Here is a 143496-nt window from a genome sequence, read left to right as displayed (position 1 = left end):
GTTCATTGGAAGGACTGATGCTAAAGCTAAAACTCCAGCACTTTGGCCACCTCATGTGAAGAGTTGACTCATTGGAAAAGACTCTGATGGTGGGAGGGATTGGGGGCAGGAGGAGAAGGGGACGACAGAGGATGAGATGGCTGGATGGCATCACCAACTCAATGGACATGAGTTTGAGTGAACTCCGGGAGTTGGTGATGGACAGGGAGGCCTGGCATGCTGCAATTCATGGAGTCACAAAGAATTGGACATGACTGAGCGACTGAACTGAACTGAACTGAATTACTAATGAGATCAAGCATCTTTTGGTACATTATTCTGCATTTCCTCCTGCTTAAATGTAGTTCAGGTCAAATGTTTGGTCTACTTTTTATTAGATGGCTTATCTATTTTTTATGGCTTTGTAAAAATCAATATATTGATTCTATACTATTCGTACTAAACATTTGTACATTATCTGTCACAAATATGTTCTCCCTGTTTGTGATTTGCCTTTAACTTTACTTTGGGGTTGTTTAATAAACAGAAACTCTTAATTTAATTTAATTATATACACATATATATATTTTGGCCACATGCTGTGTGATTTGCAGTGTCTTAGTTCATCAAAATTGAGAGCTTGGACTGTCAGGAAATTCCCAGAAAACTCTTAATTGTAATGTAGCGTAATTTATCCATGTTTCCTTTTTTGTTTAGAAATTTTCTGTTCTTTAGTAAACTCTTTTGTATACTAGGGCCCAAAACAATATTCTTGTCTCTTTTCTTCTGGAAGTTTTGATTTTTACTTTTAATTTTCTTGTCCGTCTGAAATGGATGGTAATGTCTGATGTGAGGTAGGGAATCCAATTTTACTTTTTCCGCATATAGACAATCAGCAACACCACCTTCCGTTCATCTCTGACATAGAGCACTGTGCCATATTTGTGTGGGGTTGTTTCTTGGCTCTTTATTTTGCTCCGCTGGCTGTTTTGTGTGTATCCGTGTCATGACCACCTTGCCTAAATCATTCTTGTTTTATGTCTTGTTATCTGCCTAGGCAAGTCCTCCCTGCCATCTTCTTCTTTAGCAATGTCTCGACTATTCTAGAGTCTTTGCTGATTTACATTTTACTCCCAGAATGGGATCATAACGTTATTGCTGGTTGATAACTTGCTTAAAAAAAAAAAAACTTAATAAATATTGTGAATATTTTGGAATTACATAATGCTGTAAAATATAATTTAAATAACTACATGATATATTATAATGTAGATATTCTATAATTTACTCATTTCATCCCCCATTCTTGATATTTAAGTTGTTGCCAAATTTTCCTTGTTATAAGCAGTTTTGTGGTGAATATTCCTGTGGTAAAATATTCACACCTATTTTCTCAAGATGGAAGTAGGATGTCTAAGGATTTGCTCAATTTTAAGGTTTTTTGATAGAAATTACTATGTTATTTTTTAGGAAGTTCATATGAACTGTGTGATAATGAGGTCTCAGGGCAGGCACCCTTACTAAAAGGGAACATTATCATTCCCAAAACAAAAAGCAAAAAGAACCCTCACATTTTCCAGCTCCATGGGCAAATAATTTAAGACCAGGTTAAATTTGGTTTACAAATCTAATCTGGATTACCACATTCTGTGTATTTTTCTAGTGAACAGCCCTGGGATTTCGTACCGTGAACATGCACGTAAATATCATCTCCCTTTGTCCCATTAGAGGTACTGAGCTGGGCGGATGGCCCATGGAGGATCAGAGTGCCACGTTGATGTAGTTTATCTTGCTGGGGTTTCCTCTCAGCAGGCAGGTGGAGCTGCTGTTGCTGGTGCTCCTGCTGCCCACGTTCCTGCTGACGCTCCTGGGAAACCTGCTCATCATCTCCGTGGTGCTGTCCTAGGCCTGCCTCCACACCTCCATGTACTTCTTCCTGTGCAACCTCTCCATCCTGGACATCCTCTTCACCTCTGTCATTTCCCTGAAGCACTGGCCAACTTAGTATCTGGTGATAAAACCATCTCCTTTGCTGGCTGTATCACCCAGTGCTATTTCTACTTCTTCCTGGGCACGGTAGAGTTTCTCCTGCTGACAGTCATGTCCTATAACTGCTATGCCACTATCTGCTACCTGCTGTGGTACAGCACCATCACGATGCCCCCTGTGTGCATCAGGACAGTTGTGTTCTCTTGGGTGAGAGGCTTCATATCTGTGCTCTTTCCAACCATCCTCATCTCCCAGCTGCCCTTCTGTGACTCTGACATCATTAACCACTTCTGTGACAGTGGAGTTTGCTGGCCCCCGCCTGTGCGGACACCACTGCCATCAAGCTGATGGATTTTATGCTTTCATCCACAGTCATCCTCTGCGGCATAGTCCTCCTGGCCTTTCCCTACACGTACATCATCCTGACGAGGAAGCATCCCTTCTGCAAGTGGAAGAAACAAGGCCTTCAAACCTGTGCTTCCCACTTGACCATACTTGTGATTCCCAGCAGTATCACGGTGTTTATTGATGTGACTCCCTTCCAGAAAGAATATCTGGAGGTCGACAAGGTCCCTTCAGTCCTGAGCAGTGTCGTGACTCCATTCCTCAACCCCTTCATATATACTCTGAGGAATGATACAGTGTTGAGGGTCCTCAGGGATGTGTGACTGGGTTCGAGTGGGTTTGGAAAAGAGGATGAGGACAATGCTGAGGAGAGGAGTGTCCTCTGTCAGTGACCACAGAGGAGGGGGATAGTTCCTCTTCCTCTTCACTACCAGGTACCCATTGTGCAAACTCCCAGTACTAAAATAGAGGAATTTTTTAGAAAAGAAAAAGAAAGGGGCATCCCAGGTGGTCCAGTGGTTAAGACTCTGTGCTTCCACTGCAAGAGGAGTGGGTATGATCTCTGGTCGGGGAACTAAGATCCCATATTCCATGAGGCATGGCCGAAAAGCAAAAATTAAAGAAATAAATAAAAATAAAAGAGAGGACTTGCCTTAGCAAGAGTGAGCTAGCTGAGGGATCCTGAGTGGTCTATAGCAGAAAGAAGCTGAGCTTGGAGACAGGGACTTGGACTCTGGCCTTGGTTCTAACTCTAACTCTGTGGCCACAATGGTGTCACCATGTCACCTGCCACTCTGGCCCTCAGTGCTCTCCTCTGAAGTGCATCAGGCCTTGACTTGATGATTTCCAAGTTCTGTCCACACTGAATATTCCAAGAATTGCAGAAGGGTCTACAGCCTGTGTGTGTCCTATTTGAAGTCCCAACATATTTGACCCCCTTTCCTCATGGATCCTGAATACAACTCTTCTATCAACTTGACACAAAGTCTTTCCTAGTTCTTTCTCCATGGACGCCCTTTCCTTCTGTTTTCTCTAAGAAGCTTTCTAGGAATAATCTTCATTATTCTCCAGGCCATTGTCATATCTGTGACGCACTGTCTTCCCTCAGTGGACATTTGTAATGACTGTGGTGGATATATGTAGTCCATGTTATTTAATAACACTGCTTTCTGTACTAGAACATGTTCATAACACCCAACATGCTCGCATGCTTATGTAAGACACGCCCTCAGCTTCCAAGGACTGACGCGCAGATGGATAATTTGACTGAAGGCACAATCCATTGCCTGGCCAGTGATCTATGACCTGTGTGGCTTGGCTAGGACAGATAAATTGTACAAACAAATGTCTCTTTTTTGAGAGTTTGAACTAAGAGATGCAGTGATTCTACAAGACAATGGTGATGTTCCTTCTGGAAGCTCAAGGAGACTTGGTGCCTGGAGTGGCCATTTGGGGCAGGTACAAGCTGATGAGTAATTACTTTGGTAGGGGCAGGGATCCCTCCATCTCTTTTTTTTTCTTTTTTTTATGATTGAAGTGTAGTTGATTTACAATTTATGTTAGTTTCAGGTGTACACCAAAGTGATTCAGTTATACATATTCAGCTATGTATATTCACATATGTGTATATATGAATATATATTCTTTTTCAGACACTTTCCATTATAAGTTATTGCAACAAGCTGATGAGTAATGAGGAGCTCAGTCTGCCCATCATAGAGAATAATAGAGAAAATAGAGAAGAGATGGATGAGAGTCTACTCAGTTGCAGAGACATAAGAGTGAAGGGCCCTCCTCTGTAATGACTTCCCAGGTCAAGACACTGACAGCTTTATTTCCTATTCCTGAATTTGATGAAGTTGCCAGTACCCATATATCAAACCCCTCTTTATTGAGCGCTTTTGGGAAGGTCATTATTTCTCATGACTAAAAAACAGTTTGAATAAAGCTCTCTCTCTGCACCAAGTGTAGCCCTTCCCCCTTTCTGAGGAATTAGAAAGATGCCTATTTCTAATTAAACTTTTTGAATTCTTGGTGCCCAGACACTGCCTCAGATATTTGACTGGCACCATGTAGGTCTATGGCTCAGGTTAGTTCAAGCCAGACTTTTCTCAATGTCACCAGAAACACTAGAGTTTACATTCCTGTCCTCCCTGACCTCTAGCACTGCAGTATCCACCTTGCCTGAATTAACACCTGTGCTTTTCATGGAACACACACCTAAGGCAACTCTATAGAGTGCTGTGGAAGCAAAGGCCACTCAAATGAGAATAGGGGCTATGGACTTCCCTGGTGGTCCAGTGGTTAAGACTCTGTGCTTCTGATGCAGGGGGCCCAGATTCAATCACTGGTCAGGGAACTAGAATGCAAATGGTGACAAATGGTGTGGTCAAGACCTCTTACATTTGTCACAGGTAATATCCTAATTTCATCTGGTAATTGCATAGCCATCTGTTAGCTAACTGGCTTTATCCAGAGGAAAAATAAACTTCTCATATCTTTATGACAGAAGGTAGTTTGAGAGTGAGGCGTCCTCCAAGCTAGGTTCTTATTCTCCCATGGAGACTGGGAGGAAGGGTGCCATCTTTCTTGATTCTACTTCAAAGAGATGGTTCCAAGGTCCTGAAGAAAGACTTGCTGGGTCACAAAGCTGGCCAGAGGCTGATTTAAAATTTAAAACTAAAGATTTATGTACATTTAAGATTTATATACATAAACATACTTTAATATTTATGTACATTTCAAAGAACAGACAGAACTCACAAGTTTTCTAAAGTATATATCTCAGAAAAGGGTAAGAGACAGCTCTTCTCTTATTTTCAGCAGGGAGAATTTAGCCTTGTAGATGAAAAATTAATCAGTCAATCTAATAAACAAATGGAAACTTCTATTTGAGCTGACTTTGAGGATTATAACCCAGGAGGAGCATCTCAGAAAGCTCTGAGAACTGTTGAACCAGTAAGAAGTCAAGACACAGTTATATGAGTTTCTTGACGTATGACATATGACAAAGGGTTGTATATCAAATGACATATTATTGACAGTTTATGTAATCCAGATCTAAACTTCATTATGGGCTTCCCTGGTGGCTCAAATGACAAAGAATCTTCCTGCAATGTGGGAGACCTGGGTTCACTTCCTAGGTTGGGAAGATCCCCTGGAGAAAGGAATGGCAACCCACTCCAGTATTCTTGCCTGGGAAATCCCATGGACAGAGGAGTCTGGCAAGCTACAGTCCATTGGGTCACAGAGAGTCTGACATGACTGAGCGACTAACACACACACACACACACACACACACACTTCATCATGGTAGATCAAGTTACACCTTATAAGGTCAAAAAGAAATGTTATCTTTTGAGGGTGTGGCCTCCCTATGTGGCAAGTGGGATCTTCCCTGATCAGGGATAGAACCCATGTCCCCTGCATTGGGAACCCAGAGTCTTAACCACTGGACAACCAGGGAAGTCAGAAATGCTATCTTTAAGTTGTCCTGTTGATTCTAAGAGAATGTTGCTTTTTATGTTTGAGCAGGTATTCCTGCCAACTGGGGAGGTTTGGTTGATGCATAATTCAGATACACAATGCACAGCAGGGAAGAGAGGAGGCTAAAGGGCAGAGAAGAAATTTTTCTGTTTAAATTTTTCTTGTCTTGCTATAACATATGAATTTTACCTCACAGCCTCTTACTTTACTTCTATTTGACCTTACCCAGCCCTCTGGGAGTCCATTCCTGCAATGCTTTTTGCTTCTCCAAGCTTTGTCAACTATTAGGTAAATGCCTGTGCTGGGCTAGGTAGGAATCAAAGTGGGCACACCTGATTCCCGTCTGATAGTGACAGAGGACTAGAAATCAAAATGAAGATCACCTTTGACTGGAGAGCTTTTTTGTTTCTGATCTTTAACTATAAAAATACACATTCATTGTAAAATTTCAGCCAGTACCGAAAATAAACCATAAAATAAACCATGAGAATTTTATCAGCCAATTCTACTCTCCAGCAGCAAACATTATTAATTAAGCAATTTGTGCTTTTGAGACCATGAACCTCAGATGGGTCTTGAACCCACATCTTTTAACTGAGATCATACACTTGGTCTTAGGACTTAATAAAGCTTAGGTTCTTGATGTCTTGTCACAGAAAGAATTCATTTAGAGACAGTGATAGGTAAGGAGTGGACTTAGGAGAAGCACATTCCACAGACAGGTTGTGGACTGTCAGAAGGTGAGAGGCCCTAAAATATGGGGTGGTTAATTGTTGCTGGAGTCCAGCTCCAGCAGCCAGGGAATCAGCCTGAAGGGGTGAGGGTGTTGGTGGATGATGAAGTAGCCTCTGACTCATAGTACGGAACTACATCGGTGGACGATGATGTAGTCTCTGACTCATAGTACGGAACTACATGTTTATTTCAAGCTTCAGCTTCTCTTTTATACTTTGACAAAAAGCATTAGGTCAGAGGTCTGACGTTTTTAGTTTCCCCCACCCAGATTTGGGGCTTCCCTGGTGGCTCAGAGGTTAAAGAGTCTGCCTGGAATGCGGGAGACCTGGATTCTATCCCTGGGTCGGGAAGATCCCCTGGAGAAGGAAATGGCAACCCACTCCAGTACTCTTGCCTGGAGAATCCCATGGAGGGAGGAGCCTGGTAGGCTACAGTCCATGGGGTCGAAAAGAGTCAGACACAACTGATCGACTTCACTTTCACCCAAATTTACTGTACTTAACTTGTGATTACATTGTAACTCCTGCTACATTCCTCAGTTTATTTCTTTTCTTTCTAAATCCTGTTTGCCCCTAGCATCTTAAGATCACTATCTCCTAAAAAAGGCTTCTAGCTATTCTTAATCATTCCTAAACCCTAAACTCAGCAATGCCAAAGAATGCTCAAACTACCACACAATTGCACTCATCTCACACGCTAGTAAAGTAATGCTCAAAATTCTCCAAGCCAGGCTTTAGCAATACGTGAACCGTGAACTTCAGATGTTCAAGCTGGTTTTAGAAAAGGCAGAGGAACCAGAGATCAAATTGCCAACATCCTCTGGATCATCGAAAAAGCAAGAGAGTTCCAGAAAAGCATCTATTTCTGCTTTATTGACTATGCCAAAGCCTTTGACTGTGTGGGTCACAATAAACTGGAAAATTCTGAAAGAGATGGGAATACCAGACCACCTGATCTGCCTCTTGAGAAACATATATGCAGGTCAGGAAGCAACAGTTAGAACTGGACATGGAACAACAGACTGGTTCCAAATGGAAAAAGGAACACGTCAGGGCTGTATATTGTCACCCTGCTTATTTAATTTATATGCAGAGTACATCATGAGAAACGCTGGGCTGGAAGAAGCACAAGATGGAATCAAGATTGCTGGGAGAAATATCAATAACCTCAGATATGCAGATGACACCACCCTTATGGCAGAAAGTGAAGAGGAACTACAAAGCCTCTTGATGAAAATGAAAGAGGAGAGTGAAAAAGTTGGCTTAAAGCTCAACATTCAGAAAACGAAGATCATGGCATCTGGTCCCATCACTTCATGGGAAATAGATGGGGAAACAGTGGAAACAGTGTCAGACTTTATTGTTTTGGGCTCCAAAATCACTGCAGATGGTGACTGCAGCCATGAAATTAAAAGACGCTTACTCCTTGGAAGAAAAGTTATGACCAACCTAGATAGCATATTGAAAAGCAGAGACATTACTTTGCCAACAAAGGTCCATCTAATCAAGGCTATGGCTTTTCCTGTGGTCATGTATGGATGTGAGAGTTGGACTGTGAAGAAAGCTGAGTGCCGAAGAATTGATGCTTTTGAACTGTGGTGTTGGAGAAGACTCTTGAGAGTCCCTTGGACTGCAAGGAGATCCAACCAGTCCATTCTGAAGGAGATCAGTCCTGGGATTTCTTTGGAAGGAATGATGCTAAAGCTGAAACTCCAGTACTTTGGTCACCTCATGCGAAGTGTTGACTCATTGGAAAAGACTGTTGCTGGGAGGGATTTGGGGCAAGAGGAAAAGGGGATGACAGAGGATGAGATGGCTGAATGGCATCACTGGACATGAGTCTGAGTGAACTCCGGGAGTTGGTGATGGACAGGGAGGCCTGGCATGCTGCGATTCATGGGGTCGCAAAGAGTTGGACACGACTGAGCGACTAAACTGAACTGAACTGAACTGAAACTCAGCAATCTTCTTTTGCCATAAATGTTTCCCTCACAAACAGGTCTCAGATAACAATCCTTCAAATGGCCTCAAGCTGCAGCCTACGTGCTCATCCTGGGACATTCTTTGTAAAGATCCTTGAACAAATGTCAATGGTTATTTTATAGATTATTTTCTGGGCACAACTGTAGAAGGCTTTTTGCTTTCTCATGCTCCTCTCAAGCACCTTAACATTCTTTCCAGCCAACTCAACTGAAGAAAGGAAAGAACAAGTCAGAATCACAAGGCCTAACTCCCTCATCCTGGGGCCGTGCCTGCGAGATGAGGAGAGGGGGTTGGGGCTGTGCCTCCATTTTGTCAGTAATGCCTAACGTGGCTCCTGACAAGTTTTTATGGGTTGGGTAATTTCATAGGCTAATAAGTGGGAGATTTCCAGGAATTAGGCCACTGCCCACTTTTTGGACTTTCATGATTGGCCTCAGAACTGTCATGACACTGGTGGGTGTGTCATGAATTATAATGAATGTATAATGAGTCTCAAGGTCCACTGGAAGTCAAATCTTCTGCCATCTTGAGCTGCGTTGGTTCTAACCAGTTTTTTGGGTTTTTTTTTTGTCTTTCAAACTTTTATTTAAGGGAACTGATCCATGATGGATTTTAGATCTTGTTGAATGCAGCCACGTCCCTAGACTGTACATACTTGTCAAAAGCAGTGATCTGCTCCTCCAGCATGTCTGTTCCAAGTTTGTCATCTTCAACTACACATTGTATTTGAAATTTTTTAACGCCATACCCAACTGGAACTAGTTTAGAAGAGCCCCAGACCAAGCCGTCTGCTTGAATGCTTCTGACGCATTCCTCTAGTTTTGCCATATCAGTCTCATCATCCCAAGGTTTCATGTCTAATAACGTGGAAGACTTGGAGACAAGTGCTGATTTTTTGGCTTTCTTTGACTCATACTGGGCAAGGCGTTCTTCTCTTAGCTCTTGGCTTCTTCACTTTCCTCCTCCTCCTCAGATCCAAAGAGATCAATGCCATCATCATCTTTACTATCTGTAGCTCCTCTTTCTGTGGTGTCTTCCACATTGGCAGGGCCATACTTGCCCAAAGCTTTCTTCACTCCTGGCAGGCTGGCCTTTTCCTTCTCATAAGATTTGATGTGATTATACCAATGCAGGGCATGACATAAGTCGGCAGGTGGTGGGCCAGAGATGCCTTCAAATACTGCCACATCTGCTTGTGATGGCACATACCCCTCCATGTAACTCTTGTCCGCCAACTAGTCATTGAGCACCTGGAGGCCAGCAGGGCTTTTCAAAACGCATGGCGATGGCTAATCTAGAACTGGGAGGCAGTGGAGGAAAAGAGGCGAGCAACTGGTCAGTGCCAAGCGCTGAGGAAAAAAGGCGGTTCTAACCGGTTTTTGTCATGCCCTACCGCTGTGTCTTTCTTTTAAAGGTTGTTCCCTGCCCCCTTCCCTCCTGTTTCACTTGTAGAACATGCACATATTTATTTATACAAACTTTTATTTTACAAAAATGGGATGGCATTATATGAATTGTCTGCAAACTGATATTCTAAAATATCATTCCATGTCAATACCAACAAAACTACATAATTTACTTTTAGATGTCACATTTATAAACAATGGACGCTGAGATTTCTAGTATATTGTTAACGGTGCTAAAATTTATTAGCATAAATTCCTACTCTTAGTTCTTGTTGTTGTTTAGTCACTAAGTTGTGTCCAACTCCTTTGCGACCCCATGGACTGTAGCCTGTCAGGCTTCTCTGTCTGTGGGATTTCCCAGGCAAGATCACTGGAGTGGGCTGCCATTTCTTCCCCAGGGGGTCTTCCTAACCCAGTGATTGAAACTGCATCTCTTGCATTGCAGGCAGGATTTTTTACTGCTGAGTCACTAGGGAAGCCCTGATTATCTTGTAATAGAATATAAAAGTTTCTTCCCTATTACAGGGTGGCTGCATTTTTATATTCTATATTTACTGATATAGAAAGAATACATGTATATATATACATATGTGTTTAAAATATTTAATGTGGTTATTTCTAGCTGGTGTAATTATGGATGATTTAGAAAATATTTTAATTAATTAATGTATTTATTTATTTTTGGCTGCACTGGGTCTTTGCAGCTGCTCTTGAGCTTTCTCTCGTCATGGCGAGTGGGAGCTACTCTCTAGTTGCGGTTCGTGGGCTTCTCGTTGTGGTAGCTTCTCTTGTTGCGTTACTCGGCCTTTATGTGCACGGGCTTCAGTACAGTAGTTGCTGCTCACAGGCTTAGTTGCTCCAAGGCATGTGGAATCTCCCCGGACCACGGATCTAACTGATGTCCCCTGTATTGGCAGGCAGAATCCTATCCACTGGACCACCAGGGAAGTCCTGAATGATTTTTTTAAAGTCCTGCTTCTCCTTATTTCTTTAAAATGAAAATGTTCTGTTCACACAAAAAAGGAAAAATTTCCCAGAACTGAACTTCTGCTCAGGTCAGAGTCCGGTGGAACCATCACATCTACCTCGGAATGCAAGGAATGAGCCCTAACATTGCATTAGTTTTTTTGGCAGCCTCATCCTTTACCACTTCAAACTGACCTTTCAGTCCACTAAAACCTTCATATTGATTTAACACTTTCACATGAACTGCGTCCTTGCTTTACTTGTTTGGTTCATTTTTTAGTGTAAGAGACTTGTCATTTGTCCCTGCTCATAGTTTGATCACATCAGAGAACAACCAGTGTGGTTTTGTAATTGGTGAAGGCCCTTTTTTTCCTCAGCAGGATCCTTTGGGGGAAACAAAATACTGGAGCTTCACACAGGAGAACTAGCTGTCCCCTTTGAGCCCCTCAGGTAATTTTTCTTGGAACATTTTGAAATCTGACTTGAAATCTATAAAAGTTATGTCTGACCATCTTTCTTTGACATTCCAGGAAGTGACAAAAACAAAATAGTAACAGACTCATAGACACAGAGGACAAAGGAGTGGTAGCCAGAGGGGACAGGGCTGAGGGAGCAGGTGAAATGGGTGAATGGGATGAAGTACAGGCTCCTAGTTATAAAATAAACAAGTCATGGGGGTGTAATGTACAGCTCAGGGGCTAGTGTCAATAATATTGTAATAACTGTGTTGGTGACAGATGGTTACTAGGCTTATCATGGTGATCATTATATAATGTATAAAAATATCAATCACTATGTCATATACCTGAAACTAGTATAATATATCAATTATAATTCAATGTAAAAAAATTCTAGTAAGTGAAACTGTCAATAGGGCAAGAATATACTAGGTGCTCTGCTTCCAGCAGAGGGAGACTTGGAATTGATGCCCTGATTCTGGGACCTCTGGCACCTTGGTATCTTGCCTTGGAACAGTTTTGCAACCTGAATTTAAAAACCATCATCCCTCCATGTCTTCCTTTAATCTTAACATCTATTCTGTAACTCCTGCCAGGTGTTATTTTCCTGTCATCCAAATGCTTTCACTTACAGTTTTGTGATTTCCTTTTGGACTTATACACTAACTGTTGAATCTTTAATTAGATCTGCTTCCTCTGAACACTGTTATCTTTCCATGGTCCTCCTCCAGTCATGAGTTCTACATCAACTATTTGTCTTCTTGTGAAAAGATTCGGCCTTGCAGACGCCGCCACCCCAGAGCTTCCCTTGCTGTCTAGCTATGGTCAACCCCACTGTGTTCTTCGACATTGCTGTTGACGGCGAGCCCTTGGGCCGTGTCTCTTTTGAGCTGTTTGCAGACAAAGTTCCAAAGACAGCAGAAAACTTTCATGCTCTGAGCACTGGAGAGAAAGGATTTGGTTATAAAGGTTCCTGCTTTCACAGAATAATTCTGGGATTTATGTGTCAGGGTGGTGACTTCACACGCCATAATGGTACTGGTGGCAAGTCCATCTATGGCGAGAAATTTGATGATGAGAATTTCATTCTGAAGCATACAGGTCCTGGCATCTTGTCCATGGCAAGTGCTGGCCCCAACACAAATGGTTCCCAGTTTTTCATCTGCACTGCCAAGACTGAGTGGTTGGATGGCAAGCATGTGGTCTTTGGCAAGGTGAAAGAGGGCATGAATACTGTGGAAGCCTTGGAGCGCTTTGGGTCCAGGAATGGCAAGACCAGCAAGAAGATCACCATTGCTGACTGTGGACAAATCTAATAAATCTGACTTGTGTTTTACTTAAGCACCAGACCATTCCTTCTGTAGCCCAGGAGAGCACCCCTTCACCCCATGTGCTTGAAATATCCTATAATCTTTGTGCTCTTGCTACAGTTCTTTGGGTTCCATATTTTCCTTATCCCCCTCCAAGTTTAGCTGGATTGCAAAGTTAAATTTATGATTATGAAATAAAAACTAAACAATTAAAAAAAAAGAAAAGATTCAAGTTCCTTTCCCATCTGGTCTCTGATGCAGCACTTCCAGGCTTTAGGATTTTATTAAAGTTAACTAATTATAGAGTAAAATCCCTTGAAATTGATAAAAAAGAAATGATATTCCCTCTTATTCCAAACAATCTTAGAATGTCACCATTTTTTTCATAAAAGAACATAGCTTAATCTTTGTAGGGTTAGAAAGGATATAATTTCAGAATTAAAAAGTATTGAAAAAATATGATTTCATTTTAGACCAGAAATCCTTTATCACGGTCCAGCTCCATTCTGCAGATTCATGTAGGAAACCACTACTGTAATACCTGTTTGCTTGTTTGTTTTTAATTTATTTATTTTTAAATTAAAGATAATTGCTTTAAAGAATTTTGTTTTCTATCAAACCTCAACATGAATCAGCCATAGGTGTACATATATCCCCTCCCTCTTGAACCTCCCTCCCATCTCCCTCCCCATCCCACTCCTCTAGATTGATGCAGAGCCCCTGTTTGAGTTCCCTGAGACATACAGCAAATTCCCATTGGTTATCTATTTTACATATGGTAATGTAAGCTTCCACGTTACTCTCTCCATACATCTCACTCTCTCCTCCGCTCTCCCCGTGTCCGTAGGTCTGTTCTCTATGTCTCTGTCTCCATTTGAATATTGATTTACTTATTTGGTTCTTCCAAGTCTTAGTTTGGCTTCCCAGGTGGTCCAGTGGTAAAGAATTTGCCTGCCAATGCAGGAGACATAAGAGACGCAGGTTTGATCCTTGGGTTGGGAAGATCTCCTGGAGAAGGAAAGGGCAACCCACTCCAGAATTCTTGCCTGGAAAACTCAGTGGGTAAAGGAGCCTGGTGGGCTACAGTCTATGGGTCACAAAGAGTCAGACACGACTGAGTGACCACACACACACACACACACACACACAGGTCTTAGTTGCGGCGCACAGGCTGGGATCTTTAGTTGAGGCATGTGAACTCTTAGTTGCGGCAGGTAGGATCTAGTTCCTTGCCAGGGATTGAACGCTGGCCCCCTGCATTGGGAGCCCAGAGTCCTAGCCACTGGACCACCAAGGAAGTCCCTCTAATACATATTTAGGCAGCTTTATTTGGACACTTTTCTCTTTCCCTGAAAATTATGGGAAGTACATGATGCCGGTTTTTTTAGTTACCGTATAATTTACCAGAGGTCCATAAATCTTTTGTTATAAGTCACAAGCCCTCCCCCAAATCCTGTTCTCTGACCCCATGTCAATTATCGGGTGTCAGCCTTGTGCTCTTTCTTTTCCAAAGTCATACTCTTCACACAAAGATGAAAATACCATCCACAACCCTATGTCCTTCAGAGTCATTTTTGTCCCAGGCTTCTTAAGGTTGTATAACTTGTTTTCACATGTATCAACTCAAATACGAGATTGCCTAATTTTAACAGACTCCACATCAGGCCTCAGAACACACTGGAGGAAGGAGTATCATTAGCAAGGTCAGGTCTGCAGAGCGTTCCTCCTACCCTTTTACATAATCACCAACAGACTGGGGTCTTGTCTTCCTGGGTTGGAGGAGGGCTCTGTGCATATATTGGCATCAACAGATCCTCCTTAATCTTGGAATTCATCATACTCACAAGTGTCAAGCTAGGATTGTCTTTCCTCCTCAACCCTAGTGAAGAGTGGTATTTAGTAGGATAAAGGTAAAGACTTCTCTGGTATAATAATGGTGAATAATGCTATGGAGAACAGTCAACATGAGCAAATGAAGAAATGGTTTGTCTTGAGCTATTCCCCCTGGATGGTGTTGGGACTGACCCTCAAAAATCTCAGGTGCCTCACTTGCTTCTTTCCGCTAGACCAGGACCCTGGGGACTTCCCCGGTGGTCCAGTGGTTGAGAGTCTACCTTGCAATGCAGGGGATGTGGGTCTGATCCTTGGTCAGGGAACTAGGGTCCCACATGCTGTGGGGCAACTAAGCCCATGCACTGCCATAACTGAAGAGAAGCCCATGTACTGAAACTAAGACCTGACACAGCAAATAAATATTTTTTAAAAAGAGAGAGTTATAGATAGACCAGGACCCTGGTAGAGAGGGTGGAGCTCAGAGAGAAAAGACCCTCTAGACCCCATCTAAGGAGGATTCAGTGTGAACTGATAGGTCACATGATGAGAAAAGTGATGTCTTGCATCAGTTGTTGCACACTATCATCAGTCAGTAGGATTATTTTCTATCTGGTTACAGACTCTACCTGCAGCTGTGGGCTTTTGGTATGACATGCCAGAGTGAAGAGGTATTCATCAAGATTTCATCACCCTTTTGGCAATGAAATCAGACTGCATTTTTAGCACACGTATTTTGGTGTCTATCCTCGAGGAGGAAGTTATATTTAGCACATTTTCTGCTAGCCGCTGAACAGTGCAAGACCTTCTGAGTCTGGAGTTAGTCACAGCCCTTTATGTCTGTCTGTGGAAGGTCTCCTTGTAAACTGCTAGGCCTGTGAGGAGCCTGAATTTATAGCGTGAACTGTAACCATAAATCCTTAGAACCCACCAGGAAAGGTGCCGATTGGGTGGTATGTTCACGGTGATTTCTTAGTCCCTGCCCTGGGAAGGTTAGGAAGGCCCCTGTCAGATAGAGTGTGTGTGTGTGCACACTGGCATGCATTCATGTGCTGCGTGTGGTAGTATAAACAGGGCACTCTGACTGACCTTCCTCAGACTTAAAAAAATTTTTTTTGAGTGGAGTATCGTTGATGTACAATGTGTTAGTTTCTGTTGTACAGCAAAGTGAATCAGCTATACATATACATGTATCCATTTTTTTTAGATTCTTTTCCCATACAGGTTATTACAGAGTATTGAGAAGAGTTTCCTGTATAACTAGTGTATAACTATACATTAGTCAATCTATTTTATATATCAATTACAAGTTCCCAATTTATCCCCTCCCTCTTTTCTCCCCTGGTAGTCATAAGTTTGTTTTCTACCTCTGTGAGTCTATTTCTGTTTTGTAAGTAGGTTCATTTATACCCTCAGATCCTTCTTGTACCTGCTTCTGAGCAATGTGTTTGCACTGTGTTGGAAAATCAGGTCAGTATGTTATGCAGCCTCCCAAAGAGAAGTGGTTCTGGAGCACACAGGGGATGGACTTTCAGGGCCATAGGCCCTACTTCTCTACATGGATCTTCTGTGTCAAGGGTCAGAGACACAAAGTCCCTTAGATCAGTGCCTGCAGACAGGGGGCATCAGAATCTCCCAGGGCATGTGTTTAAATGCAGATGTCACGGTCTAACTCCACACAGGTAGACTGAATCAGACTCTGGGGTATACAGTCTGGGAATCTATATTTAAAAAAGTACCCCAAGTTGTTTTGTGATGTGAGCAGGTTTGCTGACTACTGTCTCACTTGGCCTTTTCTCCAAGGGGATGGTAGCAGCACTCAGTGCTGGCATCAAGCCCTTTTGACTTTACCTCCTAAACATTTCTTGAATCTTCTATGTGTCCACTAGTCCCTGGCCAAGTCCAGGCTGCCAGCATCTCTGGCCTGAACCACTGCAGTGGCCTCCAAGCTTCCCCTGCAGGGACTCACCCCCCACCAGTCAGTATCCACATAGCAGCAGCGAGAGTGGTCATTTCCAGTCTCAGATTCTGTCACACTCCCCTAGATTCTGACCTTGACTCTGGTTATTGTTTCCCATTGCTTTTAGATGAACACGACATTCTTCTCACAGCCAGAGGCCCAGATCCCCATCCACCTCTCCAGCCTCATCTCCCAGCCATTGTCCCTGCTAATCCACAGACCTGCCCCCACCCCCTTCGCTGCCCTTCCTTCAGGCTCAGAGGTCATCACCTCTCCAGGTATGCCTTCCCAACCTCTCAGGGGCCACACTTTTCAGTTGCAGTTTTATACTGATTGATGTAATAATGTGATTAAACACAAGTTTCCATGTAGAATGTAATTTCCCATAAAGGCAGGGACCATGTTTCTTCATTATCATAGCCCTAGTGCTTAGCACACAGTAAGCACTAAATACCTGCCTTGGGAATTCTTTGGCAGTCCAGTGGTTAGGATTCGGCACTCTCACTGCCAGGGTCCCAGGTTCGATCCCTGGTTGGGGCATTAAGATCTCACAAGGATCTTGTGATGTGGCCAAAAAAAAAAAAAAAGCAACCCCCCTGTCCTGGCCTCCATATGGCAGGTGTTGGCAATCAAGCAATCTTCAGTCACAGAGAAGATGCAGGTCCTGGGATGGACCTGAGCTTTGTAATTATACCCAAATTACATTATGTAATAAAATCACATACAGATTACTAATTTGTCTATTCATTCATTCATAATGGCAAATGCAGTATTAAGTGCCATTTTGAGATGCTGAATTCTGTGCCTAGCTGGAGTCAGCCAGCACAGCAGGCACTGCTGGTAATGATTTGAACACGTTTGGACACTTGGCACACCTCACTTCTCTTGGCTCATTCAAAATAAACATTTACTGAACAAGAACTAGGTGCCAGACATGCCCCTTATTGCTTAAGCAGCTTGTGGTCTGGGGAGGAAAGACAGACATGAAACAAGTGACTACAAGTGTAAGTTTTACAAAGGGGCATTTGAGTAAGCCACGGAGACACCAGAAGGGATGCAGGTCTCGTCTGGGAGGGGGTCAGTGGCAGGCTTCCCTGCATAATGCATAAGGAATACTTGAACTGAGGTTGAGGATGAGTGGTTTCCCTGGTGGCTCAGATGGTAAAGAATCTGCCTGTAATGCAGGAGACCGGGGTTCTATCCCTGGGCCTGGAAGATCACCTGGAGAAGGGCATGGCAACCCACTCCAGTATTCTTGCCTGGAGAATCCCATGGATAGAGGAGCCTGGCAGGGTGCAGTCTATGAGGTCGGAATGAGCTGGACACCACTGAGTGGCTAACACCAGGTAGAGGCCAAGGTGAACTTCAGATGACAGGGCTATTTAATGGACAGCAGGGAGCACTCAGTTCAGCCTAATTCTCTTGTGAATTGGGGCTTGGCCCACCCACCCCTCATCTATCCTCTCAAGTGGTTGGCTGAGATGACCTGTGCTGACCTGGAGACTGGGCGGGGTCCAGAGGGCAGATGATGCACTAAATGGGAGGTGGGGGGGCTTGTGCATGGGTATCTCTCAGGGCCCCTCCTCTGACTCAGACATCACAGGAGAGGTTGTGAATTCAGCACCACCCCCAGAACTCTTGTCAGAGCAATATTAAACATCATCACCATGAGCGATTTTGATTCATTTCTTTATTAATATAGAAAAGGAGCCCAAGGCAGCTGGACCAGTAGTACAAAGCACCAGGAGTTAATACTATTCTGGTGAAAGGGTTGGCTTTACAAAAGTGAAGAAGTAGGTGGGAGCTACCCTAGTTCTGGGGCCAGGCCCCGCCTACTGCCCAGAACCAGTCCCCGGGAGAGAGTGACAGGTAGGTCGGGGACAGATGAGCTGGAGACCAGAAGGACAGGCAGCAGGGATGGAGGGCCAGGCAATGAGAACCATCCTGTGGCTGATGAGGACAGGGAACTAACTGCTGGCTGGAGGCTCCCCACTGGATCCTGGGCAGAGGTTCACGTGAGCAGGCAAAAAACCCTGCAGATACTAGAGACAATGGGGATCCAGACACGGCTTGGGGTTGAAGGGCCTTCCCTTCTCTCCATCAGGGGTCACTGTTCTCAGTACTGTGTGGGTGGGGCTTCAGGGCCCAAGGCACAGAGGGAGGCCAGAGGCCTCCCAGTGGGAGAAAGAAGGGGCAGGGAAGGAAGCACTTGAGTGTTCCGGGCTTAGGCAGCCAGGGCTGAGACACAGCAGGAAAACAGAATCCTCGTACAAAGAGGCTGGAATGTGCGGCCAGGTGGGCTTATCCTTGGCCAGGACCAGCCCCGTGACCTCCATGTCTGCCTCAAACCTTAGCAAACAGAGTCCGCCAGGAGCCCTGAGCTGTTTCTCCATGGACCAGCCATGCCCTGCCCTTTGCCTCCTCTGCTAATGAGAGCTTTTGATATGACCTCTTAGGTCACGAGAGCTCCAGGACCTGCTCTTGGTAGCTCCCCAACCAGCCCCTGAACAGAACTGGCATGGGCTGGGGGGTCAGGGGTGATGGAGGGGGAAGATGTCCTGCATGGAACCTCCCCCTCCCCCTGCAGACACACTCCAGACCTGGGCAGGCTGTTAAGAGCCTCTCCTTTGTCCAGGAGGAGCAGCTGCCCTCCCTTGGCACAGGGGGGCGTGGCTTGGTGCAGTCCCCTCACAACCACCGCCTGGTGACGCCGGCATGGAGAGAATGGGGTGGCACTCTACAACCCTTTACGCTCTCCCGGGGTGGGGAGCGCAAGGCCTCTAGCAGCTTTTGCCTCCAGCCTTCAGTGTGGGGTCATAGTGCTCTTTGTTCTTCTGTGGTCCTGCCCTGGGGACAGCCCAAGACTCCACCTGGCTGGCACATGTTAGTCGGTGAGGAAAGGACAGAGGGGTAAGTAAGGAGACAGGAAGGTGAGAGCAACTCTCTGGCTTTCTCCTCGTCCTCCAGGAAGAGCAGCTCAATCGACTGAGTCGCAGATCTCCTCCACCACCGCGTTGAAGATGTGCGGCTGGTCTGCATACACGTGGTGCGAGGCACCCTCGATCTCCTATGGAGGGAGGACCCCGCCAGGGGCAGGATGGCCCTTTATTCTAGGCACTGGAAAGCAGCCACACCATTTCTTTTTCTTGTAAACCTGCTCGCCTGCTGCCCATAAGCACTTATTTTCTCTAAGACAACTGTCCACCTTTCTCCCCGTATCTTGCACTTCCCAGTGGCAACCAGTGAATCCCAATGTCTCATCCTTACTTCTCCTATGGTCCCTGATTGTATCTTTCCTTCCACACTAGTCCCACCATGCTCATGTCATCCACAGGTTCGATACCCAGGACCCGTGAGGCACCAGTCTAAGTAAGCACGAAGTGAAAATTCTTCAGTCATGTCTCTTTGTGATCCCATGGACTATAGCCCACCAGGCCCCTCTGTCCATGGACTTCTCCAGGCAAGAATACTGGAGTGGGTAGCCATAAGTAAGCACACTCCTTAGCAAATGAAGGTGGAGGCAGGAGAATGGTGGGAAGGCTTCTTGGCAGCCTCTATTGTACCCAGCTCTGATTTGGAGTGAGAATTACAGGGGAAGAGGGCAGCATGCTCCCTATGCCTGACAACTGGACAAGAACCTGCCTTTTAGCTTGACTGGCTACACAGAGGCAAGGAACCCTGAATTATGATATTACAGAGAGCCAACCCTTTCAAATTCATGACCCTATCTCAACCTTTCCACTCTTTCTCCCTGACTCTCCCATCACCCTTCGCTACCTGGTCTCTTAGCTACACTGAGTCAAATCAACACGTGCTGCATGTTGCAAGATTTCCACCTCAGTCTGTCTCCCCTGGTGGCAACATACCAAATCTCGGACGTAGGAATCCGGCCGCTGCAGCTTCACCTTTTTTCCCGTGCTGGTGTCTATCCAGGTGTTGGCCCCATAGATCATGGTGATGGGCACATCTTTTCGAATCAAGTGAATTCGCTCTAACATGGGGCGCCGGGCCCAGCCAAAGGACTCCATCATGGCTTTGAATGCCGTCTCCCCACTGGAAAAGCGAAACAGGGTGAGGCGATGAGTAAATGCCACAGCATAAAATGTCAATCTGTGGGTCCTCGGAGGCTGGGGCAGCATCTTTGGCCTCTTTTTGTTTACCTCCAAGCCCAGCACTAGGCTCAGTAAATATTAGGAAGATTACAAGACAGGACTGAATCTCCAGAGGGTCCGCACAGAGATGAGGTAGGAGGGACACACTTGTGAAAACCCCTTGGCACTGAGGAGTGCCATATTAACCTGTATTACATACAGGATAATATGTATTTAACAGCTATTGATGTGGCAGCCTGGGCGGAGGGTGGGCACATACGAACAAGACACACGCAGTGCCTGCCCTCCCGGAGTTCCCATTTTCCTCATCCTTCAGGCATTACATAATGAATTACAGGATTAACTTAACTTCAGATTTCCCAAGAATTATGAAAGGGTAGGGAGTTCTAGGAGAACACAGATTAGGGAGTTGGCTGGCTGGGGCTGGAGGAGAGGGTCGAAGGGCTCCTTGAAGTGGGCTCTGACGGGTAAGGCCTACAGAGGCACAGAGGGTTAACTGAGGAGCCTGGGGAATGAGACGTCAGGCTTGCGAGGACCCAGGGGGAGTTTGTGCTACCTGAGAAGCAAGGATGGCCAATCTAATCTACTTTGCTCCCTGGTCATTTCCTGAGGGAGAGCTTTCAGAGGCCGTATCGGGAGGGGTCTGCAAGGCTGGAGGGGAAGCCAGCTGTCCGGACGGCTCTGTCACTGCTGTGGGAAGCAGGGAAGGTTGGGGAGACTGGTACCCAGCAGGCTTGGTCTGTTCAGGGGTTATGTTCCCAGTCTCCTTAGCATCCCTGAGATGAAGGGGAGCCTGAGTTCTGCACAGGTCACCAGGAACAGAGTCCTTTTCTAAGACACTGCAGCACAGTGGGACAGTCATGGACTCTGGAGTCAGAGAGACATACCTTCAAATCCTGGTTCTACTTTCTTAGCAAGTTGTGGAACTAGAACACACCTTAGTTCTCTCATCTACAAACTGGAGAGAAATTATACCCACTTTTTGAGGTCATTATGGGGAAAATGAAAATATGTACAAAGCCCCTAAGTTTAGTGAAGCGAAATAAGTATCCCACCCCCAAAATAATTATTCTTTTGCTAAATTATGTTTTCCAAGGGAATGGTAACAGTTACCATGAACTCAAGATTACAACTCAAAAAGACTCAGGCGCTTATAAAATTGAGTGACAGTGTTTGGGGGAAGCGGCGGGTTATCACCAATATCATCTCTGCTTCTTCCAGGACCTAAGTGAGTTGTGTGACTACATACTCTGTGGTTTAGATGGGAGGCCATTCATTATACTGAAGTAGGACTGAGACTGGGGAACACTCTGGGGAAGGACTAGGGGTGGGCCTGCAAGGCCTCAGTGGGTATGAGACTGGCACTGAGCCCAGTTGAGAGGGATCACGAGCAGAAAGCTGATTTGACTGTTGAACTGAGTTTCTAGACTGCTGTTTAAGCAGGGCCTTTCCATCAGTTGAGCTTCTGAGGAACGCTAGATGGACAGTTCCCACGCTGCCTGAAAGCAGTCTGAATTTGAGGTTAATGCTCAGACAGTGCTACTGGAATGCAAAGTCCCAGTTGCTTCACAGCTTCAGGCTGAACAGGCCTGAAATGAGGCAGGGCAGTGCTGCTGCTCCCAGTGATCTTGGCTCGCCTGCGATGCCTCCTAGCAGCTTGGGGTGAACTCCCCACAGAGGTGGTGCCTCATGGTATCAGCAGCTCACATGGCACTGCCCAAGGGAAGATTACCTCCCTGACTCCACCCTGGCTGGTGGCTGCCAAGACTGCAGATCACAGGGTACGGGCCAGGGGCCCACTGTCTGAGTTGTCACAAACATAAACTTGTTCAGATTCTGGGGACATCCTCAGTTCTCCAAAAGACAGAAAAGGCATTCCTATCCCAACAGTAAATATTTCAAGGTGCACAAACATTATGTTTTAAAATGTATAATCTTTCCATCAGCAATTCTATTTGTAGGACTATAGCCTAGAGGTACAGTCACACATGTGCCAAGGAAGATATACAAGGAGGTTCTCTGAAGCAATATCACATGATATCTCAGACAGAAAATAACAAGAAAATGAGGGAATTACAGGTCTAGGACAGGAGAGGACTTGCTTCCTTTCTTTTCTTTCTTTTCCTTTACAACAATACCATGTTCATAATACTTCTTCAGTTAAAAAAAAAAAAAAAGATCTTTGCAGGTGTTTTCCAGACTCTTTGCCTGTCAGCCTAACTGCTTACCTCCAGGAAAGAGTAAGGGTCTTCCTCTATAGAGACAGGTGGTATGTTTAATTAATCTATTATCTTCTCCATCCCTTTTTGCCTATCCCTGGGGAAGTCTCTGGAAATAAGCAAGCCTGCTAACGCCTATGTTTCCCTAACTGGATGAGAGCTCTGTGGAAGAAAAAAAATACAGCACAGACTGATCCTGGGATAGTTCTGGAGTTTTCGCTCCAAATCCATCGACGCTGAGCTGACTCCCAGAGCTGCCCTCACCTGGGATTCTGTGCATTGCAGTGGTAGATATACTCTGATATAGTATCATCATCAAAGAAGTCTGCAAACTTGCGCTTGAAGTCCGGTCGGAATCGCTGTACCAGGCCGGGCCCTGGGAGAGAACAGAACGTGGGGGAGCCAGTTTGAGTGGGGAGGAAAGACCCCTGTCATTGTTTTAACAACTTTAACCAAACGTTATTTCTCTTAAGGGTTTGTTTGCTTTGTACACTTAAGGTTATAGTCACAGAGCATGTTAAGTCTTTTGGGAAGCTCCAGGTAACCTCAAACGAGAGTCAGTTAGTTGCCAAAGAATTTGGACAGTCTAAGGTCACTGAGGAACTGGATTACTTGCAGCTCAATGAAATCCCAAGATCCTTTCCTCCAAGGATCACAAACCCCACGAGAGTCCATGGTTGAGACGCTTTGCTTTTATGGTCTGAGCTATGTTCTTTCTCCCTGAGACCACCTGTGGCCTTTTAATCTTCTGAGGGTAGTGGATGGAACCAAGAGCCCTCTCAGGTTCAGGCCTGTAACAGAATACAAGTGATGAGGCAAACCTAACACTGGCATCTCAGACTCGGGGCAGTTTTAGAGAAATCTGTTCCTTTCACCTTTCTTTAAATAGTCCATACACAAGCAGCAGGGCACTTGAAACACACTGTAAAAATTGGGCCTAGTCTCCTGGCCTCTCTCTCTCTTCCGGTCTGCTCTCTCTGTGTGCGGAGGGGTGAGAGGGAGGTGTGGCAGGATCCCCTGGGCACTCGCCCTCCTCCATGGCTGCCAGCCACCTGCCCCTACCATACTAGCTCTGATGTCTATGCGTGGCCCTGGCCAGAGGCAAGTCCAGAAATGGGGACAGTGATTAGAACAGGGCTCCTGCCTGGAGGATTAGGGAAGGTCTGCTGGAGTGCACAGTGCTGGGCACCCTAAGCAGACCAGTCCTCTGCCCGTTTAGTACCCTTTGGCACCTGTGTCTCTTGTTTTCCTTCCTTTCTCCCCAGACTCCTACCTTTTGCTCATATGCTCGCTTTTCTCTTCTACCCAGAGCCATTCTGTGTCTCTTGAAGGGCCTAGAGAGACAACTCTTATTCAGCCACTAGCAGTTAACCCCTAATAATTGGCTGCTGAACATTACCGTGTATATATAAGCCATCAGTGCAAGATAGAGCGTCGCCCACCTTTACCATAAAGGGAAGCTGCTTTTACTTCCTTAAAAGGCTCCTCTCCAGACAGGAAGGTGCCAGTAGTGTGAGGTCAGAAGGCTGGGGCCTACTAAATTTATGCACTCTAGCTGCCCTGCCTCCTTCCTCCCTTCACTCACAGGATTTGCTAACAGCTACTAAGTGGTGATGTGGTGTCTGACTAGGGCAGGGCATGGTGTAGAGGGGCTTGCCTGCCTCTGTAGGTGATGCTGGAGGCTCTGGTTCTGACCTCTCCTGGCAACAGATGCTGGGTGAGTTGCAGAGATGGGATCCATAGTGACCATGTTGAAACACCAACAGCTGCCACAAACCCACACATGTAGCATAAAAACTCAGTAGAGGAAGAGTCATCTCGAAACCCCTTTCTCTCTCTCTGGGGACACAGAGTAGAAGTTCTGCTCCATCTGTCTCTTGAATAGAAAAACTTTTTCCGTGCAGATTAAGGGGGGAAAAAAAACCTTCTGAAACTGCCGACCAAGACATTTAGTCCAGATTAACAGCTTTAAATAATAACGCTAGGCTTATTCCCACTTTTTATGAACAAAAGGGGATGGTGAGCGTCCAGACGCAGGGGGGCTTCTAGAATGGGACAGCTGTGGTTGGAGGAGACAGTTTCTCTATCTGCAGGCTACTCACCCCAGGGCCCAGCGACTCGAAGAACAGCCAGTGGATTGGAACGCCCTAGGACAGAGGCCACAGCCTTGACCCAGGTCGGGGGTGCACGGACCTGACTGGGGTCAGCTGGTCGGAGGGGAAAGCCCCACGGGTCCACCAGGATGAGGTGTTTAACTCTAAAGGAGGGAAAGGGAGAAGACAAGCTTTCTTTGCTTGAAGGTACCATAGCCCTAAGTTGAGGAAGAGAACAACTGGAGATGAGTAATGGAAGACTCCCAGCAAGGCACTATTGTGATGCAGACAGGTGGCTCCTCCTTACCTGTCAGGGTACTTGATCGAGTAGGAAGTGGCCAGGAATCCTCCCAGACTGTGCCCCAGGAGGATCATACTGGGGATTCCCATGCTCTCCCGCCACGTCTCTATTGAGGTCACAAACTCGTCCTCGGCCCCCTCTGGATCCCTGGGGAACGTTGGCCTCGAGCTTCGCCCGAAGCCTAGCAGATCGAAGGTGTGCAATGTGCGGCGGGTGCTCAGTGAATCCATGTTGAGGATCCAGAGGCCCACGCCGCCCCCGAAGCCGTGCACCATCACCAGTGGGGTGCGGTCCCTGAGCTCAGGGCTCACTGTCACTGTCCAGATCTTGTTCTGGTTTGGGAGGGACACATATCGAGCCAGGAACTTGTTCTGGAGGCCTGGGGAGAGGGGGTCCAGGGCAGAGGATAAGACTGTGTGCTGACCGCATGATCTTTTTGCTTGGACCCTCACTTTTTAGCCCTCTCTCATCCCCAAACCCTTCCTGGCCTCTCTCACCTTTCCTTTTACAACTCTCTGATCATACAGCCTAAGAGTTCAACTCCAAGTACAATTTGTAGATGTCTAGTGTTAGTAGTCTTAATTGCTCAGTTGTGTCTGACTCTTTGCCACCTCACGAACTGTAGCCTGCCAGGCTCCTCTGTCATTGGATTCTCCAGGCAAAAATACTGGAGTAGATTGCCATACCCTTCTCCAGAGGATCCTCCTGATGCAGGGATCGAACCCAGGTCTCCTGCGTTGCAAGCAGATTCTCTACCATTTGAAGGGAAGATCCTTGTAGATATCCGTAGGCGTTAAGAGGGGCCATTGTATTCCTTGGGCTCCCTTTGGGTCCAGGGTAGAAGTGACCCCACAGAGCTCTGGCATTCATCACTCTTGTACCTGTATATGCCTGGGGCTTGACGGAGGGAGAGTGTGTCCTCACTGAGGGTATCTGGGAGGGTCAAGCCAGGTCCTTCTTAGGGAAAGATGAAGGTGGGCAGTGTTTGCTCTGCTGGCGTGAAGACAGTCACACAACAGAGCTACCTGAGGTAAGTCACATGGATTTCAGACAAAGGCTTGAAAACTGACTGTTCTGTGGCTATACTTACTCAGGCCCATAAGAGAGAGAGTAGCCACGGCTAGGGCAATAGGTGCAGAGCAAGAAAGATCATATGAGAAATATGGGAAGATGGGGCCCAAGGGTCTTGTTTGAGCTGGTGGCTGCTGGTGCTCCTAGGGGGATGCCCTGACCCCACAGAACATTGCCTAGGAGAGCTGGCCAGTGGGAATCCCCAACTACTCTGGTAACTGGATGAAGGGGAAGGGTGACTTATTGGGTAGAATACAAGGAACAGTATTATTAGAGAATATAGGATTGCTGGTCCTTGGCTAGGAAGGTGGTAAATCTAAGTGTTTGTCTGATGAGAAAGGGAGAAATGGAAAAAGAATAAGAGAAGGAAGAAGTGAATGTGTATTTGCACACATTGTGTGTTAATAGCTGGTACAGGGTTTGAGGTGAAGTTGTGGGATGTGGCAGAATGGTTTCTGCTGGAGAGTTTCTGTTCTGATGGACAGGGCAGGAGATGTTAAGGAACTGCTATCATAGAATGTGCATCCTCTGCCCAAATTGCCTCCCTCCAATCATGGACATCCCTTCCTTCCACATTGAGCATTGTCGACCAAGAATCAGTGGGCTCAGTGGGCCAGGCTCTGGGAAGACCCTGTATCCTGGGGCTCCTGAAGGAGGTGGCACAAGCCACCTTCTACTTACACTGGAGGATCCTGGCTTCTACATTCTTCAGTTGAGACATGGAAGTGGGGCGCCAAGTGGGCAGCCAGCTGCTCAGCCAGCCTTGAGGCCTGGGACAGGAACACACAGAAACATTCACTAGCAATATTGCAAACATTGATACCCCCAGTCTTGCTGGCAGTTACAAAAGAGTTATCAGGGTTCAGGGTGTTTCCCAGGCTCAGGAAACCTGCCCCTGTGGCAGTCAGCAATTCCATGGCTGCCTGATACACTGTTACTCTTCTCTGGTAAATGGTTATTAGCAACAACATACCCTTTGTTGCAACAGATACTCAGAATACTATGTGTACAGCACTTTACAGTTTATAAAGCTCTTTCACATTTTTTATCTCATTTGAGCTTTACAACTCCCCTTTGTTATTGGTTATTATAATGTTCAAGGAGGTTACAAGGAGGGGAAAAAAAACCAACTTTTAACTAATGTTTCAGTTTTCCTTTGCCATCCCTAGGACTGTATGTTCCTTTAGAGTAGGACAAATTCCCATGCCACTTGCCCTCCTGGCAGAGTACCAGGGTTGGTGTATGCCTGCTTCCCAGCCCCTGGGAGTCCAGAGCACTGTGTCAGTGGCCAGTGGGGCTCTCAGGCAATCAGTCCAGCCTTGAATGATGTGTTGGGATAGGCAGGGAGTAAGAGGAGGGAGACCTGGGTTCAAGCTCAGTTTTGATGCCCTGATAGGACACATGTTGCCTCTGGCCTTGTTTCCAGATTATAAAATGAGTAGAAATTTCGCCACCAATGGCTTGCAGTAAAACAGGTAAGATAACCTATCTTGTTTTCTACTTTACAGCCAGGGGACTTTAAGTCATTGCAGGGTACAGGTTGAACGTACCAGTATTAGAGTAATGTTTTAAAAACCCTAGAGTTACGTCATAGTAATGTCATTTATGAGCAGAGTGGTGTTGGCCTGATAAATAATCTGTCTTTGAGCATCCAGATATGAAAGGAATCTCATAAGGTGCCCGGGATAAAACAGATGCTCAATGAATCGCTTTTGTTATTCCTCTTCCATCCCATATTTTTCTTTTCTTGAACTCTGCCTGGCTGAAGTGGATTTCAGGATGGACATTACCAGCTACAGGAAGGGCCTGTATACATCAGAATAGTCAAGCAGGGGCATTCTGTGAAGGAGTGAGGGCAACTACTACTAATCCCCTCTCGCTACACACTGGGCTGCATTATTTGAACTGCAGAATTTTAGATTAGGCTACTTCCGTAGAAATCTAGTCCAGCCTCTTAATTTAACAGATGAGCAAAGTGATGCCCCAAGAGGCCGTACATCTAGTTAAAGAAAAAGAAGCAGAACCAGGACCTGGATCTCAAATCCAGGTTTCAGGTATTCCCTGGTGGTCCAGTGGTTAGGACTCTGTGCTTTCACTGCTGGGAAACAAGGCCCAAAAAAATAAAGTCAAATCCAGGTTTCTCCTTGTGTTTCCTCTGGACATTCCAGCCTCAGCTTTTTAAGGCCACACATGGATACTCAATATACAACTAGTTTTACACTTGCCTGCTTTCTGAAAGAACATGTGACCTAAAGCCAAAGGTCAGAGTTCTAATCCTGGCATCACTACTCACCAGCAATGTGTCCTTAGCACATTATTTAGCCTTTCTCTGTCAGAGTTTCCTCATCTTTAAAAGGGAGGTAATAATAGTATCTACTTCATAGAGTTGTCATAAAGATCAAATAAATTAAAGCACAGAATAATGCCTAGCATAATACACACTTTCAGTAAATGTTCTTTCCCCTGGCCAAATCATAAACTATCCATATTCTGTGCTTTTCAAGTAGCAAATCTCAGTTACTCAAATCTTAAGAGGTTTGAATTACTGGAGCTACAGCTGAAACTGGTCCATCAATGGCTTTGGCCAGATGAGAACTGTTGGTCTCAATTCTATGAAGACTCAGAACCCTTCAAATGATCCACTGGAATTCCTTACAGGCTTGAAGTGTGGGCACCAAGACCATAGAATGTTGCTGGTCTTAGGAGACAAACTTTCTCTCCATCCTACAGAGACTGTGACAAGTCAGAACATGTCATCTGGACCCCACATGGCCTCGTATCTGCCCAAAGCAGCACTCAGGAGAGATGCTGTCCCAAGGAACAACAGCATCATGGGCTGCTCTGCAGAGATCTTCAGATACCCTGCCTCTCTTCTTCACTGAAAATGTTACCAGTAAAGTGCTGGAAGTAGCACCTGGCACACTATTGCTCAGTACCCCTGGGGAGATGTGGAGGCCTGCGGTGGGAAACTGAGGCAAGAAGCAAAGTGGTCCCTTAGCCACAAGCTTAGCCTGACTAGGGTGGTCTCATCCCTCTAGGATCTTTACCCTGATGGTGGGTGAGCCAGAAGAGCTTCTGTGCTGTAAGAACCCTGTTCTAGACCTCTGTGATATTGGGGTCTAACTTCTTTGGACACTGGATTCTTCATTTGTAGAAAGAAACTGCACTGACTGAATATCAACTCTAATATTATTCTGTGTTTCCCTAAGTCATTGTAGGTATTGTAAATTTCCTCTTGAAAGCATCATTTTGGAAAGTACCACTCTCCTTGGCAATTCCTTCAAGCCTGGGAAGCTATTACTGACATAACGTTATTAGTTTTGCAAGCAGCTCCAAAATGGGGGGAACACGGGATTCAGGAAAGGCCCAGTTCTGGTATAACCCGGGCTTGGGTGGAAGCTGAGTCATTCTCCTAGCAACTTTTCCTTGTTCCTATCAGACGGTGAACTGCTTGCCACACCACCTACAGGTGGCATCCCAAACTTGATGTCATTGAGATCGCGGTAACAAAATCCAAAAGCTCTAATTCTGAAACCATAGCATTAAGGAGATTGTTAATGATGATTAAAAACTATCAACTAGGATTGCTGGCGACTAAGCGTCTCGCCGGGCGAAAGCTAAAGGAACTTGCAAGCCTATTAACCCAGACCAATCCCAGCCCAGAGGAGCCCTCTCTCCGCTTTCCAAGCCTTCGCGTTGCGGGGCTAAGCGATGCTCTTCCCACACCTCTGACTCGCGTCGGGGAGCAAACGCAGACTAGCCACAGACCTGGCTGCTACCCCCGCACCCGCGTCCACACACGCTTGCTTTGAGGGATCTGAGACATCATCACTAAATCTAATCCCAGGGCGCAGGCTTTAGAGGGGAGCGAGGAATAATCGCCGAGACTAAAGTGGAAAGTAAGAATCGCTGGGCTGCAGGCAAGCGTTATCTTCCATCACTCCCTAGGCTCCGCGGCCGCAACTCCTGGGCAAAAGCAAGCAAGCAAACGCAGCCCCCAGCCCTCCCCGGAAGCCGACCTGAAAAGGAAAGGCGGGAAGATGTCTACAACTGTTCCTCAGCCACAGACAGTCCCAGGTTCACGGCCCCGAGAGAGAGAAGGAGAGAGAGAAAAGAGACAAGGTTAACTCACTGCTGCTCCAGATCATCGGCCATAGTAAACAAGCCCTGCCGGGTCGAGCTGAGCCAGCCCATCCCTCCACCTGACGCCAGCACCAGCTGACCGAGAAAAGCGTCGGATAACAAAGTGGGGCGTGGCCAGCGCCGCGGCCGGGGAGGCGGGGTCGCAGGACTCAGGCTGGGCCGGCTGGGACACGTGAGCTGTCTCTGAACCCCTCCTAAGCTAGGACCGCAGTCCGGCCACACATTTGGGGACAGTGAGGGAGGTAAGGAGTACTGAAACTACGAGTTCCTCCGTCAAACCTCCATTCTCTGGTAATTAAAAGGTAACAGAATTACCCCTGCACGCTCCCACAATCTTCCCTATTACAGACCCCAGTCCTCCCAGGTCCTTTCCTTAGCGTTCCTTCTAACCAGATGCTTAAGATGTTTGTGTACACAGTACCAACGGTGGAACGCTCCTACGAAGGGCCTGGGGGCTTGTGGCCCAAATAGACTGCTAGATTTTGTAAATAAAACCAGGACGCCTAGTTAAGGTTGAATTTCAGATAAACACCAACTACTTTTTTAGAGTAAGTCTGTCCTGTGCAATATTTGGGACATAACTGAGCATCCTGTATTTTATCTGGCCACCCCAAACTTAAGCCACGCCTGCCAAGATGAACATTCCTCAGCCCCGGGGATGTCTTTGGCCCCAGCCTGGTTCTCAGGAACAAGGTGGCTCAACCCCAGGTCTCCATCAGTTTGGACGATCCCTGCCTCCCCTCCCCCCAGGAAGGAAGCTGAAGAACTAACCTGTAAACCTGGGTCGGTTTTAAGTAGCTGGAATGGGGGTTGGGGGAGGTGGTGAGGGGGAGAGAGGTCCTGATTGGTTTGCTCAGCAGAGGAGCCAAATCTTAAGGCTGGCTGGCTCCAGAACTTGCTTGAACTGGATAACAAGGCCTGATGTCCCTGAAGCGGGCATCCTCTTGATAAGGTTAAAACCAGACTAGAAGTAGTGGAGGGTGGGAGAATACTGATGGTAGGGTTTGTCAAGGTGGGTTTTTTTGGTTTGTTTTTTTTTTAGGCTTTCTGCTGGACTCAGAAGAGTCTGAGATTTCTTCTTTCATGTAACACAGTGTTAAATTGACCTTATTATCATTATAAGGGCAGGAAGTTCAAGAGAATGGGTATTTAATACACTACTGATACTATGTATGAAATAGGTTAACAAAGGTCCGTCTAGTCAAGGCTATGGTTTTTCCTGTGGTCATGTATGGATGTGAGAGTTGGACTGTGAAGAAGGCTGAGCGCCGAAGAATTGCTGCTTTTGAACTGTGGTGTTGGAGAAGACTCTTGAGGGTCCCTCGGACTGCAAGGAGATCCAACCAGTCCATTCTGAAGGAGATCAGCCCTGGGATTTCTTTGGAAGGAATGATGCTAAAGCTGAAACTCCAGTACTTTGGCCACCTCATGCAAAGAGTTGACTCACTGGTAAAGACTCCGATGCTGGGACGGATTGGGGGCAGGAGGAGAAGGGGACGACAGAGGATGAGATGGCTGGATGGCATCACTGACTTGATGGACATGAGTCTCAGTAAACTCCAGGAGTTGGTAATGGACAGGGAGGCCTGGTGTGTTGCGATTCATGGGGTCGCAAAGAGTCGGACACGACTGAGCGACTGATCTGATCTGATCTGAATGAGAACCTACTGTATAGCTCAAGGAACTCAGTGCTCTGTGGTGACCTAAGTGAGAAGGAAATCCAAAAAGAGGGTATATATGTATACGTATAGCTGATTCTCTTTGCTGTCCAACAGAAACTAACACAACATTGTAAAGCAGGAGGGAAAGGGTCCCCACTCCAGTGTTCTGGCCTGGAGAATTCCATGGACTGTATAGTCCACGGGATCAAGCAAAGAGTAGAACAGGACTGAGTGACTTTCACTTTCACACTCCAATAAAAATTAATTAAAAAGAGAGAATGGAAAAAAAAAAAAAAAAAGAATGGGCATTTTTAGAGCTTAGGGGTCTGGGAATTTGCAAGGTATGGGGCAAAGTAGTACTAACAAAAGAGGACCCATCTTGTCACTTGTTCTTACCACAGAGTGGTCCTAAACCTCAGGGTGCATGACCATCATCTGGAGGGCTTGTTTAAAAATTCAGGTTTCCAGGACTTCCCTGGCAGTCCAGTGGTTAAGTCCATGCTTCCAATGCAGGCTTTGAACCCTGGTTGGGAAACTAAGATCCCACATGCCTGTGAGGTGCAGCCAAGGAAAAAAAAAAAAGTTTCTAAAACCCTACCCTCTGAGATTCTAATTCATTAAGTTTGGTTTGATGCTAATAGCTGCATTTTTAGGAAGCACTTCAGATGCTAAAGTTCAGTAGGACTCATTGGAAATTAGAAGATAGTTTCTAGGGTCAGAATTCTGGGTGCAATTTTGGCTTTGCGGCTTATCTGCTACATGTTTGTGAGTAAATTATATAGCATCTCTAAATTTTCTTCCTCTGTCTCCTATCTTGTTGTAAGAATTAACCAAGATAATTCAAACATGTAGTACATTTGTTTATGCTAAAAAGTTACTATTATTATTAACATACCTATTCAAAGCCCAGCATTATGTTAAGCACTGCTACTGCTACTGCTAAGTCGCTTCAGTTGTGTCTGACTCTGTGCGACCCCATAGACGGCGGCCCACCAGGCTCCCCGGTCCCTGGGATTCTCCAGGCAAGAACACTGGAGTGGGTTGCCATTTCCTTCTCCAATGCATGAAAGGGAAAAGTGAAAGTGAAGTCGCCCAGTCATGTCCGACTCTTCTCGACCCCATGGTCTGTAGCCTACCAGGCTCCTCCGTCCATGGGATTTTCCAGGCAGGAGTACTGGAGTGGGGTGCCATTGCCTTCTCCAATGTTAAGCACTAAGAACACCATTATCAAAAGTAAAGAAACAGGGACTTTCCTGGTAGTCCAGTGGCTAAGACTCATTTCGTTGCAACAACATATCCTGCATGATGCAACTGGAACCTGATTCAGCCAAATTAATTAATTATAAAAAACACACACCAAAAAAACCAAGGTGCTAAGTGTTATGAAAAGGGAATGTTGCGTATAATTCCAATAAACAAAGAATGTTACCTGCCGTTCCAGTAAACAATGAATGTTGCCTGCCATCAGGCCATCAGCCAGAGCAACTGCTGGCTGCCCACTCAGCCCACCCCTCCATGGTGTGCCCTGAAGGGAATTCAGGATGGAGATAAACAGGAAACTGTCTGTCTTAGATAGTTAAGGTGCATATCTAAGGAATAATTCTTATAGGTAGTCAAGGACTAAAATCACTAACTTGAGATGTCTGGTTTTTGTGATTTCCATGTTCTACTACATGTCTCCACCCCCTGACACCCCCACCCCCACCCCCCATCCCCAGCAGAAACTGCAATATATCCTGGCTCCTCCCTTTTGGGAGCAGTTCCTCAAAGCAGTCTGAGAGGCTGTCTTCTGGGTTATAGTCCTCAGTAAGGTCCCCAAATAAAACTTAACTCTCAACTTTCAGTTTGTGCAATTTTTCTCTGATTGACAGTGTCAAGGGCTTTTGGAAGCTGTACCATACAGGATATTCCAGGTTACATCACTGTTAGACAGGTTAACAGAATCTCCCACTTTTCAGAAAACCTGTAAGATGTAGAACTTTTCACTTTCATGCATTGGAGAAGGAAATGGCAACCCACTCCAGTGTTCTTCCCTGGAGAATCCCAGGGACGGGGGAGACTGGTGGGCTGCCGTCTATGGGGTCGCACAGAGTCAGACACAACTGAAGCGACTTAGCAGCAGCAGCAGCAGACCTGGCTGAGCACTGAAGAATTGATGCTTTTGAACTGTCATGTTGGAGAAGACTCTTGAGAGTCCCTTGGACTGCAAGGAGATCCAACCAGTCCATCCTAAAGGAGATCAGTCCTGGGTGTTCATTGGACAGACTGATGCTGAAGCTGAAATGCCACCTGATGTGAAGAACTGATTCATTTGAAAAGACCCTGATGCTAGGAAAGATTGAAGGTGGGAGGAGAAGGAGATGACAGAGGATGAGATGGTTGGATCGCATCACTGACTCAATAGACATGAGTTTGAGTAAGCTCTGGGAGTTGGTGATGGACAGGGAGGCCTGGCGTGCTGCAGTTCATGGGGTCGCAAAGAGTCAGACACAACTGAGCGACTGAACTGAATTCAACTGATGACCTGGCTGGAACTGATATTAGATCTCTCGAGACCTCATCTTTTGAGGCAGTACAGAGGTGTTTGTATTTTGTCTTTGTGTGCCAAATCAGCTCTACTGTAGAGGTTGGTCATGAGTAGGAAACTTGAACATGTGGAAAATGCCTTTTATAACTAAAGTTAAGAGATCTCTTAAGATGTCCCTGTTACTGAACTGAACTCGTGTCCACTCGCTGAGCAGCAAAGCTAATTTGTTGACACTGGGTTGTGGTGAAGGAAAGTATAGTGGTTATTGTAGGCTCCTAGCCAGAAGTACAAGTGGCTTCTGCTCAGAAGACCTGAACTCCCTGAAGGCTTTCAGGAAAGGGTTATTATTTTTTCTTCTTAAAAAAAACTTATTAAAATTTTTAAAAATCAATGTATTTTAATAGATATTGTGACTTCCCTGGTGGCTCAGACAGTAAAGCGTCTGCCTACCATGCGGGAGACCCACGTTCGATCCCTAGGTTGGGAAGATCCTCTGGAGAAGGAAATGGCAATGCACTCCAATACTCTTGCCTGGAAAATCCCATGGATGGAGGAGTGTGGTGGGCTATAGTTCATGGGGTCGCAAAGAGTCAGACACGACTGAGCACTTTTTTTTTTTTAATAGAAGTATAATTGATTTACAATGTTGCATTGGTTTTTTCTGTACAGCAGAGTGATTCAGTTATACACATACATACATTCTTAAAGGCAACATTTGAGGTGAGGGTTACAAGGTGCATGACTTTCTTCTGATTGGTTGGTGGTGAGCTAACAGGGTGAGGTTTCAGGAATTTTAATCATCAGCCTTCTGGTTCCAAGCAGTCTGAGGTCTATGAGCTTGCGTTCAGCATGTAGTCACAATCCTCCACCTGGATTGGGGGCATTAGTTCCTGGAGAACACCTCAAACATAAATTTCAGATCATTATGTATGTCCTTTGGGGAGGAACCAGGGCTGCTTTAAATTGTTTCTTAACTGCCGGTCTTTTGTTTCTGTATTCCCTCATCTCCCTAATGAGTAACCGCTTGGGTCTGCTCTTTGGCACTCAGGGAAGGCCTAGGAGACCAAAGACTTTTTCTAAAAAATGATTTTATTTATTTATTTATTTTTGGCTGTGTTGGGTCTTCCTTGCTGCTCGGACTTTTCTCTAGTTGGGGCTACTCTTTGTTGCAGTAAACAAACTTCTCATTGCCATGGCTTCTCTTGTGCAGCATAAGCTCTGGGCTTGTGGGCTCCAGTAGCTGTGGCTCATGGGCTCAGTAGTTGCAGTTCCAGGGCCCTAGAGCACAGGCTCAAGAGCTGTGGTACAAGGGCATGTGGGCTTTTCCCAGATCAGGGATCAAACCCATGTCTCCTGGCTTGGCAGGCGGGTTCTTTACCACTGAGCCACCAGGGAAGCCACAAAGCCTTTTTCTTCAAACAAGAAACGGGGACACAGAGGAGCTTTTGTACCAGGGAGGGTCCTATAGGGCTCTGCTTGGTTTCATCCCCAGAGCTGAGATATCTCAGGGTTAGGCTGGATCTGTTAGAATTATAGAATGGAGAAGACTCTCAGGGCCTGCTCTAGGCAGGCCTCTGGGGAGAAACACAAGGTACTTGTTTCTCCCCAGCTTCAAGACAAAATACACTGTGTACAAGTGTATCTTTTACCTCTAACATATGTGATATTATGTATGATTTTATGTATGATTAAAGTATGAATATGGTCTTTATGAATGGAAACTAATTTTTAACAAACCCTCTTTCCTGTGCCTGTAAATCACATTAAATTTTTTGGAAATAGGTGGAATTGATGACCTGATAACTTATGTCTGCCAGGGATAGATTGTGCTTTGGTTTCAAACGAGTGTCATTGCCTTTTGAATGAACTATGAATAAGGTCTGACCCTCAGATTAAACAAAGAAAGTGAGTAAAATAGCTCTAAAGTCGCTCTCTCCAATATGATAGCTGTTAGCCACATGTGGCTACTTGCTGCTGCTGCTGCTAAGTCATGTCAGTCGTGTTCGACTCTGTGCGACCCCAGAGATGGCAGCCCACCAGGCTCCGCCGTCCCTGGGATTTTCCAGGCAAGAATACTGGAGTGGGTTGCCATTGCCTTCTCCGCATGTGGCTACTTAGATTTGAATTAATTAAAAAAATCAAAGTTCCTTAGTCACATTAGCTACATTTCAAGCACCCAACAGCCACCCACGTGTCTAGTGGCTACCGTATATTGCATGGCACAGAGGCTTTTTTATCATCACAGAAAATTCTTTTGGACAGTGTTGCTCAAGCAGTGAAGATTTCAGTCCCATGTTATGGAGAGTGTTTGGCCCTTGGAAAGGACAATATGGTAAACTCTCTTATGGATGTCAGGGAGGAAGCAAGATTGAGGGGTTCTCTTTATGGGACTCCCTAAGACTAGAAGGGAAGAAAATGAAAGGAGCCTGTAAAGTTATTCTGTTCTATCAGGGACTACAAGGACAGTTATGTTAGGATGAAGTGATATGGGCTTACTGAAGCTATTTGCTGCTGTACTAGGGCTTAGATCAGAAACTTGATACTTGAGAAATTTGACTTTGTGCTGTTTGCAATTAGATTCCTCAACATTTTTTTTTAAAAGAAAATAATAACCTATTTATTATATTAGAAAACAAAGTAAAAGAAAAGAAGATTCCTTTTTCTGTACTCAAACAACAACACTTCTGACACCAAATGTGTGGATTTTCCCATACGAGGCATTTTCCCAGTTCTCAGTCAACACCAACTCGGTGTTCCTAATATTACTCGGTTCTGGCACTGACTGCCCTGACTTAGTGCAGATGCCACAGGTTAAGGACTCAGTCCCACAAGACTCTCCCCTCCTTCTACTTTAGATGCCAATCTCAAGTTCAGGTTTCACCTGTGCCTCTTATCACCGGCTATAACTTGGAGGTTCCCAAGGCCCCCTCCTAAGGTTTGATAACTTACTGCAATGGTTCACAGGCCCCAGGAAAACAATTTACTTACAAATGTTAAAGAAGAAACAACAGGGAATTCCCTGGTAGTCCAGTGGTTAGGACTTCGTGCTTTCACTGCCAAGGATGTGGGTTCAGTCCCTGGTTAGGGAACTAAAAAACAAAAACAAAACAAACAAAAAGCAACCAAGCAAAAAAACACAACAGGTCCAAAATGGAGTCACTTGTGCTAAAACCAATTTCTAATTAGACAGTGCAGAATTTTCTAGTCAGGACCAATGAGATGCTTTCCATCCTCCAAAGAAAGATTAGGTAATTTGTCAAAAGGACCCATTCTGTCTCCCATAGGTAGGTTATCTAAACCTGAAATAATCTTTTTATTTATTTATTGCTTTTTTGACTGTGCTGAAAGGCAAGCAGGATCTTAGTTCCCTGACCAGGGATCAAACCTCTGCCCCCTGCTGCAGAGGAAACATGGAGACTTAAGCACTGGACTACCAGGGAAGTCCTGAAATAATCTTTTTTGTTTATGATTTTTTTTGTCTTGCTCCTGAAAACCTCTCCCTTTCTGTAACTCTGGAGCTCTTCTCTACTGGTAAGTTGGGATGCTGCCTGATTCATGAGTTGTTCAGTAAAGGCAGTTAGATCTTTAAAATTTACTTTGTTGAATTCTTGCTAACACTAGATTACTGGTTTATTATAAAAAGATACAATTTAGAAACAGCCATAAGGAACAGATGCACAGGGTGAGATACAGGGGAAAAGGCACATAACTTCCTTTATCTTTTAGATTGTGTCACCCTCCCAGCATCTAAATGTGATCAGCAACTCACAAGTTCTCAGAACCCCTTTGGTTAGAGTTTTTTATGGAAGCTTCATTACATAGGCATGATTGATTATTTAATTGTCTACTGGTGATTGAATTCAATCTCCAGCCCTTCTCCCCTCACTGGACCTTGAGAAGGAAACGAAAGTTCCAACCTGGGAATCATGTGGTTGGCTCCCCTGGCATCCAGCCTCCATCCTTAGGGGCTTTCCAAAAGTCACTTCATTAATATAAACTCCAGTGTGGTGAAAGGGCCTTGTTATGAAAAGCAAAAGACATTCCTTCCACCTTTATTGCTCCGGAGCTATTTCAGAAACGGGACAAAAACAAATATAACAAAAGATGCTCCTATTGCTTTTACCACTTAGGAAATAATGAGGGTTGAAAGCTATGTGCCAGACCTGGAGATGAAGAACAAATATGTATTTCTTATTGTATCATACTGTCATACAAAGAAAGGGGGTTTTGGCCGCACTAGGCCAAAGTTTAAAGGGTGGAGCTGTTACATGCAATAGCAGAGAGAAGAAAAAAAAGGATTTGAAGGAGAAAGTGAAAATAAAAGGGAAAAGAACTGGAAAACAGACTTTTTCACACAAAGATTATCTTTAGAAGAGTCCTCTTTTTAGGAAGATATATGTTTCTTTTGATAAAGAATGTCATTTCTTACCATAGTGAGATACACTGTACATTCATGGCTTTTGTTTATCAGGGGAACTTCTTGACCTTCCACTTTCCCATTGTTTTATAATGTTGAGTGTTCAAGGGTAGCAGAATATGCCACCCCAAACTATGCCACTTTAGTATAGCATTATTTTGAGCTGAAGGCAACTGAGAAGACACAGATACAAGAAAAGTTCTGGACTTCCCTGGTGGTCCAGTGTTAAGAATTGCCTGCCAATGGAGGGGACACGGGTTCGATCCCTGATCCAGGAAGATTCTGCAGGCTGCTGGGCAACTAAGCCCGTGCTCCACAGCTACTGAGCCCACGCGCCGTAACCACTGAAGTCTGAATGCCTAAAGCCTCTGCTCCACAACAAGAGAAGCCACCTTAATAAGAAGTTCATGCACCACAACTAGAGAGGAGCCCCGTTCACCACAACTAGAGAAAGCCTGCGAGCAGCAAAGAAGACCTAGCACAGCCAAAACCAAAAATAAATAATTAAAAATAAAGGTTCTCTGCCCTCCTCTTATTTGCCTAAAAGCAGGACAGAAAGGTGTTCCTGCTCCTCTCTCTATTGCTGCTGCTGCTGCTAAGTCACTTCAGTCGTGTCCGACTCTGTGTGACCCCATAGACGGCAGCCCACCAGGCTCCCCGGTCCCTGGGATTCTCCAGGCAAGAACACTGGAGTGGGTTGCCATTTCCTTCTCCAATGCATGAAAGTGAAAAGTGAATGTCGAGTCGCTCAGTTGTGTCCAACCCTCAGCGACCCCATGGACTGCAGCCTACCAGGCTCCTCTGCCCATGGGATTTTCCAGGCAGGAGTACTGGAGTGGGGGTGCCATTGCCTTCTCCTAGGAAGGACAGAAAACTCTTGACCTTATCAGCCCAGAGAGGGCACCAGAGGAATCTACATAACAAACTTTACTAACTAGCCCTTATTTTTCATTAATGCTTAATATATTTACTTGCTCAACTTCATATATTTACTCACAACTTGCTTTCCTCTGTTATTTCTCTAAAAGTTTATTGCTTTCTTGGGTTAAGATACTACTGTTAAAAACAAGACAACAGGCTCAAAATGGAGTCACTTATGCTAACTTAATTACAATTTCAGTGCTCCCAGAGATGAAATCTTAAACCAGACAATCAGGGATTGCCTGATCAATACTGTGTGCATGCTCAGTCGCTTCAGTTATATCTGACTCTTTGCAACCCTGTGGACTGTAGCCTGCTAGGCTCCTCTGTCCATGGGATTCTCCAGGCAAGAATACTGGAGTAGTTTGCTGTACTATTAGGTAATCTGCCTGATAGATCCCTGCCATCCCCTAAAAGGATTTCCCTGGTGGTTCAGATGGTAAAGCATCTGCCTACAATGCAGGAGACCTGAGTTTGATTCCTGGGTCAGGGAGATCCTCTGGAGAAGGCAATGGCAACCCACTCCAGTACTCTTGCCTGGAAAATCCCATGGATGGAGGAGCCTGGTAGGCTATAGTCCATGGTGTTGCAAAGAGTTGGACATGACTGAGCAACTTCACTTCACTTTATTTCATCCCCTAAAGGAAAATGACCTTGCTGTAACTAATCTGATTTTTGTCTAGTATAATTAACTGTTCTGTCTCCTTTCTGCCTATAAAAGTCTCTTATTTTAGATAACTCCTCAGAGCACCTTTATATCTGTTGGTTGGATGCTACCTCATAAATTATTGAATAAAGCCAATAAAATCTTTACATTTGCTGAGTTGGATTTTGCTTTTTAACATTATATAAGCCCAAGTTCTGACCACCCTTTTGAGTCACTACTGACTGTTCCCCATGCATGTGCAATGCACATGTTAAGAAACATATTGGTTTTCCTCTTGTTAATCTGTCTTTCGTCAGTCTAATTATAGGCTCAATGAACCTGAGTAGAGGGAAACAGTTTTTCTTCTCTAACAGTGTTTTAGTAACAAAAGGTCTAAGTTCTACACTGATTTCAGCTTCAACCTAATTTGATTTGTCCTCTGAAAGCCATAAGAGTTGCAGTCCCTCCAGTACCCATTATTTTGCATGCCCAATTACTGGGGCTCTGTGCTTTGCCCAACTTCTAATTATTCAGAGAAATAACAAAGCAGACATAGTTAATTACCTGGGTTAACGATAGTTAATAAGAACAAATATTTCCTTAATATTTACTTTATGTCAAGTGCTGTGTTAGTTACTGTTAACATTATCTCATTTAATCCCCACAACCTTTGAACTAAAGAATGTCACGCTTGTCATGTATCTCTAAAAGGATTGAGTCATTAGTCACTGTGGTGGCTGACCTTCAACACACTCTGAAAGGAGTTGAGGGCAGAGATCAGGAATGAGGCACTCTGTGCTTTGGGAAAACTGGCAGAACAGGCCTTCAGATGGATATTTTCAGGAGAAAATTTGAATCCAGTTGAGACAGGAGGGAAGGAGGCAGGGCACAACCATTAAAAGAATGATACACAGGGGAATTTCCTGGTGGTCCAGTGGTTAGAACTTGGTGCTTTCACTGCAGGGGCCCAGGTTCAACCCCTGATGGAGGAACTAAGATCCCACAAGCCATGTGGCCTGCCCTCCATCCCCCTCCCTTCCCCCTCCCCCCACAAAAAAAAAAAAAAAATAGAGGATAAGAAAAATACCATTTAGAACCAAGTAGGCCCAAGATGGTGGGAGATTCAAATTCCAATAGACCTTGAGCCTCATTATAAGCTCACTGTAATACATGTGCATGCTCAATGACATACCCGCAGGCACCATAACAGTTCTGAGATTGGCCATCAAAGCCCCCAAAGTGAGAGGTAAACCAATTTCTAGAAACCCCCACTCCTTTCCCCAAATAGTTGGAATGATCTTCCTACTTGTTAGCCTATGAAATTACCCAACCTATAAAAACTATCAACCATGGGGCTTCTCTCCGAGATGGCCCACACTCTGTCTATGGAGTATGTAACTCCCTCAATAAATCTGCTTTCACTCTACTTCATCTAGTTCTTGAATTATTTCCTTTAGGAAGCCAAGGACCCTCACTTTGTGGCTTATCCCAGGGTCTTGCCGAAGACTTGGGAAGTGACCATCCTCTCATGCCCCATTTTCCTGCAACACAACTTCTTGCATTTCCCCATGCTTAGAAAAGCACTAAAATCATTAACTAAGACATCTGTGCCTTGTGACTAGCAGTAGCCCTCTACCAAGATGTGCTTGACAGCACTTACCCACTCTCTTCTCCACAATCAAAGACATGATCACCTCTCCCCTACCTCTTCAGAGCAGTTCCTCAGAGCTACCTGAGACAGTCTCTTGGGCTATGCTGCTGCTGCTGCTAAGTCGCTTCAGTCGTGTCCAAGTCTGTGCGACCCCAGAGACAGCAGCCCACCAGGCTTCCCCGTCCCTGGGATTCTCCAGGCAAGAACACTGGAGTGGGTTGCCATTTCCTTCTCCAGGGCATGAAAGTGAAAAGTGAAAGTGAAGTCGCTTAGTCATTCCTGACTCTTAGCGACCCCATGGACTGCAGCCTACCAGGCTCCTCTGTCCATGGATTTTCCAGGCAAGAGTACTGGAGTGGGGTGCCATTGCCTTCTCCGCTCTTGGGCTATAGTCCTCAGTAAATCCCCAAGTAAAACTGAAACTCACAGCTCTCACATTGTGCATTTTTACTTCAGTCAACAATCCAATAAGCCAGGTATTGTTCTTTACATCTTGAACAAGAGGAAAATGAAGCTGTCAGACTAACTAACTTGTTCTGGATTAGAGAACCAGTCAACAGCAGGGCTTCCCTGGTGGCTCGGTGGTAAAGAATCTGCCTGCCAATGCAGGACACATGGGTTTGGTCTGGAAGATTTTCTGGAGAAGGAAATGGCAACCCACTCCAGTATTCCTGTCTGGGAAATCCCAAAGACAGAGGAGCCTGGCAGGCTACAGTCCACGGGGTCGCAAAGAGTCGGACATGACTTAGCGACTAAACAACAACAAAACAGCAGAATCAAGGCTCAAATCCAGGATTGTCTGAGTCTTGAGTATGTCCACTACTTAGGATGTGACTTTTTACATAGAGATTCTGATTTAAAATATTGAAACTAACACCAGTATTAGCAATTTCCCACTGAGAGATCAGTCAAAAAAATGTTTCAATGATTATAGAATTGTTGCTGGAAGGGGGACCCCTTCCAGGGCCCAAAACTGGGCTCTTTTCTAACACTCGGAAATGAATTGTCCGAGGAGACACATGTGCTGACAAAGCAAGAGATTTTATTTGGAAAGGGCACCGGGGTGGACAGCAGTAGGGTAAGGGAACCCAGGAGAACCGCTCTGTCGCGTGGTTCGCAGTCTCGGGTTTTATGGTGATGGGATTAGTTTCCAGGTGGTCTTTGGCCAATCATTCTAATTCAGAGTCTTTCCTGGTGGCACACGTATCGCTCAGCCAAGATGGATGCTAGCGAGAGGGATTCTGGGAAGTGTACGGACATGCGGTGTCCTCAGTGTCTCCTTTTGACCTTTCCGGAACTCTTCCAGTTGGTGGTGGCTTACTAGTTCCATATTCCTTACCAGGATCTCCTGTCATAAAACAACTCATGCAAATAGTTACTATGGTGCCTGGCCAGGGTGGGCGGTTTTCAATCAGTGTGCTTCCCCTAACAGAATAATAAACTGAACACAGAAGACTACTTGCTGTTTTAAGTAGTCAAGAAAGCTTTAGTTCATTATATCAGTGTTTGACTTTGCAGATCTCAGAAAAGTATGTATTCAGTAAGTGAATTTGATGTTTTTCATCTCTTCCGCTTTCCCCCTTTGGGAGTTCCTGTGGAGATGCTAATGATGATAGTAGATAAGGATCAAAGGTAGACAAAACATAAGGGAGAGACTACTGGAAGGAGCCCGGATGATTCCCCTCAGGAATCCACTCCTTAATGATTAAACAGCATCCGCCTAGTCTTTAAAGTTTGAAGTTGAATACTGGTGAGGAAGCTATCGTCCTACTTACTGATGAGGCAGGGAGAAAGTTTCAACTTGTCAGAGAAACTGAGGCTTCTTGCCTTATTATATTGAAATTCAGAACTGGCATGGTTATGCACTTTTTTCTCAGCAATATAAGAGAGTTTAGATTGAAGTTCTGATAACAGTGTAAATCTCCATGAGTGTGAATATGAATATATCTTCAAATAGATTATAAAGTTTTTTGAGGACATGGATTACATCTCTTCTTTCTAGAACTAAGCAAGGTTTTGCTCATGACTGTTAATCAGTACATTTGTGATGCTCATTTGGTTCCAGTTTAAACACAAATAATAAGTGAAAATGAATGAAGGAAACTTGCTGTTTTAGGAATTTTGCTTGAATGCCTAGAATAGTTCAAAGTTATTAAATGTAAGCTGTAAAAATACCTGGTTCATGTACCACTTGTAGTTCAGAGGGAGAAAGACTAGGTCTGGAAGGTCAGATTCATATGAAATTAAAATGCAGAAAATGCCAGAAATTAAGGTATATCTTATTTTTCAAAAAGTTAAAATGCTAGATATGAATAGTTGATCTCACTTGTTAAAATACAAACCCTCAAACCTTCATAGTTTCCTCTGCAAAATAAGTTGGAGCTGGTAGGGTTTGAACAAGGCACCAGGCAATGCTCTTACAGACCTTTCAGAGCTGTCATTCTGGGATAGTACGACAGGTTCAAGATGATAGCTTGGGAATAGAAGGCTGCTAAACTTAGAGAAGGAAATGGCAACCCACTCCAGTGTTCTTGCCTGGAGAATCCCAGGGACGGGGGAGCCTGGTGGGCTGCCATCTATGGGGTCGCACAGAGTCGGACACGACTGAAGAGACTTAGCAGCAGCAGCAGCATACTTGATCATACACCCTTATGCAATTTAATGGACTTTCTCCCCGCCCCTGCCCATCACCAGCTCTTTTAAGACTATATCATATTTCCCTGAGGATACCTACAATCTAGCATAACGACCTGCTGCTGCTGCTAAGTCACTTCAGTCGTGTCCGACTCTGTGCGACCCCATAGACGGCAGCCCAACAGGCTCCCCCGTCCCTGGGATTCTCCAGGCAAGAACACTGGAGTGGGTTGCTATTTCCTTCTTCAATGCATGAAAGTGAAAAGTGAAAGTGAAGTCGCTCAGTCGTGTCCAACTCTTAGCGTAACGACCTACAATTTAGCAAAATGGGGGCTGGAGGAGGCGTCCAATAAATGTCTGCTGATTGAATGAACACCTGCGGGACTAGGTTTTACCGCACTTATTTCTATGCGTCCTCAAGAGGTCAGCTCCCAAATCGAGTTCAGGGTCTGGCGGAGGTTCTCGCACCTTCGCACCGCACTTGCCTTCTGCAATAACCAAGTCTAAACCGATGCCTTCGCAGTGACCGGCTCCGGTGGTTCTCACTGCGGGACAACTTGAGTTCCTCTAATGATCTGGGACAGGCATCTGCAGTCAGTGCCCTTAACAGATTTAGGGCCGAGCGGGTACCGAAACCCAGGAAGCGCCAGACATTGACTTAAAGCAGATCCAATTAGGACGCCCAAGAACCAAAGAAAGCCGGAACCCTCGGGTAGCCACGCTGTCCTCTGAAAAACCTATCCTCCTCTTCCTCCCACGCTACCCTGTTGCTAGAGCAACTGTGGGCGTCACTAACCTGACGGCGGAAACAGGACAAAAAGAGTACACGTCTCCAGCTCCAGGACAGATCCGTTGCGCAGGCGCACTAGCTTTCTCTGGCTATAGTTCTCCTGCAGTAGACGTATTCTGCGTCTGCGCATTACTTATTTCGCGCCATGGCCGGCCTATACGCCTGCGCAAAGTGGCAACTCGAGGAGGGCGGAGCTTGCATATTAGCTGTACGCATGCGCCGAGCCTATATCCGGTGTGGTGGTCTGTTTAGTTAGGAGTCTGAGGGTAGGCCGGCGGGAATATTCAGCTTGTAGCTGACTGTAGCCATGTCGGCGTCTGTGTTGTCGGTCATCTCGCGGTTTTTAGAAGAGTACTTGAGCGCCACACCTCAGCGTTTGAAGTTGTTGGACGCGTACCTCCTGTATATACTGCTGACTGGAGCGCTGCAATTCGGTTATTGTCTCCTCGTGGGGACCTTCCCCTTCAACTCCTTCCTCTCGGGCTTCATCTCTTGTGTGGGGAGCTTCATCCTAGCGGGTAATGATTCTATAAGTGATCTCAATAATAATGTGTTGCTTTGGTGCGTACTTCTATTTCCACACAGTTCCCTGGTGGCTCAGATGGTAAAGCGTCTGCCTACAATGTGGGAGACCCCGGTTCGATCCCTGGGTTGGGAAGATCTCCTGGAGAAGGAAATGGCAACCCACTCCAGTACTCTTGCCTGGAAAATCCTATGGACGGAGGAGCTTGTTAGGCTACCGTCCACAGGGTCGCAAAGAGTCGGACACGGCTGAGCGACTTCACTTCTATTTCCACAGTACTCGGTTCTGTATCAGACCACCGCCTTCTGAAGTTGTGAGGGTAATCTGCATTGCTGTGTTTTTGTGAGTGGGGAAATTGAGGCTCATTCAGGTTGTCGTACCTAACGCCAAAAAGCCGCCGAAGAACTGGACTTAAATCTAGAAACACCTTCATTCTGCTCCTCAACCTGGTGATCCACTTCACTTCATATTGGTCCAGGGAAAACTGCATTTCATCTTTAACTTAAGTTTAACACAGCTTTGAAGTTGGTAAACTTTTAAAACGGAAAACCCAACTCTGAAGCTGTTATTTTACTGTCTTGAACTCAGCTTTCATTCTTATAATTCTATTATTGGTGTGATACAATCCGAAGAATTTTATTTTTCCTTATGCCAAGTCTTTGGGTTTGAGGCTGCTGTGGCTAAAATTGAATTGGCAGACCCCCTAACTTCCTCCCCAATGAGAAGTTGATGGCTTTTCATTGAAGAAAATGCCTAGTGAGAGGGAGTAATGGAGTTCTTGTGGGGGATTGTGATTTCATAGCTGTTGGATAATAGGTAATTGGGTCTAAGAAATGAAAATTGCTTTAGGAAAAAGGATTCAGGGCAATTCATAGTTGCTGTGGAAGGGTATTGGTTGCATTTCTTTTTATTTTTTAAATTTTGTTCTTTTAAAACTTATTTTTAACTGGAGGAGAACTGCTTTACAATGTTGTGTTGGTTTTTGCTATACAGCAGAGTGAATCAACCATAAGGATACCTATATCCCCTCCCTCTTGAAACTCCCTCCCACTTCCACACCCCCATCCCCCATCTCTGGGTTGTCATATAGCACTGGGTTGAGCTCCCTGAGTTACATAGCAGCCTCCCACTAGCTATCTGTTTCACACATGGTAATGTATATGTTTCAGTGCTACTCTCAATTCATCACACCCTTTTCTTCTGCTGTGTCCACAAGTCTACTGTCTGCCTCTCTGTTCTGCCCTGCATATAGGTTCATGAGTACCATTTCTCTGGATTCCATATATATGTGGCAATATATGATATTTGTTTTTTTCTGACTGACTTCACTCGGTTTAACAGGCTCTAGGTACATCCACCTCAGTTCAGCACCCTCAAATCTGTTCCTTTTTATGGCTGAGTAATACTCCATTGTGGAGAAGGCAATGGCACCCCACTCCAGTACTCTTGCCTGGAAAATCCCATGGATGGAGGAGCCTGGTAGGCTGTAGTCCATGGGGTCGCTGGGAGTCGGACACGACTGAGCGACTTCCTTTTCACTTTTCACTTTCATGCATTGGAGAAGGAAATGGCAACCCACTCCAGTGTTCTTGCCTGGAGAATCCCAGGGACGGGGGAGACTGGTGGGCTGCCGTCTATGGGGTCACACAGAGTCGGACACGACTGAATCGATTTAGCAGCGGCAATACTCCATTGTATGTATGTACAGCTTCTTTATCCATTTATCTGTTGACAGGCATCTCGGTTGCTTCCATGTCCTGACTATTGTAAATGGTGCTGCAGTGAGATTTGGAGTACATGTGTCTTTTTGAATTACGGCTTTCTCAGGGTGTATGCCCAGTAGTGGGATTCCTGGGTTATACGGTAGTTTTATTCCTAGTTTTTAAAGTAATCTTCATACTGTTCTCCATAGTGGCTGCCTCAGTTTACATTCCCAACAGTGGAAGAGGGTTTCTCTTCTCCATATCCTCTCCAGCATTTATTGTTTGTATAATACATTTTTTGATGGTGGCCATTCTGACCAGCGGAGAAGGCAATGGCACCCCACTCCAGTGTTCTTGCCTGGAGAATCCCAGGGGCGGGGGATCCTGGTGGGCTGCTGTCTATGGGGTCCCACAGAGTCGGACACGACTGCATTGACTTAGCAGCAGCAGCAGCAGCAGCATTCTGACCAGTGTGAGGTGGTGATACCTCATTGTTTGATTTCTTTAGATCATTTCTCTATTAATGAGCCATGTTGAGCATCTTTTCATGTGTTTATTGGCTGGATTTAGAAAAGGCAGAGGAACCAGAGATCAAATTACCAACATCCGCTGGATCATCAAAAAAGCAAGAGTTCCAGAAGAACATCTAATTCTACTTTATTGACTATGCCAAAGGCTTTGACTGTGTGGATCACAATAAACTGTGGAAAATTCTGAAAGAGATGGGAATACCAGACCACCTGACCTGCCTCTTGAGAAATCTGTATGCAGGTCAGGAAGCAACAGTTAGAACTAGACATGGAACATCAGACTGTTTCCAAATCGGGAAAGGAGTACGTCAAGGCTGTATATTGTCACCCTGCTTATTTAACTAATATGAAGAGTACATCATGAGAAACTAGATGAAGCACAAGCTGGAATCAAGATTGCCGGGAGAAATACCAGTAACCTCAGATATGCAGATGATACCACCTTTACGGCAGAAAGTGAAGAAGGACTAAAGAGCCTCTTGATGAAAGTTAAAGAGGAGAGTGAAAAAGTTGGCATAAAGCTCAACATTCAGAAAACTAAGATCATGCATCTGGTCCCATCACTTCATGGCAAATAGATGGGGAAATAGTGGAAACAGTGTCAGACTTTATTTTTTTCGGCTCCAAAATCACCAATGGTGATTGCAGCCATGAAATTAAAAGACGCTTGCTCCTTGGAAGAAAAGTTATTACTAACCTAGACAGCGTATTAAAAAGCAGAGACATTACTTTGTCAACAAAGGTCCATTTAATCAAAGCTATGGTTTTTCCAGTGGTCATGTATGGATGTGAGAGCTGGACTGTGAAGAAAGCTGAGTGTTGAAGAATTGATGCTTTTGGAGAAGACTCTTGAGAGTCCCTTGGACTGCAAGGAGATCCAACCAGTCCATCCTAAAGGAAATCAGTCCTGGGTGTTAATTGGAAGGACTGATGCTGAAGCTGAAACTCCAATACATTGGCCACCTGATTTGAAGAACTGACTTGCTGGAAAAGACCCTAATGCTGGGAAAGATTGAAGGTGGGAGGAGAAGGGGATGACAGAGGATGAGATGGTTGGATGGCAACACCGACTCAATGGATATGAGTTTGAGTGAACTCTGGGAATTGGTGATGGACAGGGTGGCCTGATGTGCTGCAGTCCATGGGGTCCCAAAGAGTTGGATATGACTGAGCAACTGAACTGAACTGATGCGTCTTTGGAGAAATGTCTGTTTAGGTCTTCTGCTCATGTTTTGGTTGGCTTATTTGTCTTATATTGAGCTGTGTGAGCTGCTTGTATATTTTGGAAGTTAATCCTTTGTCTGTTGCTTTCTCCCATTCTGAGGGTTTTCTTTTTATTTTTGTTTATAATTTCCTTTTCTGTGCAAGTGTTTTTAAGTTTAATTTGGTCCCATTTGTCCTTTTTTGTTTGCATTTCTTTTGACACCTTTGAGCTTACTAACTCTACCACTGCCTTGTGTCTGTTTCTTGTGCTGGGGTTTCTAACTTCCCCAAGTTGTTCTATCTATTGGAAGAGAAGGGAGGAGGTCAGTTTGGCTGAGAAAGGGAATTGTAGGCGATTATGTGGAAAGATTAGGTAGTTCTGGGTGCTAGAACCTTGAGGGCCAGGCCAAGGAGTTTTATCCTGTAGATAATAGGAATGCATCTAAGCATTTAAAACATTTAAAAATGTTTTTAGATTTGACTGAAGGAGAGACTTAAAATTGGTGTTAATGTGTAGGATAAATTGGAGGGGAAAGTTCTCTAACCTGGTTTCCTTAATTTCTTTTTGGTAGTCTGTTCTCTTCCATCCCTTCTGCATGTGTTATTTAGCATATGCTGTTTGGAAATTGACTAGTACATTACAAATCAGTACAGGATCCTGTCACTTTTTTTTTTTTTTTTAAAGCCTGATATTATTTGGGCCCAATGAAAATGATCTGTTTTCTTCTATTCCCTCATGACTGGGGAGACTTACCCATGGTTTCAAGAAGGAGCCAGAGGTAGAAAATTGCCATTGAGAAATCTTTTTTTTTTGTTTGTTTGTTTTGTTCAACAGTTTACAGTGTAGAGGACTTCAATGATAGAATATTTTTCTCTTCCAGACAGATTTCAGACATCCTCAGCAGCTGACTGTTTATCTTGTGGTTAGATATCTCTAGAAGAGACACCTGTCCCCTTTTCAGAATAGCATCCCAGTGTTGGCAGCCTTTCTAGTTTTTCCTTTTTTACTTGATTGAAATACCTCTTTTTGCTCCTTTAAAGTGCTATTTAGGAGGGATGTGTGGAAAACATTAAGACTCTTTAAAATAAGTCTTTGATCTTGAAATCAGTTTTTAAGTAGTTTCACAGCTTTTGTCTATTCTGTTTCCTAATCTTTATGAAATACTTTTGGAATTAACAAAGTTTTGTTTCCCCTGGTTTATAGATCCAAAACGGTTTGAATTTGAAAGACAAGGAGGCCTAATTCAGAGTGTTTTCTTTCTCATGGCAGCTCTTTGGCCGTGAAGACTGGAGTCCAGTGTTTCTTTGGGAATTATCTCTTAGATTCCTAGGCCCATAACTGTTATCAAAGAGATTGGGAGTTTGGCAGCATTATGCCTGACAGTCCTGTTTCTAAATCTCATACCCATTGCTAGCTGTTGTCTTCTGTCACTCAGGCTGTCAATATCTGCTATCTGGACTACTGTAATCTTCCTTATTGATCTCCCAGCCTCTTGTCTCTCCCTCCAGTCCCTCTTCCACTATGTTTGCAGGCTTGATTTGACTTGAAGATCTAACTGTTCTACTCCCCACAGAAAATTTGTCTGTATCCAAAGAGAAATTTAAAAGATTTTTTAATGGTGTAGAGGCTTTTTGTTATCTGGCTCTGGACACATCACAAGCTTCATCTCTTGTCTCCACCTCCTCTGTACTTTATATTCCAGTATTATTGTGTTACTTATTATTCCCTGAACATTCCAAGGTGTATTAGGCTATTTTACCTTTGTTTGATTGCCTGGAAAATTCCTTCACTTCTTAGACAGCTCAAGTGCTGCTTCCCTTTGAGCCCTTGCCTGGGTCTTGAGATTTAGGTCTTCCTCCCATGTTCTGTAGGCGTGTAATGCTCTGTTCATCAATCAGTGCTTATTAATGGATATTCAGTTGTGAGCGTGCCTCTGATAAGTTAAGGAATGTTGAACATTTATATGTCAGGTTTCCTGGCAGGGAACTGAGAATTTAACTATGGAACATGAGGATGTGGTCTCTACTCCCACAGGGTTTACAGTCTGGTGGGAGATGCAGGCAAGTACATGGATATGGTGCAGTGATGGAGAAGTATTGGTGAGAATAGTGGTCCTGTAACACTTCCGTAATACGTTTGCTTTTCCAAGATATGCTTCGTAATTTCTCTCTGCACTCTCACCTGTCTTTTCTCTTTTCCTTTATTCTCAGTTGATCTTGCTTTGTTTTTTTGCTTTCCCTTTCCCAGCAAGGAATCATAGCAGCTCACCTCCACTTGTACCCCTGCTCTCTGACTTCCTGTGATGGTGGATGATATATCCCTTTCCTATCAGAGGCCACCTCCTCCACGTGTGAAGAGCATCTTGATGTCTCTTGCTCACTCAGGGACTCAGCTTCTGTAATCATCCCTCCATTCTGTACCATTAATTTCCCTCCACTGGATCATTCCCATCATACACACATGCTGTAGTTAATTAGAGCATAATTAATTAATCCAATTAAAAATTAATTTGACTCCAGATACCCCTCTAGCTACTGTTCCATTTCTTTTCCATCATCACGGAATTCCTTGAAAAAATAGTCTAGTTGTTGTTTCCGCTTCCTGACTTTCCATTTGCTCTTAACCCACTCTTGGTGGTCTTTCCCCACCACTACAGTGAAACCACTCTTTACATCTTGCCAGATCTAATGGCACACACCTCACCTTGCCTGAATGCTCAGCAACATTTAGCAGTTAACATAGTTGGCTGCTTCCTTCTGAATGAATGAAGTACTTCTCAAAACTTTTACACCACACTCTTCCTGGTGGTTCTTTCTTACCTCATTGGTTTTTCTTTCCTACTGTTTGTGCTAGATGTTTCTCGGTCTGAGGGTGTGGTTCCAGACCCAGTCTCTATTTCTTTCCTTTGCTGCTGCTGCTAAGTCGCTTCAGTCGTGTCCGACTCTGTGTGACCCCATAGACGGCAGCTCACCAGACTCCCCCGTCCCTGGGATTCTCCAGGCAAGAACACTGGAGTGGGTTGCCATTTCCTTCTCCAATGCATGAAAGTGAAAAGTGAAAGTGAAGTTGCTCAGTCGTGTCCGACCCCCAGCCACCCCATGGACTGCAGCCTTCCAGGCTCCTCCATCCATGGGATTTTCCAGGCAGGAGTGTTGGAGTGGGGTGCCATTGCCTTCTCCGTTTAGGTGAATGTAAATAATACCTACGTAACTGCGACTACCACATTAATATTTTCAGTTTTTTTTTTTTTAATTAATTTTATTTTATTTTTAAACTTTACATAATTGTATTAGTTTTGCCAAATATCAAAATGAATCCACCACAGGTATACATGTGTTCCCCATCCTGAACCCTCCTCCCTCCTCCCTCCCCATACCATCCCTCTGGGTCGTCCCAGTGCACTAGCCCCAAGCATCCAGTATCGTGCATTGAACCTGGACTGGCATCTCGTTTCATACATGGTATTTTACATGTTTCAATGCCATTCTCCCAAATCTTCCCACCCTCTCCCTCTCCCACAAAGTCCACAAGACTGTTCCATACGTCAGTGTCTCTTTTGCTGTCTCGTATACAGGGTTGTCGTTACCATCTCTCTAAATTCCATATATATGCGTTAGTATACTGTATTGGTGTTTTTCCTTCTGGCTTACTTCACTCTGTACAATAGGCTCCAGTTACTCAGCCATTAAAAAGAATACATTTGAATCAGTTCTAGTGAGGTGGATGAAACTGGAGCCTAATATTTTCAGTTTTAACCTGTTCCCTGAATTCCAAATTAGTAAGTCCAGTTGCCCACTTGACACCTTCACTTGATGTCTAACACACAACTCCAAATTGAACCTTCCGGCCCAACCATCTCTCTTCGCCAGTCAGAACATAGTGTCAATGTTGGTTAAATTGTTGAAGCTAAAAATTTAGGAGGTTTTCTTGATGCCTTGATTTCTCTTATCTCCCACATCCATTACATTAGCAAGCCCTTTTCCAAAACACAGCCTGTATCTCTCCACTTCTGTCCATTTTATTACCATTGCCCAAGCTCTTTGGCTTCTACATGACTCTTTTGTTTCTTTAACTCTGCAAACCATTCTCTATATTGCAGTTCTACCATCCTTAGAAAATGTAAATCAGATTATTTTACTCAAAACTTAGAAATATTACTCTATTGCTCTTAGAACTACATCTAGAGTCTTTACTGAAGCTTACAAAACCCCACTGGATTTGGCCCTTGTCCCCCTCTTGCCCTTGATCATGAGTCTAGTCAGTCTGACATGTTGTACCTAGAGCATGTCAACATTGTTCTTGCTGCCTGGAACGCTCTGCCCCTAGATCTTTCCATAGTTGGCTCCTATCAAATTTTGGTCTTAAAATAGCACCTTGTTAGAGAGATCTTCTGTTACCAGCAAATAAGAAATAGCTTCCTAGTCACTCTTCTATTACCTTGTTATCTTTAGAGCATGTATCTCTACCTCATATTTCTTTATTTGTTTTCTTGTTTATTATGTTTCTCTTCATTGAAGTGTAAGTTCTTTGGGAGCCAGACTCTTGTCTTATTCTGTGCCAAAATCCTAGCACACTGCATGGCACATAGATGCTCAGTAAATATTTTGCTGAATAAATGAGCATTTAAGGAGATAAATTAGAACCACTAAAATGGAGCAAGCTGCCTCAGGGGGTAGTACGTTTCCATTTTTGGAAGTGCTCAGGGAGAGACTGTGTGGGGGTTGTTTCTTGAACAGAGGGCTTTCATGATGACTCAGACAGTAAAGAATCTACCTGCAATGCAAGAGATGCGGGTTTGATCCCTGGGTTGGGAAGATCCCTTGGAGAAGGGAATGGCAACCCACTCCAGTATTCTTTTTGCCTGGAGAATTCTATGGACTACAGTCTATGGGGTCGCAAAGTGTTGGACATGCCTGAGAGACTAACACTTTTCGAACAGGCTTTCTTTGCCTTTTTTTTCACCCCTGCATGTGGGGGATATGTTGCCTCTGTGATAACACAGGCTCTGGATGGTTTGTAATTCTCTACCTGGGCATGACTTATCAGATTCTGGAAATGGTAAGTATATTTTGAAATGATTCCCAGCTGATTCATGCAGCCCTCTTGGCATACCCATCCCCACCACCTCTTGGGCATTTTGTGCTTCGTAAGGGATGTTGGTCTCTATGACATTCAGGGTCCTTTGCATCTCTGCAAGATTCTGACTTTTACGTTATTATTGAAGTAAGTTCGGTTACTGTGATTGTGAAAATGGTAACATCAATTCATTTTCTTATCCACCTTCATGTGGAGTTTCTCTTCCCTTTTGCATTTTCTTTTCCATTCTCGAGCATTACTCTACTCCCACCTTCCACCCCAGTCGCCGCTGATAATTGTGTTTGGTATCTCTTTCCCCAGATTTTTTCCTACATTCCAAGAAAAATGAGAAAATATATTTACTTTAAGAGAAATATGGAATAGAAGAGTAGAATATTTTTGGCTCTTTTTCAATTAATGTATTTTAGATATCTTTACTGTCAACCTATTGAGAATTCACCTCATTCTTTTGAATAATTGCATGGGGTTTTATTGCATGTCTGTAGTGTAATTTATTTAAATAATCCCTTGATGTCATTTGGACTGTTTTCACTTTTTTTTTCAGCTTTAGGTACATGCTGTTAGAATGTCCTTGTTCTGTAAGATAAATTCTTAAGTTAAAAGGTGGCAACATTTTAAACATTAATAGATGTTGCTAGTTGCCCTGGCAAATGGATGAAGCAAGCTGTACTTGCCCCAGCAGATTTTAATTGGCCACCCTTGTTTCAGTCAGTGTCGTTCATGTTTTGAAGAGTCCAGTTTCCTGAAAACATCAGGGCTGTTTCCATGTTTAAGCATAATGACAACTCTGTTGCCATAGTGATGGACTCTTGAGAACTAGTCTAGTAGTTTTCTGATCTTTGGATTAGATCTTAGTTCGTTGCCTTCTCTTGGTTAGTGGTAAAATGGATGCTCAGTTCAGGTCAGTCACTCAGTTGTGTCCGACTCTTTGTGACCCCATGGACTGCAGCACACCAGGCCTCCCTGTCCATCACCAACTCCCGGAGTTTACTCAGACTCCTGTCCATTGAGTCGGTGTTGCCATCCAACCATCTCATCATCTGTCATCCCCTTCTCTTCCCACCTTCGATCCTTCCCAGCATCAGGGTCTTTTCCAGTGAGTCAGTTCTTCACATCAGGTGGCCAAAATATTGGAGTTTCAGCTTCAGCATCAGTCCTTCCAATGAACACCCAGGACTTATCTCCTTTAGGATGGACTGGTTGGATCTCCTTGCAGTCCAAGGGACTCTCAAGAGTCTTGTCCAACACCACAGTTCAAAAGCATCAATTCTTTGGCGCCCAGCTTTCTTTATAGTTCAACTCTCACATCCATACATGACTACTGGAAAAACCATAGCCTTGACTAGATGTACCTTTGTTGACAAAGTAACGTCTCTGCTTTTTAATATGCTGCCTAGGTTGGTCATAGCCTTTCTTCCAAGGAGCAACTACCTTTTAATTTCATGGCTGCAGTCACCATCTGCAGTGATTTTGGAACCCCCCAAAATAAAGTCTGTCACTGTTTCCGCATCTATTTGCCATGAAGTGATGGGAACAGATGCTAGTCTGAAGTAAATTTAAGTTCTGTAATCATTTGTCACAGGTAGAAAGATATTTTGGAAAAGTGTATCCCTAGAACTTTCTTTTCATGTCAAATGGTCACTTTGGCTACAGTATCAGGTTGGAATCTTCAAGGGTACAGAAGGTGGCAATGGAGAGTTCTCTGTCAGAGCTGTGTAATTTAGATCTCTTGCCTTTTTTGAGACCAGCAGCTGCTAGAACTGGGAGATCAAAGATTATAACTGTGAGGTCCTCGTGTATACGCATCTCTGCCGTCTAATATACATGTTCTGTTGGAAATAATTCACAACTTTATAACTGGGTCTCAGCCTGCCTCCTTTGTTACTCCTTTGTTACTCCCTCAAGTACATCTCAGTCTTAAAAAGTTTATAAACTTAAGTCAGGAGATAAGAGAGTTCTCAAGATTTTCTGGTTGTATATATATTTTTTCTAAGTAAGCCTTTGATTTTTAGTTTAACTCTGAGAAGTCATATTGTTCCCTTTAACAAACAACAGCAGAAAATTTAAGTGTACAACTTGATGAACTTTAAAAAATTTACCCTTTTAACCACTACCACATCAAGATATAGAACATTACCAGTACCCTAAAGGTCTCTCCGCATGCTTTCCAAGTCATCTCTCCTGTGAAAGATTAAAAACCATTATCCTGACTTGTATTACTGTAGATTGTTTTTGGCCGGTTTTAAGCTTTGTAGAAGTAGAATCATAAGAATGTACTTTTTGGCGTCTGGATTGTGTTGCTCATCATGATATTTGTGGAAATCCATGATGTGAAGTTCTTTCATTGCTTTATGGTATCTGTTGTATGCATATGCCATAATTTACCCATTTTACTGTTTTGTTTGTGGGTTTTTTTTTTTTTTTTTTGGGTTGCTCAACTTGTGAGATCTTAGTTCTCCAACCAGGGATGGAATCTGGGTCCTTGTCAGTGAAAGTGCTGAGTCCTAACCACTGAACTGCTGGAGAATACCCCCTGTTTTACCATTGATAGGTATTAGATTGCATCCATTTGGGGGCCACCGTCGGTATCATTCCTGTACACGTCTTTTGATGGACTTGGTATCACTTCTGTTAGAATAGAATTATTGGGTCAGGGGGTCTGAGTATGTGCATTAGTCATACATGTTACATACTTGATAATCATTTTTGTGTTTTTGTTCTTGTACAGTTTGTCTGAGAATACAGATCAACCCACAAAACAAGGCGGATTTCCAAGGCATCTCCCCAGAGCGAGCCTTTGCTGATTTTCTCTTTGCCAGCACCATCCTTCACCTTGTCGTCATGAACTTCGTTGGCTGAATCATTCCTGTTTACTTAACTGAGGAGGAGGAGACTAGAAGAATGTAAGTGATGATCTTAGCACTTATCACATGGTGTTGATTTTAGGAATAGAGATTGGAGGGCTGGTTTTGATCATGGTTGGCAGAGTTCCCATAGTGCTGATGAGAGGTTTGCAGAATTTTCCATATTGGCCTGCAAAGTTTGTGTTAATATCATCATGATTCATCAGTGCTGCTGATCTTGGTCATTGCCTTCTCTTCTCACTGTTCTGGAAATCATTAAGATAAGGAGAAAATGGGAGATTGCTTGTAGCTAATACATTAATTTCTGCACCAATAACCCCATGAAAATAACTCTGAGATCTTAGAAGAGACATAAATTGTAGATTTTGGTTTTAGTTTTGCTCTATAATTTTTTCTCAGATGACTTCAAGTGCTGGGCCATTGTTCCCATAGTACCTAGTATAGTGCTTACACCTGATACATGTATAGTACATGCTAAATGAATGATAGCTTCATGATGACAGCTTCTTGCTAATATATGTGCTGAATTAAAAATTAATGGGAAAATTGGATTAGCTTGGGAGAACACCTTAAAATATAAGATGAGATGCTATTTGGTTCATTTGTCAGTTTTCCTTTTTTTTTTTTTTTAGCAGTAGAGCTCTTTTATTTCCTAAGTATCTCAATCAGTTCAGTGCAGTTGCTCAATCATGTCCGACTCTTTGCGACCCCATGAACTGCAGCACGCCAGGCCTCCCTGTCCATCACCGACTCCCGGAGTCCACCCAAACTCATGTCCATTGAGTCGGTGATGCCATCCAACCATCTCATCATCTGTCATCCTCTTCTCCTGCTGCCCTCAATCTTTCCCAACATCAGGGTCTTTTCAAATGAGTCAGCTCTTCGCATCAGGTGGCCAAAAGTATTGGAGTTTCAGCTTCAACGTCAGTCCGTCCAGTGAGCACCCAAGACTGATCTCCTTTAGGATGGACTAGTTGGATCTCCTTGCAGTCCAAGGGATTCTCAAGAGTCTTCTCCGACACCATAGTTCAAAAGCATCAATTCTTCTGCGCTCAGCTTTCTTTATAGTCCAACTCTTACATCCATACATGACAATGGGAAAAACCATAGCCTTGACTAGATGGACCTTTGTTGACAAAGTAATGTCTCTGCTTTTTAATATGCTGTCTAGGTTGGTCATAACTTTTCTTCCAAGGAGCAAGCGCCTTTTAATTTCATGGCTGCAATCACCATCCGCAGTGGTTTTGGAGCCCAAAAAATAGAATCTCAATATATAAAATGGCAGAGGAGCCAGGGTTGTTTTGATTGACAGAGTTGAAAAGCCCTCTTTACTTGGGCTCTCCTTGTGTGTAGTATGCCCTCCCCTCCATCCTTCCCTCCTAAGCAGAATCCTAAAGCTCTGAGAAGCACTTGACTTTGTATTAATACTTATTTTATATATGAGGAAAGAGAGTTCCAGAACAGTCTAGTAGGTTTCCTTGGCCATGCAGCTCAGTGTTAGCAGAGCAGTGTCCTAGTCCAGTGGTGCTCTTCCAGTATCCTATGTTGCCTACTGATGAGTAAATGCACTCTATTCTCCGCCTTTCCCTACAGAATTAAATGTTGCTATTACTGGGGTAGAGAAAAGAGAACCTTAGGAAATGTTACCGTCTCTGGGGGAAGAGGCCCAACCTCTTTCTGTTGTACTTGGAAAGCTGTCATTTTTGTATTAATCAGAAATCTAACACATGAGTTACAACAGCCATGGGCAAGGTAAATGTAATAATGTGACTGTACTTCAGTTTCTATCATAAGTCAATCAGTTCCTTAGTATATTACATAAAGCCTTTCCATTTTTTATATTGTCTCAAAAACAGTTCTGTTAGTTCAGGTGAAGTTTCACTTTTGGCAATAGTTAAGTTGACAGAGATGGTTTCTATCAGTGAAAGAGGTTGAGAACCATTTCTTTCTACTATCCTAATACAGTTGAATTTTTTGGAGACCTGATCAGGACTTGAATTGTTCTCTCATATGCCAGTCAATGCCTTGATACTGGGAATACAAAGAAAAGGAAAACATAGTTCCTGCCTTCAAGAAGTGAACAGTCTAATGGAGAAGCCGTGTACCCACAGCAGTTAGAGCCATGCTAAAGACCTGAACAGAGTGCTGTGGGGGCTGAGAGAAGGTGGCTGCCATACTATCTGGGAGCAGAGGCCGCAGGCGAGGTGTCTGACCAGTGACAGCTTCTTCAGTGCAGGTGGAAAACTTAGCCAAAAACACTGACCTTCATTGACCTGTGAACGTCCTGAGTAACCCTTGGGCTCCGATAGTAAACTTGCTGGAAAGGTCATAAGTCTTCTGATTGCCTTCCTCTAAAAGCAATGCCTTACTTTAGAGCAATGCCTTAGTCTAAAAAGTAAATGCCTTAGTTTTTTCTAGATGAGTCATGGTGGTGTATGCTTTAACAAGGGGACAGAGCATACAGTCCAAGGATGTTCTCTAGGATCAGGGAGATGCCAAATCATGAAAAATTATTTCTTAGGGCTGTCATGATTGGAAGAGGACTCTGCTGCAGAGAGCCTAGTATTTCAAAATTATGACAAAAACAGACAAAAAAGCAGGCTTGGCAGAAACTGAGTCTGCATACTACAGACCATATTAACGACCTAGGGCCACCTGTTCAGCTGGGAATTATGGGTCCAGGGTACAGCATAATCTTCCAATCCCAGATTACAGTGTTAAATCATTCTATAGAGGGTGTATTCATAGAGAAGTTCTTCTGTGGGGGACTCATCAGGGTTTTTTGTTCCCAGAGATCTTTCATTTGACATACAGTATACTGTCCTGCTCTCAATCTTCAAATAGACATTTTTCTGCTCTTTTTCTGTGTTTCTAATTCAGTTCTATGTGCAGTGTCCTAAAACACTTTTAAAAATGGTTTTTAAGTGAGTTTTCAATATTTATATCAGAGGGTACAACAAAAATTTAATACTTTCCATTTTTGCCAAGTATGTTGGAAGTTGGGTATAAAAAGGATAAACATATATAGCGTACTGCTCTTTGTGAATTTCGGGGTAGCATTTAAAACCAGCAGCGACTTTGAAAAAGGCAGATCAGAAGAAAATGGCATTGAGTTAAATAAATGTTTTCAAGGAGAAGTAAGGAAGTTAGCAGATAGTGAATGCTCACATGGATCAGGTTTTAAGTGCTTCTTATTCTGTTTTATTTTCAGAACAACCTCTTGAGGATAAACTTGCTTATTCCATTTATGAACGGGAAACTAAGATTCAAAGAGCCTTACCGGAAATCTTTTAAGTTTGATAATCCAGTCTGATGTAAAAAAATGTTTTTAATCTCTATTTTCGCTTGTGTTACTTGCTCAATTTTGTCCGACTCTGCATCCCCACAGACTGTAGCCCACCAGGCTCCTTTGTCCATAGGGATTCTTCAGGCAAGGGTACTGTAGTGGGTTGCCATTTTCTTCTCCAGGGAATCTTCCCGACACAGGGAAACCTGGGTCTCCCGCACTGCAGACAGATTCTTTACCATCTGAGCCACCAGGGAAGCCCTAATTTTTGCTTAAAATTGCTTATTATAGGAACTTCCCTGGTGGTCTAGTGGCTAAGATTCCGTGCTCCCAATGAAGGGGGCTGGGTTCGATCCTTGTCAGAGAATTAGATTCTACATGCCGAAACTAAGAGTTCCTTCACCACAAGTGAGGTTCCTGTACCTCAACTAAAGATCCTGCGTGCTGCAATGAAGATTGAAGATCCTGCGTGCTGCAACCAAGACCCGGGGCAGTCAATAAATACATACATAAATATATATATATGTAAATCAGCCTTAAAAAATTGCTTATTATAAAGTATTTGACAATTGCACAGTCAGAGAAATGTGTTTAAAATGGCCACAGTTATTTTACCACCATCATTTCCTTTATTACTTACTTTCTTTGCTTGTATGGCAATGTTAAAAATACAGAAAAGTACAGAGAATAATATAACACCCCCATGTTCATTACTTGCAATGAACAGATTTTGAACAGAAACTAAGCTAAAGTTCCTTTGAATCCCTCCAGTCCCCATTGTTTCCCTCTGCTGTAAGACTTTACTGTCTTCTTGAAGTTTATAAATATATAAAAACTGTTAACACAACCTTATCCAAACTTCAGACTTTGTGGCCCCCTGAAAACATGTCCAGAGATAGCAGAGTGAGACACCTGTGGTAAAAGTTGGCTGTTCAGTTGGCAACACTGGTATAGGTGGCCATTGCTGGGTTCAAGAATAGACTTCATAATATTTAAAAAATTATAAAAAGGAAAAATGCTCCTGGTGAGCTTCTGAGTTGGGAGAATCCATGCACCTCTAAAGTGATGGTATTTGGCACTTAGGTGGCAGTAAGTCTATTTTGAATGCATCATATTCAATAGATTTGAATATTTAAAGATTTACATAACTACAGGTGAATATTTCCTGTTTTGTTTTTCCATGTCTCCTTGTGAAATTCTTTTCGGAAAATGTCAGCCTACCTCAGGTGTTCGGAAGGGAAGAGAGACTTAGCTACATTGGATCACAGCTTGGGAAGGGAAGTTCCTGATGACTCGGCCCTGCATCAGGGGGAAGAGTGAGCAGGGCTTTGACAAAGGGACAGACCTGGGCTTGGAAGTGTGCTTAGCCTGGGGGAGATAGTTTGCCACCAGCTTGTGCTGAAACCTTGTTAGTGTTAACTTTGTTTTTATGGTGGAGGCTGTTTCTACAGGTCTTTAAAAATTCATAGTGTTTAATCCTGGCTGAAGCGAGGGTGCTACAAGGCTGGGCAGAACATAACTCTGGGAATTATATTCCAACAAGCAATTGCTGTTGGCTTTTCGAATTCATCAGTAAATATCAGTACTATAGTAATCTAGAAAATTACCTCTAAAGGGAATCTTAATGTGATTTTTTAGGCTCTACTGCCACCTAGTGGCTTGTAGATTTCACTGCTGAGAGAGTATACTACAAGCTCAAAAGAGAAACTGAGTTTAGGGGAAGAGACCACAAATACCTTTGTGATAAAACCTAGTTTCTTTCCAGTCACAGGAGGGCAGCAGAGGTCCAGGTGGGCCTAGATGTTAGGTGGGGGTTGCTTTACATTCTGACCAGAAGTGGGCAGTGTCGAGTGAGGCACAAAAGGGCATGCAACCTTACAGTGACCCTAGGATTCTGTTACATGTGAAGACCAAGTGCACAGTGGCCCACAGATGTACTTTTTATTTCTTTTTCTTATCTTGTCAGTTCAGGAGCTCCCATTTTGGCTTATTCTAGACCTGTTTCTCACTTGATGGACGGGAGTTGGTGATGGATAGGGAATCCTGGCGTGTTGCAGTCCATGGGGTTGCAAAGAGTTGAACACAACTGAGTGACTGAACTGAACTGAACTGGGGCCTGGTTTTACTCTTCTCCTGGCAGCCAGCTTTAAGTTTGTGTGTGTGTGAGGGGTTAGTGTCTATTTCATTTTCTCTGTGACATTTCACCTTATATTGAATTAGCCATCAGATAAGTTCTGAAAAAGGGGAATACTCTAAATTTGTAGAAGACATTTTGAGTTAGCATAGTCTTTTTCAACCCCCCTTTTTTTCCTTGGTTGGAGAATGAGCTTAGTTTTTTTACCTATTCTTAAAACCTTGAATCTGCTTATTTTTTTACAAAAAAACTCCTGATAACTGATGACTTTTAATTGGTGATTTTGCTCTATTTTTTATTTGGTTCATTGAAAACCAGCAAAAAAAAAAAAGAGGGACTATCAGGTAGATTTTTTTTTTTTTTAATTTTGTTCTGTTTTTTAAATTTGGCTGAGCTTTGTGTCTTATGGAGTCCTAGTTCCTGACTAGGATGGAGCCTGGGCCCCGGTAGTGAAAGTGCTGAGTCCTAACCACTGGACCGCCAGGGGACTGCTACAGATTTGTGTTTATGAAGTCCCTGCCTTATTTTCTCTACCCTTGCAGCTCAGATGATTCCTGCTGCAAGGCATTCTGCCCCCAGGTTGCATAGGAGCCTCTTGGGGCTCTCTCGGTCCCCGGTGCCTGCCCCTAATGCTGCACTTACCATACACTTATGAAACCATTCATTTTCCTGTCTCTCCCACTGGACTCTCAAATGCCCAGGGAATAGGACCTTAGAGCTTAGCACAGAGCTAATAGTCATAGTGCATGTTTGGTGTGTAAATCATTTTCAGCAGCAAGAACTGCTGTATAAAATGGCTGTATCCTTAGTTATGTGGATGCTCAGACATGAGGAATGTGCTGTAGAAGAACGAAGCCAAGGAAACAGTCCGCATGAAGGGTGGTAGAGTGGGGCACGAGCAGGAGACTAGAAGTCAGAAGACCTGTGTTGTAGACTTTGCTGTGCTGTTAACTAGTTGGATGGAGAAATAAGCTTGTCGCTGAGCCCTCATTTCCCCTATCTTTACAGGAAGGGAATTGACCTGAGTGGTCATCAGAGTCTCTTGCAGTTGTTGAAGCCTCTGATTAATAGTATTCATGATAGTCCCATTGTGTTTGAGGAGGATCACACTGTGTGGATCCTCAGCTGAGCATTGCTTTTTTTTCCCCTGCTTTTTTCCTTTAGTTTTTGCTTTTTATACATTACCAGGTTTTCATCATCAGGGTGGTGGAAAGTTAAAAATGCACAATGTTTGTATAAAGCCTTTTACAAAATTAGACATTTGTTGAATGTTTTACCTCTATCACATGACCAGGTTTGCAGGACTCACACATTCCACGTGCACTTTTATACACAGCAACCTGTGTTATCCCCCAGCTCACGCTGGGGTCAGTTCAGTCCAGTCGCTCAGTCGTGTCCGACTCTTTGTGACCCCATGGACTGCAGCACGCCAGGCCTCCCTGTCCATCACCAACTCCCGGAGCTTGCTCAAACTCATATCCATCGAGTCAGTGACCCATCCAACCATCTCATCCTCGGTCATCCCCTTCTCCTCCTGCCTTCAATCTTTCCCAGCATCAGGGTCTTTTCCAATGAGTCAGTTATTCACATCAGGTGGCCAAAGTATTGGAGTTTCAGCTTCAGCATCAGTCCTTCCAATGAATATTCAGGACCGATCTCCTTTAGGATGGACTGGCTGGATCTCCTTGCAGTCCAAGGGACTCTCAAGAGTCTTCTCCAACACCACAGTTCAAAGGCATCAATTCTTTGGCACTCAGCATGGCACTCAGCATGCTGGGATGGAGGTAGACAAATAGTAGTAATCCCTTTCTATACATGAGGTAAGAAAACCTTGATGAAATTTAAATTAATTTGTCCAGGGCCTGGAACTAGTAAGTGACTGAGTAGGAACTCGTTAACTGACATTTTTACTCCAAACTTTTATATTCCTTCTTCTCTATAGTGTTCAAAGACTTTTGGATGATAAATATATATGTCTTGTTAGAAGGTTTCTTTTAACAGTATCAAAGTTGCTTCTCTTTTTTAAATGGGAAAAACTTAGAGGTAAATGTTTCTGCACAGTAAGTCATCTTTAATATGATCTGGAAGAAATGGAGGAGAATGCACATCAGGAAACCTGACTTTATCTCAAGAGGGTGACCCTGGGCCAGCGCTGTCCAATAGAACTTTGCTTTGGGCAAACTTGAGCCTGCAGCTGCCCAGCATGGTAGCTACTGGTCACATGTAGTTAGTTATTAAGCATTAGAGATGTGGCTATGTAACTGAGGCACTATTTGTTTTTCCTTTTTGGCCACACCCCGACATGTGGAATCTTAGTGCCCTGACCAGGGATTGAGCGCACACCCCTTGCACTGGAAGCACAGAGTCTTAACTACTGGGCCGCCAGGGATGTCTAAGACACTGAAATTTTAATTTTATTTAATGTTAACTCAGTTTGAATAGTCACCTGCGGCCAGTGGCTGTGGTGTTGGACAGCACAGCTTTGGACAGATCTGTCAGACTCTCAGATGGCAGTTGCCTCATCTGTAAGATGAGAAGACTAGATGCGCGTTCATTCCTATTTTCTCCAATTTTAGTTTTAATTGGGTGAGTAGAATCTAGGATGAGATGGATTTGAAGGCAAATCGGTATTTGAGCATATCTGCTCAGTGCTGGTGTCTGAATAGACATGGTGCTGAGGAAACAGACATTCCAAATGGAAATGACCCTGTCTGGCATCATCTTTTGTGACTTCACAGAGAGTAAGTATTTTGAATAGTTCTTTGTGTTGTGCCTTGCTTTCTCTTGAGATGACGGGAACAGGTTGATGGAACGGTGCTATCTTTCCTGCTCGGGTGGACAGACGGAAGAAGCCATGCTCACTCTCCTGGCTTCCACTTTACATATCTTGTTATCAGGGGAGGACACTTTATTAGTCAGTTTCCTGAAACCTTTATCCCCTGGTTAACAGTTGAAATCATTCTTCTGACCTGGTGAATCGTTCACTTTTGTTGAGCTAATAATTCAAAGACTCCTAGAAGCTCTGCTTTTAGAATACTGTCTGGTAAATATACTTTTGCCTTAAAGGAGCAGATCTATGTAAATAGGAATTTTCTGAAAACCATTTTCAAAGAAATTTACTCTCATGAATCATTTTCTTGCCTTTTAGATGGACCAGTCCCAATGTCTTAGATTTAAATGTTTTAATATCATAAGATCTCAAAACTTGACTTTCCTAGTAAATGAGGATTTCTCTTAGCATTCTCAGGGGGTCAGGGCTCTTCCCGGAAGTGGCCAGTGCTCTAGTCCTCTCTCACCTTGGCTGTTAGCACTGATGTGATAGTCTGTTGTCAGAGAGTTTGCTTAAGAAATTTGATGGAGTGAATAGGTGAGTTTCAGGAGATCTGTTTGTTCTTTGTTTGGCACTGTGATCACTTTTGCTCCCCAATTTTTGCTCTTTGTTTTACATATTTCTTCTAATTCCACTGATGCAGGAATGTTCTGCAATTATGTAGCATTTCTGTAAGTGCCATTGTTAGTGAAATGACAATCTGGCTAGGAGTGTAAGATCTTTCCTTTACACTCTGATGCTAGAATCTCCGGATCACCTGAACCAATACACAAAGTAAGGTGGTGCCTTTTCACGTAGGGGGTAGCCCCCCTCTTCTGAAAGGTGGGATTTCCCAACATTTCTCAAATCATGACACACATGGAAGATGGCACACTGCAGGAAAGTGGGCTGCTTGCGGCTGGGGACTCTGGGGTGCCTAGAGCCAAGGGGTTACCCCTGGCCACGCTGGGTTGGAGCACACTGTGTGGGTAGCCCTCCCAGAGGGATGAGAAAGAAAGCCACTTCTCGGGGTTATTCTCTACCTCGTTCTTTCCAAAAATAGTCTTACCTTTAAGTGAAAATTATTCCTTCTCTTTTGGTCCTTTGTTAAACCTGAGGTTGGGGATCTTTTTCTGGGTTTTTCGAATTCTTCTTTCTTCCACTCCCCACCACTCCCACCCCAATGATAAATTAGTGCTTTATAAGCTTTCTAAATCTAGAAAAGTTCTTTAGGTTAAGTTGCAGCCCTCTCACCACAGAGAGGGTTTGTGGATCAGGAAGGTCAGAGTGACTTATATGAAGTCACACAGCTGATTAATTGTAGAGCCAGTGTTAGAACTGCGTCTACAGTTCCAAGTCATCTATATCTTGGAATTGAGATTTGAGCATTAGTTTTTATGGATACTTCTGTAAAATGTTCATTGAAAAATACTCGCTTTATTTTGGTTGTTCTAGCCTGGTTTAAATACTTTCCAGAACTGGGGAACCCTGTAACTGCCTTTGTCTATACAGGTTTAGAATTTAGGTTAAAGGATTTGACGCACTGTCTGTAGTATCACAAGACATTTTAGAAACCATGAATATCTCTTCTTACCTCTCTGCTTCTTTCTTTCAGGTTCACTTTTTAATTTCCCCTGGATAAGAGCTCTTTGAGATGGCAGTTTGCTGGACACATGGATTTTCTTCAGATTTATGCTCACTACCAACTCCTTGGGGTGCAGCTGGAGAGCCTAGAGAAGTTCCCTAGGTTCCTTCCGAGCCAGAACAGCTTTGTAATAAGCATTTGTTAGCACAGCTTCTGCCTTCCACGAAGTGTAACCTTTTTGCCTTCCAAATTAAAAAGTTCCATGCCACTCCTTCTCTGCCTCTGGCTGTGTGCTTTGGTATTAAAATCCTTTTCCTTCAGTCCTCTGTGCAGATTTCTTTAGGAGTTGATAACTTGCAACTGTGAATCTACCTCCATGTTTTCGTTCAGTGTATTGGAAGTTAATGACAAAAGGCAGCTCTGACAACCCTGGGAAAGGAGAGCCCTTTGTCTTTTCCCTGGAGCTGGTTATCCCTTACTAATCCTTCAATTGTTGCAGGTGGTTCTGCTCTTACGACACAACGCATTCCTGGAACTGCATCAGTAAGCACTTTGTGAGAAATTGAACTACATGTGTGCTTCCCCATTTATATCTGTTTCACCCTTATTTAGTGGTGAAAAGTGATACACGTATCTCTTAGTGTAAAAAGAGTACAAAAAGTGTGGGACTTGTGTATATGCTTATTTAATCTCAGGGGTTCCAGTGCTCATTAGGTAGATGAAATTGAAGCTCCGATTTGTAACTTGCTTTAGATCAGAGTTCATGACATGCTTGGGTGGAACAATAGGTCTGCTGGCTGAAGTCTAGGCATATTTATATATTGTGGTGGCATCCTTATTTCCATCTTGGGGGCTGTGTATAGGAAATAAGCTATGTTGAGGATTCCACTATTTAAATTTAGCCAACTGCTGCCTTGGTATGTTGGGCTCTAGAGATTCCCCAACTTGGCTGCACATTAGAATTGCTTAGGGAACTTACAATCTCAATGCCCAGGGCACAGCCCATACCAATTAAATAAAAATCTTTGGGGTGGCATCTTCGTACAGCTACACAGGAGATTCTAACATGCAGCCAGATTGGAGAAGTACCACTGGATTCTTGTTCCTAAAAACGTAGCCCATTGACCAGCAGTATTGACATCACCTGGGAATCTTTGAAAAGGAGACTCTCCAGCCCCACCTCACTCCCTCCTGAAGCAAAAGCTGTTTGAACGTGGTCTGCATGGGAATCACAGGCATATTACAATTTTGAGAAGCACCCATCCAGACCAGTGGTTCTCAAATCTTGGTTTATTTCACAATTCTCTGGGAACTTAGTAATGAGCTTGGGCCTCTGATTTTTAGCTCTCCATGGAACTCTGATACACACTGAGGTTCGAGAATAGCTCTGTATCAGGAGTCGTCATCACCGAATGATCTGTCAGTGTTTCACTAAAACTGTATCACAAAGGCAGGATGTTGGTCCTTGGGGCTTGGTTTACCATTCTGAGGGATATTAGTTCGCTCATAACTAATAATGTTTTCAAACTTGTGTGCAGGTATGTATCTTTATCAGGAGGCTTCTGAACAATTTTTAGTGTAGATTGATAGACCAGTATTTTGGATAAGAAAAGCGGTATAAATGGGCTTAAAAACTGGGAATAATAGTACTAATTTTATCAAGGAAGACATTACAACTTTCAGAGCCTCTAATACACACATTTTAATGTCTATCCATGATCTTGAGATACACAGGGCAGATACCAAGCACCCACTTAACCGGGTTAGCTGTTACCTCAGAGGTGATTTACCCAAGCCAGTGACCGTCAGTGGGAAACACTGATCTCGTACTGCCTTCTCACTGTTTGCAGTAGGGCAAAAGCCTATAGACAGCTTTTAGAATCTTGATTTTAAATTCAGTTTAATAAAACTCCATTTTTGAGCTTTGTTCACTTGTTCAGTGGTGTCTTAACTCTTATTTTTTTTTTAAATTTATTTTAATGGGAGGCTAATTACAATATGTGGTGGTTTTTGCCATACATTGACATGCATCAGCCATGGGTATACATGTGTTCCCCATCCTGAACCCTCCTCCCACCTCCCCATCTCATCCCTCAGGGTCATCCCAGTGCACCAGCCCCAAGCACATTGTTTCATGCATTGAACCTGGACTGGCGATCTGTTTCACATATGATAATACACGTTTCAATGCTATTCTCTCAAATCACCCCACCCTCGCCCTCTCCCACAGAGTCCAAAAGCCTTTGCATCTGTGTCTCTTTTGCTGTCTTGCATATAGGGTCATCATTACCATCTTTCTAAATTCCATATATATGTGTTAATACACTATATTGGTGTTTTTCTTTCTGACTTACTTCGCTCTGTATGATAGGCTCCAGTTTCATCCACCTCATTAGAACTGATTCAAATGCATTCTTTTTAATAGTTGAGTGGTTCTCAACTCTAGAAGCAGAAAATTTACCTGTGAAACTATTTAAAAGTTTAAAAAGTACATCCCCTCTCTCCCCAATGGAATTTCTGATTCTTAGGTGGTTTTTTTTTTTTTAGATGAGAGGCACTGAACCAGGATGGGTAATCTTTTTCATCTAATGGGTCTTCCAACCTGGGTCTTGATACCCATCAGCTCTGTTGTGATGGTGCCCCTCTATGGGTCTCACACATGGGTGCCCAGAGGAGCATGCTGCAACAGTGGATTTTGAGTACTATGCCACAGAGTGAGCTATAGTCTAGCATTTTCTGGTGTCTCCAGCTCAACACCTTTACGAAGTAGCTTTATTTTTATTTTCTATGCTCTTCTGTGGGGCCGGAAACCATTCACCACAAGCGCTGTACATGGTCTGTTGCCTGCCATTCTTTGCAGTGGCGGGAAGCCGGGCCCTGAGCACCTCCTGCCCACACACTTCCTGCCCCCTATCACATGGAAACCATCATTTGTGTTTTCTTCTCTTAGCAGCCAATACCTTTGGCCTCTTTGATCACATCCTTTCATCTTAGTCTTCAAAACACTTTTGTTATGATGGTTGAAAATACTTGGGGGGTGGGGGTCAGAGAGGCCTGCTCTCTGGTTTTGGCTCAGCAAACTTGCCCTGGTGGTTGCCATGGGCTGGGGCGCTTGTGTACAGACTCGGTGTGACTGTGTCCGCTCCTGTCTTGGCTTGCGGCTCAGGGCTTCTACAGTCTCAGTGCTGTATGACTTCCTGCCTTTAACTTTTAAAAACTTAACGAATATAAAAAATGGATTTTTTCCTTTTGGTAGAAACCAACACAATACTGTAAAGCAATTATCCTTCAATTAAAAATAAATAAATGGATTTTTCCTGCACGAGGAAACAATACTTCACAGAACAAGGATTTTAGATAAGGAAATGAGGGAGAAAAAAAGACTTCTGAGGAATTTAAAAAAATACTTGCTTAGGTTGAATTAATAGGTGGGTTCAAGCTTATGCAGACCTGTCCATGGGATGAAAAGGAGAGGCATTTTCAAGACCCGAGTTGGGCAGCCGGCTGGTGCTGGAAGTACCGCGCTTGCCCTGAAGGTGTTGATTCAAGGACATGTTCTGCCACTTCTGTCTGTTGACCGGAAGACCTTTTGTTTTGTCTCTCAAATTTAGCCAATAATTAGGCACCCAGGCATGGTGCTGCATAGCACGTGAGATCACCAGAGACAAGATAACAGCCTTGCTGTCCAGGAGTGGCTACCACTGAGTGCCCTCCGTATGTCTGGCATGGTATTAAGTGTCCTGTTACTTACGCTTCCCTGCGAGATGGTTGGATGGCATAATCGACACCATGGACATGAGTTTGAGCAAACTAGGAGATAGGAAAGGACAGGGAAGCCTGGTATGCTGCAGTCCATGGGGTTGCAAAGAGTTGGACACGACTTAGTGACTCTACAACAATGGTCCCATGAAGAGAAGGTAGTGTTCTCTTTCAGATGAGGAAATTGAAACTCACATGACTGTGAAGGTTTGAATCCTATTCCTGTCTGATTTCAAAGCACTTGGGTTAGACTTTATGAGAAAATGATAGGCTAACATGGGGCTAATAGGACTTCTCACTGTTGTCCCAACAAAATATAAGTGAAAGTACCTTGTTAATACGACTGCTGTACAAACGTACTGGTACCCTGAGGGCAGTCGTCAGAAATGCGGGAAACTGTCCACGCGTACTGCTTTTCACCCTCAGCTGCACGTCCAGTTTTACTGGCTTTCAGCTAAAGGACTGTGGTGGCCAAGGTCAGGTCTTCCTCTTTTTCTGGAGAAAGACATCCTCAGGGAGTCCCTAGATGTCCCTAGAGACATCCCTGGGCTCTGCTATTTGAAACTGCTCTGCCTTTTTAAATCCAGGGATGAATAGCTTTGTTTCTTAACTTTTTCTTACTGAAAATGTCGCAGACACACAATGCACACGCATGCATGTCAAGAGATAAACTTACAGATACCAAACATTTGGCTTCAAAAATTAGCCATGTTTTTTACCCCATCAGGACTTCCTTTGTGGCTCAGCTGGTAAAGAATCCACCTGCAATGTGAGAGACCTGAGTTCGATTTCTGGGTTGGGAAGATCCCTGGAGAAGGGAAAGGCTAGCCACTCCAGTATTCTGGCATAGAGAATTCCATGGACTGTATAGTCCATGGGGTCGCAAAGAGTTGGACATGACTGAGTGACTTTCACTACTCTGTGTAGTTTCAAGATACTATAAGAGACGTCTGACGGGGAAGCTCTTTCTATGACTTCATCACTGAGTTAAAAAATATTTGTGTGCCTACTCTCCAAGACATGCAGAGGTGATCAGAACAGACATAGTAACTCCCTTTTTGAGCCTTACATTCTAGTCAGGAGGAGGGCCGAATTAGCACATGAATATAACTGCTGTAAGTGGAGTAAAGGACACAAATGGTATGACGTGATTACCAATGGGGTGAGGTGGGAGCTACCTAGACACAGTGGTCAGGAAAGCCTCTCTAAGCAGGAGACGTTTATCATCAGTCATGGCACCGGCAGCTGGAGTGTGTCTAGGTATTACTTTACTAACTCTCGTTGCCTTGTGATTGAGTCCTGGAGTTTGCTTTTGCAGAAAGCATTGCCTCAGGAGATGACTAATCAACAACATTTACCGAAGGAGTGTCTCCAAAGCAAACTGTTTTGCAACTCTACTCTAATCCTAGAGGACGATCAAGAGTCCTGAAGAGGGAAGGGAAATCCAGACAGAATAGAAGACACCAGTCTTGGGGCGGGGTGGGAGTGGGCGATCAGTTGGTCCTGAGACCCCATCTTTTCCTGCTCCTTTCTCTGTGATGGCTGTATCTGGAGCCACCTGGGATTTGGGCGTCCACTAGCGCTGATGTGGGCCTCATTCACTGTGACGGCAAGGGAGCCACTTCGCCTTTCTCCGTTTGTGAAAGGGAGGGACCATACCCTGCCTACTGCTTAGCTTTCCTGTGAAGGTCAAAGCCAGATCATGTTTGCTTTGGTGTTGCACAGACACGCTATTCTTCATAAAGATTCCAGATAAGGATGTCACCTCACCCACGTCCCCCGGTAAATCTCTGGAATAACTTGGGTCAGCAAGGAGAGGCAAGGCCTCCCTAGGGTTTGCTAAAAATAGTGTCTCACCGTCTCCACTGGAAAAAAGTCCTGTTTCATGTTAGCCCAGTTTCCTCCCATCAAGGCTAGAAGCATGAAATGGAGACCAGTTGCTGACCACTCTCTGAACCACAGTCCTTCATCTACTCAAACTCTCTGAAGTCCTGCCAACCATGTCTCACATTTATAAGCTCTTTCCTTAATGGTTCCTTTTTTCCTCCTTGGCTGAATTCTGTGTGGGTGGCTCAGGAAAAGGGTAGACAAGCATGCTTTCTGCTTCTCGGGGGGATTTTTAAAGAATCTGACAATGGGAGGGCTCTCTCCCCTGGATCCTATTGCCTCTGGAGTGGGAGTGTGCCCATATTTCCAAAACAAACAGTGAGAATGGGCTGCCCTTTTCCCAAAGGTGGTGAGACCCCTCTGGGATGATGTATGGTGTTCTGGCTTGGGACGATGGCTGCCCAGAGAAACGACCCATTGTGGGGTGGTCTACTTTCTTTCTTTCAGACTTTACATCTAGCCAGGACTCAAGGGGGCCCATTTTGGGGGAGAGGCTTGTACCATGTGGCATGTGGATTCTTAGCTCCCCGACCAGGAATTGAACCCATGCCAGCTGCAGTGGAAGTGCAGAGTCCTAACTGCTGGACTGCCAGGGCATCCCCAAGGGGGCCCTTTTGAAAGCAGAGAGGGCCCTAGAGGGTGAGAGGGGAGATAAAAAGCAAGAGTGTTCAGGGATGTTGCAAAGAGCAGAGTGGGCAGCCTGGAGTGGCCTGGGGCCGGGAGGGCTGGCTTTGTTCTGAAAATCGGCTGCAGCCTTGCTAGGGCCTCCCAGTGCTGTAATTTCCCCTCCCTCAAGCTCTCCTGGAAGCCGTGGAGGGGGAAAGAAAATGCATAAGATGGTGTAACCAGAAGCTCCTGGGGCCCTAATGAGGGGAGAAATGCCTGTGGGCAACAGAGACACACTGGTGGGCTGAGAACTCTAGGCTCACTTGGGCGCTGGCCTAGTGAAGCAGCAGCCCCACTTTTATCTCAGCGTGGTGGTCCAGCCTGACCCAGCTCTATTGACCCCCAGGCAGGGTCTCCATTCAATTTTCTGGGCATTCCCTTAAAATTTGCATTCAGTTTACTATGCTGAATCTGTGCATGTGTTAATAGGAACAGTACTTTATTGTATAATTTACCTGTGCTAAAATGCACAAATCTTAGTGTACAGTTGGGCTTGTTTTGACATGTCTATACACCTGTGTAAATCACCCAAATCAAGATGCAGAATATTTTCACCACCTGGAAGCTTCCCTGGGGCCCCTTTCCAGCCAGTCCTTGTACCCTAGAGGCATCTACTGTTCCCATTTCTGTTGCTGGTGATTAGTTTTGCTTGTTCTTGAGCTTCATCTGTGTGGAGTCCTAGAGTTTGTACAGAGCCTGGATCCCTGGGGCCTGGCCTGTGTCCGCACTTGGCAGGTATGCACTGTGAGAGGAGCCTTGGTTCTTAAACTACCCTGTGAGAGAGCACTGATCCCATTGGGAAACTGAAGCTGTGGGTGGTTAGTGAGATGCCCACAGGGCAGGAGGTAGTGGTGCATCCTGGTGGCTAGCCCAGGCTCTCTGATTCTGAATCCAAAGCTCTCTCCAGGCTCCCAGGGGGCTCCCCCAACCCCTCCCTGGGGGCTCCTATCTAATGCTCTGGATGAAGGAGCCTGGTGAGCCTGGGCAGGTAGCGCCCCCTGCTGTCTACCGGGCCAGACCCTACACCCTCTCTCCTCCAAGGGCTGAGACAGGATCACCCGGGCAGGAGCCCAGGGCAGTGATGGACAAAGGGCAGGGGCTCGGCTTCTGGAAGGAAGTCTCCTGTCCTTTTATTTTCCTCTGAAAAGACGTTTTCTTAAGCGTTTGGGGCTTTTCTTTCCTCAAAAGAAGCGGATTAAGGGAGAAGAAGCATCTTTGGTGGAGCTCTGCTGCCCCCACGTGGGTGGCTGGGACACTACCACAGAGCCGGACGTCCAAACCCCGCGATACTCAGGTCTCAGATTCCCATGGTCCTTCTGTGGCTCTCCATCAACCGGCCTCCTGAATCCTGGTCTCCTTGGCTTCTGAGAGCCAGATGTCCTTCTAGACCATCATCTTGCACTTCAACCCTGACCTGGAGCGGTTCCTTGGAGAACCAGCTCCAGCTGTGCGTAGGAGGGGGAGATGTGGCCCCACTCCTCCCGGGGAGGGCGGGCTGGACAGAAGCCTAGAGGGCCTGTCCTGCATAAAGCAATGGTGTGATCGAGTGAGATCAAGGTTTGATCTTAGGACTTGGCTGGGGGGGGGAGGGGGTGATAGGCGGGGCGGGGGTACTTCTCGCCATGGGGTGCACAGCCCCCCTGCCTACCGTGGGCGTGGGTGCCGCCGCTAGGGCCCCGCCGGCCCTTCCCAGCTCGCCGCCTTCCTGTCGCACCTGCGGTCGTGGTGGTGTAACGGCCCGGCCCTCCCAGCCCCGGCACGTGGCCTGGGGTGATGCTATCTCTAACTCGGTATTTTTAACTCGTTTTTCCAGAGGATGTGGCTTCTGTGGGAGAGCTTCAAAGGGTGCCCCACTTGCCCCTCGCGGGAGCCATGACGTCATGGAAATGGGAGGGGCCGCCCCAAGCCCCCTCAAACACCTGCACGGAAGTGGGAGACTTTTTCCACTTCCTGTCCTACATCTGGCTACTGACTCAATGTCTGACCTGCTTATTAATTTCAAAATATAGCTCTCAGTGTGATACTCAGAGGAAACCTTACTCATGTGTGTGTCTGGGTGAAACTAGGCCTGAGTCCCAGGTGGCAGGGCACTGGCCCGCCAGCCTCCTGGCCTCTCAGTCTATTCATTAACAGAGTGACAGTGGCCTGGGCTTGCAGACCTCCCCAGACCCACCCGTCAGTCAGAAGCTCTACTTCCCACAGGTTGCTCCCAGAGGTAGATGGAGAGAGAGTTTTAAGACAGGACATGTGGACAAAGTGAGGTGAATGGTAAGGTGACCTGCAGCCCTGGACCTGGGCGTGGTCCTTCAGTAGCAGGAGGGCTGATTCCTAGAAGCCCTGTGTGCCTTCCCATCCCCCAGGCTCTACTGGATGAGTGCCCACCCGAGGCTGCTCTGGCCAAGGGACCATCACTCAGGTTCTGCTTATCCTGATAGTTCTTGACAGGTTACTCTTAGCTCTTGGCTAAATTATGAAATACCTTCTCAGGAGGCTCAACAGTAAAGAATCTGCCTGCCAATGCAGGAGACACAGGAGACTCCGGTTCAGTCTCTGGGTCGAGAAAATCCCCTGGAGTAGGAAATGGCAACCCACTCCAGTTTTCTTGCTTGAAAAATTCCAAGGACAGCGTGGCAGGCTATAGTCCATGAGGTTGCAAAGAGTCAGACAAGACTGAGCGACCGCACATACACAAATTGTGAAAATGTGGCTCGCTGGGCCACCTTGTCTATTAATCCCCGTTTTCCTTTCTCTTATGCTCCCTCACCCACCATACACATATACATCTTCGCTCCTTCCCCAGTGCCTGATGAGCCCCCTGCCTCATTTATTTGTTCACTTGCTGCTTAAGTGTATATTAAACATCAGTTGTGTGCCAGGCACTGTGCTGGGTGTTACAGACACACGGATGAACACCATATACTTCCCATTCCAAGGAGCTCATAGTTGAATGGATTTTCTTGCTGAGGTATTACCTGATAACTAAAGTGATATCTGTTAAAGGCTTTACATGTGACCCCCTGGGGGTTAGATTTTATGGGCAAACCAAGAAGAAAACAATTCTTTAAGACTCAGATGGCTCCCCCTCCAATGGTGGGTCATGGTGAGGGGTGCTTTGTTGGGGCTGAGAACCCACCCAAGTGTTCCTGAAGCACATACTGGCTTAGCCTGCCCTTTTCTTGACCAGATCATGATTCCATTTGGACTCAGGGGGCAGATTTCTGGGTGAAGCGACAGAGAATTCTCTAGAATCTTGGGCTTGGGTCCAGAGAAGTCATTTGGTCCCTTTTTCTGCCTCCAGGGTTGGCCTGAGCTTAAGTCTTTTGGGGGCAGTAGGATGTCTGTCCAGAGAATTCTGCTCTGCAACTGACCTTGGGGGCACATTCCACCCTGGGATGGCATGGCTGTCCCTCCCTGAGGCTGGCCCCTGCTGCTGAGGACTGGGGCTCTTCAGGGCTGGGCCTTCTCAGGGACTTGGTGACCATGTCTTCAGGTTTCCTCAGCAGCCTTTTCCCTCCACACTGAACACTGTCTTGTCCCTTACTGCATGGAGGGATCTGCTGCAGTGGCCCTCAGCCCAGCGCTGCCCTCCTAGTGGGCATAGGCACCCTTCCCCAGGCCTCCTCACAAGGCCACTTCAATCCCCTCTGACACCCTGGTGGGGCCTGGGCCAGACGTGAGAACAGAATGGACACAGCCGCCGAGGACTCCGCATCACCCCTTCAGCACTCTTGCTTAGTTGGCTGTCGGCTTAACAGCCTCAGACCTGAGAGAATGTTCTTGGTGGGATAGAGGAATCTGGATTTGAGATGGGAAACTTCCCCAAGCTGATGCTGACCCTGTTTTCCAGATGGCCTCTTACCTACCTGAGGCCTTGTCACTCTCAGCTTGGGCTGGGCCTGGAAGCAGCAGGCCTTCCTCCCTCCGTGGGTCTGGGAGGATCCCTGGGCACTCTTGCCGCATCCCTTCCTAGCTCCTCAGGTGGCTTCAGGGGTCCAGTGACTGCAGGGCCCAACGTTTGAGGACCCTGAGCTGGCATGACTCCACAGGCTCCCTTGGTCTCCTTCCACCTGGGCCTCCTCTGCAGTTCTTGGAGGGGTCTGTCTTTGGCCCCTTTACTGCCTTTCAGAGTCCCTGCCCATGTCCTCTGCCACAAGCCCCATTTCCCCTTCATCCTCAGCATCTTTGCAGCCAACTCTCAGGAGCAGACCTGCCTCCCCAGCCACCCACACAGTCTTTTGCCTGGATCTTATGTATACAGACCAAAGTGGATTACTATTTTAGGAGGAAAAAAAAAAAAAGACCTAATTTGCCTAAAGTTTTTAACAGTTGATAAAGGCTTGCTCTGTTAACCTTCCCAGGGGCATTTTCATTTAATATGGGGAAGAGAATGCTTTAATTAAAAGAAATTCCCAATGGTGGAGTCTCTGGCATTGTGTTCGACTGATGAGGAGGCAGTTTTGAGTTCCCTGCAGGTGGTAACTCTTCTTCTGGGCGTGAGAGTGACCTGCTATGATGGGATTTCCTCTGAGATCTTTCCCTTTAGTGATCTTTAAAGGCACTTGTATTTAGGCTGCACATGAGGCTGCTCAGAGACCACTGGGGTTTCTGTGACTATCCTTGGTAGGGCTGCCAGTATTGAACATGGTTCTTAACCTCTATAGAAGCCATAGAATCAGAGATGAGGGGAGCTGGAGGCAGCCTCCAGTCCTAAGTGGCATAGGTTTTACAGGTGGTGATCCTGGAACTCGCGGACGGGAGGGACACGCTGATGTTACCTATTGAGCTGGTGGCTCCATCCTTGTAAAAAGCCACAGACCTGAATTGTAGCCGGAAGGATTTGCTTGTTTCTGGCTGTGTGGTCAGAGACACAAAGGTGAACTGTAGATGTATTTGGGGCTAGAACCCCCTCCCACTCCTACACCAGGAATTGGTAAGCACTGGGCTCCAGTCTTGAGAGTGGTAATTGTGAGGTGGATGGCTGAGTGGTGTCTGGGGGGTGCCCCCCTTTCCTAAGCACCCCAGGAAAGGTGCTAAGACAGCAGGAGGCTCAGGAGAATCCAAGGGGACCCCGTCTCCTGTCTTCTAGGTGAGGGCTTGAGACGCCTACTCTCCTTGGCCAACTCCCTGGGCTTGAGAGGAGAGAGCTCATCTCTGCTTTCCTTGTTCTCACATTCAGGGTTGTGGGAGCAGAAAGTCTGGCTAGGGTCACCCTCTTCTCCCCCTTTTCCCCACTCCTAGACTGATACTCCAAGGGGCTGAGCCTCTGGTGGGCATCCAGGCAGTGGAGTGGTAGGTGGTCCCCAGCCATGAGCTTGTAGAGCAATGCACAGTTTCAGTGGGAATCCAGTCTGAAAGGAAAGGCAAAGGAAATGTTTCTTCAGGACAAGAGACAGTGGGTGGCCTTTTGGGGACACTTGCTGTGTGGCCCCTGTCTGCCAGATTTCAGCTACCGGTCACTACCACCCATGTCCATGGGCCTCCTGCTATGAGCTGCCCAGTGGCAGAGCAGGGGTCCAGGCTTTTAAGCGGGTTTTCCTGGCCCCCAGCACAGCCTTCTCAGTGGAATTTTTTGGAGGTTTTTCCAGGAAAAGGTGGACTTAAGCAGCTTGTTGAGTTAGGCCCGCCGAAAGTCCTCATGGATAGATGGCTTGGTTTCTTTCTGCCCAGCTAGTGATCCACAGCAAGCTGAAAATGACCTGGACCAAACTCAGTCAAACAGAAGCACAGTCTCTTCCAAATCGCTTTTATTGAAGCCGTGGCAGCAGAATATACAATGTGGCTCGGATACACAGCAGAGCAGGGCCTAGATCGTGAAAAGATAATTTTTCCCCACATGTTGGGGAAAAGGGTGATATATATTTTTTTATGAACACTATGTAAAAAAATATAAACAACACACAACATTCTCCAGGAGCTAGAGCCCAGGAGAACCCACTGGGGATCCACCATCCAGTGGGACATCAGAGGCAGTCTCTGGGGGGTGGGGGTGGGGAGGGAGTGTCCCCACAGCCAGGAGAGGCTGCAGCAGCCCCCCGACTTTGCCAAGAATGCCAGGCAGTGACAAGCAGCAGTGAGGAAGAGAGTGGGTGGCAGCCGTGCTGGGCAGCTTGTCAGCATCTTGATCACCAGTATCTGGAGGATCCAGTTGGTGTTATGGCCAGCCAGGCCAGAGAGGAGGAGGGAGCCTTCTCATCCATGGGGGCAGAGAGTGCGCCTCTCTGCTTGAAGAGGGAGAGGAAGGGCGACGAGGAGCAAGGGGCGAGGAAGCACGGGGCTCTCAGGTTGTCGGTGACCTGGGATGAGGAAGAACAGGGTCAGGCTGCATAGTGATGAGATTCAGGACAGTCAGGGATGTGATGAGGATGCTTCTGTTTGTAGAGTTCTAGGGGCAAATGGACCCAGAGTTCTTTTTGATGAGATGGTCTTGTCAGTGGGATGACCTGGGACACTGGGGGAAAGGGTCTGGAGATTCTAGTCAGATTTAGGGTGGATAACAAATACAATACTGCCTCACCACATTGGGGTTAGAGGACCTGAGGAAAGGAATGGGGGGCCCCATAAAATTTGCAATGAATGGGGTACAATGGAAGGCATAGGTATGAGTGAGTCTGGGCCCTAAGTGTCTCCTAAGTTCCACTCATTAGCTGTGTGGCCTTGATGTTCCTTGGCCTCAGTTTCTTTATTCCCAAAATGAGGATAACAGCAACTGTTCCTCATACTTTTTAGGTGAGACGTGGCTTAAAGGAAGTGACCAATGTCACCTGAGGAGTGTATTGTGTTTCTTAAGTATCTGGGGCCATTGCTATTAACAAGAGGAATCATGAACAGGAAAAGAGGAGTCTGGTGGGTCCAGACTTAGGCCCTAAAAGCAAGAGCCTGGGGGAAGTTCCTTTTCAGAGCTTGGGGACCCGCCCCCAGGGCCCCACCGTCTGGCTGAGATGTCAGCTCACCTCAACTGGACCAGAGCCGCAGCGTCATGAGCAGATTAAACCCGACCACCTTCAGGAGGAGGATGCGGAACACTATCACTGACAGGTTTTGGGAGTTTAGGTTTATATCTGCAAAAACAAGGAGCAACAGCAGTCATGGCACAGGTCTGCACAGCCCCTGTGACACCGAAAGCAGGGTGGGGAGTATGGTGAGCTTCAGTGCCTGGATCTGCCTCTCCCTTTGAGCTTTGGTGCACCATCCCCTCATAAACATATCTGTACATCCCTCTAGGGTCAACATGGGCTTCCCAGGGGGCACAGTGGTAAAGATTCTGTCTGCCAATGCAGGGGACGCAAGAGATGCGGGTTTGATTCCTGGGTTGGGAAGATCTCCTAGAGTAAGAAATGGCAACCCATTCCGGTATTCTTGCCTGGAAAATTCCATGGACAGAAGAGCCTGGTGGGCTGCAGTCCATGGGGTTGCAAAGAGTCGGACACCACTTAGTGACTGAGCACGCACGCACCAGTGTCAACAGCATTTCATTTCCAAAGGGAAACACTAACAGCGCTTACTCTCTGATTTAGGGCTGAGCCTCTCAGTGGATGGGGATGGTGAATGCTCAGAACTTGGCACACGCAACACCCTGGGTCAGTGCCCCTTAGTGAGAATCTAGTGGTGGAACCACAAGAGGGATGAAAGTGAAAGTGAAAGTCGCTCAGTCGTGTCCGACTCTTTGCGACCCCATGGACTATGCAGTCCAGGGAATTCTCCAGGCCAGAATGCTGGAGTGGGTTACCTTTTCCTTCTCCAGGGGATCTTCTCAACCCAGGGATTGAACCCAAGTCTCCCACATTACAGGTGGATTCTTTACCGGCTGAGCCACAAGGGAAGCCCAAGAATACTGGAGGGGGTAGCCTATTCCTTCTTCAGTGGATCTTCCCGACCCAGGGATCGAACCCAGGTCTCCTGCATTGCAGGTGGATTCTTTACCAACTGAGCCACAAGGGAAGCCCAAGAGGGATGACTCAGTACAAATGACTCAAATGGAAATGAACGTGGGCCCAGAGTAGGTGGTGAGGAATGGTGGAGATCTTTGAGAGCCAAGGTCACTGCCCACGTGAGTTTTGCTGCTCTTCTTGAAAGAAGGCAAAACCCCCAGGCTATGGAGGGAGAGCATCCTTGGGAAGACCTGGTTAGTCTAGGGCTTTATGTGAACTGGTCTGAGATTTCCCAGCTGGGCCACCCAGAAGCTCTCTTGATCTCTGTGGACAGTGGAGCCACTGAAAGGAATACAGAGGCCTGGGAATGAGTCATTGGGCTAGCAAAACTAGACTTATCCTCGAAGTTCTTAGAGTGGAAAAGAAAATTAGAGATGGTGAGAGGAATCTAGGGATTCAAGAATGTCCCCAGGCAGCTTTGAACGGGGCTTGAACTGCTATTCTTTTCCTTAGAACTTCATTCCTAGATCCACATGTTCCTTCACACTGCCTCTATTCCGTCTGGGTGATTGTGGGTTCGTCGTTTCCCCAGACCTGTGTGAAGCCAGGATGGGCCCCTTCCTTACCTGTTTCAAAGCTTTTCTCTACCAGCTTGGCATTACAGGGGATTTCTAAAAAGAGAAATAAAGACATTTTTCTTAGAGTCCTGAGCATTCTGACTTCCCACCCCAGAAGCCTTTCCATGCCTCCTTGTGGAGAGATCTGGAAGGAATTTGTCCCACATGGGACCACCTGTTGAGGCCACCACTGACCCTCGAAAGACCAGCACCCTGGCTTCTAGGCACCATTTCATTTACTTAATACTGGTTGTGCTAAGCGCATGTTACATGACACAAGGAGCCATCAGAGCCCACCCTTGGGTGAGTTCCAATCTGGAGTCTCATAGAGGAAGTAAGGCAGACACAGTGAGAAGTGCCATAAGGGGTACAGGTGTTTCATCTGTCCCACAGGGTTTTGACCCCTGAACCCCAAATCTGTTTGCTTGTTTTTTCTGACTCAGTACATGGCATTATCATTGACCCAGCTGCTCAGAAAGAAAATCCAGCCACATTCCTCAATTCCCTCTTTTCCTTTTCAGTCCTGCATGGTTCTAGCTTTGAATCCCAAATAGTGTTGAGCTTTTAACTCCCCTGCCACAGGGACTTCCCTGATGGTCCAGTGACCAAGACTCTGTGCTCCCAATGCAGGGGGCCTGGGTTCTATCCCTGGTTGGGGAACTAGATCCCACAAGAGTTCAAATGTCCTAACTAAGGCCCAGTGCCTTAGTTAAAGAAATAAAAAACAAAATATCAAATGAATAACTCCCCTGCCACAACCCCATCCTGGCCCCCATCATCTCTCTGCTGCAGGAGCTTCTTTTCCGTTTGCACTCTCGGCTCCTACAATCCATTTTCCACTCTAGTCAGGGTGGTTAAAAAAAAAATTATTTATTTATTTTGGCTGTGCCAGACGTTCCTTGCTGCTCAGTCTTTCTCTAGTTGCAGCGAGCGGGAGCTACTCTCTAGTTTTGGTGTCAAAGCTTCTCACTGTGGTGGCTTCTTGTTGAGGAGCACGGGCTGTAGGGTGCACAGGCTTTAATAGTTGCAACACATGGGCTCAGTAGTTTTGGCTCCTGGGCTCTAGAGCACAGGCTCAGTATTTGTGGCACACGGGGCTTAGTTGCTCCATGGCATGTGGGACTTCCTGAACAGGGATCTGCCTGCCAGTGGGTTCATCGGCAGTGCAGGCAGATCCTTTACCACTGAGCCACTGGGGAAGTCCCCAGAATGATTTTTTTTTTATAAAGTAAATTGGGTGTCATTCGCCTGCTTATAGGCAACCAATATCTCCTCACTGTACCAAACAGTGTCTCCCGCTCATGACGGGCAAGGCTCTGTGATCTGGCTCCGGCCTATCTCTTCCATCTCATCTTCTCCTGCCCTTTGCCTTTCTCACTGTGCTCCTGACTCTGTAAGGTCCTTTCTCTTCTTATGGTTGGTACCTCCTTAGCCTTGAAATCTCAGCTCAGATAGCATTTCCCCAGAGGGCCCTTCTCTGACTTTTGTCCGTAGGGTGGCTATTTCCCCAACTCCAAGTTAAAGCAAGTGTGATAATCTGGAGTTCTTTAGATTTCTGCTTGTTGATGGTTGGTCTCCCCCAACTGGAATGGGGCTTGCTCAGAGCAGACCCCTCATCGTATGCATTTCTTCCTCCATGGCAGCACCGGGCATATTATACAGGCACAATCAGCAACTGCTGAGTGAATGAATGAATGAGGTTAGGAGCTGGGAAAGTCCTTTGGCCAAGAGGGAGGAGTAAAAGGAGGGATCTGGGAGAAGCACACCGGAGCCTGGAGGAGCAGTGAGGGGCTGAGCAGAGGCAGGGGGTGGGGACTCAGAGAGGGTGAGCTTCAGGGCCCTCGCGCTCTCAGGCCTCTTCCCCCTCTGCTATTTGTCGAGGACGTTCTGTGACCTGCCTGGATGGGGCTCACTGATGCTCAGGAATGAGAAGGGAGGGGTCTTTGCTGACAGTTGATGAGGTTGAGACCACCAATCAGAGCAGCTTTTAGATGTCACAAACCTGAGCCCTGGGCACAAATGAGCCTCTGGATGGAGGAGACAACTTAGAGCAGAACCCAGGCTGCACTCACCCAAGCTGGAGGCGAAGGGAATGGTCTCGTTGAAGGTGTCTGTGCATCCAGCATCGCTGGTGTTTCCCCAAGTCACTATCCCGTTGCTCTTGGATCCCAGGATCTCCATGTTGAGCACGGTGCTGTTTGTTTTGTGCACCGTGCTCCCCTCGGACCCCATGATTTGTTCCATGTTGACTTGATTTGAATCAAAATCGGTGAATAGGCAGACAGAAGTGTCACTGGATTGGGGGCTTCTCAGCTGGTACACAGTGGGGTTGGGGTCCTTGACTTCTGTGGACCAAAAGGACCCAGGTTAGGAGATGGTTGTTTTCCTCCTCCCTCCAACCAAGGCCTGAGTCCAGATGCCAGTGATGGGCAAGAATAGGGCTATATGGGGCTGGCAAGTCACATTCTCAGGTTTGAGGTGGGAAAGAACATTCTAGAAACCTTCTGCTCACAACGGACAGGACTCAGGGACAGGCACAAACTACAGGTCCTGGCCAAGAGACCAGGCTCTCAGTGAACACACTCTGCCAGGCCCTGCCTACCATTCAAGGAAACTAGCAATTCAGGGCTACTTAAGGATGCTGCCCATTTTTCTACTTAATAGGAACTTTTGCAAAAGCTCAGAAGGCCTAGGAAGCAACAACATAGTTCTGGCAGGACAAAGCAAGCACAGAAAAGAGACCCAGCAAAGCAAGCCACATGTCTTAGAGTCTAGGGTGGTCTCCCCGTCTTGGGCTGGTGTTGACAGGAGTGTGATGTTTGTAATAGGCTGGCATGAACTTGGAAGATGGGCCACATCACCAGGAGATTTCTCTCACTAATAAAAGCTTTAGGCTCTAAATCAGAACCCTTGTGTCTAAGCCCTGGCTCTCCCATTTACTAGCTACAAGGCTTTGAGCAATTCATACCAGCTCCTTGAGTCTCAGGAATTTCATCTGTCAAGTGGGGATATTGCCTCATCTTTTTTCCTGACCAGGCTCTTCTGAGAAGCTATGAGAGTTTCTCCATATAAAGTTATATTTAATAAACTGAAATAATTTTAGTAATTGCAGCTCTTGATACTGCCAGTAGATTGCCATGATAACTGCGCTACCCAGTAACACACAGTTTCTATTCTTCCGCCCCAGGAAAGCAGGAGCTTCGGGAGGCTTTTCTTTAGTGCTGAGAAGACTCCTCAGTATTTTCATGGGATTCTGTGTTTTTAAAGCAACCCCCAGTGTTTATTCTTTCAGACCTCCTGCGTTTCAGGGAGGAAGCAGAGGTTTACTAGGAGGATTAACACGTTGGGGCCACCCAACAAGTTTACAGCAGAGCTGGGATGGCAGCTTCCGGGGCCCGTGGTTCTCTGCTCCCCTAGCTTTCTCACCACACAGGCAAAGTCTTGCAGACCAGTGATGTAGGACGCACCCCGTGTGCTGAGCCAGTCAGGGTGGCCTTGGCAATGCAGATATCCAGCTGGATGGAAACTAGGGGAATCAGCCCTTAGCTTGGCCTTGGGATGCTCAATCAAGGCAGAGCTGCCTATGGGTAGGGTTGTCCATGGTCACCTGTGAGCCACACCCAAAGCTCTGGCTTCAAAGGATTCTGCCTGCTCCCCTCCAATCTCCATGTGCCTGAGAGGACGACATCACTGTGGGTTAAGGATTTATGGCAGAATTCTTTTGCTGGGAGGGGAGAGTCGGGAAGCCATTAGCTAATACCACACCCCAGTGGATGTGTCAGTCGTTAGCAGGAGTCATGGGTGGGACCAGAGAGGGTGATGTGGAAGGGTGTGGAAGTGCTGAGAGAATGTGGCCACAAGAAAGCTGAGGTTAAAGTGCCACCAGACACAGTTTGACCTCAGAGGGAGAAAGGGGTTTGTTATGGGGGCCAGACACCTGACTTTGAGACCTGGTTAAACTCTCGCTTAGATCCTAGAGCCAGTGGCTGTCAGTCTGGAGAGGGTCTAGACCATGCTGTCCAGTGTGATAGTCTTTAGCTACACTAACCAACATCAAGCAAACTCCGGGAGATAGAGAAGGACAGGGAAGCCTGGTGTGCTGCAGTCCATGGGGTCACAAAGAGTCGGATACGACTGAACAACAACAAACATCAAGTAAAATTAAAAATTCAGTTAGCAATTAAACCTTCATGTTGAGACCCCAGTAGCCACATGTGGCTGATGCCTACGGTGTAGGACAGTGCAGGTTGACAGAGTATTTCCATTGTCACAGAAAGTTCTATTGGACGGCATTGGTCTGGAGGATGCAATGCCACGGACCGCAAGGAAAGGCTGAGGGGGCTGAGAGTGAGACTTAAAGCCAACTGAGATCCGTGCAGGGTGATACCAGGGCAGGCTTACTGTTGCTCAACTTTGCTAGTGAGAAATCAAAATGAAAGAGCAGTTAGTGAAGTCAGAGAATTGGGGTGATTTTTAGCCTCTCTCAATTCTTGTTTTTACTAGTTGATACCCTTGGGCTTTCCCCATGTGCATTTTTGCTGTTGTTTCTCTGCCCAGCTTCCTTACCCCTGGTTTCCTTCTTAGTCACCCTCTCCTGCTCCCCCCACTTCAGTTTTTTCTTTGAGCTCATCATCCAAATGAGCTGTCTATAATGTGGAGCTGATCGAGTCACTTTCTGTTCAAAATACTCCAGAGACTCCTATCGCCTATAGGATAATGCCCATACTCCGTGGCACAGCATTTGGTGGTTGCCACGATTTGGAGCGCTTGAATTTCCTCTCTCAAGTCCTTTATATGCCCTGTATGAGTACAGGTGGACAAAACTCTTCATCCTGGCTCCCTGGAATATAAGCTCTGTGATAACTAGGACCTGTCCCTAGATCACTGCTATGTCCCTAGTCTTTGCCATATGCTAGGTGCTTAAGAAATAATTGTGGGATAAATAAGCAGCCTAGTGACCGTCAGATTTGGAAAATTCCTATTAATTAGATTTTGGGTCAAAAAACCTGGATATTGATCCCTAAACTTGGCTTTTTAAAGCCCTCTTTAAAAAAAAAAAAAAAAAAAAGCCCTCTTTTAGGGACTTAGGTGGTGGTCCAATGGCTAAGAATGAGCTCCCAGTGCTGGGAGTCAAGGTTTGATCCCTGATCAGGGAGCTAGACCCCACATGGCATAACTGAGAGTTAGTGTGGTACAGCTAAAGATATTGCGTACTACAGCCAAGACGCGGCTCAGTCAAGCAAATCAATAAAAATAAACACTAAAGAAGAAGTCCTTAAAAAATGAAGCCCCTTTTACTTTTATCCCCAGGTACCTCAATGCAACATTTTTGTCTGAAAACAAAGAATGAGTCATTATTAATCTGGAGATCTTTAGGGGTCCATCTGCCAGAGCCCCAGGAGAAAAACATCCTGTTCCACTTTAGTAAGATAAACGCCTCCTACCACTGATGACATCTCAGAAGGTAGGCTTAGCAAGACTGGATCAACTTTTCAGTGTGGAAGTCCAGCTATTTCTAGATCCTCATCATTCATTTTAATTCAGAATTAGCCACAGAAGCACACGTTCCAAGGCTCTAGGTTCTAAGATCCCCAGGGCACAGCAATGATGGAAAGCTCCCATACCACCAAATCTGTGTTTGGAAGTTGGGCACCAGGAACCCTAAATGTGAGTGAGCAGTACTGACTGAGTTTGAGTCCCACTGAGGCCCTCGTGAGCGTCAGGAAGCAGTGAACCTTCAGAGACATACCTGGAGTGATGGAGACTCTGGTTCCCTTGCCAAACTGCATCTGGGAGCCAACACCTCCATCTCACTCTCACTGTCTTCATTACAGAAAGCCTTAGGTTTCCCCTCCTCTGACGGATGGGCTCTTACAGCCCACTGAGCAACAAAGGGGGGTGGTCTAGGCCATGAACTGTCCATGGGAAGAACTGGCCTCTCTCACCTTCACCTCTGGTCTGCATTTCTGAATTGTTTCCCTGTTTCCCAGTGGCTGGCCTTGGGCCTAATGGTCTATACTATCCTGAAGGCTCTAGCATTCCTTTTCTCCATTGTCTCTGAAGGCATCTTTGGCTTTCTCTCCATCTAACTTCATTATCAGAGTGTTTACTTGGCCAAAATGCACATGCCTTGTTCATTCCTGAGATCATGCCCTCTTTCTTGGTGTTTCTTATGCCTGGAAGTCCCCTCATCTCCTTGCTTTGCCCAAATAGATCTTAATTTATCCTTTAGCCTCAACAATTCTTTCTACTTCATAAAACCTTTTCCATGTAGCCCGACTTTTCAGCCAGAACCCCATTTCTCTGAATCTCTACCGTGCCTGTTATCATCATCAGCTGGTTGATACAAAAATGGTTTTCAGGTTGCAAAATTTACAATATCTTGGTCTCTTTGACTAGTTTTTATACTGTTTGGAGACAGTTCAAGCATCTGTCTTAGATATTCATACTCAGTCTCACATTTTATAGAATGATGGCCACAGAGAAGGCATTTAAAGTTATCTGCTGAATGATTAAAGTCAAATTTTAATGTGATTGACCTAGAGAGACACAGATTTTCAAGATCAAGAGGGTTGCCTTTTCCATTCACAGAGGCCTCTGTAAGACAGTTATAACACTCACAGTTAGCCTTGCCATAGTAATACCAAGATCTCCAGGGAAAAGGTTAGTGATACTAGTTCATGAGGTTGCAAATGGTGCCGCCTGGAATGACTCACCAGATATTATGGACACTTGGGTTCCTTTCCCAAAAGTGAGTTTACCGATCGCTCCTCCTGTATTCACACTGCTGGGGACACCATTACAGAAACTCACTGGCCCTGGCTCCTACTTCATTGAGAAACACTGGTCTCTCAGAGGGGACAGAGGATCACACTCTTTAGAGTTAGACCTTCTGCTCTTCTGTGTTGAATCTTTGTCTCTTATCCTTTTCTTCCTGCCCCATCCTGCTATAGTGCCCTGGATTGGGGGTTCTGATTCCCATAAACACAGAATTTAGTAGACAACCCACCCTGCTCAGGACAATAGTGTCTTGGATCCTCTCGTGAAAGGTCCAGGACTCCTTGCCCATCATCTGACTCATGATTTTTCAGGTTCTGGCCCAAGGGTGTTTCCTGAGCATTGAGTGCAGGATGAGAGGATGTTCTGGGATGAGTGGAAAGAACCTTTTGGGACTCGACAGGAGAAAGCACCTGGGCTCAACTGGGCATCTCAGACAAAGAAGAATTAGCTGTCAATGTCCACCTTTGCCCCACATTACTTACTTGGATGGACATTCAGTCTGGTCCCTGCTCCAAACTTTAACTTATTGGTGCCGAATCTCCACTGAGGGTAAGGTCTTTGCAATAACCGTCCTGACATTAACCTGCTGGAACCTACCAGGCTCTGAGGGCACCATCTGAGAAGGGACCCTGGCTTTTTTTCTTATGTTTCCTATTTCCCATGGAAATTGTTCCTCTTTCCCTTTATAATAATGAAGCTTTAGAATAACAAAGCCTTCATGATGATGATGATAATAATTATTAATATTATTTAGAAAAGCTGTCAATTATTGATTACTTGCTATATGCCGAGCATTATCTCATATTATGATGTGGTAATTTTTATTTTTCTGTTGAGAAAGTGAAGACTTAATTAGCTGGAGAGGACAAATCCAGACTCCCCCCAAGGTCTGCTAGCCTTCTAAGCTATGCTGTGAACCCTACACCATCCTGCCTCCATACCTTGTCATATTTGCCATTCACATAGGGGTCTGGGTCATTTTTACCCTGGGAGCAGTTCAAAATTCTACTCAATCTCAGAGAGGAAGATTCTGTGAGCAGCTATGCCCACACTAAGCTCGTTAGTCCATCCAGGGAATTTAGCTACCTGCTGCAATAAAAGAGAATTTGTGTTTGCCATTAACTCATCTCTTTCCCCCAAGAGCATTTAGCTAATTTCCTGAATGCTCAGATTATCTGGTGCTGATATGATCTGTTTCACTTGAAAGCACCAAGTATCTGCAACTCTTTTTATGTTTCCGTAAATTGTTCTGCTCAGGTTTTCATTTACCCAGCTGGCTCTTGGCACTTCTACTTTAACGTGAGAAATGGGAGCATTTCAAGTTACCAGAGAGTTTGTAGAAATGGAAACGAGTGTTTCACATATCCTCAAGTTTGCCATAAATCGTTGCCGGTTTTCTTACAGACAAATGGTCAGTCACTTTGCCTTGGTCATTCACACCGTCATACTCACGTGAGTGTACAGTCAGCCTGGTTCCGGTTCCAAAGGTCAGCTTATTGTAGACACCAGAAGACACCCACTAGGAGGATGCTTTATAAGAACTCTAGTGCCTGGCAGGGTTAGCAATGACTCCTATGTCTGTTTTACAGGTTCCTTCAAAATCCCCCTTTCTCTAGCACAAGAGAGAAGTCCGGGTCCTAATTCCTGAGCTTTCTGTGTAACAACCTCATACACCTTTCTATCCCAGCCAGCCTTCAGCAGGTCAGGCTCTTTCTGGAGGGTGGATGCCCATTCTAGATTCCATAGTGAAAGTGAGGAAAGAAAACGGAAAGAGTCTGGAGAAAAACCAGAGATTAATTGGGAAATGAATCTTGAGGGAACATTCACAGCACTGGCAATAGATGGAAAACCTTGAGTACAACTTAATCATGGAAGGGAGGCCCGTGAGAGCTCTCCTATCAGAAAGTGGTTCCATTACTCCTTGAGGGCCGACACAGACTAATATTGCCATAGGAATAGCCTCATGAAGTGCACAAGGAGGACTGCTTAATTGTGAAGGTTGTGAGAATCAGGAGTGAGTTGCAGATGGGGCCCAAGAATCTAGTTCTCTGGAAAGTTCTAAGGTTAGGATTAACGTTCATATGGGAACAACAACAACAAAAAATCTCCAGTTTGAGAGTGGTTTAGACAAGTCCTTTTCAGTGAGAATTTCACAGAACTCTAGTCCTAAATTTCTCTGCAAAAAAGATTCTAAGCTCAAAGAAGTTTGGAAAATGCTGTATACTCTTTTTTCAGTCCTGAAGCCTGACAACACGTATTAGCAGTCTAAAGGCTCTGAGAGATCTTACAATAAAGAAATTTAGAGCTTCTTAAACTTATTTGATCCAAGAATGTTTCGTTTCTTAAAACATCCATTAACCTCTGTGGAACATGTACAGGTTTAGATATTCATTCCCCGGAAGTCCCTTTTCTAGTTTAAAGAATTTAAAATTCATCCTAAATTTCAGCCTAATTTTATCCTTAAGCTTTTGTGTTCTGAGTCTGTTTGTTCTCCTACCAACTCCTACGGACACAATTAGGGGTCTTATTGATGCTGATTATTTCTTTCTAATCATTATGAAACAGCTTCATTCTATTCGGGCAAATGCTGAACAGTAGTCAGCTACGCAGCAAATTTTCTTGCTGCTGTCAGGAATGGCTCGAGGGAAGATATGAACGAAGTCATCATGCAAGACCACATCACCCCAGTACTTTGCAGGGTTTACCTGCTGGGAACAATGGCAACTTGAAAGCCTTGCCCAAATGTGAATTTGTTGGCTTTCTTTCCACACACCTTCCTACAGACCTTAGAGCTATGTGCTTCAAAGGAGATTCTGGTCCTCATGGAGAAAAGTTTCCGTCCTGGGTGGTGTCTCAAATAGAGACATATACTTCAAGTATTTATCATTAGACCAGTTTCCTTTTTGCTACCATAGGATTTTCCACTTGTGCTACTTCCCTAGCTGCTGCTGCTGCTGTTGCTAAGTCGCTTCAGTCGTGTCCGACTCTGTGCGACCACATAGACGGCAGCCCACCAGGCTCCCCTGTTCCTGGGATTCTCCAGGCAAGAACACTGGAGTGGGTTGCCATTTCCTTCTCCAATGCATGAAAGTGAAAAGTGAAAGTGAACTTCCCTAGCAGGGTGGTGCAATTCTTATATCTCTGAACTCTGGTTCTTCAGAAATATGATGGGGTTTCAGGCTTTCTAAAGGCAACCTGATCTGACCCAGGGCAGGGGAGACTTCGGTGAGTGCACAAATGAATGGACAAGTACGGAGGAAGTTTTCCCTCGAGAAATGGGCTCTCACCCACCCATGCACGTTCAGGTGGATTCTGTCATCTCTTGGTTTTGAAATTTAGCAACTCTGTTGGGGAATACTTGCTGCCATCTAAACCAATAGGTTCTAAGCAGTTACTGCCTCTGCACTGAGGTCTTCCCCAACTCTCGAGCTAAAGGCGTTTTTCAACAGTCACTTGTTTGGTGATGCCTATGTGTCAGGAATGGTGCTGGGGTGTGGCGGTGAAAGGATGAAGGAGAGCGGGTCTCACCCTCACAGAGCTAATAGTGCAGTGCAGGGTGGATGAAAGTACCAAGCAGCTAGGATAGGAGGTCAGGATGCCTTCCTTTCTGCGATTCCATCGCAGCTTGTGTGTACTTCCACGGCAGTGTGGTGACACTGTCTTTAACTGTCTATTTGTACGGATGTCTATCCATGGGGAGATACTGGATGACAGAGACTCTGCCTTTTCCTTTCTTCCTTCTCTCCCTTCTATCCTTCCCTTCCTCCCTCCTTCCTTCTGTGGTGCTTGGCCAAAATGTTTGTTCAGGCTTTTCTGTAAGATCTTTATGGAAAAACCTGAAGGAGCCTTTTGTGTGTGCTCAGTTGCTCAGTTGTGTCCAGCCCTTTTGTGACCCCATGGACTGTAGCCCGCCAGGCTCCTCTGTCCATGGGACTTTCCAGGCAAGAATACTAGAGCAGGTTGCCATTTTCTACTCCAGGGGATCTTCCTAACCCAGGATAGAACTCATGTCTCTTATGTCTCCTGCATTGAATGAGCCTTTTGGTCAACCCAATAATAGTTATTTGCTAAATATTTGTTGAATGAAAGCCCTCTCAATATTTTAGTTCATTTTAAATGCAATCCTGCTATCTTCTTTTATTAAGACTGTTTCATTTATCTTTTGAGTTCTGTATAGGTCCATTTTCTAAACTCAATATTTTTATTGCATTATTTAGGCCTTAAGTCCTTCCCATATCTCTTGATTAGACATGGAGCTTTGTGAGAGTGTATCCCATGCCCATGGTCTTTGGGAAATTTAACTTATCACCCTTCATGAAAATTAAATGGCAACAAAAATAAATTTTTTGGCATAATCAGTCATAATTTCTTTTCTAATAAAGGTCTTTTGTCTCAAAGGAATCTAGAAATAGCAAAAGAGTCTACCTCTATAATGATGAAAAGGCCAGGCCCCACTGGCAATGACTACGTTTAGAAAATAAACCACTGTTGAGCTTGCAGCTGGGAATTCAAATTTCAAAACATTCAAACCTCATGAAGAAGCATGAGAAATTAGTTCGGGAAGTGCAGACTCAACATCCAAGAAAGCAGAACAGGGACTTTCTGTGCTTTTGGCTGGAGTCTAAGGTTGGGCACTTACTTGGATGCACTCGGAGTCTTGTTCCACTCCCAAAAGTGAGTGTTCTGCTGCCTGTGTTCACACCCTGCCACAGTGCAGTACAAATACTGCTCTCTGAGGGTGGCTGCCCTCACCCCCTCCTTCCCCCATATTTACAGCCTTCACTCTTGGGAACAGAGCTTTTAAACAGCCTGTTTCAAGGTTTTGATGATAAATTTCTTTCGGTGTTATTTTATGCCCAATAACTAGTCCCCTTAGGTTTCTACTCCTCTCCCTGCCATACCTGAGTTCTGCCAACCAGGTTCAATGACTCTACTCATCTCTTCAGAAATGATGAGTCCTGGACCAAGGCTGCAATGGTTGCCATGGCAACAAGGCTTGGGTTGGGCAAACCAGGGACCAGACCAGTAGCCTTTGAGGTCTGTGATCTTCCATCACAGAATGCAGGACGGACAGTGGTAGCAGTGTGGTGGCATGGTTAACAGTAAGGCCCTGGAGTCAAATAGATCAGAGTTAAATTCTAGCTTGTCATTCCTAGCTGTATGATGTTGGGTTGGGCAAGTTATTTGGCTCAAGCCTCTGTTTCTTTATCTGTAAAATGGGCCTAATACTAGCTACCTAGCATTAGGATGGGTGTGAGCATTGAGAAATTCTATGGAGGAGAGGATGTAGTCACTGGCACATGTCAGACATTCCGTAAATAGTAGCTAATAATCCAATGGTTCCCAGCAATGATTTCCACCAAGGGAGGGATGAGGCTTTTTGCAGCCAGAAGAGACCTGTCCCTGTTCCATCGCCGGGTGCCTCAGCACCCTGACTGGGATGCTCTTGCCTGGGACAGATATCTCATGGATCCAAGATGACATGGTAAGAGATTCTCAGCCACAGAATTGAGGGGTAAGATGGACCCCTTGGCTGCCAAGAAGATAGTTCTGCTTCAGAAACCTAACCAAGAGTGAAGCCTTTTTTCTCAACCCTCAGGGATTTGTCCTCTGCACCCACCATGCAAAACCCTTGTCCAGCACAACCTCAATCATTTCATTAGACCTCACACAATGGTAGGTTACTCCCAGGCAACAATGGGCTCTCTAATGACGGAGCAGACCAATCACAGACTCCCTCATTATTGCAGTATCCTTCCATCATGTGTCCTCTGTCTACAGAATATCCCTTGACTGTTTCTATAATACTCACGTGGGTGAACAACAAGCTTGGTCCCTGTTCCAAATATAAATCCATAGTTTAGTCTTGATACACACAGCAAGGAAAGCCCTTGCTAAAACCCATCTCACATGACTTTCCTATTGCAGGAATCTCCCACAGTTGTCCAGGGCCCCTGAACCTAGAGGCGGTGATGGGACTGGAAGAGCCCCACACTTCCTTTACTCAGGAGAATGCACATGCTCCTGTCAGTGGGGAAGCAAGGCAGCAGCTCCCTTGTAGCAGCAGCACCACCAGCGCTGCCTGCTTGCCTGGGGCCACAGCAGAGTCTGACTCTGTTACTCTTTCGTCAAACACAAGTGCTCCCAGGATGGAGGCAAAGGAGATTTCATACTATATTGTCAGTGGAGATGCTGAGAGAAAGCAACAAGGGGCACATAAAGGTTAGACACAAAGGTTCTTAGAAGTGACCTTCTAAGAATGTTAGGTGTGGCATCGGTGGAGGACATGCCCTTCCTACTCCCATGAACATAAGTTGTCCAGCACCTATGGGGTAGGAACATCGATGGGTGGGGGAGAGGGTCATGTGCCCAGAAGGATCCCAGCTCACTTACTTGGTGTGACCAGCACTCGAGTCCCATTTCCAAAAGTGAGTCTGTTCCCATAATCACACTCTGGGTAAGTGCATTACAAAAACGTCCTGGCTTTGCCCACCCTCTCATAGAGGACACACATACTTCCCAGGAGCTCTAAATGCTGGGAACCTGGGAGGGCTGACCCTAACCTTTTTCCTGGGATGGGTGATCTGACAGCTGGAGAGAGATTCCCTAATGGCTGTAGCAGCTTCAGCCCCACTGCTACCCAGCACCTCCATTTTCCTCATCACAGCCATCAACAAACAGCCTCTGGCTACTTCTCCTGCACAGGGTAGGGGGGAAGCAGAGCCTTGACAACACTTGGTGAAAAACTTGTCTCCTACCTTGGCCGGGTGGGTGTGCATGTTTCTGAAGGTACTGGCAGCAGCGGGCATTTCCCACCTCAGCTGCCCCTCCTGAGAGGAAGGCACCATCGTCTTGGGGACATTTGCGAAAATGTTTGCAATGTTTCACTTTGCCAGAAAGAGTGGGAGCAAGAACATTTTCATTAAGCCATGCTGGGGCACACGCTAAAAACATGCTTCGGTGAGACTCAGAGTCACCGCATCCTCCTTGGGGCTGAGCAAGACTCCTGGTTTCTAATGCCTGACTCATTCCTGCTTCTACTGTTGCTATCCTCACCTCAGTCAGGCTGCTTTCTGTCAAGGGTTGTCAAGAAAGTCAAGCATCTCAGCAGATAACAGTCTTAGGTCCTTTTCCAGAAATGCAGGGGTGGAATCCTGCTTGCTCTCTGCCAGGGAATGTGGACTATCCACTGTCCTGTTTCCAGCCAGTAGGGCCCCAGGTCCCGTGCATGACCGCATGCAGCATGCTGCTTGGCGCACCCACATATAAATTGTTAATAGACTTTTAATAGATGGGTGTATTGTTTTTCTGACAAGACTGGAAGTTCTCGAGAGCAAGAACCACATCTTACACTTCTTCTTTTCTTGGTTTGTTTCTTTTTAAATCACATATGGCCCCTGGCTTGTTGATGATACTCAGTCATCACCTACTGAGGTGAACTGAGTTTTACTGTGCATAATTATTGGGACAAGAAGGCCAGTTTAGGGAGAGGTTAAAAGCTAAATATACTCTGGGTAAATATGAGCTGTAAAATCTAAGTGCTTAGGCAGGGAAAAGCTAAGGAAACATTTCTCAGAGAGGTAATCGGGAGGCAGCATAGAAACCAAAATACTGTGAGGTTAATATGGACCCTCAGTAGAGAGGGGGCAATGGAATGAACAAGTACTTGATTCCAAAGGAAACAGATGTTTTTCTCCTGTTTTACCTTCGCACTGATTCTCCTTAAAGGGTAAAATGAATAACGTGGCAGAAAAGTAAATTCAAAGTTAGCAGCATTGTTATGATTAATAATAACAAAACAGTAGTGGTAATAATAATAATGAGATGACAATCATTATTGTCATCATCATCATATTATGTTTAGACCAGAGCAAATGCTACATAGACACATGTAAACCCAATATTCGAAGTGAGGTTACACATTTATAGAGATCTGACTTACTTGGGTTGATCAAAAGTTGGGTGCCAGTTCCAAATACGAATTTCTGATAACCTGTGCTCACACTCTGACATAACTCTATACAAAATGGCACCCCATGACTGGGCCAAGTCTATATACATGGAGCCCTGTAGCTGGGCCATAGCCTGGGATTCCTCAATCACACACAAGTTAGTTATTAAGTGTGTGTGGTCATCAAAGTGGGAAGAGGTGTATAATTTTACTGTTTAACCTTCATTTCTAAGAACATTGGAAGATGACAAGAAATAAGTCACAACTCAATAGAAAATCCTGCTCTGTATACAGTAGATTATATTAAAAAACACGTGAATATTCAGGTTTAAAAAGTCATTCATATAATTACAGAGTTTTAGTTCTAGACAGGACGTAGGGTAGCTATGTCCATCCACACTTACTAAGGTTCACTACATATTTCTACATGAATAATGCTCTTGGATATATATAATGCAACTTTACCATTGCCAACCTATCTTATTTAAATAGCGGACAAAACTCTGGGGAAAAAGTCAATGAAAACAGATATCCATATCTTTCAACTATAATAAAAATCAGGTTATTTCATGGAACTTACTTGTTTCAATAAATAGCTTTGTTCCTGTCCCAAAAACAAATTTGAAGCCTCCAGTATATCCCACAGTGATTTGTGCTGTGACAAAATGGGCCACTTCCTTCTTCCGTTTTTATGCCACAGCTGGGGATTTGGCTCAGGGAGCCTTATTTTGGGGAAGGTATTCAAAGTAAGGAGCACTTTTTTGTTTTTTCCTTTTTTGGCCAAGTGGAACTTCCCCGACCAGGGATCAGACCCGTGCCCCCTGAAGCAGAAGCACAGACTCTTAAGCAAGGAGCTTTTTTTTTTTTTTTTCATAGTCTCTCAGTAAAACCCAGTTTTTTTCCTGCTCTTGAATGATCTCATACATCTTTCCTGTCAGAAGTGTTAGTTCACCAAACAGTAGTCATGGAATATGGCCCAGAGACCAAGATCCCCACGTTTCAGTCCCAGCCCTAGTTCTCACTGAATTTATGATAATGGACAGTTCAGTGAACTTCTCTGGATCTTAATTTCCTTATAGAAAAAAAAAATTTCCCTTTCAGAGCTAAAGTTCTATGATCCAGCAGTGCCCAAAGTGCCCTCACCATTGCCTATTTCTATAATTCACAAATGAGTGAGGCACTTGTAGATGGATTACCCTGGGGGCCGTCTGCCTGGGGAAAATACAACAGGTACTGAGAGGAAAGGACAGTCCGTGTTGAGGAAGTGGCTGCTGCCAGCTCTTCTCTCTGCTGTCTCCACTGGGGTAAATGCTCTCAGCAGCTCCCCCATACTACTTATTTCTCATTAAAAAGGGCAGAGAATCCTTTAGATTTGCAGCACCCAAGTCAAGATTGCTCAAGGCTCTATCTCTCAGTCATGGCAGTATCTAAGAATAGAAAAGATAAATTTCATATATTTCCTTAGTAATTCTGATTGGCATCCTCTCTCATTTCTAAGTAAGCACCGGCACAGGGTCTGTGACATAAAGTAGTAGGAAAGAGTAAGTCTTTGAGATCAGGCAGGCAGATCCTGGTTTGAATGTAGACCCTTCTACTCACTAACCCTGGGATCTTGGGCAATACTTCTTTCTCTGAATTTCAGTTTTCTCTTCTGTAAAATAGGAATATTGTTCCTTGATCATAGAGTTGTTTGAAGATACACAATACTATATGTCACGCGCCTAACATGATATCTACCCATCATAGAAACTGAGATGGTGGTTATGATTTCTATGTTGTTAAATTATTAATCAATAAGGCTTTTTTTAGTGTTAGAGAATTTGTTAAATAGCCATAAGAGTCAATATCCTTGGATTGTAGTGATATAAACTCTAGGGTGCTATCGGAGTAAGATCCTAGAACCATAGATTTTGAGTGCTTCAACCCTCTCATCTCACACTGGAGGAGTCTGAGGCACACAGAGGGGCAATGACACAGTCATTGGGGTGCAATCAAATCTAGAACTCTAGACTGAAACTAGAAACCCTGGGTTCCTTTCTCTGCACTTCAGTGACTCTTCTTGAATAATGTTTAGTGCAAAGGGACATAGCCTCTGAAATGAGCTGGGGCATAAGGTAAAGTGAAAGTGAAAGTGAAGTCGCTCAGTTGTGTCCGACTTTGCGACCCCGTGGACTGTAGCCCACCAGGCTCCTCCGTCCATGGGATTCTCCAGGCAAGAGTACTGGAGTGGGGTGCCATTGCCTTCTCCAGGGGATCTTCCCAACCCAGGGATGGAACCCAGGTCTCCGCATTGGAGGCAGATGCTTTAACCTCTGAGCCACCAGGGAAGCCCTGGGGCATAGGTAAAGTGACCTTGAATAGCCTCCTATGGTGAGTCTCAGAGTCAATGGCAGTGGAGGTAGAAAAATTCTATTAGATTACGGCCATGCAATTTCCTGCTTTTAATCTTTTTTCCTCTTTCTGGCATTTAGCTCAATTTTAGTGCTAAAAACTCTAATACTGGACAGAGCTTTTTGTCCTGTCCATTTTCCTCCTGTTACCTTCACACTGATTCTCCTTAAAGGGTAAGATGAATAACGTGGCAGAAAAGTAAATTCAAAGTTAGCAGCATTGTTATGATTAATAATAACAAAACAGTAGTGCTAATAATAATGATATGACAAAATAATGACATTATTATCATCACCATCATATTATATTTTGACCAGAGCAAACGCTACATAGATACATGTAAACCCAACACTGGAAGTGGGGTCACACGTTTCTGGAGATCTGACTTACTTGGGTTGATTAAAAGTTGGGTGCCAGTTCCAAATGTGAGTTTCTGATAACCCGTGTTCACACTCTGACATAACTCTGTACAAAATGGTGCCCCCTGACTGGGCCAACTCTATACACATGGAGCCCTATAGCAGGGCCTAGGACAGGCTAGACACCAGGCTGTTCTTGAAAACAGGCTAGTCTTTAAGCAGGAAGCCAAGCTATTTCTGGAGAAACCCAGGTTTGTCAGCCTCACATCTTGGGAAAAGTCTTAATAGTTTGCTAAATTTCACCATAAGGAAAGGATGCTCATACAATGTTTGAATATTTTCACTAATTTATCTGAGTGCCACAATTCTTACTTCAACACTAGATTGTGGTTAATTATAAATAAGATACAAATGACAAAATCTCCTTGACAAACTTCCAGTCACTGTCATTGGAATACATTTTGCATTTACCATGGAATTGCACACTTACTCAGCTTCACTTGTAGGTGGGTGCCCTTCCCAAAGATGAGTTTGTTTCCTCCTCCCCAATTCCCACAGTGTTTGATGCCTCACAATAAACTCCCTCTGTCACGTCACCCCTTTTCTTGATTTACCTGATGAGTTAGAGAATGTTTTAGACTTAATATAGCTATTTGACTTACTCATATGAGAAAAAAGCTCCCTGCAGCCCAAGAAGAATAAATTCACGGGCTGCTGGTGCCAAGGGGCCAGAGAGGCCATGCAGACCTACTCTCCCATTTTTGGATGAGAAAACTGAGGCCCAGAGGCAAGAGATCTGCTCCAGGTTTCACTGCTAGCTGGTAGCAGAGACCAAAACGTGAGTTGCTTGACTCTCAATCTAGTATTTTCCCCTCTCTACCACATACTGATATGTACTGTGTCACTTACTGTATTCTCTTCTTCTCTGTGGCCTGGAAACTTGATCTCTCTGGGTATTCGATTTCAATTAAACAAGCACTTTTCAAGCACTTACTTTGTAAAAGGACCGTATTAGATACTTCATGGTATATAACAGGAGCCTCTGCTCTTAAGAATCTTTCAGTTTTAATAGGCAGATCTCACTAATGAAAGAATTCTGTAGCTGTATGTGTCACAGACTGTCCAGTATTCCACGGCTAGATACGGGATCCTGAGGGAAGAGGAAAGGAAGGGATACCAAGGGAGACACCACAGGCTAGTCTTCAAGCAAGAAGCCAGGCTATTTCTAGGGAAACCCAGGTTTGTCTTAATCACCTAGGGTATTAGTCTCTATTCCATCCTGATCTAGTGAATTAGTTCTACTAATTCAACTAATTCTACTAATCCAACTCTTCTGTTGGTTACTTTCCTTTTTCAAAGTCTTCCATGAGGGCTCAACCTTAAAATCAGAGGTCAACTGATAAAACAAGGATGATGTCACAAGGGTAAAACACAGTAATTACGTGTAGAAGCCTTAAACCAGAGAACGAGAAAAGAGGAGTGGGATTAGGTCAACATTTACCTGGAAAGACAAGAAGCACAGTGCCCTTTCCAAAAGTAAGTGTGTTGTATCCTGAATTCACACTGTAGCAAACCCCCATACAAAAATAGCCGGTGGTGTTGGGCCCTCCAACCTCTGACCTACTTAGGAAGGGAAAGAAGACCTGCACTAGAATCTATTATGTGCCAAGTGGGTTAACAACCTCTGTATAACCTTGCCTTATTCAGGCCATAACTATGCCATGAACTCTGATACTACTATCCTTACTTTACCAAGGAAGAACAGATGATGGGCTGAGCACGTGGAACCAGTCCTGATATACAAATACCCTGGAAGCGTGAGACTTTTTAGGGCAGGACAGATACATGTTAGGAGGAGCTATGGGAGAAGGACTCTCCTTTTTGTTTCTAAGAGAATGAGACTGCAAATGTGTTGCAGTTAATCCTCTTGCCAGAACCAGATGTTAAAACACTAGTATCAGTGACCCCCAAACTCCAGCTCATCCTCTATCATGCCGTCATTTCCTGAGACATGAAAACATGTTCATCAACCTTCCTGCTGTTCCTCTGATACTCTACTCACCAGGCCTGACCAGCAGTCTAGTCCCGCTTCCGAAGGTCCATGTATAGCCTCCACCCTTCCCACAGTGTTTCTTAGTCAGTCAAAAACCCCTGCAAGCCCACACATCTTCTCATACCCAAGACTGAGAGATACAGCCCCTTCGTCTTAACTTTCTTTTTACATTCTGCATAACACAGGCCATTCGACTCAATTATGAGCATTTGTTGTGCAACGCTTAAAATGAAGCCTTGATCTACTCACAGCCCTGGGTCTATCACCATCCAACTTGTGATTTTCAACTCTGTTTATCCAGCAGATGTATCTAGCTCTTTTGTCTTCATTACACTTATCAAACTTTAAATTCCTGCCATAGTGTCTCTCCCAATTTTAACTTCAATCAATCTGAAACTTCATGGAATAACATCCAGATCACAGAATGACAACTTACTGCTCCTACCTCCTTATCTTGCAGACTTAGTGGCTCCGTGGCACCTTGGTTACCTACTTGAGTTCTGTTCTGTCCCCAAAGTCAGGCATGCCTCTGATTAAAGGGTATCCATTCTGGTTCGGGTCTGATTAAAAAAAAAAAATCACTTGCCTTCTCTTTGGTTCTTATTCTCTGCAAATTTACTGTTTCAGTTGGCCTCATGGGCAATGTCTTGGCTTTCTATTCTATTAAGAAAGAACACAACTTGGATGAGACAAAACTATTAGAACATTAAGGGTTGGATGAGGGATCTTTCTAAATAGCTTTATTTAAATCTTTCAAAAAATGGCCAGAAAAGGCTTATTACATCCCCATCATGTGCTCCAAATGTTACAATCTGTGCGATGACAACACAAGGAAGGAGAAGTGCTTAGGAATTTAGACTTACTTGGGGTGACTTGAAGTGTCGTTCCAGTTCCAAAGGCAACCTTTCGGTCACCCCTAGGATTCACGCTACAATACAGGCCTATACAGAATGGCTTCCTTTCTGCCATTCTCATGTGGGTGACGTTTAAGTGTCTCTTCTACTTCAGTAGAAGAGAAAGCGGTTTTCACCAATGTCTATGGCTACAGATCAACATGAAAATAGCTCTTTTACTAAGAACCTACATATTCTCTATGGAGAAGTATACTAGCCATCCTAGCCTTTTTTTCTGAAAACAATCATAATATTTTACATGTACATAGCATTTGCTAGTTTATAAAGTAGTTTCATATCTATTAACTTATTTTATTTTTATTTATTTTATTTTTTTAAATTTTATTTTATTTTTAAACTTTACAATATTGTATTAGTTTTGCCAAATATTAAAAAAACTTTTGAGGTGAGATGATGTATTTTCATTTTACAGGTGAAGAAATTGTGGCTCAGATGCACTGATCTAGCCAGGTTTAGAAGGACTAGCAGTGTTTAGCCAAACTTTGCTTTTTTCTTTATGATCTACTCTCGGACTGAACTGTTTCAGTCTGTTGCTTTTGGTTCATCCACATGACTACTTTTGCTCCACGTTTAGCCTAGCCTCCGTGCCATTACTTTAACATTTCTTTCTACATCAGAATGAATGTTAGTCCACATAAACCATTCATTTCTTGACGCTCAGGCCCTACAAATACTGCAGTAAGTTCAACGGCCACATTAAGCCTCCTACTTTAGTGACATATTGTCTACTTACTGGGTTTTACTGATAATCTTGTCCCACTCGCAAAGATGAATGTGTTATAAATCACAGCACCGTGCTGCCTGACAATAATTCCTGAGCTACCTTGATAATAGATTAGTGTGATTAGCGTGTATCTGTCCTCCTTCCTGGGAACTCTGGCTGGGATTTCCTCCTTTTTTATTATTGAAATAAAGACTAAGCCATGGAGTTAAGCCTCTGAAAGCTTCTTTTTCAGAGCACAATAGGACTGATGGAGGGGAAAGCCTGAGAAGAGTCCAAGTGATAGTCTCTAGACAACTCTGACGTATTTCCTTCAGAAAGATTTGCAAAATTTCACCAAGTCATATTGTTTTACCTGCCAAAGGATATCAGCTCTGGTCCCCATGTTTACTTAGGCATCAACCCCTGTACACAAGCTCCCTTTACCAGTGCTTAGTGAATTGCTCCCATCCCTGTAGGTAATCTATCTTTCTTTTATCACTCACTTTAGTTTATTTTAAAAAACATTTGTGAGCATGTAGTAGGTATGGTTGGAGTATTAGACATGGGGGATAGTACACATGTTTTCATTTTGTCTTAGTGCCTTTCATCATCAAACCCCAGTACTCCTTGAGTTAAAAAATAAGGAGATAGGGACTTCCCTGGTGGTCCAGTGGCTAAGGCTCTCCACTCCCAAGGTAGGGTGCTGTGATCCCCGGTCAGGCAACTAGATCCCACATGCTGCAACTAAGAGTTTCCATACCACTACTAAGACCTGGAACAGTCATATAAATACATATTTAAAAAGAAGATACACAGAAACACAGGACACATTTAGAAAAAAGAATGAAACGTTTAGTCCCCTGCAGATTAAGTCTGCAGGATAAGTTCAGGTGTTATGATCAATAATAACCAGGTACTTACTGGGATGCACTGATACTGTGGTTCCTTTCCCAAAGACCAATGCATTTCCTCCCTGGTAGGCACAGTGAAACAAGGTCCTGCAAATACCTTGAGTACCTGCTCACTCACCTGACAAGGGACACTTGTATTCTGTCCTTGCCTTCGGCAAGGAATTCAGTGAGCTCCCAGGGTTTGGGAATGCAACAGTAAAGCTTTGTTACTTTGTGAGAAGGAAGGTAGATGTGGTGGGTCCTGTGCTCACTTAACAAACTTCACACAACATCTCCATGTGTGAGGCCCAGTGCTAGGTGCTAGGATACAGCTGAAAGCCGCTGGGACACTGTCCCTGTCCCCATGGCACTTACAGTCTAGAAGGAGGCACACAGGAACCAATCCATAGATAATACAATGTCAGGTGATGAAGTGCAGGAACAGATCAGGCTGGATAATGGGATGGAGAGCCAGGCACTGTCTGTGTTTGGTGGCTTGTTGGATGGATTAGGCAGGAAAGGTCTCTCTGAGAAGGTGATGATGAGATCTAAGCTTGGAAGAATGAATCGTCACCTCCATTTATAGATCAGCAATTTGAGGGCCTGAAAGATCAAAGCCTGGTTCCAAATCACACAGTGTCAAGGATGGCCATGGATGCCTAGATCATGCCTTCTCTCTCTTGAAATACTAGATACAGTTCCACCTCATACCTCATTCCTGCTTAGGAAAGATAAAATGAGACTGAGGTTCTTCCAAAGTGACTTTGGGACATTACAGGAATTGGGAACTGTGGCAATGGTTGTTGAGTGCATTAAGGTTGTAAGAGGAGGACCGCTGGAAGAGAAGATATTAGCCTCTCAGAGTGTTTCTCAGATGACTTCTCTGATGGAGCTGACCACTGAGATGGGGAGACTTCTGCCATTCTGGTTCTCTATTAAACTGTCCAACAATGCAAACCATTACCTAACAAAATGAGCTTTTACACTTAGGATGGAGAGGACGTGGGAAGAACTCTGTTCTCCACTAAATCTGAATAAACTGGAAACATTTGGCAGTCCCCTTAGATTTACAAAAAAGTCTGTTACATGTCTCAGTAACTAATAGATTTCAAAATTCAATACTTACTAAGATTCACCTTTAACATGGTCCCACTTCCAAAAACCAACTTCTGGCCACTTGAAAACCCCACAGTGATCTATTTCACCACAAAAACCAGTGAGCTTCATTTACAAGCACAGGAATTCTCCCAGGATCCCTCACTTGGTTGACACCCAGTCCAACACTAAACACATATTTAGGTAAACTCAAGAAAAGTCTTAAAGTCATACATTCTTCAGCATGGTAGGAAACCTCCGAAACCATTTCCTACACGCTCACAACCTCACTCATTTCTCTCCCAAGTGATCTCAGGTCTTGATGGTCTCCAGCGACAGTCTCAGTTCCCAATTCTCATGTTCTGGTTTCTCAGGGCTGGAAAGGTTCACCTTATATTCGCGTTCAACCCTTTCTCTGCCATAGCCAAGATCCATGAAGCTTTTTGATTTCCAAGTTTATCCTCAAATGGAATTTTTCATAAAATCTGACTCTCAAAAAATTCACGAATCATCTGACTGCCCATACTTTTCAAAGAGATTTCACATACATTATCTCTCTTGATTCTTACAAAATCCTTTGAGCTAGGCAGAGCTAGAATCATAATCTCCATGTTGTAGATGAACTGAGGCTTACAAGGCTTCCCATGGGCACGTGGCTGGTGAGTGACTGAGCCAGATCCACTGTCTTTTGGCCCCGAGTTGAATACCTAGTGGCTCAGTTGGTAAAGAATCTGCCTGCAATGCAGGAGACCCGGGTTCAATCCCTGGGTTGGGAAGATCCCCTGGAGAAGGAAATGGCAACCCACTCCAGTATTCTTGCCTGGAAAATCCCATGGACCTGGAGCCTGGTAGGCTACTGTCCATGGGGTCACAAAGAGTCAGACACGACTGAGCGACTTCACTCACTTCACTGAATGCCTTAATGATTTTTTGTACATGTTCATGTATTGATCATATCACCATGGCTTTCAAGGATCTCTTCCTTCCTTTTTCTCTTCCCTAATGAAAAAGGCAATATCATCAACAACAAAAACAATATCCATTTCCTCCCTTAGAAAAAAACAAAACAAAACAGGACCTCTCTAAATAAACCTCCAGCTCAACTTTTTCAGAGTAATGTCCTTTTAATCCTCACATGCTTTCTGTGAGCCAGGAGATAAGAGTTACAAATATTTCAGTTGCATTAATTGGGAAAAATGAGGGCCAGAGGAGATAAATCAGAGTGATGGTTATAGGGGGTGCAGCCTGGTACAGACAGCAATATATTGCACCTTAGAACATGTAGGTGCTGGCCCTGCTATTGTGAGCATGTTCGAATCCTTTAACCACTCTGAACTGAGAGAATCATTGCTTTCCTTTTTCTTCTACGTTGTGGGACAAAGATGTGAAGAAATAAGGAAAGGGCCTTAACTATTTTCCTTTTCTTAAGAAGACAGATCCTAGAAAATATCAATATAGTGCTATTTTTCTCCACACTGAATTTGTGCATCCCTATATGCTTATGCATAAGAGCAACACTACACAATTTTAAGGCAAGTTTGAGACAGATTTATGTGGGCCCGCATAACACACTCAATCTAAAATTGATGACTAGGTTCCTGCTTCAATGTTGGAAACAGAATTTTGGCTCAGGTACCGGTACTCACTCAGCTTGACTATCAGCCTGGTTCCTTCTCCAAAGGTTAGCTTGGTCCCTGCAGTGGTGGTCACACAGTGATTCAAGGCCCAGCAAAAACCACAGGGACCAAAGAAATCACACTCTTTAGATGCCTGACCCCTGTCCTGTGGCTGGGGCAAAGTGGAGGGCTTGTGATGGTTAGGGTAATCCTGGCTCCCAGCACTGTGCCCATTTTGTAGAGCTGGAATGCTTGTCTGTGGCACATACTTGGGTCTCATTCTTTCATATATTAACTTACTTCTCTGCTTTGGCTGTTTGGACCTGGATCTGTGAGTGAGAATAATAGCTGTCAACAAAGCCTCACTCAGGGGCCCATTTGACCATTTGTAACCCACAAAGGAACCTGAGAACAGGAAGTCCTATAAGCTCTGTAAGACTTCTGGGATCAGGCTGTTCATACATACAGCTTAATGAACCCACCCATACGTAGGCATGTACACTATGAGTCTCTTTATATTCAATTTAGTGCCCTGGGAAGACCCCTAAGAGAAGAAGGATATTGTTTTGGGTCTACTCAGGCCCTCTGAGCTGCTGTACACTGTGATCAGCTTTTCTTTCCTTGGTCCAAGTTGCAGATCCTAACTCCCTCCAGTTATTCTAGAGCCCATTCAATGGGGAGGCTTCTACTAAGGAAGAGGGAGGCGGCTTCCTGGGAAAGTTGACAGAATACTATGGAGAGGTCATTCATGATAAGAAAGAAGTTGATAGGGCCTCTGGACTCCAGAAAAATAACCCTGGCAACCCTGTACCTCAGTCTGGCACACCCAACCAAGTGTTGGGTGTAGACTGGAGTGGGGGTTTTGGGATGCCTCACGCACTCCAGTGGGAATGCCCTTCTCCTTTGCCTTTAGTGGGGACAAGCGCAGCCTCCTCTCAGAGTCTCGGGCTCCTGAAAGGGATCCTAGGTGATCCTGATCTTTCTTCTACTTCCCCATCCCAGTCTACCTAGGAAGGAGTGTCCTCCAGGAACAGCAATACACATATTCCCTTAGTTTTAGAACTAAGGGCATTCATTCATCTCGCTTTTCAGTTTCTTCATAGAAATGTTTCCCTGGACTAGATAACAACCCACTCACCAGGCTGTACAGTTAGCCGGGTTCCTCTTCCAAAGTAGAACCTCCCCAGACTTGAGCCTCTATCGACACAGTGCCGGCCCCCTTTACACGAACCTGCTCCTAATGTTCCCCACCCCTCTCTCTCCTGCCCTGGGGGCCAGGGTTGAAAATCCACCTTCATCCTCTTTAAGTGGCTTTAAGTCTTTCCTTGTGCAGTTGACAGTCTGAGTGGGACAGTCAGATCTCAGAGGCTATCTCTCAAGGGACAAATGGTCTGTGCTAACAATAGCATTCCCACCTGCAGAGGCACCCTCCCATCAGAAAGCAATTACACGTCCTTTTGAGAGTGTTTAAATTGGAAGGAACTTGGCTTCCCGGGCCCTATTTCCCCGTATAAAAGACAGTTCACTTAGTTGGATTGTCATTGTGTTTGGATCCTTTTCCAAAGGTGAACTTGTGAAAACTCTGATAGACTGTCCTTTGCAGTCCTTTGCAGAATCACCCCATTCCCCTCCTTCGACCTCTGGTTGTCCCTCCAGGCATTTTCTTTTCCTCTTTTTTCCTTCCTAATACCACTCTTTATTTTCCCATTTACGGCACTGGGGAATCATATCCCACCATCTCTTAGGTATAAAAAGCCCAAATAGGCTTTAGCTCATGAATAATTCAATGACATATTTCTTTGGCTATCAAAATAATAAAAATAGAAGAAACACGTCTGAGCTCACCTTTTCATCCTCTAGGCTGGAGTCATGAGATCTTAGCACTTAGAGTTGAAAGGGAGCCCAGAGATGATTCAGTCCAATATCTAAAATGGCACAGAAACCCCTTCTACAACATCAGATAGTCAGCTACAGGACCCAGTGTGAAGGTCTCCAAGGAAGAAGGGTCGCACACTTCACAAAGCAGCCTTTCCACTGCAGGCCTTGTTCAGAAAGGTCCCACAGAAGGCCGAGACACATCTCCTTTCATCCACTGGTTTTGATTTTGCCTCCTGTCCTCACCCCTTCCCTTGTCTAAATGGCAGTCCTTCAAATATTTGAAAAGCATTATATCTCATCTTAGTACAGCCCACTGACATCCTCTCTTACTGTTTTTAGGAATCTGAGAGAATTCCAGATAGCTAGCTTGGTTTTCATCTGACGTTAAAGCCAATGCTCTTGACACATTTATCCTTGTGAAGGTGCTCCTGAGGAGGAGAGCCATTTGGGATGGAGGAGGATGTGAGGGCGACCCTGAGGCAGGCAGGTTTTGTCCTAATGCAAACCCGGAAAGCTTTTTCGAATTTCATTACTGACCACTGTGCTCCCCAGGTGGGATTGCTTGTAATTGTGCCCACCATTTTGTTTTAAAGTTATTCTTGTTTCTTCCTTTTTACTTACTTGCTCTCACAGTTACTGTGGTTCCTGATCCAAAGGTGAGCTTGTAGTTATTTAGAGTCACAGTGCTACGTCTTCCTACGCAAACCCTGCCTTGGATAAGAGAGTGGGCTGCGGGGACGGGCAGGCTGCCCTGAGGCCTCCCCTGTGTAGAGCCCTCTGGTAACTATTTTAACCTCTTGTTTTATTTTTCACTTTCACAGTTTCCTCATCTGTGAAATGGGGATGGCAACAACTATTTCACAGGATTGTGAGGAAGGTTAAGTGAGTTAAAGCATGAGAGGCATTTGCACCATAGCAAGTGCTCAGTAAATATAGCTATTAGATTATTTATTATTAATATAATTATATAATTTTAATTTAATAAAATTTTAATTTGTAATATCTCCTTTCTGAGGTCCTGGATATTCATAGTCTTTTTAAATTATGTCCAAATAGTTTTTTTTTTTTTTTTGAGCCAACTAATAATAAAAGCAACTACAGTTAAAATCTGAGAATTTTCCTTATATGGGATATCATCCCAAGAGTATGGTTGGCAGATTCAAAATGTTTGCTGAATCATAGGATTTGTTTACTACATTTTATATCTGTTTAAGGGACGTATGAACAAGGGCCAAAAAACAAAATAAAAGAACTCAAAATCAATACAGACTGGTAAGAGGAATTTAGGATAATATGCTGGTGACTTTTTCTTATAGACAACTGTCACTTACTTGGCTTTACTCTGAGTTTTGTCCCAGATCCGAAGTAAAATCTGTTGGTGTTATACACCATGTTTACTACCATTACAAAAAGTCTCCTGGACGTTCTAAAAGGAAGGTGTGCTATCCAGAGATAACTAACCAAGCTAGGCCAAGACTAACCCAATGCCACCAGTTTTCTTTTTCTTTTGCTACTTTCCTAGAAAATTCACAAACCCAAGTGAGGAATGAACCAAGAAGGCACATTCATTATCAAAGACAGGCAAGTTAAGGGCATCTGATTTTCTTCAGTGGTTTTATTGATTTCTTTTCTTTCGTTTCCTGCTTGGGCTCATTCTTGCGTCTTCTGTGCTCCATACACACAATATTTGAAATAAGGACTCTGCAAATAAATGCTCTTTACCTTTCTCTCTTCCTAATTATAAATGGAAGTTCTCCTCAGATAGACTAGATTGTAAGGAGAATCCTGATTCTGCCTTTAGTTCCAGGGCTATCCAGGAGCTTCTCTCCCTGAGTTGGACCTGGGTCTGTGTCATGCTTGGCAACCTGACCTGAGCTTCTTTTCAAGGACACCCTGAACCACACCCGCAAGCTAGCAGTGTCTGTGTATATGATCAAACAAGATCACTGCGTCCTATCGGTCAAAGTACCTCCATTATATAACCAAATGTACTTTAACAGCCCCCGCCCAGCCCCCACAATGAAACTGTAGGTTTTGGCTTTTTTTTTTCCTGCTCTCTGCCTGCATATTCTCTTTAGGAAGGGGGAGGAAAAAAAGAGGCCGCAGACTTGGCTGTCATTTGCAAGTCTAGATGAAACATTATTTATGGGCAAAATATTTTGCTGACACTTTCAAGAGAAAGGAAACCTCAGTGCCAACAGTTAGACGCCCACACTGTTTGGATTTAAACAAATCTCAACAAATGAACACAGTTATGAGAAATAAAATAGAGGTGACTTCAGTCTAAGGCAAGTAATTATAATACTTACACAGTTTGGGAGGGCAAAGGGCTTACTTGTTCTTACTTGTAGAAATGATAAGCAGTGTGTTACAAGAATGCTTCGCTGGAAGGGCATGAGAAAGCTATAGAAATAGAGCTTCATTTAAATATCTTAAATAGACACTTTCGTGTTTAAGGACTTATGTAGAAATAAGCCAGGATGGGCTAGCAACATAGCTGGCCAACTAGACTTGGTTTAAGATAATTTCTGTTAAAACCATCTTGTAGCATTTCACCTGTTCTAGTGAAAATATTATGAGAAACAGAGGTTCCCATTATGAAATCTGTTGCTCTTCTAGGTTAGGGCAGCTTCTTTTCTACTCATTTTCACCAACTCTTATTCCAAACTTGGCAGAAAGGCTTCTTTCTCTTTGGTCTTTGATAAATAAGTCTCTTCTTATTTACCTTTTAAAGTATGTGTTGTTAGTTTCTCTCCCCACCCCACCTGCAGGCCTATTATGTTACATAAATATACACTATACATTTATAGATTAATACATTCATGAAAATATTACTTAAATGTGATGGCCTACCAGGTACAACAGTCAGTTGGGTCCCAGATCCAAAGGTCAGTTGCCAGCCTGAACTAGAGGAAGCACTGTGATAAGCCCAACAACAAAAACCAGGAGCCAACGGGCCAGGTTGGCCGGAGCACAGAGTGAAGGGCTGGCGATTACTTTGAAAATTAGGACTGTCAAACTAGGTTTGATCTGGAGTAACCAAACTGCCTATCTACAATCATAAAGAAAGCCTTTTTTGTCTTTAAAAATCTCACCTTCTTTTAGGGAACCTTTGCTTCTCACTTTCTACTACAGAGTTCTAGGCATCAAACATACGCTTTTAATATATAGAGAGGATAAGCGCTCTCTGATTTCATAGGTCAAACCAGTATTTACATCTTTTCATCCAAGAAGACTCACAAAGCCAGGACAGAGAATATTTCTCCACTGCTCTGAGTATCTCTGGGTTACACCACCAGGAGATTGCCCTATCCAGGAGAATTAATGATAGGGACTTAAGTTCTAACCTGAGCTCAACCATAGAGTGGTTGTGGGGCCATGATCTGTCTCTTCCCTGGGCCTCAGTTTCCTTATATGTGGACAGTCAGAAAAGATGATTTTTAAGGGTTCTCTCTGCTCCACGAGGCTATGCTATACACATTTTTGGCCTAAATTCTCAGAAACAGAAATTGTCCCAACAGTACTCATGAATAAACTTTGTTTTAAAAGTGATTTTTAGACCTTGGGAGAGGCGAATCACAGTTATTTTGGTCAATGATCACTATTTACAAGGTTCCTTCTATAAATTGACATAATCTTAGCCAAAAAAAATAGTGCCTTAGAGGCTTGGAAAGGAAGAAGTCTTGTCACTGATGATGGTACAAATCTAGGGCCACAGATCCTAGTCAGCACCTCAAGTAATCAGTCACATATCACTGTCTCACCAAACATATTCTGGGAACAATTCCCAGACACTCCCCTACATGGCCCATTTTGCACACAGATGTCAGATCCTAGCCAGGGGACTTTTGTCCGTCTATCTGACGCTCATTCACACTTTCTAAACATTCTTCCGATAGTGTATAATTGGGTCTAAATCAGCCTTTAATCCATAGACATTGCTTAATCCAGGGATACACATTTATACTTACTGGGCTTCACAGATAACTCGGTTCCCTGTCCGAAGATAAGCTTTCCTCCCTGGTTATAATTCACACAGTGTTATACAGCCTGTCAAAAACACATCCAATCTTCCTGAACACATTTCTAATCCTAACCCTCCAGAATCCACAGCCCATCTCTCCCACACCATGGTGTGAATCACGGCTCTACATTCTCCTGTAAGTTCTTTCCTTATAAGGGAAATCAGGTACCTACACAGGGGACTGATAGGGAATAATGAGGATTCCTGTTTTTCCAAAAATGTTACTGTTTAACACCAAACTGGTCTCTCACTTTTGCTTAATGGCTCTGGGTACTGCTGTTCAGCAAAATGGCTTCCTTTCAAATATGTCTCTCATGATCTCAGCTAGAAATACTTGGCACACGGGTTAGAATTAAGGACAGCTGAGGCTCCAGGGAATCAGGCTTACCTGGGGTGACCACAACCTGGGTCCCCGCTCCAAAATTCAATTTCCCCCAGCCGTCAGTTGTCACACTGTGACAAACACCTCTACAAAATGGCTTCCCCAGAGAAGACAGCCGCTAAATGAAGACAAATGGCTCGTGGGGAAACAATCTTGCTACAAAATGAGGGAACTGCATGATCCGAGATATAAGCTTTTCCCTTGCTACTCTTCTAATTTCTCTTATTAAAAGACACCAAGAATGATGTTGCCAGGAGCTGCACTTCCAAGGCTGCAGGGCCAGGGAGTAGCGCTGCTTGGGTTAATGAAGACCAGGCTTAGGGAAGACTGGGCTCTGCAGTGATAAAACCCCACAGTCTAGGTAGGAGTTTACCTAAAACCCTACCCAGTGCTCAGCACCTGGAGCTCAGGTGAAAGCTGGTTACCACAGCTACCCTCTCATTTAAATAACCTTCTGTTTCAAATCCAACCGTCTACCAGAAAAACTGTTCTCCCTGAGTTCCGTTCCTGTTAGAATATGTCAGTCTCTGAGAGGCCTCAGTTTTTAAGTGTATGAAATGGGCATAACTCTACTGGCATCTCCTCCTGAGGAAGACTTGCCATCAGACGCTTTTACTTATTGGAAGGTTGACAGCGTGGACGGACCCCAAGTCTGGGCTGTCGGTGGGGTCCTGGTGAGTTCCTCCCCCCTGCACCTCCCAGAGCTCCTTTAAAGACAAGGAAGATGACCAGGCTCCGGGCCTTGGTCTGCTCAGCCTCTAGAATGTCTTTCTGGCCCAAGGAGACCCTGTGGGAAAGAGAGCAGGTCTTCTCTTGGAGATTATCATATTCAGAGCACAAGTCAAATTGGATGCCACTTACTCGGCTTGACAAGCAGCCTTGTCCCCTTCCCAAAGACGAGGGAGAAGCCTTGTCCTTCCCCACAGTGATTATCTCAGCATCAAAAACCTGCCAACTCAGCTCTCCCCTGACAAAGCCCTCCTGAGAAGGGAAACGTCCCGTGTAATTTCCCCAGTATTATTCACACAGTCCTGCGATCTTCCTCCCTGAATAAACATCCCTCTCATTCCTTACTCTCTTTTCCATCCTGGCTCCAACGTCACAATGGACCCAGGCCTCAAGCACAGGCTGGTTTCTGCTCCCACCTCTCCATACTTACGGGGCTGCACAGACAGTCTGGTTCCTCCACTGAAGATCAAACCCTGGCCATAGTTATTCCCACAGTGCCCCTGGGCTTTACAAAAAGCCCTCAGAGCCCCCCAGAGCCCACCTCCCACCCCCAACTCACATATCTCAACACCTGCAATGACCTGTGACCCAGACTCTGTGTTTGTAGCTTTAGGATGCTTATCCTGTTCAGTCTGAGTACAAAGGGAGTTTGGGACACAACAAGCAAGGGTTCCCAAACTTAACCCAGCAACCCTGGTGCCCTGAAGGAGGCAGCTCTGTGTTAATGAGCCAGAATTTTTTTCACAGAGCAGCTCCAGGGCTGGGAAGAGGCTTAGAGAGTGTCTCTTTCTCCTCCTGCCTCCAGGCAGGGCTGCGCTTCAGTCAGCCCTGAGAGGAGGGTGTCTATCTCTTTTCAAAAACCCTCCAGAGAAAGTGCCCTGGCAACTACTCCTGACAGCTCATTTTCACTGTTCACAAACCTATTAGGACGGTTTTACCACTAACCTAACTCCCTTCCTCTTGCAGTATTAGCCATGTCCTGAGTTTGAGTCCCAGGGCGGGGTCAGGCAGGGAGCTGGGCAACACAGCACCTCCAGCTTTTGTTTAATGCGTCCTCTCCCAGGTTTAGCTATGACTAGGTTCCCACTTTACCCTCCATCCCTTTTCTTCAATACTAACTGGCCCAATTTGCCTCTATAGACTCCCGATTCTCCATCCCTGGGTCTGAGAGTTTCATTTAGAGGCTATCTTCAGGCATCATATCTCTCATGAGCATTACTACCTAGAGGAGCAGAGATGCAATCTGGGGGCAAGTAGCTCTTCCCTGTGAAGCTGCCATCCTCTGTGCCTGGCCCTCCGCATGGGGAGCTCATGTCTGGGAGGGAGCTGTGCTGGGGTCAGCTTGCTGAGAGGATGGTGCTAGGTTCAGCTGCTACAGCCATCACCTTAGGACACTGTGAGCCGCATCCCTGCTCTAAGGGGCTATTGTGTAGCCTCGGGAGCTTGGGCCGTGCAGCTCTCTGCAGAAATCTCTCCCCTGCCTCTGACATTTGGATGATTTTGTATTTAAATTAGCCAGGGTTCTTTCTATTTCCCTTTAGACACTTTCCAATCCCAGGTGAAGAATTTCATAGAGCAGGCTGACATTCTCCACCCTCCCCTCCTGCCAGCTCTTCTCCTGATGCATGACAGAGCCTTGACAGAAGAGCCTGAGGGGTGAAACAAAAGTGTTACTGTGTGTTGGAGATGGTTTATCATTATTATTAATAGCTAGGGTTTAATGAGCTCTTTCCATATTTTGGCACTATGCTAAATATTTTAGCTGTTGTTTTATTTGATCCTTTCAATAGCATAATAAGGTAGAGATATTTTTATCCTCATCTTATGGATGAGGAAACTGAGGCTCAGAGAGGTTCATTAATTTGTCCAGGATCACACAGCTGGTAAAGTAATGGAGCCAGAACTTGAATTTAGGTTTTTCTGTCTCCAAAGCTCAGACTATAACGCCTAATTCCTAATCATTTGATTCGTGTCCTGAGGGACACATGGCATCTCAGAGATGCTGCAGAAAGAGATTCAGTGCTGAATTTCATATTTAACTGTAGGCATTTTATTCTCAAACTAGATGTCTAAAGTTCTAGGGGTTCTTTTCAGAGATTTAAATCGCAGTGTACACATGGGTAATCAAAGTCAGATGTACTTTATTTCTGACAGCAAAGGCTGCTACATTTTAGAATTCATTACAGAGAGAAGCTGAGGAATTCCCTGCCCTAGACCATCAGACAGAGCCAAAGCCCCCTATTTGGCTGAGAACGTGCAGAGAAGCCAGACCGGGGTGGGGCATTTTCTCTGGATGTTCTTCCTGACTTTCTCATTGGCTCAGTTATTGTTTATATCTCGATTTCTTTGAAAATGCAGTCTATGCTCCTGAAAGCCCCTCACCATGAGCCAGAGCGTGTGTGTGTGTGTGTGTGTGTGTGTGTGTGTGTGTGTGTGCATGAGCACATGTATACATGCACATCTCATTTTAAAGCAGAGAAAGAAACCAACTCTCTTTGGCCTGGGGAAAGAACATTAATAAAGAGCCCAAGCAGATGCACAGGATTAAAGTATTTTTCAAACTAACGATTTGATTGATTGCCCCTGAAGGCACAACCAAAGAAGAACACAACTTACTTGGCTTCACAGTGAGCGCGGTCCCGTCCCCAAAGGTTAATTTGCCTGTACCGGTGTTACACAGTGTTCAGTGCTATTGCAATAACCTTGACTTGGGCCTCTAGGAAGACAGGTGGAGGTGGAGGAGGCAAGCAGGAAAACAAAACCTGAAATGACTGCCCATGGCCAAAACAATCTCCTTGTAATTAGGTTAGAATGTGGGATGAATACTAATAACTAGCAACTTCCCAGTCCAATTCTATTTGCTGTAATTTTCCTTGAAAGAAAGGGCCTTGGCAGGAGCAACTCCTGGGAAGTTCGCTCAAGGTGGCTACTGCGTGGCCTCCTGGGATCGCCTCTTGTTTGTTGTTTCTGCAAGCCCTTTATCTGTTTTCATCCAATTCCTGCCTCCCCCGTCCCCCTCGGCTTTCCCTGGGCCTTCCTCTTTGTGGAGGTTCACATATTTTCTCTAGGAGAAACTACATGGATCTTAAAAGCCAAGTACAATGCCCCAGAGGATATGTGCATTAATAACCTTGTTTTCCAACTGGTATCATGAACCACCCAACACAAACCAAGCAAAGAAAACACCACCTGTGTTTTGACAGCTTCTGCATGATGGAAGGCAGGCATCTTGGGAAGAATAATTAGCCAGAAAGAAGAACTTACTTGGTGTGACCAAGAGTTTGGTGCCCTTCCCGAAGGTGAGTTGGTAACTCCCAGTCCCAGAGTAGGCACAGAGTTTCCTTTCTTTGCAAAAACCCCACAGATGCTGAGAAAAACCAAACCATGCACAGTATAGGAGCACTGCTGACAAAAGCTCAGGCTGAAACACCAACCAGAGGACAGGCTGAAGAGAAGGGCTGTTATAGACCCTTGCCGCCAGGTGGACCATCCCTGAGTCCTACAGAGACCTGGCTGGATTTCAGAGGTCACCTGGTCCATCTTCCTGTCTTCAGCCAAGGACCAAAGACCAATGTATTCTTCAAGAGCTCCTAGGAAGGTAACTCTCCTTTGCCAATAGCCTTTGCATTCAAGGATGTAACCGTTCCTTATATCTAATTGAAATCTGCAAACTGCAGTCTGAGTTCTTTATGTCTTGAGTTGCCTTCACTGAAGACAGGAGATTTCATGTCATTCTCCAAGGAGAAACTCATCACAACTCACCTAATCAGTCCCAAGGGTCACCTTTGGGGAGGAAACTGATACTGAAGGAATAGGAGGTCAGGGTGAATATTGGCTTTATCTGTGATTTGGATTGCTTTTATAATGAGAAAATTTCATATATTATTTAGACAAATTAAAATGAATAACAACATTAGACAGCAACCCACAATATATTTAAAAGTGGCTCTTAGATCTCAGAAAAGCTCCTAGAGTTTTGGGCTCCTGATATCAGGGGAGAGAACTGGGCAGGATATGTGGCCAGAGCCAGTTGGACAGGCTGAGGCCGCGGTGAGGTATGAGGCTTGCCCCTGATTGTCTGGTTGGCTTTTGAATTATGTCAGAGTAACCTGTTCATCTTCCTGCCAAGTACTAACTTCCCAGCTCCTACTAGACCTTTCCTGGGGAAAAAAAGCATTCATAGGTTCACTGAAAATAATCATGTAAGCATAGATGCTATTGCTGATCAAAATCAGGGATGGCCAGGGACACTTACTTGGAGTCACAGCAAGTCTTGTGCCTTTTCCAAAGACAAGTTGCCTGTTTCCTGAATCCCCACAGTGATTGCGTTCATCACAAAAACTCTGAATGCCTGGCCTTGGGGATTTTCTGAGTGTTTCTTCATGTTAATTTTTTTCCCTGGGTGGAATCATCCAGAAATCTCCCCCACTAAACCATAGCTTTTGTTTTCCCTTAGCACATCTTTGCTTCCTTCTCCCTGGAAGCCCATACTGGCTTCCATACATGGAGTTGTGGCCTGAGAATGCATTTGTGAACTATCTGCAAACTTCCAGCTTATTGTTAGCCTGTGAAATATATTCCAAAGGAAACCCTTGTCTCTGGCCTCATAATGAACTCTTTGCTGTGCTAGGAATAAATAGGAGTGGCTGCTTTACCTAAATGAAGAAAAGGATTTGGAAAACGGCACAGGGTGAGAAGGCTCAACACAAGATGTTGTTCTTGGCTGACACACCATCTTTGTTGCCTCTGGCATTAAAGTAGCTCTTAAAAAAGTTATCTCCTACTCATCCCTGGAACAAAGGAAATGCGAAGGCGTAGGGCACCAGAGCCAGGAATTTTAGCAGAGGCTGAACAGAGAAACTGGGTCTTTTATGAAGAATGGAAGAGGAGGGGTCATAGGTTGGCTGGGGTCATTTCCAAAGCCACTTTGTTGAAGTCAGAAATCATCCTGGATTTAATGATGTGTCCAAAGTCCATGAGGAAGCAGCCTGGGTGGGGGAGGGGAAACTTGAAAATGACCCTTGACAAAGTTTCACAATTTTTGAATCTTTGCATGTATAAACCATGGAAAGGATAATTAATATTTAAGCACCAAAAGCACTGGCAGCAACTTTTCAAGCTCTAGAAGGGAAAGAATTTGATATCTGGCTAGGCTGTGGAAGGGTCAAGGACTGGGCCTCTCTGTAGAGCAGAAGGACTCAGGAACTAGAGGCTACCCGCATGTCTTAGAGCCAAAGCTTTTCCCACCCAACACCAAACCACTTTCAGTCAATGGGAGTCAATATCAGAAAATCACATGAACAGCACTTACTGGGGAGAACATGAAGCTGAGTCCCTCTTCCAAAGACAATTTTGCCAGCGGTTTGTTCACACTGTGATTGGGGCCACAACAAAAACTCCCAGTGACTCTTTAGGAAAGCTTGATGGCTATCTCACCTTCACGGGACACTTTCCTTTCTACTATAATAAACAGGCCTCGTTATCGCTTCAGGTATCTTTCTCTGTGTCTCCTGGTTGTTTTGCTTCAATTTTATGCTGCTTGCTGCAAATATGCAGAGAGGAAATTGGACGACCTCATTTGACACTGAGAGTGAATGATAAAAGCAACAATTCAATGAATTCCTTTGTGATATCTAACACAATTCTGTGGCAGCAGGTGAAAAACGACTGAGCAGACAGCTACCCAGCTAGACGCCCACTCCTCAGAGTCTGAAGAAAGATGGGGGCAGGAAGGGGCTATGCAAGACACACATCTGAATTTCACCTGAGACAGAACTGTTTCACAGAGCCCTCACCTCATCCTGGGCTCTGTTCTGGAGAGGCCGTACCACCTCACCCTGAAGACACTTTACCTGAGGTCAAGCACATGTTTGCTACACTGATTACAGACCTGCCCTATGAGTGGTAGTGCGGGTCATCCCTTGGCCCAGAAGGACTCTAGCCTTTCAGGGAATGCTGTTCTTTCACAGTCCATGGTTTCCTTACCACTAAGAGATGGACACTGGATGGCATTACCCCCAGTCCTGATTGAATCCTTGTTTGACCCATAAAAAAACAAACCCCACTGTTTCCTCCTCATTGACTACCTGACCCCCAAAGTGTCTTTATCACAGTTATTAAAAAGGATTCCCATGGATTGGTCATATTTGCTAGCTCTAAAGCAAACCTGGGCTTCCCAGGTGGTGCTCGTGGTAAAGAACCCACTTGCCAGTACAAGAGACATGAGAGATGTGAGTTTGATCCCTGGGTCAGGAAGATCCCCTGGAGATGGGCACGGCAACCCACTCCGGTAGTCTTGCCTGGGAAATCCCATGGACAGAGGACCCTGGCAGGCTACAGTCCACAGGGTGGCAGAGTCAGACATGATTGAAGTGACTTAGTGTAGCAGAGCACACAGCGCAAAGCAAACTTATGGAGTCCTCTAGCTCGTTTCTTTGTCTTTGGTCATTCCCCACAGTTAAACCATTCAAAGATCAGGCCATTCTATTTCAAAGCTCTGTGGTCAGTTGGTCAGTCCATAGTTTCAATTATAAACTAATGTAGAGTTTCATAACTCAGTCAGTCAACTTGACAACACCTGCCTCTTACTATTACTTTTTTGACTTGACATTTGGATGAGTCGCTTTGTTTCCAAAAAGTATTGTGGAGAAACTGACATCCCAGGTACACCCCAGGAATGCCAGGCTCCTGAATTCATTATTTCCCTCCTCCCCAGTGAGGCATGTTTAAAAAGTTTTTACTCCCCATGGAGGAACTGATCATTAAATAAAAATGCTGTCATCATGCCTGCCATTTTATTTCACTCTGAATTCCCTTTCAGGTGTTAATAAGCCATCTGGGATCATCAATTTATCTCAGTTGTTTCTTTCTCCCATTGCATTTGAACAGTAAAGCTATGCTTTTAGTGAAATTTGACATGTATAGGACTAGATGTGGACCTTTGTCAAACTGGGGTAATGTTTGGGTTTTATATTGGATCTTTTAGAAATAAATACATATGCAGGCATGAGCAACAAAGAAGTTACCTTATCCACATGAGGAGCATTTAAAATGAGATAGATTCTCATTTTCAGTAGAATGGAAGACAAGTTCTGTGGGCAACGTTACAGTAAACACACAAATCATTGCAGAGCATAGTTTCAGAGATACTGTGGCTGTAAATAACTCATGACTCCAGTATCTCTTTAAAAAGAGGAGCTGAGCTACCATATTAAAGGCAATTTGGGCTGGTCTCATTCTGTATCCATTTATCATTATTGCTCTATTCTCAACAACCATGAATGTTTCATGCATTTGCAAAAGTCATTTTTCAAAGGGTACATTTGTCTACATATTAAATTAAATCTCTACTAACTTCACAGGATTTATTTGTTTGGTCAAGTATAAATAGAACAGGGCCACTTACTGGGCTTTACCACCACCTGGGTTCCAGTTCCAAAGAAGATTCTGGTATTGTCAGTCCCCACAGCATTTCCTGCTTTTACTGAAACCCCTAGTGAAACCCCGCCACACACATGGCTCGGGAGTGAAGGGGCATTGGATTCCCCATGTTTTTTTCCCTGTGTTTCTGGAAGATGGTCTTTTATGATAAGAAGAAAATACTGGTTCTGCTACAAAAAGCAAATAATTTTTATTTAAAAAAGACCAAATGTAGGAGCTTTTAAGACCTTTTTCATTGTTAGGCTTCAATCTGCCATGGCCAAATCAACTTATCTGTTAACAACTCTTCTTCTCATACGTGTGAGCCTAGCCCTAGACAGACAGGTCTGGAACGATGATGCCTTCCTATACCCACAGGAATGTTTTCCAGCTTCAGAGCTGTCTGAATTCTTGTCCAGACTTCACCCAGATGCCATGGTCCTGTTCCCTACTCACTGATCAGGGTATTTCCAAGCTTTCTCACTATGCGATAGTGTCTATGTGGCAGCCTAAGAAGATATTTCACCAGGGAAGAGTAACAAGTGACAAACCATCTTATCTTTTCCTAAAGAAGTGCCACCATGGACTCTTATGATGTTTCAGATGAGCAAGGGAGTTATAACACACCATCTACTACACTTTAAGAAAGTCCAGTTCTGAAATAAATGAAAGAAGGGAACATTTTCTGTTACAAGAAAGATTGTATCCTAAAGACAAGGATAAGGGCACACAAGAGCCCTTTTATCACTAAGCTGAGCACTGGCTGAGTTTTAACATACATATTAACACATACACTGAGACTTGAAGAGAAGAGAGAGGAGTGAGCATCTAAGACGGTGACACCAGATCAGGGCCTTGGTGACAGGATTTTGAACTTGGAGAGACGAGACTAGATCTCATCCTCAACATAACTGTGACTTGTTGCTTCTTCAGATTTGAAGAGCGAATTAAGGACTAATTTTCTCTCCTCTTAGCTTGGGAGCAGTGAGTGTCCAGAACAAGCCAAAAGGATGTATTCTAGGGAAAACGAAAAGGGAAACAGATGCAGGACATATGGGGAAGGTGTTCCATGGGTTACCATTTTGATACTGACCTAATCTATCCTAGGGCTTTCCTGGTGGCTCACGGGTAAAGAATTTACCTGCTAGTGCAGGAGACGTGGATTTGATCCCTGGGTTGGGAAGATTCCCAGGAGGAGGAAATGGTAACCCACTTCAGCATTCTTGCCTGGGCAATCCCATGGACAGAGGAGCCTTGTGGGCTGCAGTCCATGGGGTTGCAAAAGAGTTGGATATGACTTGGTGTCTAAATAACAACCACAGCCCACCCTAAGCCTCGTCTTTGGCCTCCCCTACCGTGGGTCAGTTTTGTCTGCCTTCTTAGCAATCTCGCCAACCATAGCTCTCAGGTCTCTTTGGGAAGAAAAATAAGATGCTTGGACCAGCTCACACACAACTGCACAAACAGGCTAGGAGAGGTTGTATCTATCTAGATAAAGGCAGGACCAGAGCTGATAAATGGCTTGGAAATCAAGTTCACTGAGCAGAAAGCCTGTAACATTTAGATGAGAATTTTTCAGGGGTTTTTCTTTCTGGGATTTATCTTAACACTAGCCCATTTTCCCTTCTCTGACTTTGTGGTGCTATGAGGAGATTAGGACATTTGAGAGCCTGACTAGATAAGGAATGATGGAGGGGGTAAGAAATCTACCTTCATCCTTCCCTTTCATCAAAGAGTGGCTGTTCCTTCCCACTTGCTTCCCAGGGACACAGAATCCCACTACTCACGTACTTGGCTTGACAGAAAGCAGCGTGCCAGTCCCAAAGATGAGCTGGTTGGCAGCACCCCCATAATTCACACAGCCTTTCAGTGCCTTACAACAACCCACAGGAAGGGGCATGGCAGGATGGAGGCGAATGGGCTTAGTCTTCCCAGGCTAAGAACTCCTGAGTCCCACTGCTTTGAGAACTGACTTGCCAGGTGTCCCTTTAGGCTCCTTACACCCTTCAGGTGCCCTGACATGACCTTTTACACTACATCCTTGTGGGGCTTGTGCTGAGGTCCAGAACCTCAGGGGGTTCTCCAGCAAATGGCCAGAAGCTTTGCAAGCATCTGCTTCCCCATGCAAGATAGCAGCCAGAGACAAGGATGTTGGGGAAGTGGCAAACACGGCTTTCATCTCTTGGCCTTTGACTGTGGCTCTTGGCCTTTTCTCTGGCCTTCTCTTTTGACAAAGTGAGACTGGTTATATCCTTGGGAAAGCATTCCAACCATCTTAGAGGGAATCAACCTTTGTAACAACCCAACTCTGCTCTCTTGGAGGGCGAGTTAAGCACTGTTCACTCTGGAAGCTAGCAGATCAAACAAGAGAGTTGGTGGCTGACACTGCTTCTCGCTGGGAGTGAAAACCCCTTTTGGGTCGAGTGCCTTTTCTCCAGCAGGTTGGATTGTTCTTAAAAATGTAATTTGCATGCTATGCCTCGTGTATTATTCAACATGTCTCTTCTCCCTTACAGTCACATCTCTGAGACTTACCTGGCTTTATAATTAGTTTGGTCCCAGAGCCCCAGATCCACTGATAGTTGCCATCCACACAGAGACAAAAACCTTAACAAAAACCTTCACTGTCCTTCTGGGGAGCCTATTAGAGATAAGTCCCAGATAAAAGTCCAGAGCCAAGCACATAAAGCAATGTAGGAATATTGACTATTGAAGATTATTTGCTCATTTAATTACATTTGATTCCTTTGCCCATTATAGATTCCAGACACATATGATGAAATCAAATGACTCAACATCTAAAGTCAATCTCGATCTCTCTGCACACAAGGGAAGAGTAATTCATAAACAGTTTTTAAATGGGAGAAGCTGAACTTGCTTCACCTTCCCCGATACTTTAAATAAAAATGCAAACGAGAAAAACAGATCATTTGTCTGGAGTCATGATGCATCTGATTTTCTACTGTCTTGTTTTCACTGCTGATAAGATTCTAGTCAGTACCATGGTATTCACACACAGATTGAGCTGATTTGGTTTACAGAACCCTTTCTCTGTGAGAAATGGTATCCCGGGGGAGTGAGGAGCAGACAGCCAGAAGTGGGGAAAGCCCTACAGAGCACAGCGTTGGGAAGGGTGGCCCACAGTACCGTGAGGATGAACCAAAGCCAGTTGACTGTTTATACAAAACATTTTTGCAAAATCTCTGCTTGGTTTCTACGACTTACTTGGAAAAACTTGTAATCTGGTTCCAGCCCCAAAGATGAGTTCGTCCCTGTTGGAGCACAGTGATACCAAGGCCTACAAAAACCCCTGAGCTTAGCAAGGCGCTCTGCCCTCATCTGGCCCCTCTGCTTTCTCCCTATCTCTGACACCAAATAATCACCAGTGGCAAAGAAGATCTGGGCATACATTTCAAACACCCATGCAATCATCAAACAATCAGTTTTTGTTTTGGTTAAGTTCCATCCCCAGCGAATTCCTACGGCCTGTGCTTATTATGTTTTCAATTCACAGAGATGACAGCTCAAGATAATTCACCGTAAGAAAACAAAGAATCTCAGGCTGTAATCCCAGTTCTGACTTTTTGGGTTTGACTTAAATTATTTAACTTGTCTGCGCTTCAGCTTCTCTCTCTGTGAAATTATGTGTGATGATGTGTGATCCTGTTTACTTTCTCAGAGAATGTTGTGAAGGCAAAAGGGCTGGTGAGAGGGCAGTGGGTTACACGCAGCAATGCATTTTGAATAATGTGGGGGGAAATTGCTTGTTTAAGCCAAGATATTATTAACACGAATAGGAGGGAATATGTTAGCTAAAGTGTACTGCCTAAAAAACGAACAAAAAGCTTTCTGAGGAAAAGCTGAAGGGGAATGTATCTATCTTGTATGTTTTCCCTCAAGAAAGTTAATGGACACAGTCACTTAATCTGCCAGAGAAGACAGGCCTGGAAAAGGTCTGCTGAATTCTAAGTCTGACTGCCGGGGGATAAGAAGAAATGATTGCCCTCCCACAGCAGTGATGAGCATAGATTAGGTTCCCACCACTTTCTAATTTCCCTTTGCTGTTGGCAGCATTAACGGAAATCAGTTGAAGTTATATCTGAAAATGAATTTGATCGCCTGAATCCAGCAGTGTGGCTAGATCCAGAAATCGTATCCCATCAGAGACTAGCTGGGAAATGGGGGTGGGGGGATAACTCCTTTATTTGATTGACATACTAACCCACAGGAATGAGAAGAGATGCTTATACTTACGAGGTATAACAATCACTTGAGTGCCAGACCCCAAATGCAGCACATTCCCAAAGTTCCACCATGGCTGACTCCACTACAAAAACCTGCCACCCTTCAGAGCCACATATGTGGAATCAAGGTGGAAGCTACAGTTTTCCAGGGAGGAGGGGGCTCAGACACACGTATCACGAAGGCCATGGTGGTCCTGATTCTGTGACCGACCTTCCTCCAGAGACTCTCCCTCATCCCGGGCCCAGCTCCAGCCTAGATACAGGCATTCGGTACCTGGGGCGGCTGGGAGGATTCCCTCAGGTGCCTGAGCTTTTGGAGGGTCACTCATGGAGCTGAGGACAACACCACTGATGGCCAGAGAGGCTGGCAGCCTCTTTAGTATGTGGTAGAGCTGGTGCTGGGGTGCGGATGAGACTCAGGTGTGAGAGAGAAAGGAGTTAGAGGAGTGGGAGAAGGAAGGGGCTGAAAACAGAAGGGTAGACCCACAGAGCAACAGCTGATGTCAAAATTCGTCCAGCTCTGCTTTGTGAGAACACAGGAGTTCTAGAGGAAAAACATGTTCCCAGCTCTGTCAGTCACCCTGACATATTTAGTGCTATTTTCCCTCTCGTAACAACCTCTCGTATGCAGCTAAGAAGGGGTGTGCTGCAGAGACACCCGCACACCCCCCCGCCCCCCCGCCCCCGGCTTCTCACTCTGTTTCGCAGAACCATCTGATCAAATGTTCTACACGAAGGGGCAGGAAAGGCAGCCACAAAAGATCCTCTGAATCTGTTTCTTTCTTTCTAATTAGGCTGTCAATCTGTTTAGCTAATAATTCCTATGAAGTGTCTTAATCTCTTCCAAGGAAAGGAGTCATATAAATGCAAAACAGCAGCAGCCGTAAGTCAAATGGCTTGCTGGGTGTCTTTGTGTGCAGAGTTGCTGTTGAATAGAAGGAAAACTTGCTGTGTGGAGACGAGACAGACGAGGGAAAAAACACAGCAGCATTTGTTTTTATTAGGCTGAGTCTCTACAGCACAAAGTAAAACAGATCTGGCAATTATTTAGGTAAAGTGACAGTCAATTCAGGCCATTTTGAGCCCAAAAAAGATTTCTCAAGGAAATACCTAAATATTTGGATCAGCTACTGACATTAATCAAATTAACTGGATGATTGTGCTGTGCAGACACAAACTAATAAATGTGCCCTGCGATGGTTCTCCCGAAAGGGTTACATTTTATAAACTTACATTAAAACTGGCCCAATATTTACACCCACTCTCTTCATTTTGGCACCGCAATTGACATTTCCCATTTTTTCTTACAACATGTCTTACATTTAGAGCTGCAAAAGTAAGGGTGACCTTCTCCCTGGAGAGTCTTATCAGGTTAATACACGGAAGCTCATTTAGAAATTCATTAGGTGTCTGGGATGTGAGAGCTGGTCATTATAGATTAAGGGCTTTTTCTCAAGTGGCAAAGAACTTACGGGGGAGGATGGTGAGGCTTGTTCCTGTCCCAAAGACAAGCTGGTTTGCTCCAGAAGTTAACACAGTGTTTCTGCCCAGTACAAAAACACTTTACTCTGGGCCACTTTCTTCCTCCTCTTTCTCTGTGAGGTTCACCCGGGGGATACCATACACATTTTGACTCTTTTGACTCCTACTTGATGATAGCCTTTTACCAACCATCCTATGGAAAAAATGTTCTTTTCCATGTTTCTTAACAAAAAAATCCAAATTATCAACAGTCTCCCATTTTTCCTCCCCATTTTTTCACACAAAAACTTATCATTTTCATCTTCCCCTTGAAAGGCAATTCTTAAGAGAATTCTCGTGGCTACTGGGGTGGTTCTCACTACAGTATATTATTGCGTAAAATCAACTTTAGTTTTGGTACACTTCTTACATTTGATGTTTTTATGTCTCCCATCAAATTATATTCTCTTGGTCTTGCCTAGAAATTCCAGACCTAACTTACCTCAAGTCTTGCTCCTTTTTTCACCACTAACTGAAACCAAGTGAGTTAGAAAAGACCATACCAGCCAAGCTTTACCCACATTCTCCTTACTAGTGTTAACGAAAGATGAAATCTAAAAAATAAGAGTCTTTGATAAGTTGAAAAGGCAGAGAAGATTAACCAAAGAATGAGCTTAATGGGTAACTCTGGACTGTTCGGAACATCAGACCTACCTGGTTTTACTTGTAACATTGTCCCCTGCCCAAAGGTGAGTCTTCCTGTGTTTCCTGAGTCACACTGTAATGCTCTACTTTACAAAAACTGTAAAAGGAGATCCTTTCCTCCCTCCAGCAACCTGATCTAGTAATAATAACTAATATTTATTGGAGACTTACTATGTGTCACTGCATGCAAGGCCCTTGGTCAGTATTAACTCTCTTAATCTCATAACAATGCAGTGATATAGGTACTGTTCTTATTTCCACTTAACAGATGAAAAAATGAGGCATAAAGAGATTAGGTTATCTGCCCGAAGTCACACATCTAGCAAGTAGCAGAGTTAGGGTTTACCCAGGCAGTTTGATTCCAAAACTCACCTATAGTGGCTAAACCTTTCATTGGCCTTAAAAAAATTCTGGGTTCCCCTTTAAAGTGTGCATCCCCGTAACACTGACTAAATAGTTAGCTCATCGATCTTAATAAAGGTACCCTGAGAAGGTTCTCCTGAAAGTCTTACATTTCATAAACTTAGCATTAAAACTGGTTCAATACGTATATCCTCTCCCTTCATTTTGGCATAGCAATTGACATTTCCCATTTTTTCTTGCAACCCATGACTTACATTTAGAGTTGCAAAGGTAAGGGTGACCTTCTCCCTGGAGAGTCTTATCAAGTTAACACACAGAAGCTCATTTAGAAATTCATTAACGCCTCTATCAAAGATGTCTTTCCCAAATCCTCTGAGCTCACTGTATCACCCCCGCTCCTCTCCCCACAGCTCCAGCCTGGAGCTCCAGAAATTCCCTGGGAGCTAGCCAAAGCCACAGCAAACACTGCTGGGAACCAGTCTGGTTGTACAAGGCACAATTCTGAGCAGGGTGGGTGGTCCCTAAGATGTTTCTGAAGAGTCTTGGAGAGAAGAACTCTTCAAGAGACCAGAATTAGGATGAAACCAACTTCTTTCCCTGTTGCTTCTAGTAAATCTACCATAAGACTGTGAGCCAAAGAGAACTGAGAGATGCAGAAATCACATGGTAGGTTTGAGTCATGCTGGATAATCCATACTAGGGAGATGCTCTCCAGGGAGGCCACTGGGAAGACCCTGAGTTCTGAGAGTTCCCAGCAGCACTGGAGTTACCTTTGGCTGGAGGCTAACAGAATTCACTGATGGCCTGCGATGATGTTGGTATAGTGTAGACTAAGGAGGCTGTGATACATGACGTGTAGTTTCACCTCGTCTAACTTTTGATGCTTCCTGATGGCTATTTTGAAATGGGCCACCTGTTTGCTCTGTAAGACAACAGTCAAACACTCCAATTGCTTTCCCACCAGGCACATCTGAACTGTTCTATCTAGGTATTTTGATTGAGAGGTAGGCGAGGACTCAGCTTGGGTGGACAAGAGAAGAACACTACTCATTACTGCACATTTAAAACTGTCTCTCTAAAGAGGAGACAGTTTCTCAGATACTTCAAACTACAGAGACAGGTTTGAGAGAGTTAATTTGAAGACTCACTTGGATTTACTGCCAGACTTGTCCCCAGTCCCCAAATCAGCTTACGGTTGTTGCCAGTATTACACAGTCATGGAAAGCTTTACAGAAACCAACCAGGCCAGTGTGTACCAGGAAATCCCTTTCAATCCCCAAATCTAGCCAGCGTGCTCCTCCAGCTGGGATCCTGGCCAAAGAAGCAGTGGGGAAGACTGCTCATAATCGTGGCCAGTTTACAGCATGGTTGGGACACAAAGGCTGTTCTGAGGTTACATATTTCATCCCCCAACCTCCAGACCAAGCTGTCCTCTCACCAGCCCAGCAAGACATGGCAAAATCCTCACAAAGTTGCTGGAGAAGGTTCTCCCACTCCAGTGCTCAACCGTCCCTGAGTTCAACCCAGACTCTCTGATGCAAATGGTTAAGACAAAAAGGACAAAGAATCTGTTATCCTCCAGCTTATTTGTTTCTGTTCCAGAGAATTACCTATGTGCCCGTTTTCACAAGTACATATGGCATATATGTATGCTGTATCATCCTTAGGATTAATGGTTAGAAGTAACTTTAAAAACACTGGGTGGAGAAAGTCCTCAAATGAAGTTCAGTGCTATGGCTTCCTTTAGAAATCAGAACATTCATTATGGATTCAGCAGAGATACTCACGAGGTTTGACCATTAACCTTGTTCCCCCTCCAAATGTGAACATGTTGCCTGCATTATTATTCACACAGTGATCTTCAGCTCAGCAAAAACCTCCTGGAAACTGAACTAAGTTTTCCCTAAAGATCTTCTGGAAGAAGCGATACCATGAGCATGGAGAATATTAAGTAATTGTCACAGTAATAACCTGGCACAGAATCCTAGCTCCAGCTTGGAGTTCAGAACTGTTTCCACATTGGATGAATGGAAGCTATTCTTTCTAACTATTCTAAAGAAGGAATTTTCCCACAAAAGCCCAGAATACTTTCCCACAAAAGCCCAGACTGCCAAAATCCTAGCTATCCTCTGGTGCTTTAGATAATAATTCTCCTGAGGTTCTGAAGATCATATAACTCATTTGGACAAAGTAGGAACAGTTCCTATCCATGGCACCAAAGCAAAAGCAGTCAGAGATGCTGTCATCGCAATGGTAGAGACTGAGGGCAGCTGCCACTGCCCACCCAGCAAGAGGGGTGGGCACGTTGGTCCACCCTTTCAGGATGCTGGAGCCTGGCTCTGATGTCCAGGCTCTCGAACGTGTAAGGGGATTCCTGCCTTGTTCTCATTCCAAAAAACTAGAGACAGTTGCAGGCACTGGTCAGTGCTGGAGCTCACCCTTGACTCCAGCTCCAGACCTTTCATCCCCAGCTTGGACAATCAGCAGGAAAAGGACTTTCACTACTTTCTATCTTCGTCCTAGTGAAGACTTTTCCTTTCTTACTGTCCTTTTCCTGGGAGATAACACAAGCCAAGGACTAACCTAAAATCATTCTTTTACAGGTAGCTTCTCCTGTTTTGTCAAGGTGATCCTTTTGAACCTCTCTTAATTTTGAGGTAGCTTGAAGGAAAATCTGAGAATGATTTTACCTTTTACTTCCACTGTTGAGTATAGGGCAAAGTGTCCCCCTCACCCTTCCCCACCTCTGGGCACCGCGGTGGGGACCAGGGGCTTAACAACAAACAATCCGGAATGGACCCCTCCAGAGGGAAAACAAGAAATATACAGGAAATATTGCAGCCCATATATTCCTACTTGGGTTAAGTCAGTGTTGTTCTCCTCCAGAGAATGTCTTCCCTCCTCTCCACACCGGCTACAGAAGCATCTCCTTCCTTCCTACTTTGCTATTTGCCTGTTGGATCGCTTACCCAAGCCTCCGTCATTTTGAAGAAGGGATATAGTTTCTCAAGTTGTCCTGTGAAATGAAGTCTAGTGACACTTGTGCTGGGTCTTCTGGCTGAGAAACAATTTGTTTCATGTCTGCAAGTCTGCTTTCATTGGTGGGTCCGTGGAGTCTGATTTATGGACACCAGGTTCAGGTGTGGGCAATTGTAAGCATTCAGGGGAAGCAGGTGTCCAGTTTACCTGGAGCAGAGCATTTGAGAAAGGGAACAGCTGGAAAGAGATTTGGAGAACAGAAAGGGTCCAGGTTTTAGAGAGCCTGCTTTCCTGATGACTCAGACAGTAAAGAATCTGCCTGTAATGTAGGAGACTTGGGTTTGATCCCTGGGTCAGGAAGATCCCCTGGAGAAGGGAATGGCTACCCACTCCAGTATTCTTGCCTGGGGAATTCCATGCACAGAAGAGCCTGGTGGGCTACAGCCTTTGGGGTCGCATGAGTCGGACACGACTGAGAAATATCTTTCACTTAATTACTTAAGTCACAGGCTAAGAAGTGGACATGATGGTTTCTCAAAACACGAATGCCCAGATAAAGCATTGAACTGGATGAGGGGGAAAGGCATAAAGAGGGGTAGGAAAAGCAAGTGAAAAATGTGGAATGAGAGTACAATTTTGAAAAGAATTCCCGTGTTTAGAGGAATCTCTCAAAGTCTTAAGCCAATAAATATTTTCTAGTAATTAATATAATTCTTATGAAATTGGTGGTAAGTTCATGTTGGTGAGCCCCAAGCTCTCCTTCATCCCTCCTGTCCAGAGTGGAGGGACCCAGAATGGCCACTTCAGGCAGCTGCTATTTTTGCTTCCATAGTTTACAGCAAGTATTTCCCTTATGTTACCTTTGCCTCTCAGATACCAACAACATTTAAAATAATGTCTTCCCTGTAATACTCACTTGTTAAAACCTGCAGCCTAGTGCCCGCTCCAAAGACGTATTTGTAGTTTCCTGAGTCACAGTGCTATGTGGCTCTACATAAACCAACACAGGGTTCCCCTTTCCTTACAGTAGCTTTGGAGTCAATTAGCAAGATGTCGTATGCACTTTTTCCATGGGAAGGTTTTGCCCTCATGTTTTTCTAAAAGGGATTTACTTGGGATAACACCTCAGTTCATATTGAAGTCTTCTTGCTTTGGTTAGGTCTGGGCTTGCAAAACTTCCTCAGTCTCAGGCTATGTTTATCTTAAGCATGTTTATTAAGTAAAGAGGCTGTTTTAACAAACATGTCAAGATTTAAAGATCTAAATGATGGTTGAACCCTTTAAAGTACTCCCTTTAGGATCAGTTTATGGGCCACAGGTCATAACAATGACCTTATTTTACAGTCATACCTCATTTTTTGGAACCATGATAGTACCAGCAATTATTTTGAGTCCCTCCTTTATTTATAAGTCATGGCTCCAAAAGCTTTTTGCTTATTAATAAAAATAAAATTCGCCTTCAAAAGATAAAGCCGTCAAGGCTGCTACAGGAAGAATGTTCCAGGCCCTTTGAGGGCAGATTCAAAGGAGGAGGTGAGCAAAGCACAGGAGGGTGTGTGGGGGGACTGAAGTGTATGTCAGTGGCTTGACTGGGCCACTCATTTAAATGTACAAACTCTTATTTGTTAACAAATCAACCTGGTTACTTATTGTCACACCTGGTTCAGGCACAGAGGGTAGCTGACAAAATACCAGTGAAGTGTGAGATGGCAGGCATTTCTGCAAAGAGTGTGCCTGCATGGAAAGCACCTCGGTTTCTATAATTCTAACAGAAAAAGCCCAAACCCAAATCCCAGAGCGCTGAACTCTGCAAGGGTGGAGATAGCGTATACATTTTCAACACTGCTTGTTGTAATATATCTCTCCTCCCTTCTCCCTGACAGCTTCACAACTCAGATAAACACCCTGCTTTATCACAGGCAATCCAGTGGCCACAGGGAGGCTTCCAGAGTACAGGGGTCCTCTGTCCCTCCCGCAGAGTGGACTCAGCCAGGCTGGATGATGGGAGAAATCTGTGTGGGGAACTCCTTTGTCCCCGGAGTGAAGGAGGGGGCTGTCCACTGACATGACCCATTGAGGGCCGTCCTCACACCAGAGAAAGTTGGATTGTTCCACTGTTCTCTCAGCAGAGGAAAGCCACTAGAAGCTTGTAACTCCTGCTGCCCACCCCTCACACCAGCCCTCAGTCCACCTGCCGGATTTTCCAATCCCACCAGGTGACACAGCATAAGTGCAACCAGCCCCTCAGTGCTTATCTGTTAAGGACACGCTTCTGTGGCCACACGCTGCTCTTGGTAGCCTCCCTTTTCACTGGTTTGTTTCTGTTTCTATCACCAAGCTTTTCTGCCTCTTATCTCTGCTTTTTCCCCAAAGCCTCAACGTGCTTTGTGGACCTTCAAGAAACACTGACTATGGTATTAATACAATTTATCAAACTGTCCATAGGACTGATAACTAAATTCAGCCTCCAGGGAAACATGTATTCATATCTTACTCACACATCCGACATAGTTAACAACTGCATGCTAAACGAAGCAATTAAATTCAGCTGCGTTTCAACAGGTCCCTTTGGATGGCTCTCCAGAAAGGATAAGGAATTAACCACAAGAACTCACCGGGTGTGACCAGCACTGAGGTGCCTTGGCCAAAGTGGAGCGCGTAGCCGGCATTGAGTTCCACAGTGCACCTTCCCTAAACAAAAACCCCTCTCTTCCTCATGGGACCTCCCCTCTTCTCCTCCATTAAATCCAATGTCTAAACACCCATCACCCTGCAGTCACACAGATTGTGGGTCTCCCTGGGCCCTCTTCCAGGAGACCATTGCTGAGAAGGTCGCTCACTCACCACAGTGAGGTGGGCGATCGCTCCTGAGAAGCGCCAACCTGGGGAGGGGGCCCTGTTACACATTGTGAAACCCTGTGTCCAGCAGAGGCCAGGCCTGTCTGAACTGAGGACAGCCAGGGGCCTGGACCAGGGCAGCTCTGTGGGCTCATGGCTGAAGGGCGGCTACATTTCTTCTCATTCTCTCTGGATTGCACTTTAGTTGCACTCATTGATTAGTCTCTGAAATCCCCCAACACTTACTTGGTTTAACAGAGACCATAGTGCCTTTTCCAAAGATGAGCTGTCCTTGGCCGCTGCCAACATTCACACAGTCATATGGGACCTTACAATTACCAGTAGATGGGAAGGATTCAGGGGAAGACAGAATATGGGAGACCACTTGCCCTCTAGTGAAAGTCTCACTGCTTTGCAGCCTCAACTCCTAGTACCTTGGCAGGGATAGGACATGTCTCTAAAAATAACAGCTGGCTGTGCAGATAGATCTGAGCTTGATCTTAAACCCCCAGTTTTGCTCCCAGAACACTGAGTTCTGATGGCTGACTCATGCCTGAGACACGTGGAACAATCTCAAGGTCAGGCAGAGATATGCCATCTAGCACGGGGGTCAGAGAGTGGCTATTTTGGGGACTCGGGACCATGCCACTTTCATAGTTCTTACAAAGAATAACAATGACCATAAAATCCAATAAAAACCCAACAAAGGAGCTGACTGTGCTCCTCTTGGAGAGAAGGAGGGGTCTTCTTGAGGAAAACCTGATTTCTGAGTTGTTTGGTTTTTTAAATTTGGGTTTTGCATGTTATCATTAGCATTTTTATATATCCAGAGCCAAGGAAGAAACCAACGAAAATTTCTACTTCTTCGTGACCTAATTCTTAGGATTGCTAGAACTCATCAAGAAACGGACTCCAACCAGCTCAGGTACAAAGAAACTAGGTGCATCTACCCCCTTGGGAGCAGCAGGGTCCCAATCCTGCTAAATTGCACAGAACAGCACTGCCTTTCAGACTGACCCGCTTCCCTCACTTACTTGGTTTTACCGTCAGTCTGGTCCCTGCTCCAAAGTGTAGGTTGTTGTTATTATTGCCACAGCAGTACACCCTCTAACAAAAACCTCCCACAGAAAGCTTGCAGCCAGGCTCCCAGTGTGGCAGGGGCAGGGGGCAGAGGCACCAACTGAGACCACAACACAACTGTCCCATTCTCCTCTCTCACAGGAATGGGGCCATTTGTCATGCTACTAGGCTGTGCAAGTGGGCACTTCTCAGCGCACTGAGCACAGCTAATCCAGAACCCAAATTGGCACTCTGAGACATAGCATCAGCTCTCTAACAGGTTCCCAAATTAGGTATAAACCCATGCCACAAACAAATCATGCCCAAACACATGATGTGTCTTCAGGGACCACTGTATATGAGTTACTGCCTGGTGGCATGCTTCAGATTGTTGATAATTTGCATCTTAATTATGGGTTCAAAATACTCAAACTGCTCATCTATATAATTTCACGTTAATTATCATGTAGTTATTTCATAATTGGTAAATAATGAAACACGGCAGTGTGTTGGGGGAGAGAGAGGGTTGGTATTTCATCAGGTTTTCAGAGGATCGAGTGTCTTACTCCACCAAGCGTCTAGCCCAACAATTACTCTCAGAAGTTGAGTGTGTAGGACATTAAGCAAATTTCCTGAGAGTCACTCAAAAACAGTCATTAGAAGGTCACTTTAGCCCACTTCCTCCAGTTTGCACATGTCACCCTTGAAAAGTTATCTGGAAGAGCAGGGCTCTCTACTCTCTATTTGAGAACCCTTTTCATTCTGTTGCTCAGAGTGACATAATCCTGGTGATAAATTCCCAAACCTGCTGCTCCAAAGAAAACACACAGAGTAACAAAGACTGAAAGAGCTTCAAGTAGGGAGAAGTCTGTTTTCACAGGTGGATAGGAAAGCCTCAGCAGTAGAAATAAAAACTAGCACAAATACTGATGGAATGCTGGTGCCTTCAGTGAGACCACCTCCCACTGCAACACAGGCAGGACTGCGTCCAGCTAGGATATCCCCTCCAGAGCACTCCTGTTTCAAAGGTTTCCCTGGTAGGTCAGCAGTAAAGAATATGCTGGCCAATGCAGGAGATGTGGAAGACACGGGTTCGATCCCTGGGTCAGGAAGATCTCCTGGAGAAGGAAACAGCGACCCACTCTAGTATTCTTGTCTGGGAAATCCCATGGAGAGTGGAGCCTGGCAGCCTATAGTCCATAGGGTCCCAGAGTCGGACATGACTGAGCGACTGTACACACACACACAGTTGTTACCTTAAGGTTCCTGTTACCTACCAAGGGTGACCTGAAGTCTCGTTCCAGTCCCAAATATGACTTTCCCGCCACTGCCCGTGTTACACTGTGAGATGCTCCATGACAGAAACCTGCTGCTGGTCTCCATCCTACACTCTGTTACTCAGAGCTCTCCCCATGGACAGGCTGCCCAGGCAAGCTCTTGGGGATCCCTTTTCATCCATCTCCCAAACTCTGCAGCGTTAACCCTAGGAGGGTGGTGGGGCTCTGGCCAGATACTACCTGTTGTGACCCTCTTTGACCTCAATTCATCATGGAGTGCTGGCTAGCTGATGAAGACTGAGAAGTTGTCAAGTTCAACTCCCCAGACGCTGGGAATTAACTCCTTGTCCTTTCCCTTTCTGGGTTTTATGTTAATGAATCTCTCTTGTCAGAATTTGATGAGAGATGGGACTCAGAAAGCAAATGATTAATAACTGTTCTAACTTAAGGTCCCTAAGTCAGGCGGAGAAGAGGGCATGAAGACAGAAAAGAAGAAACGATCAAACTTCTATCCACACAGCCTTGTCCACAACACCCATGAGAGTCATTTTCATTGCAAAGGTGCTGATAACAAAACGGTCGCTATATATTCATGCTTCAGTCCCAAAAGGTATCCTTTGTCTGCCAGAATCCAGAATCCCCAGTAATGGGGGTACACTCACAATAAGCAACCAGGACCCCCACCCCCCCAGACTATCCCCTTCCACATCTACACATCTCAAAAGTGCCTGTGGGCTTAGGACCTTGCTGATATGCCCATGGGACCAGAGGCTCATCAGCAAGGTCTGGGAATATTTCCATGCGGTCTGCATTAAGGTCCCCAGCTCTCAGGCACAAGCACTTACGGGGCTGGATGATGAGCTGAGTCCCTTTTCCAAAGATGAGTCTGTTACTTCCTCCTGTATTCACACCTCATGTCAACCCTTTACATAAATCTCTCTGCCAGAGACCCATGCCCTGAACCTCCAGAACTTCTAGCTACAGCTGCTCCAAAGCCCTCAAACACCAGGAACAGCTCACAGCCCTGCTGAAGCTGCTGGTCATTTCTTCCCCTCCCTTGTTGCTGTTGTAAAAACTCAAAAAACACATAACGAGATAAGGGGACTGGAGATGAGGGCAGGGACTGCCAGCACATGGCTACCAACTGCACTGCTGTCGATTTCTTCATGAGAGAGACAAGGTCACAAAACACGCCCCTGTCACGTAGGAGAAGATGGGGAGGACAGAGGCCCTCAGCCACAGACATTTAAAGGGGCTATGGTTTGTACATCTGGCATGTAAAACAGGACAATGCAAAAATTATGCTAGAACAAATGATAGGAAGAGACATAAATGTTCCACTTTCCTCTCAGACTTACTGGGCCTCACTGCTAAACGCGTCCCGGTCCCAAAAGTCAGCCTGTCTCCGCTGCCACTCTTCTCACTGTTGTAAGCAGCTTTACAGAAACGGGGCAGACATCTGTCACGAGTGTCACCTCACCAACTTGTCTGGCTGGCTTTCTCCTGACACCCTACAAACCAAGCAGTGTGCATCTTCCCTCACACCTCTCCAAGTCACAGGCTCAGGATGAATTTCTCAGCTCAAAACAACAGGTTAAGGTTTCTATCTGACAAGTCTAGACACCCAAACAGCAAGCAGTGCGGTCCTGCAGAGATGCTGACATTTAAAAAAAAATTTAAGTTCTATTTCAAACCTTAAAAAATTTAAGTTCTCTTTTAACATCAGTTAATTGGTGTGTTTAACTCTCTCAAAAGCAATGCATGGGAATTCTTTGAAAAATCAAAAAATTCTACAGTTTATAATAATATTAAGTTTATATAAAACCCCATGGTTACCTTTGGAGGAAACTAGGAAACCATTCAACATTCCCAAACTAGTAACTAAAAGGAAAGAACCAAGTGTGTACTCTTGCATTTCTTATAACTGCATGGGAATTCTTAAGTGAATCACATTAATAAAGTGTTTGTGTTGCACTGAGATTTCACTTTTTCTTCCTTAGAAACAAAAACTTCTAAACTCGAGTCTATTTGATTTGTTAGGAAACACAGGTTGGGATTAAGGTGGGCCAGAGCGCGTTTTATACTCACGAGGCTTGACTGTCAAAGTGGTTCCTGAGCCAAAGATCAGTGTGTTTCCAGAATTCACACAGCATCAAACTCCTCTACAAAAACAGCTCGTGGGTCTTAGCGTGTGGGGTGGCGTGGGAGTGAATGACTTGGTCTTGGAAACAGAACTCTTTCTCTCTGCGTGTAGGATGTGCTGGGTTTTGGCCAAGAAGCCAAAGATATTGGACTTATCACAGAAACTTCCAAATTTGACAAGTTCGATTGTGTATGGAGTTTCCCTTGTGTTTGCTCTTTGCTTCTTGGAGTAGGATAAATGCTACGACTTGACTCTTCTCTAGAAAGAACGAATGCTCCAAAGATTCAGTATTTCTTTTCTTCCAGTGCTTTTCTAACCCTCTAGCAGAATTTTCTTTCATCTCATTAATCCTAATCAGACTCCCCTGTTACAAATATTTCTACTCTGTTGTGATGTCCTCCAACTTCAAAACCCATAGCAACCACCAATCAGTAAAAATTTCTGGATGCATTGATTGGAAACAAACTCTTTGCAGCTGGCTTCCACATACAGTTTTTGAGTATTTGGGGCTCTGAGTTGATTTAGAACCACTCTGACTGTCCCCTGCTGGGGAAAGCACTTTTACTGAGTTGCTCTTGGTGGCACAGAGGAGAGTGACATTTTCACCGAGTGAGTTATGTTTTCACCTGGGGACAGTCCCCTCAACACTTCTGGCTACTGACCATCACTGCGTCCCCACAGCTCAGCTCTCTCACTGTCTTGCTTTGTAACTCTCTGAGCTCCCCTTCCCTAGATACAGAGCAGAGAGAGTACCACTCCTCTACCTTCTCCAGACAGAGAAGAAAAAGGCTTTGAAGCCTAAAGGTGCTTTATCCAGCCTAGCTGGGAGGTGCTTTATAATGTAATTTTCACTACAATAGTCTGAGCCATCCAAGTCCTCAGTACTCTTGCCTTTAATTTCTAATGCAGAAAAAAGAGAAAAATATTCCTCTAGGTAACTGAGTGGTTAAGACAGTTGAGAAATCCAGACTTGGGCAGGTTCCATCTATCCAGTTCTTGCCCTTCCAGTATTTGCAAGGTTGTCTTTTGTAACAAAGTCTACATGTTCAGATTTTCCACCACTTTAAATTTTAGATGTAAGAAATTTATTTGCCCCATGCTTTTCACATTACTGTACTCTGGTGTATATATCCAGGATTTATCTCATTCTTTCTATCTCTCTCTCATTTATCAACTATCAACTATCTACCATCTCAGACATAGTTTTTTGGGTTTTTTTTTGCAGTTAATTCTGTGCCTTATCCACGCTGTAACTTACTAAATGCTCGAGAATTGGTGATGGACAGGAAAGCCTGGCCTGCTGCAGTCCGTGGGTGGCAAAGAATCAGACATGACTGAGCAACTGAACTGTATTAAACTGAGATGTGCTGTCACACTGATAAACTCCACTGGGGGACAGCCCTCCTCCATGTTTTCCAAGTTTAACCTTCCACTTGGGATCAGAGCTCATTGTTCTGCCCTACCTAAGGCATCAGTTCTTAGCACCTTCCCAAATACCTTCACCATCTGCAAAGAGAAACACATTGGACTAGCTTTGTAAAATTATACTCTCCAACTTTCTGTCTGCCTGCTTCTCTGGGTCTCATGGTTTGCTTGTCATTTTGATAGCCTACGTTTCAACCATTTCGTCCAAATGACTGCAGTACTCAAAGTTCAAATTATCATACAAGATAAAAGTGGAGATGCAGTTATTCTGTCTGAATTCTCTTCACATGTCACATTAGCACATGATGGCAGCAGCAAAAACAGAATTGTGAATCATATTTTCAGCTTTGAATTAAATATTCAAGACTGGAGTTCCCCCCAGAAAATCAGATATTTGGCTGACACCCATCCCTACCATTTGTGAGAAAGGACAGGTAGAAATTCTTCTAAGCCTGCTCTATCGAGTGTGACCTCCAGAATCTCACATAGGTGACCTAAAAATTAAAGAATACCTGATTTCCTGACCAAGAATGAAGTACTTACTGGCTGTGATGGTGAGTCTAGTTCCTGTTCCAAAGTTTAATTGACCGCCTTGGTAGTTAGACACACAGTGTTCTAAGTCATTACAAAAACCAAGGCTCCGAGCTCTCCAAACCCTACTGTGCAGCCCCCATTTCTTCTGAACCCCCTTCTCCCAATACTTCACCATCAAAGCTGTCAGTGACCCCTCCATACCATTTCCTGCTGGACCAGCTGAGAGAAAGTGGAAAAAAGGCTATAATTAGGAGAGGCTTGACATGTGAGAATTGTTTTGATTTTTCTGCCAAGTTTTCTTCAGAGAGAGGACTAGACATCCCCTTTCTCTCTCCAGGTGCCATCAGTGAATTCCTCAGGTCTAAACATAGGATGAGTCTGGACAGCCTGCCATCTTTCTCATCCTTTCATACCATTCCATATTTCAGTTTTCTCTGAAGTCGCCTCTTTCCCCTCCTTTAGCCTCTGGGCCATTTTCTTTCAGTTGAAACTTGTCCCCCAGTCTCTGCTCCTGTGGCCTGTGGCCTGTGCTGTGACCGGCCATGCTTCTCTGGTCAGTGCAGGTGTGAGGGGCCAGCTGGTGGGGGTGGCCCAGCTGCAGGGGACACTGTCCCCCTCCTCCCAGGGGTGTCCAGGTGAGGGTTTATGTTCCCAAGCATGACTCACTCTTGGGGGTGGAGGGGGAGGGACTCTGCTCTGTTCCAGATAAAATTCTATCTAGTTTAGAGAATTAGGACAGGTAAGCCTGGCTTGCTGCAGTCCACGGGGTCCCAAAGAGTTGGACACGACTGAGCGACTGAACTGAACTGAGTTTAGAGAAACAGAGTAGCAGAACTTGATGATTTCTTTCTGGAAATTAAAGGGTTTGCTCAACACAATAGGGATGGAAATTTTTCTTTGACTTACTTGGAATGACTGTCAAACTTGTCCCTCTCCCAAAATAGTTCTGGCCGTAGCTGTTCCACTGTGATAGGAAGCTCAACAAAAACCAGGCAGAAGACAGAGCTGGTGCAGACACCTGGAGGCCCACCCGACAGAAAGACAGACAGACAGACAGACAGACAGACAATCTCTTGTCCTGTGCAGGCTCAGGGACCAGGGCATTAATGGAAAGGAGCTTCAGGGCTTAGAGCAGCTGTGACCATGAGGAGTGGTTGGAGGGACCGAGTCCTTCTGAGTGGGGGTTAAAGGGAAGGTTCAAGTGCTTTGTGGGCTGCTCGCTGTCTAGTTAAAGTTGTGGGCCCATTTGTTTTATGCGTGGACATTTAAAACATTCTTTTTCTTTGAAGATTTAATTTCTCTCCTGATGATCACATGATTCTGAAGCTCATTCTCATTAGGTCTCTTTATTACATCTTTTAACTCTGGGAAGGATTTTATTTCTTTGGGAAATTTTTGGAACAATTTCTTTTCTTGGAATTAACCCAGATGAAGCTCTGACCACTTGCTTTTTTCCAACCTACCTCACTTCCCTAACAGCCTATTACAGTGTCCATTGTTCACCCACCTGATCTTGTACCCCATGAGCAAGGAGAGGGTAGAGTGAGGAGAACACAGGTTAGTGACTTGTTTTTCAAATTGCCATGTTCAGGTCCAAGGTCTCTATGATACCTTTTAGGCACTAAACCCATATCTGCCATTCTTTGACCTCCTTTTCTGATCACAGTGAATACATCTGGATTCCCTTAGCTTTGTGTTTTCAACAACCATGCCACCAGCACAGTCATCTGAGCCCCATGCCTGTGGTAATTATCCCCGCCACCCTCCACAGGTAGAGTCACAGGCAAACTTACTTGGAATGACTGATAAGCTCGTCCCTTGCCCAAACATCAACTTGTAGGAGTTGTCACACAGCCATCGAACACTTTGCAATAACTGACAGGTGACTCTGTGATCTCAGACCCCAGTCTTTCTTGACGCCACTTCAAAAGGCATCTCAGGTAACTTCAGATGAGATATGGGGCCACAGTTAGGTCAGATTCTTTGGGGGATGGTAGAAAACTTGCTAGGAACATGTGCTTCTTCACCTTGGGGTCATTGCAACTTCTGACATGCTGATGATTTTAAAAACATCAGTGAGTTCTCTTATCGTCTTCTCCCTTCTCTGTCCTCACACATCACACCATGTCCCCATCTGCATCTCATTTCCATCTCTAAGCCCTGGTTTGGTGACACCAGGTCCTCAGGCACCACTGATCTGCCTTCCCCAAGACAGCATATATTCATAGGCTGCCGTGATTAAAGGACTGGAAATGCCAGCCTCTCAGAAGCTGAGACCTGGGCCTCTCGCTCTTGATCATTGGTCAATATGTTGTCCTCATTTGTCTGGCTAATGAAGAGCTGACCTTTCTAAGTGGATGCTTTTTTTGCTGAAATGACAACTGCCAAAGAGCTAACAACAAAAGCAGAGCTCCGAAGGCGGTGTTGCCCTTTCAGACCCCTTTGGCATATTTCAGTCAAAGGGTTCCCAGGCTCAAATGTCATCCTCTCAGTTTCAGCTCCCACAATACTAGGCTTGGAGAAATTCAACAAAAATTGGGGAATATTGGTCCAACCTGCCCCCTGTTCAGTAGACCTAGGCTCTTCTTGGAGGCATCTTGCACATTCAAGATGGTCATAACAATCCAAGATTCAGTTTTAGAGTGGCACTTCTAGTGCCACATCCACCTGGTGTGAATTGACGCTGCCCTTCAGTAGAGCAGATAGAGACCATGATATCAGAAAACCCCAACCCTCCATCCCCACTCCTGTCTCCATCACGCAGAGTAGGGACCATGCTGTCTGCCTGGTCAACTATGCCTGCATAAAGACACAGATCTGGATTCTCATCCCTTTAGCATCAGAAGACTTTGCCCTCAGTGGAAAGCCTGGGAAAACAGTGCCTGCAACACAGAGTGATGCCACCCTTCTCTGTGACACCCTCCTCCCCATCTCAGTCTTATCATGCTGCTGTTAAAGACATATTCCTACATTTTAATATTTTAACATTTCCCCCTTCCTATAGCTCATTCCTTCCATTTATGTTTCTGAGCACCCACGGGACTCCAGCCTCCGTGATCTGTTTCCGCTGGACTCCATTAGCATCCTTGCAAGAAAGGAACAAAAGTCCTAAAATGCAAG

General features: G+C 44.8%; 2 protein-coding genes, 1 non-coding gene, 3 pseudogenes and 1 gene segment (V, D, J or C); 4 read left to right on the top strand and 3 right to left on the bottom strand.

Moving 5' to 3' along the window:
* Positions 1–1672: 1672 nt before the first annotated feature.
* On the top strand, positions 1673–2826 carry LOC147365098 (olfactory receptor 6J1-like; annotated as a pseudogene).
* A 1773-nt stretch (positions 2827–4599) lies between these two features.
* Positions 4600–4672, top strand: TRNAR-UCU (transfer RNA arginine (anticodon UCU)). The gene has a single exon. It is a non-coding gene; the product is annotated as a tRNA-Arg (tRNA).
* Positions 4673–7378: 2706 nt separating this feature from the next.
* LOC147365096 (elongation factor 1-beta pseudogene) lies at positions 7379–10651 on the bottom strand (annotated as a pseudogene). The gene is made up of 2 exons (XR_015133792.1): positions 10625–10651; positions 7379–9805 (listed from the first exon to the last, which is right to left on the bottom strand). The product of XR_015133792.1 is annotated as an elongation factor 1-beta pseudogene (transcript).
* A 1475-nt stretch (positions 10652–12126) lies between these two features.
* Positions 12127–12881, top strand: LOC147365095 (peptidyl-prolyl cis-trans isomerase A pseudogene; annotated as a pseudogene). The gene has a single exon (XR_015135132.1). The product of XR_015135132.1 is annotated as a peptidyl-prolyl cis-trans isomerase A pseudogene (transcript).
* Positions 12882–18121: 5240 nt separating this feature from the next.
* On the bottom strand, positions 18122–45739 carry ABHD4 (abhydrolase domain containing 4, N-acyl phospholipase B). 4 transcript variants are annotated; one of them, XM_086322310.1, is made up of 8 exons: positions 45639–45739; positions 37562–37662; positions 26924–27012; positions 25178–25550; positions 24880–25034; positions 23042–23153; positions 20313–20499; positions 18122–19513 (listed from the first exon to the last, which is right to left on the bottom strand). In XM_086322310.1, the coding sequence occupies exons 3-8, from the start codon at positions 26961–26963 to the stop codon at positions 19424–19426; spliced, it is 957 nt and encodes a 318-aa protein (XP_086178436.1). In that variant the 5' UTR covers positions 26964–27012; positions 37562–37662; positions 45639–45739; the 3' UTR covers positions 18122–19423. The 4 variants fall into 4 exon arrangements, with proteins under 4 accessions (XP_086178436.1, XP_086178434.1, XP_086178435.1 ...); XM_086322308.1 differs by lacking the exons at positions 37562–37662; positions 45639–45739 and adding an exon at positions 30375–30455; XM_086322309.1 differs by lacking the exons at positions 37562–37662; positions 45639–45739 and adding an exon at positions 30262–30404.
* Positions 45740–45859: 120 nt separating this feature from the next.
* DAD1 (defender against cell death 1) lies at positions 45860–67638 on the top strand. 2 transcript variants are annotated; one of them, XM_086322315.1, is made up of 3 exons: positions 45860–46150; positions 57418–57592; positions 67398–67638. In XM_086322315.1, the coding sequence occupies exons 1-2, from the start codon at positions 45940–45942 to the stop codon at positions 57546–57548; spliced, it is 342 nt and encodes a 113-aa protein (XP_086178441.1). In that variant the 5' UTR covers positions 45860–45939; the 3' UTR covers positions 57549–57592; positions 67398–67638. The 2 variants fall into 2 exon arrangements, with proteins under 2 accessions (XP_086178441.1, XP_086178442.1); XM_086322316.1 differs by lacking the exon at positions 67398–67638 and adding an exon at positions 60765–60891.
* Positions 67639–79406: 11768 nt separating this feature from the next.
* LOC147365092 (T-cell receptor alpha chain constant-like) lies at positions 79407–142641 on the bottom strand. The segment is given in 5 exon segments: positions 79407–79972; positions 80630–80737; positions 82174–82218; positions 84237–84509; positions 142170–142641. Coding segments are annotated over 4 exon segments (462 nt in total).
* Between the last annotated feature and the right edge of the window lie 855 nt (positions 142642–143496).

Source organism: Bos grunniens, chromosome 10, assembly GCF_055505025.1.
Source record: "Bos grunniens cultivar Pamir isolate PY7600 chromosome 10, Bosgru_T2T1.0, whole genome shotgun sequence".
Lineage (NCBI taxonomy): Eukaryota > Metazoa > Chordata > Mammalia > Artiodactyla > Bovidae > Bos > Bos grunniens.
Note: the sequence above shows the minus strand (reverse complement) of the source record. Positions and strands in the feature narration are given on the sequence as shown.

Coding starts and splice junctions, on each gene's coding strand:
- ABHD4 (XM_086322308.1), bottom strand. CDS start 30,436: ATGGGCTGGCTCAGCTCGACCCGGCAGGGCTTGTTTACTATGGCCGAT. Junction 23,154..24,879: donor TCGAGTCGCTGGGCCCTGGG/GTGAGTAGCCTG, acceptor GTTCTCTCCCAG/GGCCCGGCCTGGTACAGCGA. Junction 20,500..23,041: donor TGCAATGCACAGAATCCCAG/GTGAGGGCAGCT, acceptor TCGCTTTTCCAG/TGGGGAGACGGCATTCAAAG.
- DAD1 (XM_086322315.1), top strand. CDS start 45,940: ATGTCGGCGTCTGTGTTGTCGGTCATCTCGCGGTTTTTAGAAGAGTAC. Junction 46,151..57,417: donor GGGGAGCTTCATCCTAGCGG/GTAATGATTCTA, acceptor GTTCTTGTACAG/TTTGTCTGAGAATACAGATC.